The 121,896-nt window shown below is 36.9% G+C and overlaps 8 protein-coding genes and 2 long non-coding RNA genes across 16 annotated transcripts; 5 read left to right on the top strand and 5 right to left on the bottom strand.

Moving 5' to 3' along the window:
- The first annotated feature begins 11,786 nt into the window (after positions 1–11,786).
- On the top strand, positions 11,787–19,887 carry LOC147760751 (uncharacterized). 2 transcript variants are annotated; one of them, XR_015335617.1, is made up of 3 exons: positions 11,787–15,253; positions 15,975–17,755; positions 17,927–19,887. XR_015335617.1 is itself a non-coding variant. In XM_087018598.1 (2 exons), the coding sequence occupies exons 1-2, from the start codon at positions 14,601–14,603 to the stop codon at positions 16,915–16,917; spliced, it is 1,596 nt and encodes a 531-aa protein (XP_086874724.1). In that variant the 5' UTR covers positions 11,787–14,600; the 3' UTR covers positions 16,918–19,887. The 2 variants fall into 2 exon arrangements, 1 of the variants encoding a protein (XP_086874724.1); XM_087018598.1 differs by having other exon boundaries at positions 15,975–19,887.
- On the bottom strand, positions 19,615–27,262 carry LOC106165095 (KAT8 regulatory NSL complex subunit 2). Of its 4 annotated transcripts, none has more exons than XM_087018602.1 (11): positions 27,196–27,262; positions 26,057–26,197; positions 25,519–25,645; positions 24,962–25,152; positions 24,534–24,648; positions 23,972–24,135; positions 23,295–23,386; positions 22,749–22,905; positions 22,139–22,293; positions 21,137–21,415; positions 19,615–20,185 (listed from the first exon to the last, which is right to left on the bottom strand). In XM_087018602.1, the coding sequence occupies exons 2-11, from the start codon at positions 26,157–26,159 to the stop codon at positions 20,129–20,131; spliced, it is 1,440 nt and encodes a 479-aa protein (XP_086874728.1). In that variant the 5' UTR covers positions 26,160–26,197; positions 27,196–27,262; the 3' UTR covers positions 19,615–20,128. The 4 variants fall into 4 exon arrangements, with proteins under 4 accessions (XP_086874728.1, XP_086874727.1, XP_086874726.1 ...); XM_087018601.1 differs by lacking the exon at positions 27,196–27,262 and adding an exon at positions 26,580–26,747; XM_087018600.1 differs by lacking the exon at positions 27,196–27,262 and adding an exon at positions 26,508–26,618.
- Positions 26,783–36,705, top strand: LOC106165118 (uncharacterized). Of its 2 annotated transcripts, none has more exons than XM_087018596.1 (9): positions 26,783–26,974; positions 27,808–27,889; positions 28,413–28,596; positions 28,893–28,955; positions 30,735–30,780; positions 31,861–31,951; positions 32,385–32,457; positions 32,851–32,924; positions 33,411–36,705. In XM_087018596.1, the coding sequence occupies exons 1-9, from the start codon at positions 26,832–26,834 to the stop codon at positions 35,013–35,015; spliced, it is 2,361 nt and encodes a 786-aa protein (XP_086874722.1). In that variant the 5' UTR covers positions 26,783–26,831; the 3' UTR covers positions 35,016–36,705. The 2 variants fall into 2 exon arrangements, with proteins under 2 accessions (XP_086874722.1, XP_086874723.1); XM_087018597.1 differs by lacking the exon at positions 26,783–26,974 and adding an exon at positions 26,992–27,064 and having other exon boundaries at positions 27,778–27,889.
- LOC106165096 (glucose-6-phosphatase 2) lies at positions 35,985–41,224 on the bottom strand. 2 transcript variants are annotated; one of them, XM_013543189.2, is made up of 8 exons: positions 41,049–41,224; positions 40,586–40,705; positions 40,112–40,269; positions 39,623–39,729; positions 38,984–39,080; positions 38,684–38,799; positions 38,189–38,431; positions 35,985–37,915 (listed from the first exon to the last, which is right to left on the bottom strand). In XM_013543189.2, exons 2-8 carry the CDS (start codon positions 40,655–40,657, stop codon positions 37,653–37,655), a joined length of 1,056 nt encoding a protein of 351 aa, XP_013398643.2. In that variant the 5' UTR covers positions 40,658–40,705; positions 41,049–41,224; the 3' UTR covers positions 35,985–37,652. The 2 variants fall into 2 exon arrangements, with proteins under 2 accessions (XP_013398643.2, XP_086874729.1); XM_087018603.1 differs by lacking the exon at positions 40,586–40,705 and having other exon boundaries at positions 41,049–41,214.
- Positions 41,225–41,376: 152 nt separating this feature from the next.
- LOC106165133 (GTP-binding protein 4) lies at positions 41,377–54,482 on the top strand. Its single transcript, XM_013543233.3, has 16 exons — positions 41,377–41,515; positions 41,893–42,063; positions 42,478–42,581; positions 42,909–42,992; positions 43,368–43,614; positions 45,491–45,640; positions 45,870–45,977; positions 49,066–49,155; positions 49,403–49,513; positions 50,016–50,093; positions 50,501–50,552; positions 50,907–51,007; positions 51,540–51,652; positions 52,027–52,177; positions 52,615–52,746; positions 53,164–54,482. Exons 1-16 carry the CDS (start codon positions 41,468–41,470, stop codon positions 53,314–53,316), a joined length of 1,893 nt encoding a protein of 630 aa, XP_013398687.2. The 5' UTR covers positions 41,377–41,467; the 3' UTR covers positions 53,317–54,482.
- A 2,023-nt stretch (positions 54,483–56,505) lies between these two features.
- Positions 56,506–58,907, bottom strand: LOC147760752 (uncharacterized). The gene is made up of 2 exons (XR_015335618.1): positions 58,156–58,907; positions 56,506–57,825 (listed from the first exon to the last, which is right to left on the bottom strand). It is a non-coding gene; the product is annotated as an uncharacterized LOC147760752 (long non-coding RNA).
- An 879-nt stretch (positions 58,908–59,786) lies between these two features.
- LOC106165097 (leishmanolysin-like peptidase) lies at positions 59,787–72,524 on the bottom strand. The gene is made up of 18 exons (XM_087018218.1): positions 72,356–72,524; positions 71,834–71,965; positions 71,284–71,366; positions 70,445–70,562; positions 69,888–70,057; positions 69,274–69,379; positions 68,955–69,055; positions 68,601–68,718; positions 67,913–68,020; positions 67,318–67,394; positions 66,931–67,041; positions 63,688–63,820; positions 63,257–63,346; positions 62,470–62,542; positions 62,188–62,318; positions 61,619–61,774; positions 60,970–61,149; positions 59,787–60,452 (listed from the first exon to the last, which is right to left on the bottom strand). Exons 1-17 carry the CDS (start codon positions 72,452–72,454, stop codon positions 60,994–60,996), a joined length of 1,962 nt encoding a protein of 653 aa, XP_086874344.1. The 5' UTR covers positions 72,455–72,524; the 3' UTR covers positions 59,787–60,452; positions 60,970–60,993.
- Positions 72,525–74,815: 2,291 nt separating this feature from the next.
- On the bottom strand, positions 74,816–78,426 carry LOC147760753 (uncharacterized). The gene is made up of 3 exons (XR_015335550.1): positions 78,212–78,426; positions 75,853–75,931; positions 74,816–75,323 (listed from the first exon to the last, which is right to left on the bottom strand). It is a non-coding gene; the product is annotated as an uncharacterized LOC147760753 (long non-coding RNA).
- Positions 78,427–95,634: 17,208 nt separating this feature from the next.
- Positions 95,635–102,599, top strand: LOC106181001 (uncharacterized). The gene is made up of 6 exons (XM_013565236.2): positions 95,635–95,790; positions 98,809–98,853; positions 99,205–99,339; positions 99,741–99,842; positions 100,000–100,179; positions 100,323–102,599. The coding sequence occupies exons 2-6, from the start codon at positions 98,814–98,816 to the stop codon at positions 102,179–102,181; spliced, it is 2,316 nt and encodes a 771-aa protein (XP_013420690.2). The 5' UTR covers positions 95,635–95,790; positions 98,809–98,813; the 3' UTR covers positions 102,182–102,599.
- A 6,321-nt stretch (positions 102,600–108,920) lies between these two features.
- Positions 108,921–116,497, top strand: LOC106181002 (uncharacterized). The gene is made up of 6 exons (XM_013565237.2): positions 108,921–109,201; positions 112,577–112,630; positions 112,963–113,085; positions 113,427–113,528; positions 113,913–114,092; positions 114,312–116,497. The coding sequence occupies exons 2-6, from the start codon at positions 112,582–112,584 to the stop codon at positions 116,171–116,173; spliced, it is 2,316 nt and encodes a 771-aa protein (XP_013420691.2). The 5' UTR covers positions 108,921–109,201; positions 112,577–112,581; the 3' UTR covers positions 116,174–116,497.
- Positions 116,498–121,896: the final 5,399 nt, after the last annotated feature.

Raw genomic sequence — 121,896 nt, forward strand, 5'->3', positions numbered from 1 at the left:
ATGGTTTTAATATAATTTAATATCTATATCGTATCACATTATTTCAAGTAAAAATGTTATATGCTATTTCATTCTTTTACTCATCGAACACGTTTATATTAACGTCTATTCACTGTAATTTATTTTACATTAACCTGGGTTTATGTCACTTTTGACAGAGGCAAGATGCTGGTACCAGACGAGAAATATTAAGTACCAGTCTCTGTAAGAATCAGAAAAATAACATAGGGGCATTGGAACATGACCCTCCCAGATTTTGTTTTCTTTTAATTTATTGTGAAGAACTATGCTAAAAACTAATAAATTGAGCCCGAAAAGTTGCATATTTAAAATAATTTATTTTTTAGAGCGTTTTATATTTAAGCCTGAAATTTTTCTCCCATATGCTTTTCTATATAAAATGTTCAGGTAACCCCATATTCACTGACAAATAACTCGTATGGCCGACGTAGTTATGTAAGATGGCTATACAAGATGTTTACAGCATATATTCAGGTACCAAAAAATGAAATAAATTTTTTTTCAAAACACAAAATGGTTAAATTACGTTAAAAACAATCAACGCTAAAACTACGCGAAAAAGACCATCTGCGCATGCGCAGTAGCGGTGACTGCTAAACTACGAACTCATTCAGATGTAAATAAATTGAATTAAGGTTATATATCTCATGAAATGGATTTTTTTTGGATAAATGGCACTTGTTTTCTGGATCATTTATTGCTTGGATTGTTTTTATGCTGACTGGTGTGTAGTATTTGTTTCCGCACATCGTTTTTTTATATACAACATAACTAATTTTATCCAAGATGGCGGGAGCTCTGATTGCCGTCGGTTTCGTATGTGGAAGGAGAATGCACACAGTTATTTATTTACGGCATGATATGCAATTTTTCATAAATTACCCAAAAGAAAGGACTGGTAGAACTTTATGGTCGTAAATAATCGGCACGACTAACTACGGATATCAAGAAAACTACCAGGTACATGTACCACTGTGAAAACCTCGTCTTCTCCCTCACGTGCAGTTGCCGTTAATATCCGATATAATCGACAAATAAGTAAAGCACTGTCAGTTACTATACTCTAAATTACAGTCAGTGTTAACTTTGATACAGGTTTTCTAATAAAGTTTTGATGTTCAACGTGAGTTTGTGTTTTACGGCTATTTACTGCTTGAGTATGGTCTACCTCCAATTTAAAACAGCGCCCTGTAAGGCCCGTCGTGCCCTCTCAGGTACTTGAAGTCGATAACAAAACAGATTACTTGAATACTTAATATATACAGTAGAAATTGGTACTCATACAAGTGGAAGAAATTTCTAGTTCTTCACAACCAGGATTTTAAATAAAAAAACTTGTAAAATAAAATAGACATGTAAAAGATATCTGTCAATAATAATAATAATATTCTTATATGGTGCCTTACGTGCTACCTCAAGGCGCCTTACAATAATATAACTAAAATCATTAAAAATCACTACAATATTTAAATCTGAAACAATTGGAAACCATTTAAAATTAACACTACTAAAAACATTATATATATATATATATATATATATATATATATATATATATATATATATATATATATATATAAACCTAAGAGATATAGACAGATTTAAAAATGTGAGTTTTAAGAAGGGATTTAAAACTGTCAAAGTCGTCTGCTTTTCTAATAAAATTTGGTAAGGCGTTCCATAATTTGGAGGCATAGATTATAAAAGCCCGATCTCCATAACTTTTGAGGCACCCCTTCTCTAAAATAGACTGTTCTAAAATAAGGTCATTCTCAGTATTAAAATGTGTGGACCGCCATGGTCAGTTAAAACAGATAGGATCAGATAAATATAATGGTCCTTGTGTATGTATCGCCTTAAAAATAATACAAATACAAGCAGCCAATTTTATCCTTTCAGAATGGGAGTGATATGGTGTGTACTATTGCGCTTTATTTGACAAACCAGTCTTGCAGCTCAGTTTTTCTCGGAAAGATATAGCAGTACATTAGATTTTCAGTCACAAAAAATACTAAATGAGAAAACAAGTTAGCATTACTTTATAAGCCTTGATAATCATGCTATTTGTATTAAAGGCTCACCTAATCAAGTCCTGCTTAGTATAATGCTCCCACAGTTTTGATATCATAAAGTCTGTGTTATCCATAAATTTTTCTCATATTTCTTTACTGAAAACTAGCAGGTGACCTAACTTTACTCTTTACATTAAAAATTGTAAATAGTAACTTAAATAGGGGAAATTATCATAATGATACTTTCTACCTGATTGTAACATGCCAAATTAGTCCTCAGTGTTGAGGCAGATGTTGGACTCGTCAAAATGTATGATCATGCATGATTCTCGGGACAAAATGCATCAAATACTATCATGTTGAGGCACCCTTAACATTGATAACTGCTTTGCTTTGATATCACAACTTCTAACAGTGTAGCTGGTTACCAATGGACTTTACTTACAACAAATATTCTTACAAATAAGTTGTATACCAAAAGAAAATTCGCAAAATTAATAAATGATGAACATCTTAGGGCAAGGAGCATGAGGGAAAATATATATTGGTATTTTAAGTTTGTGACAAAAATGCTGAACACCATAATAAATATTCATATAATTTACTACTATGCAGAGAAGATGCCTCATTTTCTTTCAAATAAGAAAGACTAAATACATGTTTTATTTCACTGTAACTTGTTTAAAATATATTCATATACAATTAAAAGAATCAAATAAAAATGTTAACTAATCTGGGGTGGGCACTGCTAAATCCACGCACATTATAGATAGTAGTTTATGAATTAGGGAATTTTTTTCCTGGACAGTGGTAGAAAGTCCACAAGAGATTGAAACTGAAGCTGAGACTGGTAGGAGATATTTCTCAACTATTGGATGTCAACCAAAAGAATACCACCACATTGCTGTTATTGTATGACCTTGAAAGATTGTCCCATTGTGAAAATTCATCATTTTAAAGTTTTTTTTAAAGATCACAAAAATATTTACCTGTGTGCTTTTGACTAAATCAAATTATTTAGCAGGACACAAGTACAAAATTTGTATTTTGATCCATTTTTAAAGCAGAAATAGCGAAAAATGGAAAATTTGGTTGACGCCATCTTGAATTGTGAATTAAAAAATTTGCAATTTTTTTTAATGTTTGAAAAAAGATTTTTTTATAATATTAACTCGAAACATTTACTTATAATGTATGACAATATTAGGTGGCTTTGGCCAGTCTATGAAAAATGTATTTAAAAATGGCAAAATTTGGGCATTTTAGCTAAAATTTGAAATTTTGGAAATCTGCCATTTTTAGAGTTGTTTTTCTAAATTTTTAGGACTGTTTAAATATTAAGTAATATGCATTTGACTAAATCAAGATATAATATTTAGCAGGATACTAAAATGAAATGTGTGTTTTATCCATGCTTGTTTAGTTAAAAGCAGAAATAGGGACATTTTGCCATTTGATTGCCGCCATCTTGGATTAAGAATTTTAAATTTTGAATAATTTTTTGAAAAATGTGTTTGAAAAAAAATTTATTTTTGATTAAAACAGTTCAGTATATGTACTTCCTTATGTAATGTATGTCAATAATAGGTGGCTCTGGCCAGTCTATGAAAAGTGTATTTGAAAATGGCAAATTTGGGCATTTTAGCAAAATTTTGAATTTTTGAAAATTCCCCATTTTCAAAGTTATTTTTTTAATTTTTAAAGGCCAGCAAAAAATAATTTTTTTATGTTTTTCACTTAATCAAGATTTGGGATTTAGCAACATACAAATATAAAATATGTGTTTAACCATGTTTGTTATTTTTAATATACACAAATATGTAAAATGTGCAAATTGGTTGCCGCCATCTTGGATTAAGAATTTTAAAAATTGAATAATTTTTTGAAAAATGTGTTTGAAAAAAATTTTATTTTTGATTATAAAAGGACAGTACATGTACTTTCTTATGTAATGTATGGTGATAATAGATGGCTTTGGCCAGTCTATGAAAAATGTATTTGAAATTTGCAAATTTGGGCATTTTAGCAAAAATTGGAATTTTTGAAAATTCCCCATTTTCAAAGTTATTTTTCTAATTTTTAAAGGCCACCAAAAACAGTTCTTTATATGTTTTAAGTTCAAATAGGATATGATATTTAACAATGTCTGAAAATGAAAAATGTTTATTTATCCACATTTATGGTTTTTTAGCTCAAATATAGCTGAAATTGAAATTTTGCAATCTGGATTCCGCCATCTTGGGTGAAAATTTTTAAGTGCTGTTACCATGGCAACCGAGGGTGATTCAAACAAACCAATATCCATTATGTTGGTTTGGGGCTATAATGAACAAATACACCAATTTTCATCAAAATCTGAGAGGGTCATGTGCCACCCTATTCTGAACCTTACAGAGACTGGTACTTAAAGATTTATGTTAAACGAGAAGACAAGTAATTCGATTCCCAGGTAGTTTCAAATAGTATACAAATTTCGTATCATTGTTTCCTTTCAAGTTTCGTTTCAATGCGAACTGGAAGGAGGTGTGGTCAGAAATTACTATAAGGTGCAATTTTAACACCCTTAAAATTAATCGGTAATTAATATGGGATATTTCTGTGGCAATTAAATTTAATTTCAGTAGGTTATACTGCACTTCTACGCCAAAAATCACATAAGGTTATACAGAGAGGAGCATTAAGGCGGTAGCTTAGCAGCACGATTGAAATATGCTAAATAGCTTCCAAATCTACTCTAGAAGATAAGTTGGATTTACGGGCAGCATAAGAGCACCTTACGGACTTCTCATGGCAAATGTAATTTAGGCTTAAACAAGCGAAAATACAAATAATGTACACATCAGTCTTCTGAATATTATTTCATTTTGCCCATTACCTCAGACGGCACACTTCATGGTTTCAAATTAATGCTGACCGTTGCAATATGATGAAAATGTAGATCGTAGATTGGAGGACAAAAACTAACAAGTCAAATCAAAATTAAACATAAAAAAGGAATTTCGCTAAGTATAGAACAAACCACTAGCAAGGTAGGTGTTAAGACGGGTCTCAGCCTATAGAAAGGAACAGTGCCGGTGTAACGTGACAGAGAGTCCCCCATGATAGAGAGTCCGCTTCCCAATCATTTGTACAGGTGGCCTCGCCCTAGATTTCGACCCACTTACATTAGACTAACCCTAACCATTATAACTATATGGAGGGCGGGCTTTCTGTTACATGGACCCTCAGTTTCGTTACACCGGCAGATAAGTAACTGTGTAATTACGGTCGGCTAACAGTAAGCGCCAATAAAAGGAACAAGAGGAGACAGGATTGTGCTGGAAGTGAGTGGTCATTTTTATCTGGAGGTGAACGGGAGTGAAGACGTGGGCTCAGAGAAAAAAAAACGTTTTTTTTCCAACAACATGAAGGGATAACATTATTTACCCGTCTTACACCCCCAGATGTCACTTCCGGCAATCCTGTCTCCTCCGGTTCTCTTTATAAAATCCCCGCCTGCCTAAACAGGGTGAGAAACCTACTGCAATGAAGGGTACCGGAGGAGACTGATTGTGCCCGGAAGTGACGTGTAGTGTGTTAGAAGCGAAGCTGAGAGGTCATTTTAAGCTAGAGGGGAACGGGAGAGAAGAATAATAGGTGCATGATATGAAAACGTGACACGGTACTTGAAGGTGCAAAATTGTGCTTAATTTGCAGTCAATTTGTTTTGAAATACATGCTGCATCGACCGCCAGCGCGACAAAAAGCGTCAAGGGAAAAGAATTCCCGGGAGGCAATAAATCGTTGTCATGTGGAATTTTGGCATTTACAGACTTGATATTTAATATGGAATATTTTTTTCAAAATAATTTTTTATCAGTTTTTTTCCTATTTTGCTGACTGATAAATGAAAATAAGGATTAAAATCGTGTTTTAATAACTTTAAATTATCTCTTTGATGTCATTGTGACATCAGTTCATTAATGGAATTCGCCAGAGAAGCAAACAAAAACACGTTGCCTATTCCATGTCATACGACTCCCATTAAAAGAGATATTTTGGATCTCCATATTTTCCAAATTATCGTCTGCAAAAGGGTAATACGCTCCACAAAAGACCCTCATGTCAGTTGCTAGTCACAGTAATGGTCGTTGTTACGCCTGGCCTCTTCTGCCTGTTGCCAGCGCTCTCAAGCGGCAAGGCATTTCTTGGGGGTAGGTTTTAAGAGGTCAATCTGGAATAGCATTCCAGGCATCGGTCTAAAATTGTCCAATCTGGTCCAGTTTTGTTGTAGGACATGTAGGCAGTTGATTGGTGAGTAATGGTCTACCGAAATATTGTCTATGTGGTTCAAATGTGGCGATTTTGATGACTAGGGTAGCTGCTCATTCCCTTGGTTCTGTTAGTTATCTGTGTGAACCTGCAACCTCATCGTGCAACCTAGAATTGTTCCTAAGGTGCCCCCTATCAAATGATAGTCAAGTGGTTCCGAGATTATTCCTTTATTTGATCTGGTTCAGGTTTTCGTCGATGACTACCGTTGGTGTTTTGGCACCAATGTGGAATCTACTCCAAATACTGACGCTGTCAATCACCCTTGTCACTTTAGACCCGGCATATGCTTCGTCGTAGGCCTCTTCTGGATATCTGTAAACTCTGTTTTGACTAATTGGGCGGTACAGGTGAAATCTGACCTCAATAAATAAAGCCATGCAGTTTCAGTGTTCTACCCAGAATCGTTCATGGCCCCCAATTCATTAGAGAAACAGACGACGATGTTTTGCTGTATACAGTGGGTACCTCGGAGGTCATTTGGTGTTCTTACCTGCTAAAACCAGTTTAGTGTTCGCTAAGGGCTTTGAAAAATGCATTTTAGTGGCAATTTACCCCTCGTTCTGAACGGACTAAGTGTTTTTTGTTGAGTTGCAGCAGCGTATACCGAAAGACAGTGGGTCCTGTACCCTGTAGGTAAAATTTTGATACATTGGGGGTCACCTCTGTGCAGGTACATCAGTCTGGGCATTACTCTATAAAACTATGGGGACCGTTCCGTTTGGCGCTATGATCTGTCTGGTTATGTTTGTCTTTTTCGCGCCATTCTGCCTTAGACTAACATATTTGTAATGCACTACTTGGCTCATTTTACGCACTGCAAAACTGACCGCTTGCATGCAAAATTTCAAATTCTTCTATGCAGTAGTTGCCGAAATATGGATATTTTTTTGACAGAACCAAGCTTTGCCTAAGCCAAGCTTTGATCAGCCCAAAGGAACACTACCCAATTAAATCACTGCAAATTACATAATGTAGCAGCGCAACAGGCATGAAAGTCAGTTAATTGGTAGTGACACACCTGACTGCACACCTTTACATTCACAAATCTTATATGAGATCGGAGTTTTTTGAAAAAAGAACGTATTTTTACCTAGGTATACCTTCGAAACTGAAATATTCCATATTAAATGTCAAGTCTGTATATTATCTGATATGTCCATATCTAAGAATTATTGGGTGTTTTGTGGTATGTGCTGCAATTATAACGATGTTTTAGAGGTCTTGAAGGACCTTATGAAAACCAGGAAGTAGTTCGTAACTAACAACTGAATCGTACCGATCTACGACTGCTGTACAAAGATGTATTTTTTTAATACTGTGACCAATTTTTAGATCTTTATATGTCCATCTGACATGAAATTCCACACATATGATCACACTAATACATCGTTTACACCGAGGTAGTTTGGAAAACTTCTTTTTCCTCTGACTACACGTCTTCTCTCCCGTACACCTCCAGCTTAAAATGACCACTCAGCTTCGCGTCTTACACCACTTTACGTCACATGACATCACACTTCCGGCACAATTTTAACTAATTCTCGTCTCCTGCGGTACCCTTTATAGACCTTTTTCATCTTTTCCGGAAATGGAAATTGCAGTAGGGGAGTCCTGCTATGTCGAAACACTTACAGCGGTGCTAAAACCAATGTTTACGTGCTTTTTGTCCCGCTGCTACAATAACAGTAAGCGAGATCGACACATGAGGTTTAATAAGTTCCCAACAAACCCGTTAGAATGAAAAATATGGTAGAAAGAAAGGAAAATATAGCAGGTTTGAATCAAAAGCAGGGCACCGCGTTTGCGCTGAACATTTCCAAGGCGGGAAGAAAAACTGTAATATTTAAGAGATCAACGGTGCTTTAATAAAAAACAGAAATGCTTAGTTAATCAACGGATATAACGAACTATCGGCAAATAGAACTCGGGGGTAAACAATGCCAGAAAAAACATTATAAAGATCTGAAGAAAAAATTGAAGAATAGGGACCTAAAAAGATAGAAAAGACTTTATAAGCATGAGATTATGGAAAAAAAAAGTAAAAGCTGTGAAGTTTTACACGGGGATTCTACTTACAAAAAATTCAAGAACTTCCACGACTTTTCTTTTTGTGTAACAACGTTTGAAAGGTTTGAAAAGTTTTGTATGTAATAACATTTTTGTGTGTCTTTTATTGATAAATGATCATTTTAAATGTAGTAGGCCTATCGCAGGTTTTAGGGATCTATTTTTTTAACGTGAGAATTTTTTTATTATTATGTATCCAGTCCCGTATACGTATTACTGATTTGTACAAACGGGGCTCATACAGACTTCACATTTAATATGGAGTTTCGAAGGTATACCTAGGTAAAAATGCGTTCTTTTTTCAAAAAACTCCGATCTCATATAAGATTTGTGAATGGAGAACTGTGTAGTGAGGTGTGTCGCTACCAATTAACTGACTTTCAGGTCTGTTGCGTTGCTACATTATGTAATATGCAGTGATTTAATTGGGTAGTGTTCCTTTGGGCTGGTCAAAGCTTGGCTTAGGCAAAGCTTGGTTCTGTCAAAAAAGTTTCCATAAGTCGACAACTACTGCATAGAAGAATTTGAAATTTTGCAGGCAAGCGGTCAGTTTTGCAGTGCGGAAGGTAAGTCAAGTAGTGCATTACAAATTTTTTAATCTATGGCAGAATGGCGCAAAAAAGACATACATTACCAGACAGATCATAGCGCCAAACAGAACGGTCCCCACAGTTTTATAGAGTAATGCCCAGACTGATGTTCCTACACAGAGGTCACCCCCAGTGTATCAAAATCTTACCTACAGGGCACAGGACCCGCCGTCTTTCGGGATACGCTGCTGCAACTAAACAAAAAACACTCAGAACGAGGGGTAAATTGCCACCAAAATGCGTTTTTCAAAGCCCTTAGCGAACACCAAACTGGGTTTAGCGGGTAAAAACACTAAACGACCTCCGAGGCACCCACTGTAAACAGCAAAAAATCCTCGTCTGTTTCTCTAATGAATTGGGGGCCATGACCGTTTCTGGATAGAACACTGAAACTGCATGGCTTTATTTATTGAGGTCAGATTTCACCTGTTCCGCCCAATTAGTCAAAACAGAGTTTACAGATATCCAGAAGAGGCCTACGACGAAGCATATGCCGGATCTAAAGTGAAAAGGGTGATTGACAGCGTCCGTATTTGGAGTGGATACCACATTGGTGCCAAAACACCAATGGTAGTCATCGACGAAAACCTGAACCAGATCAAATTAAGGAATAATCTCGGAACCACTTGACTATCATTTGATAAGGGGCACCTTAGGAACAATTTTAGGTTGCACGGTGAGGTTGCAGGCTCACACAGAGCACATTTAATAGCAGATAACTTACAGAACCAAGGGAATGAGCAGCTACCCTAGTCAACAAAATCGCCACATTTGAACTACATAGACAATATTTCGGTAGGCCATTACTCGCCGAATCAACTGCCTACGTGTCCTACAACAAAACTGGACCAGATTGAATACTTTTAGACCGATGCCTGGAATATTATTCCAGATTGAGCTCTAAAAACCTACCCCAAGGAATGCCTTGCCGCTTGAGAGCGCTGGCAACAGGCAGAAGAGGCCAGGCGTAACAGCGACCATTACTGTGACGATAGCAACTGACATGAGGATCTTTTGTGGAGCGTATAACTCTTTTACAGACGATAATTTGGAAAATATGGAGATCCAAAATATCTCTTTTAATGGAAGTCGTATGACATAGAATAGGCAATGTGTTTTTGTTTGCTTCTCTGGCGAATTTCATTAATGAATTGATATCACAATGACATCAAAGAGATAATTTTAAGTTATTAAAACACGATTTTAATCCTTATTTTCATTTATCAGTCAGCAAAATAGGAAAAAACTGATAAAAAATTACTTGGAAAAAATACTCCATATTAAATGTCAAGTCTGTATTATCAAGATCAACAGAGACATACGAAGAAGAAAGTACATCGGCTCTTGTTGAACGCGTTTTCGGCAAAATAAAAAATTATTTATTTCTGAACTCAGTGACAAGAGAATTGGAAAATTTAATGGACATATATTGTTATTTGCCAAAAAAAAAAAAAATAATAATAATACAGAAAGGCCTTTCTGTAAGCTACACGTGCATAATACATGTATGGTAAAGACCAAATGGATAATAAAAATAATCTAACAACGTATTTGTAAAGTAATACAAATATGCTTAGTATTAAAGTAGGCCTACATATATTTAACTGTCTTAGATAGTTGAAAAGTTAGAAATGTGTGGAAAACACTTTATTTGAATGATTTTATTGTTTTTGATTGAAGACGATGAAAATACGCATGAAAACATTTAAAAATCAAATAATTTGGCCTCTTGCTATAATTTTTTTGCCTGACAGTTTTGATTCAGTTTGACAAAATTTTCATACTTGTCAGACCGAAATTTTGTACATATACCAGAGGGAAAGAGTCGAGAATTCCTGTCTCACCTATTTAACACTTAAAATTAGAAGGTTTTTAATTACAGAGGAAAGGTCGTAGTTGTGGCCGCCCCCCTTACCGAACAACTGAACAAGTAACACCTGATGCCTTATCAGGTACCAAACGATTTAATCAGTTCACCGACGAACGATCTGTGTGTCAGTTTTACCTGTATACACAGCTCATGTAGGTATGAGTCAAACAATGCAGGGAATCTTTTCATTTTATCATTTCAAAAAACAAGACATAAAAATCGTAATGAATTGATACTGCCGGTAAATGAGGTGATATCGCCACAGCTTGCATATATACATGTAATATTGTGAAAACGTAGGCTTACGCACCTGTCCACACTCTTGAAAGCTGTGTAGGAGTCTACTGGCTATTTTGATTTTATATATAAAAAATAACGAGTCTCTTTCGCATATCTTTATTATCGGAAGCATTTAAAAGAACTCTGAAGCTTTAGTTCGTCATCACTATTGAAAGTGCAGCCAAGGCTTGGCCGCTTAGGTGAAGTCTAGTTGTACAGCGCATCGTATTTAAACTGAGAAAGAAAACATTTAATTGCTTGATTCTCCGTCCAAAAAGCTGTTTTCTTGCCTACAGTTTACGCATTTCTGTGCTTCAGCCACCTTTTTAGTTTGACAAAAAGCAGTGCACGCTTCAAACGACCTTTTTATATGCGCACCTTGTACATCATCTACACCTAGCATTGCCATGCTGGAAACAGCAGAGGACTACCATGAGCCCTGTGGCGCGCGGTTCCTGCCATGCGCACTTCGTATATCCGCAAAAGATGAAAAAGGTCTATAGACAAGTGGAGATTTGTATATGCGCGCACATAGCATTGGCTTGACGTCAGCTCATTTGCATTGTAATGCTGTTTTGCCCTATAATTATCTCATCAGACTGTATGCATTATTACGCAAGAAAATGATCCATTAGTTGTTGTGTGACAAATAACACACAGGAGGCAGCAGGTACATTTATTACTGTTCTTTTGTAATATTAAAACCACACTGGCCAATGTCTTTACAAGGTAAGTCTCCGAAATCTTATGAGAATTTACCTTGAAAACTTTATACTGCAGTGTTGGCAAACAATCGCACCGCATGTTTTTCGTGTACGCTGAAGGCTGAAAAGAAAATTCCGGGGAAAAAGTTAGGCATGTGAAATCAGGTACACTTGCGAGAGTCATCCTTGCAAGAATAGATGTCGCATTCAAATAAGATACTAAAGATGTTTACGTTTTTGGTCTCATTGTGTGCACTTTCTCTTGTCTCTGCTTTGATGTGGTCTGCAATGCAGTCAAAACCAGGCGAGTTTAGATACGTGGCAGTCAGAGGAAAAACAGAATCAAACATGTATATAAGTTTTCATGAGCATGAAGGCAGTAAAAGAACAGTTCCTAGAGGAGATGGCAACACCACAGCAAATGGATCATATAAAAGTGAAGATATTTCGTTTTCAAAGTTTTCAACAATCAAATGCTCCAGTTTACCCGTGGTGTTTCCAGATGTACCGCTAACCCAGCAGTGGATGCTTGTCATTCTCCCTTCAATCGATTCGCTAGATTATGTTTTCTCAGAAAACTTCTACACCAATGATGGCAGACGACAGGTGGAAGTTACATCCATGACTTCCGAAAACCACGTTCCATTTGTTTGTCAGATTTGGGCCCGATCTAAAGGTTCGGAAGGCAAAGTAACTCACCGGATTACACCCTGCTCGGGAAGAGCAGTCATGACTCCTGGGTTGTGAGTACATCTTACAATGTAATAGCATCAAAGCGAGTAAATGTCTCTCATTGCTTTCAAAGACACATTACCGATGCCAAGATTACTGTTTGTAGCATAGTCATCAGTATCTTTCAATCTTCATGTCGACGAAGACCATTTTTTTCATTACGACAGAAATTAAACAATTAAGTAAAAAATTAAAAATGCATTTGAAAGAAGTTGACATGTCAAACCATTTCCACTAAACCCGACCAAGCGCCACAATACAGTTTCAATTAGCATAAGTCAATTAAAATTACAAAGCGTAGGCCTATCATTCCATATTATCCGGAAAAAAACATGACATTTTCAATTTTCTGTCTGAACTTTGTATTAAAACCTCGGACATTTTTGCTCATTTTAATAATTATGCTATTGCGCGTGCAGCATTAATGCGTCATTCATTTGGCGGACTTTCACAAACTGGAGAGACGGAGAACAAGGCCAAGTTTCCGACCAGAAATTTAAGAAGGTTCAGGTTTTCTTCTTTTGCTGAACATGTGATTTTTGTGGATTATCTTTTGGCACGCGAGCTTTGTAGTTATATGTGAGATACTGGTAGTAGTGATTTATATGCATAAGGACCTACAGAGAATCCACGCTCGCTGAATTTGAATTTTGAAAACATACTTTAAGTACAAAGAAAATCTCTATATACACTGATGCTCAAAGGTAAAGCAACATTCCTTTATTTTCAATTATCTCAATAACCAAGCATTGGATATCCAGCGAAAAATTCCCCGGTGGCGTCAAATGGCGAATAGGCCTAATAGTATGCCATCAAGCTGGATTATTAGATTGCCAGAAGGAACAAAATAGCGGCAGGTCCAGTGTATACCCTTGCAGCAACATGAGATCATGTCAGGCACAGACCTCGTTCTGGGTGAACCAGATTGACAAATACAAGGGGCAATTATACCTATAGTCTTATATTAGTCTTTGTCATCAGAATCGCTTCTTGTCGGCAAGACAGCTTGGAATTATTTATGCAAGAGAGATTCAAAATGGGGAGCGACAGAGCGACGAAACTGAGACTAGGAGCATAGTTAATGCAAATAATAGGTGAAATATCACCTTGGTGCGGTATAATGCGCCCGTCCGTAAAACACGCTCGTGCATTTGGACGCGCTGCATCATGGCGGCATCCACAGTTTTGTTTGGCATGCATATTCTGATCGGTTGGAATTGTGGGTAGAATGTCCGCTTCCGGAGCAGAGGACGTGGATTCAACCCTGACCGGGGACATACCAAATGGGAATTAGAATCTGTTTGTTTGGTACTAAGTTCTTAATCAGTATCTAGCAGTTAAAGGTATCGTTCGTAGGCTAGCTTTGAGCACCCCATACAGCAGCTGTGCTGTAGCCTCCCCAGGGAGGCAAAAACGTCTACACCCAGTCTGAATCAGGGCCCAAATATATGGCAGGCACATCGCCATCTAATCTAAACCGCGGTGAGACGCAGTGCACGATATAAGTAACAGACTCCATCTGATCATAACTTACAGGTGGCCATTTGGTGCTGAGAGACAAAGTCTGGGGAGACACACCAAGAACTGATCTGCTCGTTGCGGTGTATAGTTTACTGTTTATTTTTTGAGTCCATCTCCATTTGGAATCAATTCAGAGATGGTTGAATTCAGAGATGTTTTTAATTTTTGCTAAAAAGCTGCTTTGAACCAGGAGGTAATTTTTGCTTTTGGAGCCAGCTTTTCAGCCAATGTAACCATTTTATTCATATATATATATGTACAGCCACTTGCTCTATTAAAATGCCTTGAGTGGTGTATTGATGACGTGCTCAACTTCAACAAAATATTTATGAAATATGAAAGAAAATTGCGCAGGCAAATTTAAAAATTGACTTTGACACTACCTGTAGAAAATTTTGAGTCATTCAAGGTGTTCCTTATCTTTTGAGCACATGTATATGCATATCCTTATTGACAATTATAAAGAACATATAGTGTTGGTAGAAAATGTATGTATGTATGCATGTATGGATGCGCACGTATGTCGAATAACCTGAAGATTATAATACCGGTACGATATCACTTAGACATGGGCAAACCAAGTGTGCAAGAAAAGATGCTACATTCATGCAAGGCACAAGAATGTTTAAAGATTTTGATCTTATTCTGTGTGCTTGCTTTTGTCTTTGCTTTAAAATGGTCTTTGATGCAGTCAAAACCAAGTGAGTTTCGATACGTGGCAGTTAAAAAAACAGAGGCAAACATGAATATCAGTTCTCGTGAGCATGAATACAATGAAAGAAGAGGACACGGAAGAAAAAAGGTCATTACAGCAAATGGTTATTTCAGAAGGAAAACGATTATGTCTTCAAAGTGGGACAGAAATTTCTGCTCCAATTTACCCGCGGTTTCTCCAGATATACCGCTAACCCAACGATGGATGCCAGTCATTTCCCCTTCAAACGATTCACTGGATTATGTTTTCGCAGCATACCTCTACACCAAAGATGCCAGGCGACAGCTGGTTGTTACATCCATAACTTCTAACAACAGTCAAGCATTCGTTTGCCAGATATGGCACATGGGGAAAGGTAAAGGACAAGAGGGCAAAGTATATCATCGAATTACACCCTGCTCGTACAGAATGGTTTTGAGGACCGACCTGTGAGTACACATGTTGCAGTATGGTAGTAGTTTAATATGAATGTTCTTGTAGTAGCGTTATACAGTGACAATAACACCTTTTGATAGGCCTATGTATCTTACTTGTATCTCTGAAACATTTTATTTTTTATTTATACATAAAGTACAGAATAATACTTTGTTTACTAACATCCCCGGTAGCAGATACGCGATCAAGACGATTTTAATATAAATTCAGATAACAGACAAAGGTGTTAAAAAAATTAACAGGGTGGCAGTGTTGTTCGCTATGACGCCACCCAAAACCCATCAATCTCCCACACGCCAACATTTGACATACAATAGACTAAAACCAAGACAGTGGCGGATTTAGAGGGGATCAGGGGGTCCTGAAGCCCCCCCCCCCCCCTTCGGTTTCTCAAAAAAAAAAAAAAAAAAAAAAAAAAACCACTAATATTCCCCTATTGGAATTAGAACTTTAACTAGCTGATTTATAATACTAAACCGTACCAGATGGCACCGTTCACGTTCTAAAATACCTGAAATTTCCAGGGGCCCCCGGCGTGCCCCACGCCAACCGGGGGAGGAGCGGTCGGATTCGCATAAACGAATCCCCCCATTCAAATAATCCTTGATTCGCCCGTGCAAGTTGTTGATCCAGTTTGTTTCAGTGTGTGTTTGAGTGTTGAGATGGTATTATTGTTTTCACGCTTAGCGTTTTTTTCAACTATATCTTTTGCAGATACAAAGCCACTCTCCTTTATTGTCCCATCAAAACTGACGAAGAGCCGTTTGCAGTTTCAATTGTACAGGCCAAAGACCCGTGTTCAGCCCCTCACAATGTTTTAAGAATCCAGGATGCTAGTTTTCCAGACGACAAGAACGACACTGTTGCCGTATGCGTTAAGCCCTTTTACGGCAGTTATGGTGGTTTTAATAGGACCGCAAGATTGGTTGAATTCTTTGAGGTTTATAAAATGCTTGGTGCCAGCTATTTCACTTTGTATGATTTTGATCTAAATTGTAACATAACTTGCCCTATTTTAAAATATTACGAACAAGAAAAAAGACTATCCGTTATACCGTGGCACGCACCGCCAAACCTGAGAACGAAACTGAAACAATTTTTCGATTCTACAAAGAGATGGGTCAGAGATGCTGGGCAAGCCTTAGCCCAAACTGACTGTCTTTACAGAAGTATGGGGAAGTACACTCACATAGCCATGGTAGACATTGATGAATTTCTCATTCCTAGATCCAACATGACTTTCCAAAAACTATTCAGTGTGTTACCAAAACATCAAGGAGCGTATACATTTCGGAACAGATTTTTTCATATTGATAGTGACACAAGGGTTTCCAATCTCACCAGTTTTGGATTAAGGACTCGTAAATACCGACCAAGGACTATAATGGCTACCCGTGGAGAAAGTGCTCTAGTAAATAGACCAAAGTACGTTGCCTTGTCTGAAGGCACATGGGGTGCCGTAACACACCACGCAAGATTAATAGAAGGTTACAAGGACTATGTGGTACCAGTGGAACTGGGGGCCATGCACCACTATCGAGATAATACTAGAATACATGAGAATCAATATGATCCATACATGTTATCTTATAAAGAGGAAATATTACACAGGATGGAATATGTGTTCAATAAAACCAAAGCGCAGGTCTTCGACTGACTTTCACGGCTGGGATACATTTGTAACTCTTCGAATAGTACAGCGACGCAATTATTCTTTTTGTTTTTATTGGAGAAAATCCGTTTCGTACCCTAAAACACAGTAAGAAAACAATTTGAAGATACAAATTCTAAAAAATCTAAATTTATTATATCTCTAATTATCCTTAGACTTTAAGATAGTGGGATTTCAAAGCGTACCCCGACAACAAAATCAGATGCACAGGAGCACCGGATGACTATGTAGTGAAGAAAGAAATAAAATTCAAAATCATAAATGCCTATGAAAAACAGAGACAATGCTTTTACAGTGAAAGGTACAAAGTACATCGACGTGCTCATATAAAGATATCAATTTTCACTTATATTAAGTAACTTCGTCAACGAAGCAATTTATACGCACGATCACGTGAGACTAAAGGCGCCAAAGATGACAATCCTCGCGTGAACAAAGAGAGCAACACAGATGGCACTCAAAAACGAAGAGAGCATGTGATAGTGCGTTACACATTGATATGATAGAAAGTATGTGTTTTGTGTTGTGTGCTATGGGTTTCCCTCTTCCGTTGGCCCACTGGAATATAGTCCACTAACCCCCCGCGAAAATTTGTCTCATTTACGGTTCTCAATCTATTCTAGAATATTTAGTGTATTTTTTTTACAGTTCTAATGCTATAATTGTTCTGTAATGAATGTACCAGTTCGAGAACTGTTTTTGGGAATTCCTTCAGAATGTCTTAGAACAGATAAGGAATATTTTTCATTAAAATAACAATATGTTCTAGGACAGATTGAGAACCTAAGTGAGCGTTAAATGAGACGCATTTTCGCAGGGGAAGGTCAGGGGCGTAACCAGGCATACGCACGGATGCACTGTGCGTACAATTTTTTGAGCCAACCATGATATTATTCTCCATTAATTTAGTGTATTTTTCAAGGAATATAATCGTACCTGGGAATTTTCAAAATCTGTGCGTACAATTTTTAAAGGTCTGGTTACGCCTCTGAAGGTCAATAACTAATTTTGTTACCCATAGTGCAGAAGCAGACATTTGATTACAAATTAATAATTCAATGAGCAAAAACACTATTAAACTGCTTGTTTTTCTTGCAGGTGGCTTTTAATTTGCATATCACTATTTCTCTTTGCTTCATGTTTTGATTTATCACGAACTAGAGTGACACATTAAAAAGGTCAAGTTTAGGACGAAAAATTTGGATAAAGTGCAGTATTATACCTCGTTTACTGTCTGATTGGGTGAATGATGTGGGTTATATTTTGGAATATGGATTTTACTTGTGTATAAAACTGGTAGTAGGAATTTGTATGTCTTAAAGGGAATGTACACGGCTGTACTATCCATTTTTATATATTTTTAAGGGTAAGAATAAATTCACTAGCTTTTGGTTTCAGTTGATTAGATACTATTCATTTTGGTATATTTTGCCTCTGAAGCATGATGTATGTTATCTCTACATAAGAGAACGTGAAAATCTAGCTACATGTAATACTCCACTGTCATCACAGCTTTAAGTAATATATACCTACCCGGGTGAGGATGCAAATCCATACGAATACCAAACCCACCCGGGCTAGATGCCCAACTCCCGTGTTTATATAACTTAAGGTTAAACCATATAATCTAGAGGTACACGTAATCCATCATTTTATTCAGTGTTATTTCATTATTCCTCTCTCTTTGCCTGCTGTTGCAACAGCACGGTTGGCACTAAGAATTTATGGTCTTAAAACAGTTCAGTGTCACGATACCTTTAGTTTTCAAAGCTCTAGAATACTCAATATCACATACAGGTAGTTTATTCACAGAATTGGCACTATGAATTTACCGTATTAAAGCAGTTTAGTTTTCACAGCTCTAGAATATTCAATATCACATACAGGTAGTTTATTCACAAAACTTACAGCGTTTTATATTGATGACTCTTTGTTTTCCAATCCGAAATAAACAGAATTAAGACATTTAACATAATTAAACTGAGGCTGATTTAAACTTTAATTGGAGATGAGGCCGTATTTGATCCTTTTAAAACTGAAAACATCCTTTAAAACTTGGTTTTAAAAATTAATAAAATACATGGACAGATTCACTTAGTACCATCATAACTGGGACATCTGAATAATCTTTACTAAATATTGATGGGATTTGTCAGAGAAGAATTTCATCAGCTGTGTTTAGTTATAAGAATGATGTGAATTTTTCTTCAGTCAACAGCTAATATTGAGATAGGTTTTACCTCCAATATTTCGACGTCTATCAGGACATCTTCTTCAGGGAAGATGTGATTTGATTTGTATGTGGAAGTTTCTAAAATATTATTTGGTCACATGAAATCATCACCATGGCAGTTTAATAAAACCAAGGCACAGGTATAGTCAACTAACTTTTGCAAATGGTAAACATTAATATGATATAAAGTATTAGTATTAGTGCCTTGATAAATTCAAATTAGACTCGAGTTTTCTCTCTTTCTTCATGCAACGTTAAATGAAAATAAACCATGATATTGTGCTTTAGGGTTTCCATCACAATCCTCAGGCATCACATGCACTGGATTCAAGATATCTTCCATTTTGAAGGTGTCATCTGCGATGCAACAACCATGTTATAGTCACATTCATAGAGATTTAAAATTCTTAACTCTGACAAAAGTGGTAACATTATACTTAAATACGTAGTTCAAATACTGCTACAAGTTTTATTCCATACTGCCATTTAACACAATTTGTTCACATACTATTTTATTATTTGTTCTTCTCTATCCAAATCATTTTAATTTTTCTGTTATTTAACAGCAGTTGAACTTTGTTCTAAATCCATATCTAGGTAACCTTTCCCTCACTTCACAGCATTTACATTACTTTTTTTTTTGGTCCACATATCCTAAAAATGTTCATGACAGTCCACATCTGGGCAACCTATATATATATATATATATATATATATATATATATATATATAAAAAACTCCTTTTGTATACTTGCTCTTGAACATCTATCCATGCAATATAAACACTGTTCTGCTGCCACCCAATCAAATCATCATGCCTGTAACATGGTCTAGTCTGTTGAGGTAAAAAAAAAATCAAGTCTTTTGATCGGATTGATATATTCCTGGCATACCAAACCAGTCTCCATCAATCTGCATAAAAGGCACTATTCATTTCAAACCACACAATTGGTACGATTCCCCTCAATCCACATCCACAGCATCTTTTTCCAAAGCTTGCCTGTCTTTTGGTGGTGGGGTCTGAAAATAATTCGATTATAATGAGATTTACTCAAGTACATGATTTTGCAGCTCCACTTGCCATGCTACCCTTTAATTTTAAAGGGATAACAACTGTTCACTCTGGTCAAAAAATGGATTTTCCTGATGCTTACCAATGCTTAATGGATCCATTCTGACACTCAAAATTAGTCCATGTTTTTTTTTCAAAACTGTTTGGTTTTTTGTTATAATCTATAGAGAGATTATTATGGAGGAACAGTCGTCTGTGAAGGTCCACAAGGTGTGATGGCAAAGACAACTGCAATAACCACTGTTTTGGTGTTTAAATGGAATTTATATTTCTTAGAGTTGTTTACAATGTATTTATTGTGCAAAATGAATCTCATATGAACAGTTTTTATCCCTTTAATTAAGCCATAAAACTGGAGTACACAAAAATAAATAAATAAATAAACAGTAATAAAAACACATACCACACTGGGGTAGCTCTAGCAATTTTTTTTTGCTTGGCTAAATCTCCACTTTTTGTCAATTTGTTATCCAAATGGTTATAATTTGACGAAAACACGTCACACCAAGCTCTTATATTTAGCCAGTTTAAGTCACTTTTAGCATTTGGCTAAATTGGTGAGTGTTAGTGCTACCCCAGCCACACCAACCACATATGCACTTCATATACTCAATGTAGGCACATTACCAACATACACAGACCTTAATTTGAAGCAAATACTCCAAATGCTTTAAAATGATGGTATCATCAGTAAAACACTGATTGCACTACTCTACACATTAGTGATGCTAGAACTTATTTTAATAGTTTATAGTTCTGGCATTTAAAACTCACAATGCATCAAAAATAATACAAACACTTGCACTGCTTTATTTCTGTAAATGAAGAATTTGAGTTTTTACATAAAGGAGCCAAGATTTGAAAGAGGTAAAGAAAAATACTGTCAAAAATTTTTGTACCTTGGACTGGGAAGGTCTATCTTTGTCAACCAAGGGCTTCTCCTCTTCTGCAGTTTCTGTGTCATAACTCTCATCTTGTATGTTCTCTAAGATTTCCAGTTTAGGCACTTTTGCATCTGGTCCAACAAATTCTTCTGGCTCTTTTTTGATCATCTTGGTAGAAGTGCCATCCTCCTCTAAAGGCTGTTGCTTTGGTAACATGTTGGTTGTACTGCAATCCATTTCAGGTTTACTTTCACTTTCACTTTCAAAGTTTGCAGATTCTTTAAATTCTTCATCCTTGAATAAAAGTGAAGTAGTTAGAGTCCAGTAGTCACTTCTCTGACTACAAAACACAAATCTAGAAGTTGTGTTTTCTATGAAGTTTTGGTTTATTGATTCAGGTTTAAATACAAATTCACAATTGTTTTACTTTTCAGATACATGAACTGCACCTTACTGCAAATTTAAGATATTTTACTTCTTTAGACCTTAACAAAAAATACCTTGCAATATTTATATGGGCTGAAACAATGTCTTTCATATACCAGGGCATGTTTAAAAGGGTATTGGCAATGTCAAATTGCTTATAGTTGCCCAAGTAGAATCCAAGCTAATGATGTTATTTGTCTCGTTAAGACCCATAATCAAGAAAGAACTTCATATAGGAAACACAACATTAAAGTTAAAAAAAGTATTTCATTTGTGCCACAGCTGAAGTTCTTCAATTTCAATGTTAACACTGTGAAGACCAGACTCCCATGCTCCTCCCCATGCTATCAAACCTCTTCTTTTCATTTTTAACACAAACAAACAAACAAACAAAAACATCAATCATATGTAGTATATTTCTTGTAAGATTCTGAAAATGGAGGATTAAGACTATACCAAAACTGCTCTTATTTTGTATAAATATGCCAAATATTAAAAACTAAATAAAAATAAATTAAATTAAAACCATTGAAAATTTCCTCCTTTGAATGTGATAAATAAATATTTAAATAAACAATTAACTAATCTCACCTGGGTATCATCTTTTTCATTAAGTCTGTTCTGTGTCTCTTGTAGTTGTATATGGAGAGCACAGTATTCCTCCTCAGCTGCCACTGGCCTCACACAGGTACCATACCCCCAGCCACACGGCTTGAATAACACTTGATTGGGATCCTCCAGGATATCTACAGGGGCTAGGTCAAGGTCATGACATGATTTTATAGTGCGTGAAGTCTATTAGAAAGCAGATCACATTGAATGCACAGTGTGCTTATGCTCAGATATTGTTTGAAATGCTGGCAGCTGACCTCTGAAATCAATTTATCTCTTTCATTTTCCAAAACATAATGTTTACGTCTGAAAATGGTGATTTGGAAGGACTGCAGGATTTCATGAGTCCAGGTCAGAAAGTACATTTTCTAAGTTCAAAATGGCAATGGATATAAAATATGATGCTTACATACATACAGGGGTATGAAACTTTTAGTCATTAGTTTTAATATATCAAACAAGTCAGTGATTGCTTCAGAGAGTTTAACCTTGTACAATTTAAGCTCTAAAACCCAGGTACCAAGCATTATTTTACATATCAATTCTGTCTGACTACAGACTTTACTTCAGCAAGGTTTTAAAAGGATACGTTGAATGCAGAATTTGGCAAGTGGAACAGTTCTAGCAGCACACTTGATGTTCCCAGAAGAAATGTGTGTACATTTTGGGTGTGGAGGTGCCTTGTAATTGGCACCCTCTGACACTGCTATACGCCTCTCTTTTGACTGCCTATGCAACAGTGCCTCCTGGATAGGAAAACAACAAAAAGAGCAAATGTTATAGAATACTGTGCCCTTTCTGTCCTCAATTATGGAACACTTAGCAACAAATTCTCTGTGATTAAAAAAAAATTATCATCTATTGGTTTAAAAAAAATAAACATTTTAAGTGAAGTGGGATGCTTCTAACATGATAACAAAATGATGCTGGGCACTCCTCTTTGACATGTGGCATATGGGAAGGAAAATTACAATGTGGCAGCACCAGCATCTGAATACAATATTCATTGACAAGCATTACCTCAGCGTGCTGTCTACAAGGCAGAGCCAGAGCACAGATTGACCCTGAACTACTTCACTGCATGGTAACAGATGTCAGCCAATCTACGTCAGCAAGAAACGATAAATTGTCTCACCTTTCCATGCCTCTTGTGGTATCTTTTAAGCGCCATCAGCTTGTCGTATTTGTCTTTCTGGTGGGGATCACTCTTTGCTGCATGGATACTTCCTATAAATGAAAACAATATATAATGTATTCAACTTTTGTAAATGTGTATCATAATTTAACACCTTATGGAGAGAGAGAGAGAGAGAGAGAGAGAGAGATTCAGTTTTCAGAAAAGTAAAATTTTGTCAGTGCATTTACAACAGTGCACCTCAACCATCCCAAAACAAGATCTGTAAGCAAACATACCCAGACACATATCAAAATATTTTTGCACTTATCACAATGTGATAGTTTTGGGCTTCCCTTGTACAGATAGGAAAATAATCAATAGACTTGCAAATTAAATTGTAATGGAGTCACCTGCATATACATGCAACTCATCATAGTTTTTATTGTAATAACTTGTAATATCTTTTTCATTGCCTCTATCTCCCTTTAAAGTTTAATCTTCTATCTTTCTATATTTTGTCATACCATTTCAACTTTAAAATCAGACAAAGACCTGAGAATAAATGAGTTTTGAAATTTGGAAACTAAGCTGCTGTGTTGTGTTTTTTTTTCCTGGGGTCCTTACGAAAAAAAAAAAAATGTTTTTGGCAATACAGTTTCAAACATTGGTTTGCATTTACTGAGAGATGAGCTCACCTAAAGTTTCTGCTTCCATTCTCTTTGCCATGAGCAGCTTCCTCCTCTTCTCCTTCAGAACATGTTGCAGACGTTTAAACTGGTCTATGTACAGGGACTGGAGACGTATCAGCTTATCTCTGGTTACCAAGGCAACCTCCTCAGCAGTATAAACACCAGCATGTCTGGAAGAGGATAGGAGAGGGAAATGGAAATATGTTAAGATATTTCAGTCTGACATTAGCCTGCGGCCAGTAAAATTTTGTTTAGACCAGTAGTTATTTCAAATTGTGTGAATTTTAAGGTTCGACATGGCCACTAGCATTTTTTTGTGTAAGTTTTCATTTTTCTTTTACATAGAAATCCCCAATTAAACAAGAAATGTATCTATATTTGCAAAACGGGTCACCAGTATTTATATCACGGTAAAAAAGCATGCCAGATGTATACATGGAGCCAAAAGCCAACACATCTCACCATGGTTGACCTTAGCCTTTACTGCACAATAAAATGACCACAGCACCAATTAAAAAGTTAAGAAAAAAAAAAAAAAAAATCCCAAAGAGATGCCAACTGTTCTTACTTGAGTGGGTCTTCCTGCTCGCTGTCAATGCTCTCTGCGTCGCTGTCCATGTCTCCTCTCCAAGCCTGATCCACTACTGGCATCTCTCCGTCTGAATCACTGGAGCTGGCATAATCTGGATAAAATATAGAGAGATGTTATCATTTTGGGTCCATGTTCTTTTCCTCACCCCCAAGTCAGGCTCACAACTGTGGTCCTTCTATCTTTCGAATTCAAAATTTTTAGCAGTTTTTTTTTTAATGATCAAAGAAACAGTTTGTAGACAGAAAAACATGCACAGAATATCAATAAAAATTGAAAATATATATATATATATATATATATATATATATATATATATATATATAATCAGATCCTGAATTCAAAGAACCTGGCATTTAAGCCCTTAAAACATAATTCAGAGACTGAAAACAAACCCCCGAAATCACCTAGAATTCTATTGACCAAACTGTCAGCTGACGGTCTCTGTCTTTTGCTCTCTTTGTTATCCCCTCCTCCTCCCATCTCATTATAGTGCTCAATGTCTTCAAGTAATGTCTCAGGCGTCTCACGAGGACGTGCTTTACGACTTGTGCGCTGACGAATGTAGGCTGCCTTCCGGGCGTGGTCTGCACAATAACTGAAAATGGGATCAGAGCATCTTCAATGAAGTCCATTCTGACTGACTACCACAGATTTTCAAAATTGAGCTTTTGAGACAACAAACCATCACGATACTGTAACAGCTTAATTTCCATCAGGTTTTAATGGACGGAACTCTTAATATAATCAGTAATCTTATCCCTTACACAGATCAGGGCATATACGAGTCAGAAAAAAATGTTACCATACTTCACATTTTGGAACTGTACAGTAACAAAAAGCCATTTTACAATAGTGCTGTTTGAAATGATACAATTATCCATACTGGTTGTATCATTAATCATGTCTGAAATAATAAAACTGAAATATGTGAACTTGTAAAGTTTGCCAGAAATCACCATACCCGTCCTTCCTATCAGACTTGGGTGCAGCATTGGGACACCTCTTCCCACTTTTATTGGACATGTAGTTGCACTGTTTGTAGGGTGCATTTTTATCTTCCAGCAAGTGTTTGCTGCAGTACTCATATCCTAAAAATAATAATAATAAAAATAAGAAAATTACATCCACCCTGCTATTTGCTATTTTAACATCACAGTGACATTTATTTAAACAGAAAGGTCATTTAAGCAGTGTATGTTACATAAAGGTGAGAAGGGAGGGTGCTGCGTATGCCTCCACATCATTATTCCCCCTTTGTCATATTATGATATTACTCACAATTACATTCCTGCATCAATACTCCCTACAATGCTACTTCCCACATAAGAGAGTGAAACTGGGGAGTGGGGGTGTAACAATACAGGGAGGCCTTCCAAGCCAGAATGGGCTCTACTTCACCTTCACTTTATTTGGTCCATAACCTAGCATATCTGTAATAATAAAATATGTGAATGGGTGCCGGGCCAAGCATGATAATACAATTAGTCACTCTACTTTACCTTCTAACCTGTTCTGCATACAAATTCTGTGTGAATAGTTGCAAAACTGGCCTTCAGTTGGAAGTTTCACTCTCTTTAACATCTGTGCCCTTTGCTTATACATGGCTTTGTTGTATTTAACAGGAGATTGAGCTGATTTACCTGCAACCAAAGCATTTCAATACTTTTTGAGGTATATTTAAAGCATTTAAAACATACATTTAGTACTACACTGTTTAATCAGACTGTGCCAGTATTGAAGCCGGGTGCAAACGGCTGGAGAAATTCAGGAAGTAAAATTGAGAAAGTACAGCTTTCTTCAGTAGTCTTCACAAGGAAAATTCAAGACGAAGGTCAATAAGCCGAGTTAACATTATCAATCGTATTGATACTGTAGAATTGAAAAGCTGCAGAAAACGATTACAATCAAGCAGTGTTCAATACGTGCCAATGTTAAGCATTTATGACCTACATCTGACTGCGTTGCACAGGGAAGTTATCGCAATTTTCTAAGAAATACAGGTTGGCATAAATTTTGACGCACCTGCTGAACCCAGTTTCGAAGACGAGGTATTGACCCAGTTTTACGGAGAGTAAAGAAAATTCGATTTCAACACTATTTCACATAGCAATAAAGAAAATACAGATTGATTCTGTTATTAAAACATGTTATTTTCGTTGTCACAGTTCATTTTCTAAGGCTCACGATTAAGAAATATACATATTTTTCAAACTGTCAAACCAAGCGACACATGCGCAGTAGATAGTCTGTCTGTTCGTCTCGGTGCGGTAATCAATGGCGGGGGAACGATGGCTATTTTCTCAGTCACAACTTATCAACACCCCCAGCCGAGCATGTGGGATAGACTACGACAGAGAACTATCCTATAGACAACAGGCTGCCAACTTCATACAGGACATGGGACAACGTCTCCAAGTGTATCCTTTCTCTGAAAAAATTCAGTTCGAGTGGAGGCCCCCCCTACAACACGTGGAAGCGGATTTTCATTGTCTGGTTTGAATTTGCCGGTTTGTTAGACGCTATAATCGATCGTAAATATGCACTTAAATGCGTCCTCTAAGACCTAGAGATCCTTAAATTAACTTTAGTTGTAAAATTTTGGTAGAGCTTTCGCCCGTTTTCTTAAAAATTGACTTACTTTGAAGAGCCGGTTTGACGCGAACCCTCTCCACCGGAAGTGCAGTTATGACATGGAAATGCACACAACAGAGCGAATAGCTATTGTCATCTCCTCTTAGTTATAATGTTTTACTTTTATGTGTGAACAAACAAATAGCTTTTTATTCCTTAAATCTAGTAATATCATTCCACAACGTTACATATTTAGTTTTGATCGTTTAATCTGACATGAATAATAATAATAAAAATGAAATAAGTCATGTCAGGTCATTGGTGTTGAAATGTGCTTTGTTTTTTTTCTTGAATTGGTGGACACTAAAAGATTTATTCTAAAAAGTGATGGTGAAACTAATAGATGTGACTTGGTAAATGAAAGCAGATAATCACAATTATTGAAAGTATTCACACTAAAATCTGCTGTTACTTTCAACAAAGATGATGTAAGACATGTTTTGGTGACTGAGACTTCGTCATTTTAAGTTATGATTCATTGTCTCATTTTGTTACTGTCATATATAATTTTGATGCTATAAAAGGAGAATAGATTTTTAAAACATTCATTAACTGGATTGGATTTAAATGTTTTTATATATATTTTAAGTGGCTGATTTCCTTAACCAAAATTCCACAGAACTCAACTATGTATCAACACCGCCATTGTCTATATGCACCGTTTCTACATGTTCCAGTCCTTCTCAAAATTCCACCGCAATGTAAGTAATTTAGAAAAGTTATATTTAAGTCATTTACATTGGAGTCGCTCACAGCATAAGGTCTGTTTAAATTTGCAAACAAGTTGGGCTCAAAATTCATTAGATATATTAAAGCATATATATATATTTAAAGGGGTGCAATTTTAGTCTTTGTAGGCAGAATATTCCTCTCTTATAAAACTTCAAATGAGAGACTTCAGAGTGTTACATTTGTAAGCTTATTTTTGGAGGGATAAAAATGGCAAATTGTAATAATGGCAAAATGTAATAAAAATCAATTGGTGTAAATTACAACATGCAAGTTATTAATCATGAAACATGATTTTATTACTACACATAGATTTAATAAATAAAAAACTCCTACTTGAAAAGGACTCACCAGTGCAGTTATATAACCTAGACTAGATGGGTTATTAGTTTGTATTCACTGCAAGTATATGTCATGCAGGTTTAAGTTTCTGAAATAAATCCTGAAAATTTTCCCTTTCATTTTATCATTCTGTGTTTCTACTGGTACTTTCAGAGCATGTCAGCAGCCTGTATATTCCTGGCAGCCAAAGTAGAAGAACAGCCACGTAAACTGGAGCATGTTATTAAAGTGGCTCACATGTGCCTCCACAGAGAGCCTTTAGACGTGAAGAGTGAGGCATACCTAGAACAAGCACAAGAACTTGTGATAAATGAAAATATTCTGTTGCAAAGTTTAGGTAAGTGTTGTCTTGGGTTAGATTTCATTGGTTTTTTTTTAGATGTTTTTGAAAATAAGTAAAATATGCTAGTTTTATGTTGAGCATAAAGAATATTTTGAACAGTGAAGAGCTGATATTACTTTATTAACTCATGGGAAAACATTTATATTGTAGTTTACTAGTTAGTTTATTAGTAGGAAGCACCTGCAAGTTATAAGCAATATGTCCTTTCCTAACTCTTGAAAATATGATAATTCCTTATAACCATGGTTCTGGGATGTTCATATATTTGAGTCCGATTTTTTTAATTTCAGGTTTTGACGTGTCCATTGACCACCCTCACACTCATGTAGTTAAAACCTGTCAGTTGGTCAGAGGTAAGAGTTTGGTCTTTGGAGGTAAACTGCATGCTTTTTACCACATCTTACACAGCAGGCAGACTTCACTGTGTCTTTATTTGATAATGTGTACAAACGGGAACAATTTGTTATCACTTCCTTGTTTTGAGTTCCTAGAAAAAAAATCGCAGATGCCGAACGTCACGTTTGAAGGGTGTTTAAGAGGGGATCAGGGGGAGTGAAAACGTTTGAGCCTTGAAAGGAAAGCAATTGTAGCAGCAGTATTTGCTTGTGGTTATTATTGATATTGTATTTGATAAAGAGGGTTGGAACAGGTTTTGTCATGCTTTGGGGCGAAATATTCGTGAAGAGCAACAAGAGGTAAGAATTCAATATGCAGAAAAATTAAATAAATAAATAAGAGCACCCAAATCATTAGACAGACAGACATAGATAAAATTAAATGTTGAATTACATCAAGTGACCAAGCCATACATCTAGTCTGAGGTAAGTTGCTTTGTTAGGTGCATAACAAAATTTGAAGGAAATTTTGGAGAGTTCATGTGGAAAATTGTTCCTGGTGATACTGCAGGGAGTATTGAATTATAATTTAAGAAGGAAATGCTTAATTTTGTTTTATTATTACTGGAGTATACTTGGGTAGCACTAGCAATTTTTTTTTTATTTTGCTTTTAAACCAAGTCACTGTTTTTTTTTTTAAATCACTTTTTCCTCTATATGTTTAAAATCCGAATAAAACAAAATCAACTCTATTTTGTTTAGCCAATTTAATTCAGTTTTAGTATTTGGCTAAATTGGCGAGTGTTAGCGCTACCCTAGGTATAATAAATCAACTTGTGCTTAAAGGTAATGAAAGACCACTGACTGTGTAAGTCGGTTTCCTATCACAAATATGTTGTCTGTCCACAACAATGATAATAATCCAACTATCATTTGGTAAGATTATTTTTTGTGTTTGGCCAAAGTCGTGCAGAGGGCACGTTCAGAATTTCCCAACACTTGCTTGAATTTATGCAGTCTTCATGAACGTAGAACTAAAACTTTTTTAAAGTGTTCAGAAGGTAGAATTCATAATGCAATTATTATGATTATCATTGTTATTTTTTGTATTGTTTTCACTTGTGTTTCTTAGTTTTAAAACATACCGTGTACCAATATACTTCAACAAATTTGTAACTTTTTAGTAAAAACCAATGTTAATTTTAAAACCTGACCATTTCTAACCCCACATGTTTTATTTTTTAAAGGTTGCAAGTAGATTGTAAAAAGGAGTTCCTGCAAATGCTGTTGCATGAAAGCTCCATGATATGTAACATGTCAATAAAACGGCAGCAAAGATGCTATGTAAAACTAGCACACATTATTTAACAGTAAAATGCTGCAGCATTTCTTCAAGGGGAGCATGATGGAGTGCAATTTTTAAAAATATTTTGATGCTATTATTGTCTAGTTCAAAGGGTAGAATTTTTCAGCCAGTAATTTTAAAGTACCAGGTTGCAGCATTTGACAATCATGGAGCAATATTGTTACATGAGTTTGAACAACATAAATTTATAAATTTAAAAATTTGAAACACAAATTAACTAGTTTCTGTCCTGTTTTCCTATGTAGAAAATGCAGCAGCTTGTTTCACAAGAAACTTTACAGTTTGTTTTATGTAAAAAAAAAAAAAGCAAACCAATAATGCAATCAGCTTTTTTTCTTTCCCAACTGTGCTCGTGCCTGCCCATGTGCTGACTTCTGGGGTGCGTCCAATCACCTTCCGCCATGATTGATTGACGATGTCCACCATTACAGCCAGCAAGGATCTCGCCCAGACATCCTATTTCCTGGCAACCAACAGGTGTTTGTTGTCACTTAAAAAAACCAACCTTACACCCCTGTGCCTGGCAGTGGAATAGTCCAAGCTCCACTCATCACCAGAGAGGGCAAGTCTGTTCCATTGTTGAGGATGGGTGGTGCAAGTAGTTGTTTGCTGTCCTTGTGGCTATGAACAAGTGCCTTGTGTATAATTTCTACTTAAAGTTTTTTAAGTAAATGGTGCCACAGTGGTGCTCTACAAAGGCTGACATGGGCATCATTAAAGTGCAACAGTGGTGCTGAGAGTGTTCAGGCATAGAGATGTTTTATCAAAATTTAGACCAAAAAGCACATGGTCATTTGCTTTCTTAAAAGATCATTTTCTATTTGATATCTATGTGTATGTTGGGTGTATCGTAAGATCTCTACTGGATTAATATTTTGATTAAGTCTTGATAATAATTTAGGAAAATTACGGATCCAAATTGGGGCAAGAGAATTTAACAGTTGAAGCCTGAGTACTGTCAAATGAAATTCATATAGGTAAAAGTTATCTGAAACCAGAAAACTGCCCCAGTTTTGATTTGGTATTATTTTTTTAAAGAGTAAAATTCACATTTTCCCAAGATGCACCCAACCACTGCTCTGCAAAAATGGAAAGAATAGTTCAAGTTTTACTTTTAGTCAGAAAAGAAGAAAAACCGAGATCATTTCTTCTCGAAATATCTTGAGACTTAGGTGTATGAAGCTTTACCAATGTTTACTTGAATTATTCCGTCCTTAGCAAAGCAGTTATTAAAAGAAAATGCTCAGTGCTATGTGTCAAGGTCTAAAACTGAAAAGATGAAGCAAAAGTTTACAGAAGGGACAGCCTGATTCTGAAGAAAATTAAAAGAAAAATGCTTCAAAAGTACCATCTATAAAATCATTTTCACTTTTTCAGACTCCCCTTCTGTACACTTCTGTTTTCTCTGAACAGTGAAATCATGATCTTCAATTTCAGGAATTTATTTCAGGAAGGCAGGCACACACACACACACACACACACACCTTTGCAATTGACTCATGTTCATGGCAATTTATTGCATAAATTGAGTTTTTTTTCCTCTTTTTTTCTCTCCAGTCTCCACCTGACTGATATGTGCCTACGTCATAAGCCCACTGTGGTGGCTTGCGTTTGTATACATCTGGCTTGCAAGTGGTCCAGTTGGCAAGTATGTTTTTTTTTTTTTTTTTTTTTTTTTTTTTTTTTTTTTTTTCATCATTTAACCTGTCTGTACTTTATTGTCCCATCTCCTTTTCATTTCTAATGGAATGTTTCAGCTAGTAGCCAGTTTGTGTTTATTCTAGACTAGTTTGTTTCCACTTCTTTTTCTTTTGTCGATTGGTTGTTTTATTGACATATAGATAATTTTATGCTGTTTTATTGACATATAGATAATTTTATTTTGCTGGAAATTTTTCTTAACCCTAGCCAAGAAAAAATAAGAAAAAACCACAAACTGAATTATAAGTTAGTATTTTTGCAATAATTTAAATGTTAGCTTTAAATGCACATCTTAGAAATGGTGAGGATGTTATAAAATTGTGGTGATTAATGTGTAAACAAAAAAAAAGGATTAAGTGTATGTAAAAATATTTTTCTAGATTCCAAAGTCCAGTGAAGGCAGAGATTGGTTCTGGTATGTTGACAAATCTGTCACCATGAAACAACTGGACGGTAAGTTAATTGCACTTCACCCTCACATTGAAATCCTTGGGCATATCAATACATCTGTCAGGAATGTACTCTGTTATAGCCTTCCTCATTTCCTATATCAAAGGGGCCTATTTGAATTTTGGTGTGGGTATAATAGTATGGTTTTACATTTTTTTCTTAAATCTATATACATTTTTCTCTTCTCCCTTCCTAAAAAGCTCATTTCACTAAATTAATAGCAACTTGAAAAAGATAATAAAATGCCAGCAGTAAAGTTATTATATATTTTAAAAAGATTGCACAAGATTGTGCATATTTTAAGTAAAATGTTGTACAAACATCATTTTTGTCTTGATAATTGTTATTATTTTATTTATTTTTTTTATACTTTGATCATATTTTTACATATTCCAGAGTTGACCCACGACTTCCTTTCAATCCTAGATAAATGTCCTAGCAAGTTGAAGAAGAAGATATTAACATGGAAGGTGGGCTTTATTTACAACTCTAACAGTCCAGCTTGCTTTCATCTGTCACTTGTCTTCCATGTCACAAAAGAATTTCAGATTGCAAGTTGCACTCACTTTTAAGATTTAAGCCTTTTAAGATCAGCATAGGGATTTCCAACAATTGCCATAAAAGTTGATAGACATTAAGTTAATCCTGAAATTGTTAAAAATTTGGATATTGTTTGATTGTTGAGTGACTTAAAACTGTAAGATTTTCAAAAGGTTGCACAGATGACCATATTGTGTTTGTCTTTACAAACTCCCAGCTTTAAGGCAAACAGTATTTAAAATGAAGGTTCTAAATGTGGAAATCGGTCAAGAGCCAACAACTCTGACTCGGGTGCATATTATTTATTCCTTGAATTTTTCTTCTTTTTGTAGCCAGTAGAGTAAAAAAATATTCTTAGTAATTTTATTCTTTGAAATGGTATCATACTCTTCTTCATTGCTGTTTTTCTTTTTCAGACCTCATTACAAAGTGGAGGACTTTCAGAAGAGCAACGCAGGGACCAAGAGGGGCCAGACCCAAAGAAAGCAAAACTAGCGCCATCTACATCAAGTAGTAGTGCAGCCTCTAAAGGAGCACCCTCATCTTCAGGCTCATCAACTAAAGTGGTGCCATCTGCTACAGTGACTTCATCTTCTGCTGGCGCGGCTGGAAATGGTGCCCACCAGCCGCAGAAGAAAGCTGAGCATGGGAACATTTTTCAAAAGTTTGAACAAACAGAGACTAAGACACTGAAAACTGACAGTGCCGGAAGTGGTCATCCAGGTCAAGGGATTTCTGCCATGACCTCCAGCTCGACTCACAAGCCACCCGAAAAACACACCACGTCGCTCAAAGAGTACCGAGAAAGGAAGGAGAAAAGTGCCCAGGAACGCTTGGTGCAGAAAATGAGTAGCAGCGCTGATGTTAAAGTGGAGGAGGAATTAGAACCAGGTGAGATTCCCGAGGACTCTCCTCATCCCAAACAGCACTCGGGTGACCAGCGCCGATCTCATTCTCACTCAGAGATGAGGTCTGGTAAAGAGCCTTCCCACAGGACTGACCCTTCTCACAGGGAGAAATATTTGGCCGATTTACATCGCAGGAAACTTGGCGAGTCTCGGTCGGCCACTGATCAAAGAGCTGGTGATGACAGGACTCGTGTGGCATATGAACGTGAGAGGGGAGGAGCAGGCGACTCCACATTCACTAAGCACTCCACCCACTCTTCTAGACCTGAAAAGCATGGGTTTTCTGGAGGGCAAAGGTCAGATGGTCGTCGGGAGGGCTCGGGTCAAAGGTCACATGGGCAGTCGAGGCATGAACAGCAAAGACACGAATCAGTAACGAGGCCTTCTGCGAACAGTTATAGCTCAGAGCAGCAACGCAGCCTTGAACTAAGCGTACATAATCAACAGCACTTTAACGAAATTAAGAAAGCTGCTGCTAAAGATCGCCACAGTGTTGGCCACCCAGGTAGCAGTAGTATAGGTGGGTCAGGTAGCTCCTCTGCGCCACCTTCAGGAAAACATAGTGGTAGCACAAGATCTCACACTTCTGCAAAACATCCTGCTTCTGAGTCGCGCAAACGGGAACTAAGTCCTGCTGGTGGTCCGCTGAAATTAAAAATATCTACCTCATCTTTAAAGACAACATCCCCACACGCCCCACCACCACTGAAAGTACAGCGACGTGATCAGATGTCGTCTTCGTCATCTCAGATTACTGTTCCGCCTCCACCAGTACCTGCAGATTCACTACAGAGTGAGGTCCAAGCTGCTTTGTTTTCCGACAGTGAACACAATGGCAGTAACACGGGATCGCCTCAAGTCTCCCAACCTTCAACACCAACTCAAGATGCACTGACCAAGATTCAGATGAATCTGCAGCAAGTCATTGAGATGAAAAAAGCCACGTTACATCGCCAGTTGCAGCAACAGCAGCATCAACAGCAGTTTCCCCCCTCCTCAGGGACTTATAATGCTAGCCAGCAGCAGCAAAACTTTCCGTATGGACAGCAAAGTCACCAATTGCCACCAATGCCAGACCAGCCACCACCTCCGCCTCCACCACCTCCGCCCTGATCGCCCACCGGGGGAACACTCTCTACCTATTGTGGGAGATATCTGGAACGAGGTTGATGTATGGAATTTCTGCTTTATATTAACTGGAGAGTTTTCATATAGCCCACTCCAGTGAAAGGATGTTATCAATGCAATTACGGAGATGGGTCTGTAAATTTTGAAGCCTTATGTTGCTAGTTGGGGTTGGAAAAAAAAAGTGAGCATACAAAACATAAATCCAGATTTCTTGATAATAAGCAGTTACTCGTTATTTATACTAGTACAAGGCTAAAGTTCATTTAATGCTAGAGTCTTCATTAGATAATGGGTATGGACTCTTTGGATCCCTACAAAGATGGGGGGGAGGGGTGCATTTCTCAGGCACTGTTACATTATATAAGAGTATACAAATTGCCTTCTTCAGGTTCCTTTATTGGAAACCCAAAGTATATAGGAATGCCCTGTGTATGCAAACTGAATCTTTTAATGTTGCCCTGGAAATTCTACTAGTGGGATATGCATGCTTTCCACCTTAGACCAGGCACAAGGAAGCTAACAGAAAAAAAAAAAAAACCTAAAAAGTACTGGTCTCTCTGTGGTGCACGGAGTTCTGTGTTATTCTGATGTTGCAGATTGGGGTGCATTATTGTGCCATCTTAATCAGAAGGAAAAAGGGGGTGTTTGGTGCAGGGCACTTTGCATTTGTTTTGTGATTTATTTATTATCATTTATTTTAATGATTTTGAGAAAAGATCATTTGCGAGTAGCTTCTCCTGCAAGCTTTGACCACTGTCCTAAGTAGTGGGGAAGAAATTGTGCCAACAAAATGGGTAGCGAGGTTCATTTGATTTGATGCTCGTAGAAATACTTATTGTACAACTTACTTCACTGTTTGTATATGTAATCCCAATTAATCAAATGTTAAAGTGGTCAAAAATGGGGTCTACTTTTTTTTTTTTTTTTCTTTTTTTAAATAGGAAAATGCGTAAGTTGATGTCTGTTTGTAAATTTGTTTTGTCTGGCAACAATTAAGTGATGAATGTTGCACCAGATTTTGTATTGAATGTGATAGTAGGGTTTCTATTGGTAGAATACCAAGAAGGTACTCCTTAAATGTTCCAAAAAAGTTTCTATTCCTCTTTTGCGGTTGTAATGCTCTGCTAAATTGTCACTCATCAATTCTCTCAGTTAAAAGTAGTTTACATATTGATCGTTGTTTTATTTATGGAACCATTTGAAATTAATTCAGCACAAACATACTTATGTACTACAGAAAAAAAAATCAATTTGTTGAGTTTACCTTTTTGCAGGGAGCAACTTTAGCTTAGAGTGTTTCTTCATGTTAAATTTGGTAAATAGATATGTGTATGGTGTGAGGCAGCTTTGAGGGTATTTTTTGTATAATATCACTGTTATAAGTGGTACAGATTTTGTTGCTTGCTGACAGATTGCCCACTACAGGTATTGCAACTAGAAATGTTTTTGTCTGCTCAACAATGTGGTTATCATTGCAAAGTCTTGCTATTGAAAATTTGTCCACCGTTCCTCAGCGAAGTTTATGAAAGGAAAATGTTATCATGTAACCTTGGTGTATTGTGTGGATATGAAGTTGGTTATTTATATTCTGCTTAATACTATTCGGTAATTAAGATAAACCTAGATAATAAAGATACTTTTCTGAGCCTTGATAAATCTGGGAATTCAAATGTAATTCGCAAAGGTTTTAAATAGTCACTGAACCATACATTCTTATGTATATTTTCCTTTGCTTTTATCTATAAATTGGTCAGAAATTGGCACAAGAAGATGCAATATCAATATAATACTTAAATATTGTTTAATGTTAGATGTTTTAGTTTAAGTTAACTTTTATTGTTCACATGTGGTATGGCCACCAAACTTTCCTGAAATCTTTCCAACAAAATCCAAAATATTTATTTTCTAAGTTTTGGTTAGCTGATAAATAAAAATGTTTTTCAGCACTGACAGAGATGTCAGTTTGACAGTAATCAGTATAATATATCTACTAGTCTAGGATAGAGATAGGCATTATGGGCTATTTATCCACTCCCCAAAAATTGACTTATTGTACATGTTCAGGGTCCATTATTCCAGTAATATTATATTATCTGTAGAAGTCTGAGTAGATAGCTTTATTTGTGAATCTGGCCCTGTATTTGTATTATAAATTATGAGTGCAGTGTTGAGGGAATCCAGAACTTGAGACGGCTAAGAAAGTAAACAATTCAAAACGAGATATTAAAAACTGAACAAGCATAAAAAATTTATGGCATATGTAATGTGCGAAAAAAATATAAAAAATTTAATAAAAATTGTAAAAGTAAAACAAAAAATGTTGTTTACATGTATTATTTTTTCATTGAAATTTTGGTTACATGATGCTATGATACTTCAAAATTAAAAACAAAGTCAAAACTGATGTTCAGGATCCAGTCCCTTGCCGTGAATAGCTATCACAAAATGAGCACGGTATCATTCTTTGGCCTGAATTACCCAAGTGTTGCATGCAGGCAGCTAAATTGAAATTTATTTGGGTACCACCAGAAATTTGCAGCAAAAATCCACATGGTGTTTCAGACTGGAGTTATATTCTGCTTTGCAAAGAAGTCCATCCTCCAGACCACTTCTTCAACAATGTCAACCATTTTTTTTCTGACTTGAGCATCTTGCCATTTGTTTGGCCCAGAAATCTCCTATCTTTGGTATCACTGCTACAACAAGGAATGGCAAGAGTAGAAACTTGATAAAAGTGAAAGCATAAAATACTAATATGGAGCCCTGGGGACCTTTGACGTAGTCCGACCCCTGACACAGAGCAAGACTAAGTGGCAGGGAGATGGCAGTGCGTACTATATTGAACTCCTTGAATTCTTTCTCCATCTTGATGGCCATACCTAAACCTAAAAAGAAAAGAATTACAGACTGAAATAAAATACAGGATATACTAATGGCCAAATGGCAGATTGAAATCTTGTGGTAAAATTAATGGTAGTACAAGGTACAAAAATTTATACACATTTTAAAATATATATATAATGTAATACATAAAAGAAAGTGAAATGAAAAATTGTTCAAATCTGTTCTAAAGTGTGGGACACGCACACGTAAGAGATGATAATTACTCAGTCCAAAGATTCTTTTTTGAAACCTGACCCCAGATTTGTTTGACCTACCAAACAGAGCACCTACATCCCTGACCAAAGCGGCAAATGGCGTGGTGTCCAAATGAACCCAAGCTGACTGTGCACACCATTTCTGAGCCAGCGGTAAAGTCCAGGCGGGGTCAAGTCCCAGGAAGTTAAATATCCAGAACTGACCACTGGCGGAAACAAGCAGGAATACCCCAACCAGAACGTGGTGTACCAGGCTCATGTCGTGTGTTGAGATTCTGCTGAAGATGACTGCTACCATAATACCTAGAATAAATGCCCTCTCTTTTATAATTTTGTAATTAACCTGATACTCTATAAGGGAGAACTAACATGGTCTACATTGATCATTTTGAAATGTCAGTTTGTTACATCTGAACATCAGTGGTACCTGACTGAATTAGCTCTAAATCAGTCCACTACATACAAACTGAACACTGTTTAGCTGTAATAATATATAATTGTTTAAAATCTAAACAGCATGCAGTACATGAAATAGATATGAAAATATAATCTTACCTACAGCGGTTCCAAAAATTACTTGATGGGGGAAATGTGTGGCGATGAAACATCTAGACACATTCACAGTGAAAAGAAACGCAGCAAAAAAACTCCAACCTATCATCTTCCACAGTCTGAAGTAATATTGAAAAACATACGTCATCCTCTTTAACACTTCATTTTAAGATAACAATCTATTCTAATCAAATTTCTGAATATCTCACTGATTCAGTATGTCATGCAAAAAGAAAAAAAATCACATCAATAACACAATACCCATCTGCCATTCAAACCCATCCTCAAGGCTATTATACCTACCTTGAATGTGCTCCCTGTCCCAGTTTATAATGTATCAGTGAAGAGATGATAATATACCATACACTGGCAGTGACCATGGCATGGCCTGATGGACTGCCTGAAACACAAAATACAATCACATTATTATCTATCCTTTAAGTTGCTGACGATGTACTGCAAAATAATTTCTATAAAAATAACTAGTAATTGGTTTTGTAAAACAAATAAGCTGTTTAAATTCCTACGTTTTATATCCAAATATTTGCTAACAGTAGTTGTTCAAGGTTCTATGGATGTACATGGTTAGGGTGGGGGGGATGAATATCAACAATTTTGTACAACAAAATTAGACAAAGCCAATTACAAAATATGTTTGAAATTCAATTTAAGGCATTTGTCTTATTTAACCATAACAACTGATAGCAGAATTAGTTATTTTAAAGGGTTAACACAATAATCCAAAAGAGAAAAGAATAGTATCTCTAATAAAACTTTTTTGCTACATTAAAAGTAAAAGACACATTGACAAAAGTTTATTAATAAGAAACAACAATATAAAATGCTGGGGCAAAGCTTATGTTAAGTTTTCGCCCCAACAAAAAATAATTGCCTTTTTTTTTTACCAAATCCTGGTAAAATATTACATCATGTTAATATTACCTGGTCCTGTTTCACAGGTTAATCTGAACTGGTCTAGGTGTGGGGGTGATATACCATACAGGTCTGTTATCTTGACCCACCAGTAAGGCCTGTGTCCATATAAAATCCTGAGTAAATGAATAAATATATTTAAAATACATGTGTGCGCATGCATGTGTATGTGCACACATACAGTATGTACATATTGTGTATAAACTCAACGATTCATGAAGAGGGATAATGAGTTACAAAGAAGTGTTATTAAATGCATACATATCACAGCCCATTTTTTACCCTCTCATTCAGTTTAACAGTAATGGAGTAGTACACATGTAACAGTGATTTTGTGTAAAGAACATTGGAAGAATCAACCTGCATGATGCCATATTAAAACCTAAGATCCTTCCCCAACCCTTATGAATGTTTACAAAAGTAGGGCAACATTCTACATCTTCTATAAATAATAAATGGACAGTATGAAACAGAAAACTAGATATTTTTAAAACATACCATTTAAGCACAGCATTCAACCATTCTGATATTGCAGCAACCCAGATCACACGCTTTCCCACACTGTTGTGGAGACAGTAGAGCAGTGGAAAGTAAAACAAAAAAGCAGCCCTCGGGTCTCCAAGATGAGAGAGAAACAACATCAATTCACTCTGACCCTTAAAAATAGGAAGAAAATATGTCATATTAGAAATGAGTGAAGCCTATACTGATATATGATGTGGCAAAGGGTAAGCAATATTAACCACTGGATCAATTTTTTTTTTGTGTGTGTGTGTGTGTGTGTGTGTTGGGGGGGGCTCTAAGTATTGATCTGTAATATATCTCCAGTATGCTTCTACTTCCATCTGTATGGTTATGGCTTGGTACGGGTTGGTACGACAGAAAAATATTTCAGAGACCATTGATTAACACTCTGGAGATGGCTGTTGATATACATGTAGTTATCAAATGTGCTAAATGGTTTAACCCAACCTTGAACTGCCTCTGAATGGTTTCTATGAAAGCCACTCCTGATAGATGCAGGACGTCCATAAATGGCCCCATATCCTGGTTCTGTGAGCACACACAAACTGAGCAATTATGTTAATATTTCTGAAAATAAACATATATATATAGAGAGAGAGAGATAGATAGATAGATAGATATGTTGATGCACTGTATTACTATTAGCATATGTAATGTCATGTAGTTTCAAGTTACGTACTCAGTTTTCGGCTAAATTAATTACCTTAACGTACGAAGAAATCGATCACCTTTTCAAACTGATGGCAATCTATTTACTTTCATAAACAATGATTCTGAATAATACATTACTTAATCACTTTTCATGAGAATATACATATAATACTCGACTACATTCGATTTCGATTTTGCTTACTCGAAACTCGAAAATTCCAAATTGAGAGAGAGAGAGAGAGAGAGAGAGATGACTTACCGTGGTCAGTCTTCGCGACGAGTGTTTTTGATGTGTTTTACATTTGACCAATCCTAGAGCAGGATGAAAATACAGGACTTCCTCTTATTTTAAAGACATAGCAAGCGGTAATATATGTAGGTGCGACGTGGACGTCTGCTACCGCACCAGATGATAAACATTAGCTACGGGGTAAATCATGCGAACACATGTTGCACAAAATTGCATTTTGTAGCCAACAAAAAATAGTAGATGACCCTTTATGAATTAAATAATAAATGAAACTTATCTCTATTTTCTATACAAGTTGATATTTAATTAATTAATCAATTTTACCAATTTTACCTAACTTATTTACAACCAATCAGGTGCAGGTTAAGTTAAAGCCCTAAGCTGTGGCAGTGCAGACGGAAGCGAGAAAGTGTAGAAAACGTGTTACGATGTCTCACTACAATTTTAAGAAGATTACTGTCGTTCCGACGTCAAAGGTGGGTAAAAATAACAAAAAAAGCACTTAAAAAGGTTTCAGTTATCACAGTACTGGTGATTGTTATATAACGCTCAATCATCTTCAAACACTGAATTTGCGTGTGAAATAATTCCATACTGACAGCATGATATTTACAAACCACGTGGATTTAAATCACTCATTTATCTGTTTTGTATCAGATTAATCACGAAGTCTTGTTATCAAAACACAGAGTATTGTGTGATCATTTCCACTGTTATGTCGCGTAAATGTATACCCCAGTGTAAAAATGCTCAATCTGAAATGACTGCATTTCGTTTTATATAAATAAAATGTATTGAATGAGCATTTGATGGTCATAATAATAACCCAGCACTTTGTTTTTCTTTTCTTCAGGACTTTATAGACATAGTTTTGTCCAAGACCCAGAGGAAGACTCCGACAGTCATCCATAAACAGTATGCCATCTCCAGGATACGACATTTTTACATGCGTAAAGTGAAGTTTACACAGCAGAACTACCATGACAAGCTTACACAGATCATCACAGACTTCCCCAAATTGGAGGTGAGTGGGGTTATGTTTAAGTCAGGGATGAGATTTTCGTAACTGTCGGCAGAATTCTGACTTTTCTGGTGGTGTTGGTGCTTACAACTTGAATGAGATTGTTCCCATTATCAGCAGTTTTACGACTTTACTGCGAACCAAAAAGTCTCGTCCATGTTCGGTAGCATAAGTTCACAACTAAATAGTAAGAACCAGAAGGGAACCTATATTGTAAAATACCCTTTGAAGCAGTTAATTACCGCATAAACTGTTTAAGTGGGCAGTGAAAGATAGTACAATTAAAGATTCAGTCTGTGTTTTCTAAATTAGTATCATAAGATTTTTTTTATTAAGTGCTTAAGAATTGTAACAGTTGTTGCATTTCTGTTATCATGTATTAATACAAGTACGAAACATTCCACTTGCTTTTTTTAGGATATCCATCCTTTCTATGCAGACCTCCTAAATGTGCTGTATGATAAAGATCATTACAAGCTGGCACTGGGTCAGATCAACACTGCCAGGCATCTCATAGACAAGTATGGAATGATTTCACTGTTGTACAGCATTTAACCTAGCAAATCCTCTACGAGTTTATTTTCCTTGAATGTAAACCATGATCACACACTGCTACATGCACCAAGCATTTATCAGTCTTGTTTGTATACTGTATCGTCTTCTCATCTCAACCAAAACAAATTGCTCAGTATGCTGTCTTTTCTTGCTATTTAAAAGGAAAATTAATATTGTTCATAGTTTTAGGGACATGTTTTTAGTATTATATAATACCTCTAGAGTCAGCTGTAGAAGACTTGTTAGATTTTAAGTGAATGTTTCTAGACTATGCTTTTTAAATTTTTTTCCAGTGTGGCCAAGGATTACACCAGGCTTCTGAAATATGGTGATTCTTTGTACAGGTGTAAACAGCTGAAGAAGGCAGCACTGGGCAGGTAAGAGATAGAAACTCCACAGATTAATTTTTAAGTTAAATTTCAATTCTCTTTTTCAAAAATAAGTGTGCAGTCATGTGTAATTATGTTGTTATTATTGCACTGTTTTATTAACCAGACTGTTAGGCTGGAATATGCTGGAAAGATTGTATTAAATAACTGAGGAAATCTGAGAATATTGGGTGTTAATAGAAATAAACGTTTAGAACAAAAGTAAATATTTCCATGCAAAGTTGAAATGACACAGGCTTTAAAACTTCTGTGTGTTTGTTTCCTCTCACCAAGAAACTTTTGATACATTATAGAAGATAAGTATAGTTAAATGATTAATAAGAAATACTTATAGATGTAATAATATTTTTATTTTTATGTCAGGATGTGCACAGTGATGAAGAGGCAAGGCCAGAGTTTGGCTTATCTTGAGCAAGTCAGACAGCATCTGTCAAGGCTGCCATCTATAGACCCCAACACAAGAACTCTACTCATATGTGGCTTTCCAAATGTGGGGAAGTCCAGTTTTATAAACAAGATCACAAGAGCAGATGTAGAAGTCCAGCCCTATGCCTTTACAACCAAGTCCCTGTTTGTTGGCCACATGGATTACAAGTACCTGAGGTGGCAGGTAGGTATTTAACAATGATGAGACTTTTCTGCCTTCTGTCGTAATTCTGACTTTTTCAGGGTCTTTTGCACGCTCGGCTGTCACCTTGATTGGATAGTAAACGATTGTCGTAAAATCGCTAAAAGATATTAAAATCGGGTACATAAACTTAAAGGTATAATAACTCTTCGTTTTGGCCAAAAAATGAATTTTCCTGGAGTAAACAACAATTTTCCCATACTTACCAATGGTTAATGAATCCATTTTTACATTCAAAGTTAGTCCCTGGTTTTTTTCTAAAAAGTTTGTTTTTTTGTTAAAATCTCTTAAGAGATTATAACAGAGTACAGCCATCAATGGAGGTCACGTGATCTGAAGACAAGTTCAGATATCAGAATAATAGCTATAACTGCCGTTTTTGTGGTAAAACAGAATATATTATATTTCTATGAGTTGTTCACAATGTTTTTATTGTGAAATATAGATTTTGTACGAAGAGTTATTATCCCTTTAAAAACCACCTAGGACAACCTAAGACTGCCACATTAATCCAATACAATGCAAAAATTAACTATAACAAGTGGTTAAAGCCTTCAAAACGAATGTCGTAAAGTCCCCATATACCTCCATAGAGACAATAAAATAGAGTAAGCTTGTGAAACAAACCTGACCCAGTTCCAACAGAATAATCGAAATAAAATACTGCCGGGCATCGGAGCGGCCTAAAACTTGGCACGCTTACCGCTAATACTGCAGGCTACATCATCCCGTCGCTCGTTTGTAAATTCCGTGCATGGCATACGCTGTAAATCAAAATTCCACCTCTGATGTTTATCTCGGTCCTCTTAACAATCCAATTGAGGAAATGACGTAACCGCAGAGGTCGCATTGTCCAATGGCATGGCTTCTTTTTCTGCGGTTACGTCATTTCCTCAATTGGATTGTTAAGAGGACCGAGATAAACATCAGAGGTGGAATTTTGATTTACAGCTTATGCCATGCACGGAATTTACAAACGAGCGACGGGATGATGTAGCCTGCAGTATTAGCGGTAAGCGTGCCAAGTTTTAGGCCGCTCCGATGCCCGGCAGTATTTTATTTCGATTATTCTGTTGGAACTGGGTCAGGTTTGTTTCACAAGCTTACTCTATTTTATTGTCTCTATGGAGGTATATGGGGACTTTACGACATTCGTTTTGAAGGCTTTAACCACTTGTTATAGTTAATTTTTGCATTGTATTGGATTAATGTGGCAGTCTTAGGTTGTCCTAGGTGGTTTTTAAGTTTATGTACCCGATTTTAATATCATTTAGCGATTTTACGACAATCGTTTACTATCCAATCAAGGTGACAGCCGAGCGTGGTCTTTTGGGTCATTCTTGTGAATCATGTACCCTGGACCCCCCGACAATTTTCTAACTTTTTCAGTGAGGACAAGTCTCATCCCTGATTTAATTAAATTGCCAGTATACTTATATTTTAGACCAGGGGTAGGGTAAATTGAACTCTCCATATGACCATATTGCATTAAACAGTGGGGTCTCTGCTACTTGGTCATTTATGCCAAAGTTACTGTGCATATGTCGGAAGAAACTTGTAAAATGTTACGCTTAGCCATTAAATGCACTGATATTTGAATAGCATTTTCCACAAGTTATCGTGTTACTTGATTATTAATTTGTTTATCTCCTTTTATCGGTTTTCCCATGGCTAGAATAGTTCTCAGAATTTTTTTTTTAAGATTAATGATTATATTATTAAACCAAATAGAAGGGGCCTTGGTATATTTTCTGTCACACAAATTGTTTTTTCATATTATACATACCACCATCCAGATTAAGTGATTAAATCATTTAAATTGAGCATGTATTAACATTAAAAGGGGGTTGTGTTCCAGGTGGTAGATACCCCAGGGATTTTAGACCACCCCCTGGAGGAGAGGAACACTATTGAGATGCAGGCCATCACAGCCCTGGCTCACCTCAGGGCAGCCGTGCTCTACATCATGGATGTATCTGAACAGTGCGGACACACAGTAGAACAACAGGTTTGTAATGGGTTAATTTATTGATTGGCCAGTCTTCATTTTTGTCTTTCTGTCCAAATCACATTCCCTGTTTTGGTAGTTTTGAATTGAAATGAACTTCATTTAGTTTAGCAGTCTCAGCATATAGATAAATTGACATTTAGGGATATGTATTACACTAATCCAAAGCCCAAATTACAAAGTACCCTTTTCAATCCCTGCAACTTAGCATTATTTTCTCTTGTTTTAGATTGAACTGTTCAACACCATCAAGCCGCTCTTTGCCAATAAACCTCTGGTTGTCTGTGTCAACAAGATCGATGTGCTCAAATTATCCGAGCTGGATGAAGATAGAAAGGTAATTTCATGGGTGAAACCCAGGACCCTGCTGTGCAAAAACAGTCCTTAGTATCTTGTCTTAGTCAAGATTGCTAATCAGATAGCTGGTTATGTAAAACCAACTAGTATGCAGTACTGGTCTAAGAGCAGTTTACAAATTAAACATCTTAAAAGTTGAATGGACTTCTGTCTACTCTGGGAGTAACATTTATCCAGGGCTTGGTTCTTCATTAAGAAGTGATATTTTTGTGTTATTGTACCACCAGCGTTAGCGCTGGCGGTACACATGGTTTCGGTCCCGTCCGGATCGTTCCGCCGGCTCCGCCGGACGGCTACCGTTACCGCTTCTCCTCCTAGACGGTAAGGGCCCCCGTACCCATCTCATGGATTTAGGTCACCTATAATCTCAACTCGTTCCACGTAAAATTTGGGCTTTGTCGGTATTGGGGTCTGGGTGTGGCACTCATTGCAATGCACCCTTGTCTAAAAATGGCAAAATTAAATGCTAATTATCTACCCTACGGAAGGAGTTATGGGAAAAATTTCTATAGACGGCTTTCCAAAAGTCATATGTGTAGATTTCAAATATACCCTTGGATTTGACCTTTGACCTTTACTTCAAGGTCAAATGGGCCAAAATTTTCAAAAAAATTAAATTTTTTACGAAAAAAATTTTTTTTGCCCTGTTATTCAGACACCACACAGACTTAACCAATAATATTATTGGAAGGTGTTACCCTTCAGGTCATCTTTCATCTCCATGAATTTGGGGTCAATCGGTGCATTTTCACGGGAGTATCGGCCATAAGATACCGAAACTGAAAACTGTCTCTAATTCGGGAACCGTTAATGCTAGAGACCCATTCTTTTTTGCATTTTGTAGAGCATGTAAAGCCCAACACTGGAGGTGGTCTCGGTTTTTTTGTATTCCATACGGTTTTCGAGTTACGCTGTATCAAAAAGTACATATTGGTGGTAAAAGCAAAATGTGCAGTACGGTAATGGATAATAAATTTTGAACTCTGGAAAAATAAAACATAAGGCTTGGCAAAGCAGACAACTTGTGTTCAAAAATGACATTATTTCATCAAATTTGAACTTCTGAAACTTCAGAGCACCTCCTATTTCAAGAATTTTGACCAAAATGACATTTTCTTTATTTTAATTAATTTTTTCTGTACGAAATTTAAGGCACATTATGGTAACTCCAAAATTATAACATTTAGTCCCTTATATCTCCAAAACTGGCAGAGATAGGTCCATAGTTACTATTGAAGTTGAATAGGAAGTCAGATACTGGCAATCTTACTATGACCTTGAAAGTGACCTTTGACCTACTTTTCACCATGAACTGAACTTTGCAAATTTTTCTTCCCTTTTATCTCCAAAACTGGCAGAGATAGGTCCATAGTTACTATTGAAGTTGAATAGGAAGTCATATACTGGCAATCTTACTATGACCTTGAAAGTGACCTTTGACCTACTTTTCACCATGAACTGAACTTTGCAAATTTTTCTTCCCTTTTATCTCCAAAACTGGCAGAGATAGGTCCATAGTTACTATTGAACTTGAATAGGAAGTCATATACTGGCAATCTAAATGTGACCTTAAAATTGACCTTTGACCTACTTTTCACCATAAACTGAACTTCGCAAAATTTGCTTCCCTTTTATCTCCAAAACTGGCAGAGATAGGTCCATAGTTAATATTGAACTTGAATAGGAAGTCATATACTGGCAATCTAAATGTGACCTTAAAATTGACCTTTGACCTACTTTACACCATAAACTGAATTTTGCAAATTTTGCTTTCCTTTTATCTCCAAAACTGGCTGAGATAGGTCCGTAGTTACTATTGAACTTGAATAGGAAGTCATATACTGGCAATCTAAATGTGACCTCAAAATTGACCTTTGACCTACTTTTCACCATAAACTGAACTTTGCAAATTTTGCTTCCTTTTATCTCCAAAACTGGCAGAGATAGGTCCATAGTTACTATTGAACTTGAATAGGAAGTCATATACTGGCAATCTAAATGTGACCTTGAAATTGACCTTTGACCTACTTTTCACCATGAACTGAATTTTGCAAATTTTGCTTCCCTTTTATCTCCAAAACTGGCTGAGATAGGTCCATAGTTACTATTGAACTTGAAAAGGAAGTCATATACTGGCAATCTAAATGTGACCTTAAAATTGACCTTTGACCTACTTTACACCATAAACTGAATTTTGCAAATTTTGCTTTCCTTTTATCTCCAAAACTGGCTGAGATAGGTCCGTAGCTACTATTGAACTTGAATAGGAAGTCATATACTGGCATTATAAATGTGACATTAAAATTGACCTTTGTCCTACTTTTCACCATAAACTGAACTTTGCAAATTTTGCTTCCCTTTTATCTCCAAAACTGGCAGAGATAGGTTCATAGTTACTATTGAACTTGAATAGAAAGTCATATACTGGCAATCTAAATGTGACCTTGAAATTGACCTTTGACCTACTTTTTATCATGAACTGAACTCTGCTAATTTCTTTCTCTTTTAACTTCAAACTTGACAGAGATAGGTCCATAGTTACTCTTGAACTTGAATAGGAAGTCATATACTGGCAATTAACTGTGACCTTGAAATTGACCCTTGACCTACCTTACGAAGAACTTAAATTTGATTGTACCATATATATTTTTTGCAATAGTTTAAAAATTCTTGTTGATTGCATTTTTACAGCTTGTCAAGCACAAAACTGGTGGCTATGTCCCTTATTTTGTGTATGTGGGGGTCTATACGAATGCGCTTGCTCCAGCTGGTGGTACAATATTCGGAGGCGGTATCGCCTCTCTGATCCTCTAGTTTATGTTACTATAATTAGAAATACCAGAATGAGGCACTTATGATCTGGTTAAACGAGAACAAATGTACACAATCTAGAAACAAAAGTTTTATGTGTGATGGGCTCTTGGTCTTTTGTCAGTTCTTTCCTCAGATGAAGGAAGTTTTTAAACCCAACTTCCGGTCAAAACCAGGTATTGTCTTAACAGAGCAATGAAATGTGAACTATTTCTGCTGTATGTCAAATTCCATGCACATTCTTTGATATTTTCCAGAAATTATTTGAAGAGTTTGAGGCAGAAGACATCCCAGTGTATGAGATGAGCACAGTGACAGAGGAGGGGGTCATGAAGGTGAAAACTGAGGTCAGTTCGATATTTAAAAAAAAATTGTGCTTTTTTGGTGTGACTGCCTCACAGAATGAGAAAATTATTTAAAAGGACTCCTCCTAGATTCCTGCTAGTATGTATAACTTTGGGCCAAGTAAAATAATATTTTTTGTTGCATTTGAAAACTTATTTATTTTAAACTTATTTTTGTTTACAGTCTTGTCTGTCAGTTGATTCACATCATGTGTAAAAACTTCAGTAATGATCTTATTAACTTCTTCAGGCATGTGATCGTCTTCTAGCACAAAGGGTGGAGGTTAAAATGAAGGGGAGGAAGGTGAATGATGTGATTAATAGGTTACATGTGGCAACACCTGTGCAGAGAGACACCAAGGTGAGTATTGTACGCCATGGTTTCTTTGTGATGTCATCAGCAAATTCTGTGTCATGTCTTTAACAGATGGCGTGTTCTGTAATGTTGTCAATTTATGATAGTCCTATTCGTGTGGTCAGCTCACAAGTGTGGTGTTATGTCGTCACATTTCAATTACTTTGTGATGTTATCTACTGATGAATGCAGTGTGATGTCATGGACTGTTGAGCACAGGTACCTTCTACTTGACATTGCCACTAGGATGTATATTTCAAGGAAATACAAAGTGCAGTAGCACAAAAGATCATTCTATTATTACACCACAGAAGAATCATTATGGAAATCAGGAAAACATTTTATTTTTGATGCATGTTTTATTGATTTTATTATTATAGATAAAGTGAATGTGATTACAAATTTTCAATAAATACAAGTATGTACTTTTTTAAAATCGTAACTTGTGTGACGGCTATAAGAGACATTTATTATCCTTGGTAAGCAAGTATGTCCCTTTCCCTTGCAGGCCAGACCTCCTTGTATCCCTGAGAGTGTTCTTAAGAAGAGACAAGCTATGGAAGTAGAGCAAGAGAAGAAAAAACTGGTAAGACACAGGTTGAGTCAACTTTCTTATAAAATATAGTAGTCCAATTATTTAGTTGCATTATGTACAAGAGTTTTTTTAGTACTTTCAGTACTCTGCCACTTACACAAGCATCCCTGAATAAAAAATTACATACATCCAAAGTGTCATGTGTTCTATGCTTAAAATGAACAAATGGAATAATAGCATATCTATAATTAAGAAATTATTTGCCAAGATTGTTATTCTCCTAATTTTATGGTTAATGGAAGAAAGTTTAGGGCTAGATTGTGAATAAAAAGTATTTTGGTGTAACAAAATCTCAGTACGTGTCTTTCACAGTGAGCATTCTGAATTTTTCTGCTGAACATGACTGTCCAGAGTACTACAGCAGTGACTTTCCTAAGCTTGCTTCTTGTTGTTTCCAGGAAAGAGATATAGAACTAGAGATGGGAGATGACTATGTTCTGGACTTGCAAAGTAGGTAGCATATGTGCATAGGTGGGATATGATAATTTTAGGAAATTTGGGAAAAAATTTGATATGACTGTACTCAGATTAAAGGATTTATGAAAATGGAGTTTACATACAAGAAGAATATATTAATTAAGTGCAGGAACAGAAATTCAGATAGGAATTTATAAGACTTTAGATATATTCATCTTATTGGTTTTCTAAGGATTCATGTTGGACCTATCTCCGATCTTGAAAAATTCTCTTCTGCCTACATCAGAGACTTTCTCCAAACAGTCTATTACTATAGTGCTGAAAAAACTATTGTTACCATAAAAAATATGTTTTAGATAAACATTTTGGCTCATTTCTCCATTTCAGAGCATTGGGACCTTGACAAGCCAGAAGAAAAATACGATGTTATACCAGAGATTTGGGAAGGGAAAAACATAGCTGATTTTATTGATCCAGACATAATGAAGGTAGGAAGTAATGCTGGCTTCATTGGTTTGTGTTGTATGGAAGTGAATAGAGGGGCTGATGATGTAAAAGTTGAAAAAAAAAGCAAAAATATAGTGATGCTTTCATCACCTGGATTTAGTTGCTTTTGGGACTATCAAAATTTTTTCAGCTAAATACTGGAAGTTTATTGTTATAACCACCACAAAATGGCATAGAAAAAATTTAATAGAGAATAAGATTGAGCCAGAAAGTAAGCTTTTGTGAAGAAACTAAAATAACAAAAAGACGAGATAATGAAAAAATTAAAATTGGTTAGGCTGTTGTGGGAAAGGATGTTCATCAAGTAGAGATGATGGACTCTATTTAACTCTAAGTTTAGGGCTATTTAACCACAACAAGTTGAAAAATTGGTTTAAATTTACTATTGAACTCAGCAGTGGTACTTTGAGAATTACATCAGTTGTGCAATTTATAAGGATTTGACTGTCTTTTTTGTAGTTTTTATAGTTGGTCAGCAGTTAGATGTTAATTTTAAAATTTTATATTTTTTAGAAACTGGATGAATTGGAAAAGGAAGAAGAGTTGCGTGAGAAGGCGGGTGCCTATGACTCTGATGAGAGTTTGGAGGATGAAGAAATGAAGGACATTCGAGCCACAGCAAAGAAGTAAGTTGATGTCAATACCGCATTCAGTTTGGAAATTTTGTCAAGTGCTGAAAAACAGTTTGCAAAATTTTTGTTCATCTTCAAGTTGGTAAATAATTGGTAACATTGGAAATATTTCCCATAAAATTTTATGATGGTGATGATATTATCAGTAATTAGGGGTTGATCAGAAACTGATGAAAAATAAGAAGGACTCACCAGACTGCCTCAAAAAGGCAGTAGTTCCTTAGTTCCATTATTGAAATCTGAAGCATTGTATAAGACTTATTAGGCATTTGGGAAGATTTTAAAATTTGGCATATGACTTCTCAAATCATATCAAATCATATTGTCCTTTTATTGCTATAATATCATTACATATTTTCACTTTGCAGGATCAGAGAAACCAAGAAGATCATGATAATGGAGAAGAGGGAGAAGAAGACTATTCAGAAACCTCGTCTGCCGCGCACTGCCATCAGGCGACAGAAGAAAGACCTGGAAAGTCAGATGGCAGACATGGGAGTGGACATGGCTGATGATGAGGTAGTTGTTTTTTTTTTATGGGGAGAACATTACACTGGTGGAGTTAAGGCATGGTTTAAGGGATACATTTTGAAATTTCAACAGCATCTTAAAATATAGTGTTTGGAAAATAACTGGCTGTGAATGATGATAGGTGGTATATACTGTGTCTTGTTTCTTAATGGTGAAAGGAAATACATCATCTTTTTGGATCTCATAAAAATTGTAAAATTAATTTCTAAGTGTTATAGGCTGGTTGTTACTGAGTAGATAAATCAAAGGAAAATGTATATAATTTTAATTGTGTTAAGTTGTATCAGTGGGATTTGTTAGGAAAAACCAAAAGCCAGTAAAGGAAGTGTTGCCAAAATATAAGAGTCTAACAACCATGCTTCTAAACCTTGATTTAATTATATAACCATAATACAACAATATTTTCCTTCTTTCTTTCAAATCAGGGTCATTATGCCAATGTGAGGACTCGTAGTGTCAGCCGTAAACCGTTGAAGAGGAAGCATGAGGAGACGCTGAGTCACACTAGGAGTGCCTCCAGACCTCCTCGCGATCAGTCTGGAGTGAGAGACGGAGTGGTAAGTGATGGGAGAAAACATGAATTTCAGGCAGATGCATGTCTAATGAAGTAAAATTAGGCCATTTTACTAATTTTTATCTCAAAGTGTCTGTAGATGCAAATGAATAAACCCTGAAATGCACTAGACATTTTATGTTTAGATGATTTTCAAGAAAAAGTTTTTTTATCATTTTATGGTTTTACTTTGCTGTATGTCTGCCTTACATTTTAATGTGAATTTTTTTGCAGTGGTAGTTTTGAGAACTTTGTGTTGCATTGGATATTTGGCTACGTGTAATATTTATGAGACATTTTTTGACACTTCAGCTGATAATATGATAGTATACAAATATTTTGGTTCTGAATCTGATTCAGTGAAATTGGACAGTGTTTTAATGGAAAATTATCCCGAAATTATATTTGTTGTGTTTTCCAGATGATGAAGAAGGTCAAGGTTCTGGCAAAGAAATCCCAGAGGAAGATGAACAAGTTTGGCAAGGCAGGCGAGAGTGACAGACACATAGCTGTGGCAAAACCAAGGCATCTGTTTGCAGGAAAAAGAGGAACTGGCAAGACGGATAGGAGATAAAACGTTTTTGTGGAAGAGTAGACAATCCTGTTGAATAAGGATCATTGAAATAACAGAAGAGAGTGGGTGATAGAGGTGGTGGTGCTCTCTCACATCTTTTCTTCTCACTACATGTAGTGCCAATGTACAAGTTCCAGAGTGGAAAAGACCGTCACTTGTTTAAAAAAAGTCCACGCAGATCATTCTGTTCCCCTGGTCATCAAATGTTCATCCTGAAGACAACGTGGAATCTTCTAATGTTAGGTGGAAAGTCTGTAAAATATGGTCATAGCCACAAGTCAATTCATTAGCAGCAATACTCTGAACCTCCCTGGGAATGCAAGAGTTCAGAGAGAGGCGCTGTCGGACTCATCAGACTGTACTTTCAATGTGGTGCCCTCTTGTGGTGAACTGCAGATATTTCAATGTATGGGAGACATGGAAATTTTTTGTCTGGTCAGGAAATTTGAACAGGGATGAATTTAAACCGGTCACTGACTGGGGGAGGGGGGTCGGGAAGGGTCAGTCAATGACTTTCAAATTTATCAAATACAGAGATAGACATAGAACACATTTCTGACACAATCTAATGAAACAGTTGCTCTCAACAAAGAATTTGATAAATTTCCATATATTATCTGTCATAAGTTGGGAAGTTATAAGGCTCCTTTTTGTTTTGTAAATGCTGAAGGTCAGGTTGGTGATTAACTTATTTATAAATGTGTATTTGTACACTGAGCTCTGGTGGTGAGGTTGCAATTATAGATAATTACATGTAGATGTTAGTCTTATTAAAAATGTTACAGTAACCAACTTGTTGAAAAGAACACAAGATAAACATCGCAACAGGGAGATATATTTATTTATTTATTTTTCTTTTGGACTAAGAAATTCAATATAAAAAGTAAAATGGTGAGAAGAACTGTTGTGCAATGTCCAATGGTTATGTGTCTTTTTCTCGAGCATTATTTGGTGAACAAGTTGTACTCTTAATGTACAAAGATATGAAGTTAAACTCCTGAATAATCCAATACATTAATATTGATTTTGTTACCTATTTGCTGGCTATATCCGATTTATCACATCACTTTTTCTCCTTTATGTAAAACGACTTCCTAATATATTGACCTGTTTGACTAAATATCTAATATTGATGATGAAAACTGAATAAATCAAGTCAGATATTATTTGTCTTTCTTGGATATTTTGTGAACATTGAAATATTTAACATTTATTTTGTACAAATACTTCTCTTTTCCCTAGTTAACACAACATGTAATCAGTTTATATTAGCATTCTACAACCTTTTTGTTTGGAGCAAAAGTTGATTTCGATACTCTTCTATGCATTATGGTAATAGAACCCAATACAACCCATATATCTAGTATACTTTGTTATCATGTACTGATAACTACAGCACCTTTACCATTAATGCCTTAGATTTACATACCTGTCCTAATAAGTACAAAATTTAATACTTGACAATCTATTTAAATGGATCTGCTGAAATATGTACCTAAATACAACGACAATGCAGTGAGTTGAAATAAGTTAATATTTTACAAACAAGCACCTGAGCAGTGTCTTTTTTTCCTTAATTTCCTTCGTTGTGGAGAAGTGTCATTAAAAGACGCTGAATAAATTGTCACATATAACCGTGCTGTTGCCCTAGACAGAAGGCACTTAATACGATCAGAAGACATTTTCCTGTATAGTGTATACCTTTTAATATTCTGTACAGAATGAAAACTGAAGTCCTGAAAAAGATTTCATGCTGAAAATGCCATTCAAATTTTTAACTGCAAACTCACAGAAAATGTGCAGTAGTTAATCCTCATCTTACTCTATCATTTATGTTGCAGAAATCTTATAGGACAGTTGATTTCTTTGTTATTTATGGAAATATACTTAAGCATAGCCTAACTCAAATTTTCACTTAACTTGAAAAAAGTTGTACTCGATATGTAATCCACCATACATACTTTAACCACTTCTTATCAAAGCAACAAATTTTAAAAAACTCGACTTTCTCAGACAGAATATACAAAATGGTTATATAGGAAATTTTAAATGATAAACAATTCTTTAAACAAAAGAAATTTGTCAAAAACAATTTTTAAAAATATTCAAATCAAAAGTTACAAGTAAAAATGTCTTGAATACTAAATGATCTTTTCCTTAGATGATGTACTGCTGTCAAAGCAACAATTTAGAACACATTCCACATGTAAATCTGACTGATTTAAATTGAAGAAAAAAATGGATATTTAATTTACCAACTGAATTACAGCTTTGACCACTATAAAAATTCAAAACACCACACCTGTTCAAAAATTTCACTTTCGATTTTCTCTTTTTGTCACTGTCACACACTGCTCTTACACATTCCTAGGCACAGCTGCACAAAACAACTTAGCCCGATTTTTTTTCTCTTTTAGACCAAAAGCTTGGGTCTACTCCACTTCGAGGGAACACACATATAAAGTATTGGACAGGTGTGAAACATACGCAGTCTTTTCTAATGAGATTTTGGCTGTATACTGTTCAATGGGACTACTACTACTACAGGCTTATCTCCTGTCAAAGTAGTAGTCCCATTTTGGTCTAAAAGTTGAGAACAATTTCCAAACTAAAAGTCTATGTTTATCCATACTTTATCACTTAACTTTTTTTTGTTACAAAACTGGTACAAACAACAAGTGTACACACACACACACACACACACACAAAATACAATGTGAGCACCAAAAAGTTTAATTCAAGGCTGACACTGATTATATTAACGGATTTCATAAAACACATCATGACTAGAAAACAAGTTCATGAGAATTTATGTTTCTCGCATAAATATATCCAAAAGGTTAAAATCTAAAAGCCTAAGTATGTTTATGCTCTAAAATATACACAGTTTATATAAATCAGGCCCAGCAGGCACACAACGTTGATTCAACGTTGAATCAACGTTGATTCTCAACGTTGAATCAACGTTGAATTTATGTTTGAAAACGGAAGTTTGTGTCAACGTTGAAAAGTCAACGTTGAATCAACGTTGAAAAGTCAACGTTGAATCAACGTTGGCAATTCAACGTTGAATCAACGTTGGCAATTCAACGTTGTTTCAACATTAGAAATCTCAATTAACGTTGATTATATGTTGATTTAGCATTGATTATATCTTGATTTAACATTAAATAAAAGTTGAGACAAATAGCATTTTCAATGTCTTTATTTTGTCACTGCATAAAAGGAAAAATGCTGCTAATTTAAGTAGTTAAAATATACATAGTTTACAACATAGCAATAATAAATAAAAAACTAAGAACAACACTTTTTTTTTTACAAAACAAAGCTGCACATCGAATCTTAACTAACACAAAAATTGTAATTAATTATGCATGTACATAGTGGGGGGGGGGGGGGATTTTTGCACACCTTAACCTAAATTATACTATACATTGTGATTTTAAAAGTAAATTATAATTCAAACATATCATTAATAATCATAATCACTAGTTCTGTAATAAATAAATCTTGAATAATGAATGAAAAAACATTGTTTTTTAGATGACAGAGAGTTCATTATAACAAAATTATAAATAACCATGCAGTAACTGTTTCAATTAAACTTGCATGCTGTCTACATACATGCAAACTCTGAAAAAAGAATAATGTATACCCCATAGATATAGATGTACAATAAAAAGACAATTACATGTGCACAAACACAAACCCCAGTATATTGTTGATGCTTTTGAATGAAATTACATCATGAATAAAATCACTCAATGAGTTGAACCAGTTTGGAACACTTGTGCTTTTGTCATATCCATATCACTAAGAAATGATACATCAGACTCCTTGACAAGCTAATAATAATTAAAGGAATTAACAATGTAACAAGTACATCTACCAAATTAACAACAGCTCATTTAAATGTCAGGTAAAAACACAACATCCCTTCCTTTGTTAAAGAGAATTAAACTGTCCTTTCAAATATATGCTAATTGACAGTTCAGTCTTTAAATTGTCTTTTCAAACATTTGCAGAATAACATATGAACTCCAACTATAATTATTCTAACCACATTGAAAATTCTCAAATCTAATCAACTCATATCAAACCCTACCCTCTACCAGGGCGACTGATAGATTTTTACGGATATTCACAGATATGTCTCTAGCTAGATTAGTCACTTGGAGCTTAAAATGACAATCTATCTAGCTAGAGACATATCTGTGAATATCCGTAAAAATCTATCAGTCGCCCTGGTAGAGGGTAATCAAACCCCATGTCCCTTTCACTACAATACTACAAATTCCACATGGTCTCTTTCTTTGTCTGCCTTTAAGTCACATTCAAATGCTCCCTTCACTTTAAAGGTTTCTCAGACGTGTCTGAATAATACTGTTTATTTTGTGGTCCTCCACAAGAGCCTGAGACGCATTTTTTTTCTTGGATTGCAGCATTCCCCATGTATTTTCATCAATGATATTACAATATGCGCCTGAATCTGGTAATACAGCAAGTACACTGAGATTAATGCCGCCTATCTCTATTTCCACCAAGTCTCAGTGTATATTGCATTGGTTACCCCACACCAAATGTATATGCACTCCTGGATTATCATGTTCATAACTGTCATATACATGAATATTAGTTTCAGTAGTTAGTTGCAGACTTGTTGCACGTTCCATGTTTTCTCAGTCGGGGTGGTTTCTACTTCGTTTTTTCATGTCTGAACTCGTGGTGTTTAGACTGAGTTGGTTTGTCAAATGACTTCGGTTTTTAACATACTCACAGTTTCTGGAGTTGCACTTTCAGTTAAAGCGTTAACAGTCTATGTGTATCCATGTTTCACACCTGCAATATGTTTGGGAGAGTCATGAAAATATCTTGTACACGTCCCCCTGAATGCTACATCAGCGCGCGTCTCTTCTGACATGTATTTTTTTAATTTTCTGTCTTTGTTCATTATTTCTTTTCGTCCGTTGGTTCTGAAACGATCAAACCTTTTCCGTCAGCAAATGATTTATCTCTCTCTTTCTCATCCTGCAAACTGTATAGCCAGCGTGGCCCGTATTTCTCCGGACTTCTGTACGCTTCGAATTTCGTAATTTCACGTTTTTCCTCCATTTTCTCAAAGAAAGTTGGCTCGTAGTTTTGCACTAAAGTTAATCCTCGTCTCCAGTGTTGATACCTTCGAATTATATCGCATCACGAATCGAATCAATCAACGAATTGTATCAGTTTCATACGCCTGTGCTTCTTCGTATCCACAACTCTAAAAACGCTACATCCGGGTACTTGACCGGCTTGTCATAAAAAGCGGAATTTAAGAATAACGGAACGAGTACTTAGCTCTAAAAAGTTCACAGTTCATTCAAATGTCAAGTCCAATTTATATCAAATAGTGCAAATATGATGAGGGGACTTTGAAGAAAAGAGAGAAAGAGAGAGATAAATCAAAATTGATCAAATGACGTTAGTTCAATGCATTCAACTCACTTGTCAATAAAAAAAAATAGACAAAAATTAAATAATTAAAATAATAAAATAAATAAAAAATAAAATAAATGACATCACCAAATATTGGCTTGATGGCAATATATATATATATATATATATATATATATATATATATATATATATATATATATATATATATATTTTACAGACACAGATTTGTCTGTATAGGCTTCAAATAACTGTCACCTGCGGTCTGTCGTCGCGGTCGGCATGCATACTGTCTCAAGTTGAAATGCAAAAACTGAATCCATGTTGAATTAACATCTTTAACTAATTATAAGTTACCTCCTGAATAGTCATTATGTTAACTTGAAATGCTAAAGTTGAATCAATGTTAAAAATTTACTCAAACATCAACATTCAAAAATGCAAGTTGAATAAGGTTGAAATAATGTAGGTTTATCAACTCAATCTTACTTCAAACTTGAATCAATGTTGAAATGCCAACATTGAATTTGTTGTCGTTGAATCAAAGTTGAATCAATGTTGATATGCCAACGTTGAATTTGTAGTCGTTGAATCAACGTTGAATCAATGTTGAAATGTCAACGTTGAATTTGTTGTCGTTGAATCAAAGTTGAATCAACGTTGAAATGCCAACGTTGAATTTGTTGTCGTTGAATCAAAGTTGAATCAACGTTGAAATGCCAACGTTGAATTTGTTGTCATTGAATCAACGTTGAAACAACGTTGAAATGTCAACGTTGAATTTGTTGTCGTTGAATCAAAGTTGAATCAACGTTGAAATGCCAACGTTGAATTTGTTGTCGTTGAATCAACGTTGAATCAACGTTGAAATGCCAACGTTGAATTTGTTGTCGTTGAATCAACGTTGAATCAACGTTGAAATGCCAACGTTGAATTATGGTCGTTGAATCAACGTTGATTCAACGTTTATCAACGTCTCAACATAAATTCAACGTTGATTCAACGTTGAATCAACGTTGTGTGCCTGCTGGGGGGTAACTACTTATACTAAATTGTGTAATGAATCGTTCTGGTACATTTTGTCCAATGTACATTGCATCTATCTATCTATCTGTCTGTCTGTCTATCTATCTGTATGTGAGAAAACCAGAATGTGCAACAAACACAACCCGACTTACAGAAACTTACAGTAGCAATAATACAAATGCTGATACAAAAAAAAAAAAAAAAAAAGAAATAATAATGCATTCTCTTTATTCTTGTTTTAACTATTAAAATTGTGTTTACTTCTTGGTCTCCATGATTTTCTGGTCAGTGAAAATTCAAAACTCTGATTCAAAAGTAGCTTCTGTTTTTTTTTTTTTTTTCTTCATTGGGACCACAAGCCTCCAACGTGTTGGCCCCTCGACCGGTTGAATTGAGCCGAAATTTAATTACTGTGCCCCTGCAGGGACGACGCATGGTGAGGCATGTGAGAGGCGGAGAGACCACTACAGGATTAAGCAGTCTTCCTTTCATGTAGGTCTGCCATATTTAGGTCGTGGCCTAGCTAGCACTCGGCTCTTCTCATTCTGAATGGGGCCAATGTGATTGTCTTCATCCAGTATAACCTGCCAGTGGTTGATTGACCTCCCAGTACATTCCTGTCAGTGACTAAGAACCTCATCACCCGAGCCTGCACATTCATGGTAAATAATACCAACCTGAAAATGGTTGAGAAACCATTATTACACACAGTTTGATAAATCATATTCATTCCTATGAAATTGTAGCAATTTTAAGTGTGTGTGTGTGTGTGTGTGTGTGTGTGTGTGTGTGAGAGAGAGAGAGAGAGAGAGAGAGAGAGAGAGAGAGAGAGTTTGGTGAGCATTCTACAATTTCATAATCTTCCTAGAGAATTGATAAGCTAAATGACAGCAAGGCATTTTCAAAATCATTCAATCAAAAAATAAGCAAACTGATCAAATAAGCAATAATTAAAAAAAACTTTATAAACATTTATTTTATAATAACCTGTTTCTATGGCCATGACTGTAACAGTCAATGCCATAAAACTTTAAGCCTACTTGCCATGCAAGACACCAAGTACCTGCTGGCCAAAAACAAAACAAAAGTGGCCAACATCTGAACAAATATACACAACTGTACATCCCTGCTGCAACTAAACATGCATTAGGCATAATGTCAGTATTAACACTGAATGTCATGATTACTACTTACCAAACTAAGTGTATAACAGCACATCTAAATACATGATGATAATAATAATAATAACGATATCACAGCAGGAAGCACCTGCACATGTCTGGGGTGCAACAGGCTCCCTCTGCAGGGCATACGAAGATTCACTGGAGAACTATATGGTGGATTGTACTCAGGTGGACAAGTAACACCTTTGGCCTAAAATTGATTGGAGGGAGTTAATTGGAAATAATAAGTCACAATTATAATAATATCTTCCTGTATGGCATGAACAGTTATATGTGAGAATTGCAATAAAAATTGAGAAAACATAACAGAAAAGAGAATAAGTTGGTGATTAATTCCTTGTTCAATCACATATGTAGAAGGCTGTAGCCTTCGATTTAGACCCTCGGGTTGTCAAATTACCGTGCTTTGCATAAATTCATCAGTGGGTAAATAGGCGGCTAGTTTGTCATAATACCTACTTCATGAATGCATTGCATTTTTGCTTGAGGACATTTTGAGCACATCAGCAATTATCCAATTTTTTTATTCCATGCTCAGAAAATAAATTAAAAAAACCACAACTTTATTCTGAACTTACAACTTGAGTCAACAATTCTAAACAGCAGCAGAAAAAAAACTTAGCCATACATACTTAAATAATATTTCTTATTTTCATTACCTGACATATTTCTTGGCATGATGGACAGACTATGCTGCCCTCTGTCAGCCATCCATCAAAAATCACCCTAACAACCAGAATTTGGCCAGTTTTGTAGCACCTGTAGCTTTTCCCATGAACATCCAGGACTAACCCCACTGTGGAGTTACAAGAGTACTGGAACAAAACAAATAATTGAATGATGATATCATAGATGAACTGTGAGTGGCTTTTAAACCACCATAAAATATCAAGACAAAATTGCATTAAAGATAAAATAAAGTGGTAGATTAAGAAGAAGCCATCATAGATGTTTTTGTATGATTCTTTTCATTGTATACATGAATACATAAAAATAAATAATTGCATGAGAGCAAAGAAGACAGAGGTACACAATTTACACATGAAAGATATCAGAAAATAAATGAGACCCAGTCAACACCGCTGATGGAACTTCGTGACACAGAATGTGTCATTTTCCTGCAAAAAAAAAAAGTCAAGATCTGCATCTAAAAGACTTTGAAAAACATTAAAAATGTTATATTTACGTATATATACATATATATTTTAATAATTAGGAATCCACTGACCTTGTAGCATCCACTGCCAAAGTGCTTCAGTGGAGCAGGCATATTGCACCTTTTTAATGACCAGATCCCATGGTGTTCAAAACACTTGGAATTTGGACCATATGTCTCAAGGAAATGGTTGCCATGAACTTCTGAAAAAGTACAGAACAGAAATCTTTGATCAATCTATAAAGTATTATTATTATGAGCGTCATAACTGTTATCATTACCATGAATATTATCAACACTGTCATTATCATCACTGTTAATACAGAGTGTCAAGAGAAAGGACATAATGTATACCTGCAGTATTAGAAGACAGGGTGCATCTAGAACCTCTCTGAATTGTGTCGGTTCTGTCTCTCCACACAAACTCCTGAAAATATTAAACAAATATATGAAACTTAAACTAATGTTAAAGGAACACTGTAAAGTGAGGCAAAATCAATATACATATGAGAAAAAATCAAACCCTGAAGGCCAAGGCTTAGCCAAAGTAATCTCCTTATTCTGTCTCTCCATACACACACACATACACATATTCTGTAAAAAAAACTGATTTATAGTTTGCTTGTTATAATAAGCAAATACTTAAACCCCCGAGTTGTTGAATTAATTCATTGTGGTAGAAAATTTTGGGGCTTTGACCACTGAAAGCTTTTCAAACTGCCATACAACTCATGCCTGCTTATTGGCTAATAATATATGTAAGTTTTTATTGTACTAAAAAAATACCTGGCATCAGTGGTTCCATTCTAACAGATGACATAATCACTGCCCACAATACATTTACCAGCTGACCTAGCCACTAGTCACTCATGAGACCAACCAACTCCTGGTCAGCTTACACGCTCCAGGTGACCAGGTTGCTGGTCATAATAGGCCCCATTCAGAATAGGGGACAAACTAGTCCGAGGGCTAAAATATATAGCCGACCCACTTGAATACTTCCCCACGGGATATCTATTCAGTGTCTATTAGCAGTTTAGACAGCAAGCTTTGCAGTTTAGACAGCAAGCTTTGTAGTAGGCCACCATATTTGACCCTCAGACTAGTTAGTCCCCTATTCTGAATGGGGCCATACACCCACCTGTACATAGGGGCAATAATCGGCCAGACCCACTGACCCTCCATACTGGGCAGCTGTCCCTGGGAGATCCCCACTGGTTTCACTGAAGTACTGGCACGGAGAAAAAACCCATATTATTTCATGTTATGTAATCTCATGAAAATGGCAAATATTATGCAGAAAACAATGGACTGATAAATTATTTGAATCCATTGCATAAGTTTCACTGAAATACTGGCATTTCCAACCTGTTTGCAACCAGCTTTCTTCCTGCTCTACAGCTGGTTGTATATTTTAATATTAAAATATGTTACATAAATGTATACAGCAGTAGAGACACAATCATTATGATGGCAATAATTCAGTCAATTCAAACAAAACTGATTAATCCATATCATACTGCCAAAAACTAAAATTTTGTTAACTCACAAAGAAAAATTTCAATGGAATACCTGGTACATGAAGGGTATAGGTTTTGGATATTGCTTGAGATTACACAGGGCAACTGCATCTCGGTCCGTGGTACACAGGGTGCGAAGTGGCGTGCTCTTCACCTTGGTACAGAATGGCAAAATGGATTTCTTCCTGGAATTTTTTCAAAGAAAACATGCTGAAAACTTGGCACCCTCTGTGAAGAGTCATGTGAGCTGCTTACGCCAAGTAACTGGTTGATTGGATCCAGTAAAATATATTTTTTTTTAAGTATCAAATTTTTCTTATTATAATCATTATCATCTTAACAAGGCAGCAAAGCTGTCAAATGTACAGACAAAAAACAGAAAATAAAGATATAAATAAAAAAGGTCATTTTGTCAATTTTGATGCAATAATAAATAATGCTTATAATAGCACTGTCAGTCAACACTGAATTTTAATCATGCACAACAGGTAACATGGTCAATAACAGGAGCGGACCCTGAGATATTTTCTGACAGTATTCCAAAGTATCTATGTTGATCCATCCTCCATTTTGATGGTCTTCCAACAGAAAAAAATAGATACCAGTCAATATAAACTTAATAACCTGTCTTCCAGAAGACCCGGAAGATGGTCTCAATCCACCCCTTCAATAAGATTACAGTTTCAGGACCATGAGAGACCAAAGTCACATGATGAAAGTCTCAATATTTGAAAAATGATGACAGTGCATAAAATAATATTATATAATGTTTAAAGACATAAAAAACAATACAATTGCTTATGTGGAAATACAGAAAATGTGCAGAGCCTCGAGCGGATGAGAGTTAAAAGTCACAAATGCAAGTGTTTGAGAAAAAATTGTAAAGGAAAACATAACAAAACTAGAAAACCACCGAGAGTGCAGACCTCTGCCAAGGCAGCAATTGTTGATTATTATTGATTATTGATTGATTATTGAGCCAGAACACCACTAAAAACTAATCATTGTCCTCTTTGGCCCAATTCTGACAGTTCCTGATAATTTTAGCAAAATCGGTCCATAACTTTTTGAGTTATGTTGATGACAGACAAACAGGGGTGAAAATATAACCTCCTTGGCAGAGCCTGAGGTAAATATAATTTCAATGAAGCTGCTATTCAAATGTTTAATCTTTGATTATATATATATATATATATATATATATATATATATATATATATATATATATATATATATATTATAACCTGCATAATTATCACTGCTTCCTTATTATTAATCTAGCAGAGAGCTTAACTTTTGGGAGTTTACAAGGAAATATCAACAAGTGTGCTTTATGTAATCTCCTTTAATGGCCTATCAATTAGGCAAATGACTTTATAACTCAGAAATTAGCTACGTGATACCCAAGGGATATTAACAGACTGACCTTCTCAAAGGTCTTTCAGGCCCATAAGTCACATCTTAAGAAAAGCACAAAACAATAATGCACAAAATAGGAGACTACCAATTCTGATGGAATAATACATTATGTTTTACTGCACAGTCAACATCAAATTTTAATTATGCACAACAGGTAACAACGACGAAAGTAAAAGCATAAGGCTTCAGGCCCATCAGAGTTCAAGTTTATACTTAGAAAGTGCCAGAATGAGAAAAATGAAAATTTCACACAAAATTGCATAAATTCAATAATAAATGATAACCCAATTGACCTGGCTTTCTAATTTGAACTGCATGCCAATCCTAAAAATCATACTTGTAAGTTAAAAATAATAATAAGTAACACAGTTTTCTTTTCATAATGTTTGCAGTAGCAATGCAAAAATATTGTCAATTTTGATGTAACATTACATAATAAATTATAGAAATATACTGAAAAGTGAAAAAATACCATAACTTCTACAATAATGGCCCGATCATGCTGATTTTCGATCTTGACCTGCGTTTTATGAATATTCATCAGCTCTGTAAATATACAGCCAAAAAGTGAAACTGCCTTCCACTTATAGTGTTTACAATGAAAGTGCATGGCGACAGCGATGACGGCGACGACAGACGCAGGTGATGGCAATATGTACAGACACATCTATATATATATTTACTGTACTGTTTGAGAACAGTAAGTGACATGGTTTTTCTTAAATGGTCATCATGGGAGCAGTGCCCAAAATAGTTTTTTTTCAAATATTGATGCAATATTACATAATGTTTAACAGCATACTAACCATCAATTTTTAATAATAAAATATTAGTATCATGGATATTAAGAAAATGTGACTAGCAAAGGTCTTCAGGCCCATGGAACTTCGAAGTCACAACTTGAAAATGCCAAAATGTAAACAAGACAGCACTGTTCTGAAATGTTTTTTTTTCCATTTTTAACAATTTTTAACATAAAACAAAATTAACAGTTTACTGCCATTTTTATATGATCAACTAAGAAAATTGATGAGATGGGAAAAATATCAATAAAGCAGTGTTAAATGTCCAATTTCTTCCATTCTGAGATTCTGAACATAGTGAATGATTGAATCTGACAAACTGCAATGATATGAGTTTATTTCCATTTTTGAAACTTTATTACACAATACATGATAACAAGTTTACCATCATTTTTACAAAATCAACTAACAATGTTGTAAAGATGCAGGAAATGTCAAACAAATACTTGTACGTATCTTATTAGTTTAATAATGAGACTGTTAACATGCCTAAGAATTGAATCTGAGGAAATGTGAAAAATATGCTGAAAAGTGAAAAAACAGCATAACTTCTACAATAATGGCCCGATCATGCTGATTTTCGAACTTGACCTGTGTTTTATGAATATTCATCAGCTCTGTAAATATAAAGCCAAAAAGTAAAACTGCCCTCCACTTATCGTGTTTACAAGGAAAGTGCACGGCGCCGGCATCGGCATCGGCATCAGCATCGGCATCGGCATCGGCGACGGCATCGGCAACGGCATCGGCGACGACAGACGCAGGTGATGGCAATATGTACAGACACATCTGTGTCTGTACATAAAAACACAGTGACTGGATTCTTTTCCAACACAAATAATGACCCAAGGGTCTTCATACTATTCTATGGCCCCATTCAGAATAGGGGACTAACTAGTCCGAGGGTCCAATATGGCTGACCCACTTGAATACTTCCCCACGGTATATCTGTTCAGTGTCTATTAGTGAATTAGACAGCAAGCTTTGTAGTGGGTCGCCATATTTGACACTCGGCCTAGTTACTCCCGTATTCTGAATGGCTCCTATGACTTAGGCTCTAGATAATGACGTACTGTTCAGTTCTCATCTTAATCCACTCCATGCAACTTTTCTTCACAAAATCACAACCCAGATTTTTGCCCCACTGCAGTGGCTCTGCCATGGCATAGTTGACCCTGTACCAGCTAAAAATAACAACAGTATCAAACTTATAAAATATCATAGCTATCCTTGTGCCAGGTGAAAATAACAGAAATAACATGTTTATAGAATATCACTGTTGCATGGTCTTGTACCAGATAAAATAACACCAATAACAAACTATTAGAATATCACAGCTCACCAAACAATGACAAATTTAAAGAATTTATTTACATTAGAAATGCAGGCACTTGGGGAATTCAAAGTTTTTATGATGTATGATTTATATAATTGGTGAAACCTTTGCCTAGATTACCTACCCTGTGTCCTCCATAAGTGCCAGTGTTATCCTAGAGATCTTTGGGTTTTGTGTATAGGTACCTGTCATGGCTTCATGCTAAAACATATATATATATTGCTTCACTTGAGCTATAACAAGATGAGGAAATGTGGCATGGCAATCACTCAAAAAATTTAAACATTTCGCTTACTTCAATCTCTAACTTTTTCTCCTATATTTGCTGCTTTTTAGTTACTCACAAAAACTCCGCTGAAGAACTCTTAAGTCATCTTTTTCATGTAACAGTTTTGTTTTGGGAAATATCATTGATTATTTTTGTGCAAAAAAAGGCAGGAAACGCCATCAGTTAAATGTAGTTCAAAGAGACTGACAGAATATGATCTACTGTAACTTTAAATTTGATGAAGTTAAACATTCAATCTTAAAGATTTCATTAAACAAGCAGAAACATAGTTTTTCATAAAATGACAAACTTATAATCCAGACAGCACTTAAAAAATATGATTTGGACTGTAACTGTATTAAAATGCCAATTTATGCCACTGAACTGGAATAAACATCTTCACTGGGTTTTTTCTTTAATATTCTAAAATATGAATTATTTCCATGAATACCTCAAACACCCTTTTCTCCCAGTGTGTGAGTTTAGTGCCTATGCTGCCTTGGTTTTCTAACTCAGCGCCCTCTAGTGTCGAACAGTTGAAGTGTCGTCTGGCTTCTTCCTGTAAAAAACCAAGTTTGTACAGTCAATGTTCAAATATAGGCCTATTCACAGGCACACAATGCACATATCATCTTTATATAGCAAAAAAGTTTTCTTAGTCATAAAGAGACATCTTATCAAAAATTGTTGAAAAATTAAAATCTTCAAAAATAATTTTCAAATTATGATTTTTAACATTACAAGTGAAAATTTACCAGTCCCCATCTCAATGGCAACTAACGAAACAGTTGCACAAAAATTAATAAAACTGGCTATGACCACCTGTCAACTTAATGTAACTTTTGGCCATGAATACTGTCAACTTACAGTAACTTTTGGCTATAATTCCCATCCACTTACTGTAACTTTTGGCCATGACCATCTGTCAACTTATTGTAACTTTTGGCCATGATTTCTGTCAACTTACTGTAACTTTTGGCCATTACTACTGTCAAGTTACTGTAACTTTTGGCCAAGACTCTTGTCAACTTACTGTAACTTTTGGCCACAACTCCTGTCAACTTATTGTTTTTCCTGTCAACTTACTGTAACTTTTGGCCACAGCTCCTGTCAACTTACTGTTTTTCCTGTCAACTTACTGTAACTTTTGGTGTGACCATGAGATAAAAATGTCTCTGTATGACGGCTCCTCTAACTCTCCAGTCTCTTCTGGACACAGTTCTCACCACCTTGGAGCTCCACTGGTATACTCCCAATCTAAAGCACAGAATTTGTAGCAAAATAAAATAAAAAAAGATAAAACTTTAATTTTTTTTTAACAATTGAAAAAAGAAACAAAAACAAATTCTATTTTATTAGAATAAAAACAACAAATGCAGTTTTCAACAGTGCTAAAAGACATTTTTTCTTCTTATCTCAATTCTACACTGTATTTATTTTTTAAAGAAATTATATTCACATTAGATATCTAGTAATCCATAAGCACAACATACTCATTATTAAACATTTCTGGTCGTCCAGTGAATATGTCCCGCTCAGTCAAAGGATCTCCATTTTTGTCTCTGTACATAGCAAACAGACCTGCTGAAAAACCCTGAAATACCACAATCATAACACATATCATATTACATACTTTAGACAAATCATGACTTATTCTCTTCATTTTTTTTTTTTTTTTTTTTTTTTTTTTGTTGATTTCATTTATTAAGCTGTTGAAAGAAGAAAAATTACTTTATTTTTATAACATTTTCTCTTTAATTACAATTTTCTTCATTTTGACCCTTTTTTTCAATATGAAAACCAGGTACTTACTAAAGCATGCAGTATCTCATGTTTGATTGTGGACACCATCTCTGTCATGTCATGGAGTTTGGTGGAGATGGAATAGGGACAGAGATTGATAAATCCCGCTACTGGTCTGAAAAATAAACATTTACAACGGGTTAAGTTTATTACAATAATATAACTTACATTTGGCATATGGGCGGCTATAATTTATAAACCCTGCTATTGGCTAGGAAATAAATATCTACTGAATCAGATACAGGTCAATTTCACTTATTAAGACCATATGAATATGGACAAATATAGTTACACCTTGTACGTTTTCTGCACAGAAAATTTTGATACTGTGAATTTTCTATTTATGCGAAGCATGGACCTATAAATGATTGTAAAATAACTGAAACGTTGCCTCTTCATAATGTTGAAGATTCGTATCCATAAAATTGACCTTCCTTTTCTTACAGTTTAGAAAATTATCCATACAGCTGATCTATCTTTCCATGAAGTTGACCTACCAATTCATTAACTTCACCTACCCAGCCATCAAGTTGACCTACCTATCCATTACATTGACCTACCTGTCCATCAGGTTGACCTACCTATCCATCAAGTTGACCTACCCATCCATCAAGTTGACCTACCTATCCATACTCCCCTCCAGCTGGCAGTAGGCAGCATAGGCCACAGTGACCTCAGGGTCACACTTGGATGACGCCACTGCTGACACATAGAGGACAAAATCTGCGTTGAGGACACCTCTTCCTGCATAGCCTGTCTCATGATAATGACCATCTTGATATATGCGGCAGGCCTAGAATTCAGTACAAACACCAAATTATTAATATGCCTTATTCTAAATGATTGTGTATCTTATAAGAAATACAACAATTTATCATTTTTTTAATTTACAATCCTGACAGACTATGATTGAGATTACAGCTCAGCAAATAATTATGATCTTCTTTACATAAAAACCATTACAGAGATCATTTGGAGTAAAACAAAAAGTTTCAAATGGTGCAAATTCCGGAAAGACAACTAAAAGCTATCAGCTAGTTTTTCACGTGAGGTTCAACAACATGGTAGAAACCATAGGACACATGATTTCATTTCTTAATTTCAAATCCAATTTTTTTTTCAAACTGTTAGTCCTCCCCACCCTCTCCTTCCCCTCAATACTTTATGGTCAGCCACTGACCTCCAGATGGTCATAAGGCACAGGAACATGTCCACAGTATGTGGTCTGCTCACAGCCATGTACACAGTATGGAGGGTAATACCCTGCCCTATAAATTATGTCATTCTGAGAGCAGTTCCTACAATCAGAAATTGGCAATACAAACTTTACTGTTAGAATTTTACCAGTAATGCAGAGGCGGTGTAACATGAAAATCTGACTCCCCAGATGTATCATCCATTATGCATACTACGAAATCAAAGTCATTTACTCAAATAAAATGAGATTAATGAATGTTTTTTTTTTTTTGGGGGGGGAGTCAAAATTTCATAGGGGGAGTCACATTTTCATTATGAAAATCTGACTGGGGAGTCACATTTTAGGGGAGTCAGATTTTCATGGTACAGCGGCATGAGGTTCAACCAATGCAATATTACAATCAGTGATGGTTCTTTCAATCAACAGCTAATAAAAGGTTTTTAACTTTTAATCTCTTAGCTAGTAATTCACACAGATATTTGATGCTGACTAATGGAACTATCAAAGGAATGTAGTGATTTGCACAACTTATGAATTTTATTATCTTTTAAATTGAAAAAAAATTCACAAAAAAGAAAATCTGTGCATCAGCTTATCACATTTTACTTTAAAAATATTACAGCACATACAATATGCACATCTCAAAACTAATACATATTCATTCAAAGGTTCCCATAGAAACCTTATGTAACAGTGCTGACATTAAAAATCTAAATCATTTTTTTTTTTTACTCAAAGATGAAATCATGAAAAGAAAAAGGGTAAAATAATTTTTCAATTAGGTAAGATTTATCAGGCTTCAAGGCCTGGTGTTTCCTTACCTGTTCAGTCTAATTGGACCTGCAGTTTGCCTGACAACCAGTGTGTTTTCCCAGTAGGACAGGGCAGCAGGGAGCAACCTGTGCTGGAGACAGAAAACAAAAAGTGCCATTTTTTTTAAATTAAAATTATCACCGCTTTACAAAAACAAAATTAAAGACTAGAAAGGCACTCAAAGGGCAAAAACCTCTGTCAAGGCAAATAATTCTCATTATAATTATTTGATCAACTAATTAAATAGCTAAGTTCTCATTATCAATTAATTAAACATATTATTTGTGGAAATATAAATAAAATTGGCCTTACAACTATTGTCCAGGAGTGGTGTCTTTACAGATGTGCATGAGTTTATGTCTGTGGAATGATACCTTTACAAGTGTGAGTTAATGTCTAAACAGTTATGCCTTTGTAACTGTGAGTTTATGTCTATGTGGTGATACCTTTAAAACTATATATGATTTTATGTTTATTGAGTGATGCCTTCACAATTGTGAATTTACGTCTACACAGTGAAATTTCTACAAGTGTGAGTTTATGTCTGTGGAGTGATACCTTTACAAGTGTCAGTTTATCAGGTGGTAATCTGTTAACACTGCTGTGGAACACCTCTCGTATCCTCAGTCTTTGGTTAATGCTCCTCTTCTTCATCAAATGCAAGGGTTCCAGGGACACATCATGAAGAACCTGGGGACCGACCAAAAACTCATGTTACAGCTATTACTCGTATTATAATAACTGAAATACTGAAAATTGCATATATTTTTTTAATGTGTAATCATTTTTTCACTTTCTCCTGAAAAACAAAGACAAACCATATGACTACTGGCACATAAATCTTTACAAATGTATACATTTTAAAAACATTAACATTCTTATATGGTAAAATAGTACTGTAGGTGACCTACCGCACTCTCAATACGCAGTACTGCCACTGATGATTACAATGTGTGTGTGTGTGTGTGTGTGTGCGTGCGCGCGCGCGCGCGTGTGTCACAGAGAGAGAGAGAGAGAGTGAGAGAGAGAGATCAAGTCACGCGACATCTCACATACAAAAATTGCAAAATTATGACTTACTTCACGTTGCGCTGGAATATAATGGTTACATACACGCTCTGTGACCCCGCCATGTAATACTGAAGATAATGAAAATAGCAAAATCTTCAGAAAAATCATCCCCCCGGCGGTCGATAATCAGTCATCGTTCGGTGCTCTCTAATGTTTGGAGAGCAGAAATTTAATCATATTAAAAATTGCAGTCCATCAAATGCAGCAGTTGAGACAGCACCATTGTAGACGGTGTGTAGAGCTGTTTCATAAAGATTGTTTGATCCAGGTTAAAATAGCTGGTATTCCATTTAAAGGATAAAATAATTATCGGGCTAAAATAAACTATTTAAGTCTATTACCTCAGACGTTTGCGTGTCCCTTTCGGAAACTTCGGCCGGCGTGACGAAACTGAGGGTCCGTGAAACCAAGAAGTTGTAAAGAGAAGGCCTTCTCTTTACAACTTCTTGGCGAAACCGAACCCACCGTCCATTTAACGACACAGGTTAGGGTCAGCCTGACGAAAGTGGGTCAAAATCTTAGGTCAAAATCTTACCTGTGCAAAGTAATGGGAACCGGACTCTGTATTACGGGGGAGTCTCTGTCACGTCACACCGGTCTACTGCATGGGAACACAGGTCGATAAACTATTCCCAGTCCTGTTAAGTATATCTTCACGGTATACCTGAGTTTATGGTCTAAAGAGGATTTTGCCTCTGAAGAAATCTTTGTTAAGATGTTTAAAAGTTGTACAATATGTGGGAGGGCTAGCTTGACAAATACATGTATAATTTGTGTAAATAAAAAAATAAAATATAGTTTTACAGTAAATCATTTGCATCATTAAAATAATCCTTTACATTTTCCCCATAAAAATAAGAAAATTAATATTTTACGAGCTTATTCTAATAACATTTAATTTCTACCCTTTCTTCTTTATCTTCATCTTGCTCAAAGGTTGGAAACAGGAGTGAAAATATGCAGTAAGTGATTGTCATAAAAACAAAGTCCACCTTTCTTTTGTCTCTGTATAAAGATGTAATACAATAACTGCCATATATATTGGAATAAGGTTTCAATCAGCCTGCATTTTGCAAAGTTTTCCTTAAGAAGACTTGGTATAGCTAGACTGCGTTATCTTGTCAAAACAGTACGTGATAAGTTGAGCCGTCACAAGCTGACTAGAAATTCTACCTCAGGTCTCGACATCTATAATAGGCTTGCCATGCTGGCACCCATGCTATGGGGAAGGTAACAGCCTTTGACATCATTTTCCAGGTGCATTTCTGAGTGCAAATATTACTTATCCAAGCCTGCTAGACGATAACGACCAATGGGGGTCACGGAACACGTTGTGTAGTGCCACGAGAGTGTTACGTATGGCACCTGTTTAATTCGTGTTATTTTCTTCTCGTTAATTGATATTCAATGCTTAATTGCTTCTTCTCATTATATTTTCGTATTTCTGGTTTTTACCGACAAAAGTGAAATTTCAAGCCCACTCCTCCACAACGAGAAAAAAAAACAAAAACTGGAAACTTACGTCCCAAAAAAGGGTTTATAGAATGAAGATTTGCCAGTGAATTTTGGATTTACATGAATGTTTCTTTTTTATCGATGCTTTTACTGGAAATTCTTAAGTCCCCATCTACACTACGAAATAGAAACAAAATTTGGAAACTTACAACATCAGTACAGGTTTAAAAATCGTAATTTTACCAACAAATATTATTCATTACCTTGGTGATTAAGTGAAAAGTGTTTTTAAAAAATTTAAGTCGACTTTTGAATTTGTCATTTTCACCTGCACGAGTGAAATTAAGCAACCGACATCTCCGCCACGACAGTGACATACAAATTGGACAATTACGTCTCAAAACTACGTTAATTAAGCTTAGTTTTGCTAACAATTAAGGTTATCAAGGGGAAAGAGTTAATTTTTTCAGGAAAAGAACTATTTTGCTATATACTGGGTAAACGTCTGAGATTATAATAATAAAATAGACATATCTATTTATAGTCTAAAATCCAGGATAATGTGTTCTGCAAACTTTACAAATAAAATACAAAGCAAAAAGAATTATTTTAGATTCAGAAAAATTTAGTATTAGAGGTAACGAGAAAAGTGCCAAATTACAGATAATGTTCTGTAGAGTAAAAATGTTTTTGTAACTTGCATCGCTTAAATGTTAATGACATAGTAATAATGTAGAACTGAATCTGAAAAAAATGGCGAATTTGTTTTTGCTTTATTTTTCATTTTTTATCAAACGATCAGTTTTCTTTCAGTGGCATGGGTGTTGCATGAATGTGTCATTCGAACACAAAGGCCAATGAAGAAAAGCTAATGAGTCCTCATTTTTATGATTTTAAGTTAATTTGTTCCCATTTTTGACTAATGACGTATCTGAAATGCAAGATACCATTGCCGCGTAATTGTGAATTAGGTCCGGTTAAATTTGGTAATGATTCCACAAAAAATAAGCCAAATTGTAATCATATCTTCCATTTATTCCCATTTACGAACGGATGTCTAATCAATGCGCCTTTCAAATAACACCTGCAGGCTGCAAACCTCTTGTGTAAGTTAACTAGTTAACGCCACCATTATAAGACCAAATAAATTATATGTTACTAGTCAAGGACGCACAGCAAAACTGTTCTAAGCATTAAGGCAATTGCAAGTTCACACATACTTGTTTTCGATTAAGATTGTTTTCGATCGTGTTCTGATTTTGCTTTTTTCACATTATTGTTTTACTTAAGTTGCGGTGAATGTGATTTACGTTGCGATTCCCGGTTAAAAAACACTTATACAAATTTCCTTTTGCACTGAAATATGTCTGCATCAAAATTAGAGGAGGTGGTAGGTCGAAAATAAGGTAGACAATCCATTAAGTGCAGTGTCATAGTTGTTATGCCCATGGACGTTCATTAGGGTTGGTAACAGCGCCCATTGGCCGAGTTGTAGCAATAAGGAGTGCAACCGCAACCATCCCTGGAAAGATATCAAGTCTTTTGGTAAGAATATTTCACTTCTGTTGTGTTATACACGGAATATTAATTTATTCTGCTGACGTTTGAGTTGTTTGAAAAATAAGAATTTAACAATGTCCGTAACAAGCATTATAGTGGTTAAATGCTGGATTGTGTTTTATGAGTTAAGAAAACTTATGAAATTAACTGACGAGGAATGAAGAAATCCACTTCTTTGCAACAGTTGTTTCGATCAGCTGAACTGCTGATCAGCTATCACACAGAATGTCATTTATCTTGTAAAAAATAAAACCAATCGAAAACCGACTTTAATCATGATTAATCGATACTGTGTGCAAAAAAGTTATATCTAGAATAAGGTAATTACCTCGCTCTCATAGCACTGACAAAAACACAGACAAGCATTGGAGAATGAAGTAAATACAAAATGACACACGGGCTCAAATTGCCCAACTTCCATAGTTGTCTACTTATTTGTTTTCAGTTTATGGACACGAAAAGAGTAACTGCAAACAGATGGGCTTACTCACGTGCAACTGTATTCAGATTTACACTTCACGCCTTGGCAGACAGGTAATATGCTATAGCAAGGTGGTCCCACTGATAGTCCTGGAAAAGAAATAATAGAAAGCATGCAAAAGACTTCCTTGCAATACTGTCAACGCTCAGTTGTTGTGTTTATAGTGTCATACAAGAACGTATTCACAGAGAATATCACCCCAGGGCGTTATTAGACGAAAAGTTCCCAGAAAGAATGTACAGACTTGACATTTAATATGGAATATTTCAGTTTCGAAGGTATGCCTAGGTAAAAATGCGTTCTTTTATCAAAAAACACCGATCTCATATAAGATATGTGCATGGAGAAGTGTGTAGTCAGGTGTGTCGCTACCAATTAACTGAATAACAGGTTTGTTGGGCTGCTGCATTATGTAATATGCAGTAATTTCATTGGGTAGTGCTCCTTTCGGCAGGTCAAAGCTTGGCTTTGGCAAAGCATGGTTCTGTCAAAAAAGTATCCATATGTCGGCAACTACTGCATAGAAGAATTTGAAATTTTGCATGCAAGTGGTCAGTTTTGCATTGTGTTAAATGAGCTATGCATTGCTTTACAAATTTGTTAATCTTTGGCAGAATGTCGGGAAAAAAACACAGACATTGCCAGACAGATAATTGCGCCAAAGGAAACGGTCCGCACAGTTTTATAGAGAAATGCCCAGATTGATGTACCTACAAAGAGGCCACGCCCAATGTATTGAAATCTTACCACCAGGGTACAGGGATCAGTTTCTTTCGGGATATGCTGTTACAACTAAACAAAATCCACCAAGTCCGTTCAGAATGAGGGGTAAATTGCCACCAAAACGCAATTTTAAAGTACCTTAGCGAATACCGAACTGGTTTAAGCAGGTTAGAATACCAGACGACTTCCGAGGAACCCACTGTAAACAGCAAAACATTGTTGAATGTTTCTCTAACATTGACCGTTTCTGGGTTGAACACTGAAACCTCGTGGCTTTATTTATTGAGGTCAGATTTCACCTGTACCGCTCAACTAGTCAAAGCAGAGTTTACAGACATCCAGAAGAGGCCAACGATGAAGCGTGTGCCGCGTCTAAAGTGACTAAGGTCATTAACAGCGTCAGTATTTCGGGTGGATACCACATTGGTGCCAAAACACCAATAGTAGTCATCGACGAAATCTGAACCAGATCAAATAAAGTAATAATCTGGGAACCACTTGACTATCATTTGATAGGTGGCAACTTAGGAACAATTTTAGGTTGCACGGTGAGATTGCCGGTTCACACAGAGCACTTTTAATAGCAGATTACTTACAGAACCAAGGGAATGAGCAGGTACCTTGGTCATCAAAATCGCCATATTTTAACCCCATAGACAATATGTGGGTAGGTCATTACTCGCCGAATCAATGGCCTACGTGTCCTACAACAAAACCGTACCAAATTGAACAGATTTTGACCGATACCGGGAATGTTATTCCAGATTGAACTCTAAAAACCTATCCCAAGGAATGCCTTGCCACTTGAGAGCGCTGGTAGCAGCCAGCAGAGGTCAGGCGTAACAGCTACCGTTACTGTGACTAGACACTGACATGAGGGTCCTTGGTGGAACGTGTAACTCTTTTACGGACAATAATTTGGAAAATATGGAGATCCAAAATATCCCTTTTAATGGTTGTCGTATGACATAGAATAGGCCATGTGTTTTTATTTGCTTCTCTGGCGAATTCCATTAATGATCTGATGTCACAATGATATCAAAGAGATAATTAAAAGTTATTAAAACACTATTTTAATCCTTATTTTCATTTATCAGTCAACAAAATATGAAAAACTGATGAAAATTGATTTGGAAAAAAATATTCCATATTAAATGTCAAGTCTGTAGTTCGTTAAAGTTACCACTGCTTTTACAAAAGCTAAATAAATAAAATAATAATGATGCAACTGAATTTTAAAAATCAATGGCCGTCTAAAGGCACGTTTTAGGTCGAATTCTGGCTTCAGTGAATGCTTGTTAAAAATGATTTTCACAATTTTTTGCAATTATCAAAAGCTCTAAACAGCACACAAGGGATATTGGTTTAATATATCATTGTGTATTACCATTCCTGTTGAGCCCTTGCAATTAAAAACACTTATTATTAAAATAACTTTGTTGATATTTTTCTCCGTCCTTCTGCACACGAAATTTATTTGGGAGTTTTTCCAGAATTTTCTCTTCACCTTTTAAAGCCACACACCGAGCATTAACCCTTCTGTTAAATACGTCAATAAGACTATCTGCACCTTCAACTAACTACGCATGTACTTTGTTAACACATGCACAGTATTTGTAGTCAAAAAATAACAAAATTCCTCTCACCAAATATGCCTCCACTGGTACAGACCTGGCAGTCCACTGCTCGACTCATTGGTTTTGGCTTAGTGGCCACAGGATTAATGGACAAAATGACCACCAACAAAACGAACACAGATAAACGTGAACAGAACATTGTATTTCCTAACAGCTGTTATCTGTTATTGGTGTCAAAATAAAATTACTTCTGAGGTGTCTATGCGACGAATCTTTCCTTATTCATGTTCGCCTTCCTTTATAAACGCCGTTCCTTTAGAGGTGCCGTAAACCAATGTGACCAATTATTGCAGAAATCAATAAATGCATACGGGCATATGGGTGGTAATATGGTCATAATTTCTCCACTAGTTGTGATTAGCCACCTGTGCGTTATGAAATCATAAGATTACCGCTAGCTTCCAATTTACAAATAATACCAGCGAAGTTTAGGTACACACATGTATAAATTGAATGGCTCATTACACATGATGATATACTAGAGGATCAGTGATTATAGTCTCTTCCTACGTACATACCACGGCCTGGGATGGGTATATACATGTAATTGGGTTAATACAATACAAATACATTTAAGAGCAAAATTAATGACTTGACCCAATTTCTGTCGAATATCATGAAATCATCTCAGCCACAAAAGAACGGCTTGGTGATATTCCTGCAAACATTAGTACAATGGCCGCGTCCTTGATTCCTGATCACATATGGATACTATTGGGATGTCCAAAAGGTACAAACATTCTTATAAAATTTTAAGTAAAGTAGATGTTTTTGCCTCTCTCGAATCATTAATCTGATTTTATTGCAAATTAAATTTTATATTTACTTAGGAGGGTGTTCACAGGGTAAATCAGCTTTTAGAGGTTTGATATCATTGATTAGATATTTGGTAAAAACATATAAATCACTCTGACAGTTCACTTCAAACGTTATTTATTTTCAACCTGAATAATTACCGCACGAATAAATAATTAATTAAAAGTGTCATAGAATAACATATTTTCTCTTAAGTGTGAGGGAGAGTGAGTGAGTGTTGTTTTCTTTTTTTTTTTCGTATTGTCATGCTGTTGAACAACTCAGGATTCATATCTCAGTTTCAATAGCCTTTATTTTTCACATCGTAAGTAAGACAAGTAACAGCATTGCTCGGGTATGGTGAAATTAAAAAAAGATAATAATAATAATAATAATAATAATAATAAATATAACGAAATAAGAATGATAATACTAAAAATGACGTACAATTTAATGGCGAGCATAAGCAAAGTAAAGGCACAATTAAATTCTATAACGAACAAATAAATATTAAGCAGACAAAACAAAACAAAAAATATAACTTACTCGATTGCAGGAATGTAAAATATGAGATAATCCATGTGCTCACAAAAAGAAAAAAATTAAACGATGGGCTTGCCCACATGCGTATCTGCTGACGAAATCACGAGTGGTCTCGTTACTCCCTAAATCATTGACCCGTTACAAGAGGTCATTGATAGTATACTCTCAAAACCTTATACAATACAAAATAATATTCCCTAAACAAAACAAACAATGACAAATGATAATAATAATATCATAATTACAACAATAAAAAATAATAACAATAACTATTTAAATGCAGTTGTATTACTTATTTGCCGCATGGATCGGCAACACATGTATTTCTGATGTATTTTGTCAATAAAATTATATATAGTTGAAAAAACGTGTTCACCATATATGTAAATTTACCACTGAAGCAAGATGTGATGCTTCAGATTTATTAGAGTGATATATTAGTTAATAACAAGTTTTCGATTACTTGAAATAAAGAGAAAAGTTAAGCAAAGCCAAACGTTTGTGGATCTAGACTGATGAAAAAATGGCATACAAACGTGCGAAATATTTTAAGTATCGCCTTTATTTAAAATACTCCAATAGCTGTCATAAGAGTGGCGTTAACGTTGCCCATTAACACGTTTTGTCCTTTCAAAATTTTTTCAGTTGAGACACTGGTCACTTCGGCTACTCAGGTAAATAATCCTGTTCTGTGGTGGTTTTTACTAATGTGTAAATTCATTTCTGTGGATACAGAGGATATGACCGTGATCAACACTGCAGTGGCAGCTGAAAGATTAGTCCTTCAAATGTATATAATGTACCATAGCTCTTTCTTTTATATCCTTTTACGTTTATATATGTATATATTTACAGGAGTGCTTAAATGGCCCAGCTCTAACACTAATTAAACAAATTCTTATATAGCATGGTTTGTTATGAAAATCGAACTAGACTATGTCTTACATTTTACATTCACGTTTACCAAAAACGTGCAGCACATTGATACAATATCGATACAGAAGAAACGCTTTGCGAAATACTTCCAGAAAATTACTTGGACAGCAATATCGGTCAGGGTCAATCAAATGAACTAATACATTCGTTTCATAGCACTTTTGTAGCACTGGTAAAAAGAATTTATAAACAAAGCTCGAAGCCGGTAAAAGCGACGGAAAAGTTTTTAACGTAAATCTTTTTCGAACATAGAAAGATACGAAAATTCGCGCATGTATTCCAACTTTAACACCTCTTCAACTGTACACATATATATAGGCCTATATTGGTCGCGTTTTTCGTTTAAATATTGTTCTTCGTTGACAGACTAAACGGTCGCAGTCGCATAGCAAATATTCCCCTGCCTTTATACGGTTTGGCTCTTTTCAAGGGTACTTTTGGGGCCTGGGTCACGTGATGTTCGATCAAGTCCGAAGCTGGGCCTTCCTGGTCCAAGTACAGAGTGACCTCCAAAAACAGCTCCTTCAAAACGGCCTGTTGCTCTTCTGCCAGAGATAGTTCTGATGTACAAATTTTTTCACCTGCAGATAAAACGATTATTTTATTGAAGTCCGCGCATAAATTACCAGCGTGCAAAGACCAAAGGCCGCTGGGTTGACGCCCATTTTCACAAGAGAGTGATGTTTGTGATTTTTGTGGTAACCCCGCCGATGAAACTGTAATATTGTTAGAGAACTCGAGCACGGGGAAAGCGGAGAACGCCAGGTTCTTCAGTGGTTCGATCAGAACAGCCGGGACATCTTTCCAATGGTCTACACTGTCGGAGACGCCGGGAGCTAATTTCGGTTCTTTCATCGCTGCTTTCAGAGGATCGGCAGTCTTGGAAACACGGGCTGTCCATATTTCAGAGTCACCCTCGTCTTCGCCGCCGCCAATCGAGAAGAACAAATTAGTGAGAATTTGATGAAGACGCTGATACAAAGCCCGACAGTGAGCTTTTATCATGTGTTTTTCGGCAATGTGGCAAACTGCCAACGCGTCTTCTTCGTGGTTTTGACCCAGTTCGCAAAGGATGCTTAGGACATACTGGGCCTGGTCAATAAAACAACTAGCGTTGTTGAAAAGTTCCGTCTTTGAACAGAGCTTCAAACCGGCCATAGCTGTTTTTGACTTACCGCAAGACCATGCCGTTCTGGCCAGCTTCTCAAGCGTATGTGTCCCTGCCCATACCCGAGATATCTTCTGTAGAAGGTCATTCATTCGGCACGATTTTTGATACTTCTCTTTCTGAACAGAACGGTGAAAACGGGAAGGCCCAATTGGCACTGTGTCTTCCTCCATCAGCCTTACCAGGTCTGCCATGCGGTTTTTTGCCATCTTGAAGAGCTGGATGTGTTCAGCAACTGGTTTGATTTTTAACTAAATTTTCATTTTATGCACAGAAAATTTGTTTGAATGACAGAAATCTAGGCAAGCAGTGCTTTAAATTAAGTAGCCAGCTGATAATTAAAGACGCCGGTGCTAGCAAGTGTCCCTTTTTAACGGCCATGTTAAGGTGTAACACACTGTAATTAGTATTGAGGTCTAAAACATTCACACCTCTCCCACGAGGTAAGAATAGTCAAGGGAAGAGAGTAAGCAAACTTCGACGTCATGCACCCCACTTTGACGGTCATTAGTCTGACGATCATTAATCTACTTTCGTGCATCTTTCAGTGCGCGACAGTTTTTTAAGCACTTGTACGTAAGGAACATGCTTTTTGTAATTTTGACAGAAAACAATTTTTGACAATAATTTCAAAATTATTCTATAACTTCGCTTTTATTTTTATTTATTTATTTATTTACTTATTGCACTGACGGCGTTTTTTGAAAGCGTTTCGTGTAGGGAATTGAGCCAACTTGTTGAATATTTGTCTTTTCATGAAACAACAAGATTTGTAACTCTTAACTTTTAAATTCAGCACACAGTAGACAGATATGATTCATTTAAATTATCACCTCTTTAATGAAATCATATTCATGAACATCATCGGGGTAATTTTTTAATTACGTGAAAATTTACAAAATTAAAAAAATCACACATTAGTTTAGTTTTAGACAAACGTCTGTACGACCGAACAAATATTGCTGGAAACATCCCACCATGTCGCTAAGTTAAAGGTTGGATTTGTTTTAAGACTGACGTTTGCACAATCTCAAAACAAGAAAAAAATTACTCTAATGTCATTTTCAAAGAATTGTTACATGTATCTGTTTTGGCGACCATTTCCGTGCATATACTTGGGTCAAGAGGGGAAAATTTACTCACTTTTCTGGACACTCTTCATAAATATACTTTCTTTTATGGATTCTCTTAAAAAGGAAAACATCAATGATTATTGTGTATTTATTAAAATGTCTGAAAGTCATAGTTTCTTAGTGTATACATATACCGCACATTCATTTATTTGTCTGTCCTCGATCCAGACCTCAAAAAACCGCAAAGCACATCAAATATATGTATAAGCACCTGGAATCGGGAATAGTATGCCTATCTCAATAAATAATGATGCGAAGAGAACCAAGTCACACGATTAGAAATGATACTTCACATCAACTTCAAGTACAGAGACTGGTCAAGGAATCATTGGTGAGCAGGAGAAATTGCTTTTTCTCGAGGAAGACCAGATTTGGCATGAAAACCCTTCACAGGATACTTCTAATGGCGTTAAACCAATGAAGTCACAATATCAAATAGAAGGTTCCCATACAAAGTTGTTAGTCATTTTCTTATCCCAACAAAAAATTAGGAGTATGAAAAGTGGGACTCGGGGTCTCAGAGTTTGTCTTTGCCCCTTATTTTTTTTTTTTTTGGGGGGGGGGGGGAAGATTGCAGTGGATTGAGGGATGGTCAAACAACAGCTCTAAGTTTTGTAAAAAGGGGCCCAACCGAATCCACGCCTGTATAGTACGTATTATCGATCCACACGTAGATAATAATTAACAAATGTGCAATTTATCCTTTTGCAATTGGTGGTGTTGAGAGATCAGTTCCAGCTAATGATCTCGTATTCAATATCTATTACCAAGTGATATAACTACAACGCTTTTAAACATTTAACCAATACTGTATGAAGGTCTCGTTCAGTTACTCGAAAAATAATTTTTTAAGCTGAGTTATGCACTAAGAATAAAATAGTGATTTTTCTTCCATCTGCAGTCAGAATTAAATGTTGTTGTTTACGTCCTATATTTTAAATATTTATAGCATATTCTGTGGAATAAGGCTCTCCATTCATTGCTGATTCATAATCTTTTTGCCTATGGATTTCATGCCAAGTGCAACATACGCTCTTTTTTTTTTTTTTTTTTTTTTTTTTTTTGGCAACATATTACTTATTTTATTATTTACACAAGAATTAAAAGAATAACTATGAAATGAAGTATGTAAATAAAATTCATGAAATAAGTATGACTCCCGATAGTCGCATTCACAGCAAAAGCTGATGCGCCGACTAACAGGAAAAAACCTATTTGGTAAAAAGAATTTATAAACATACAGAAAATATTGGATTAAGTTAAAAAGCCAGTTAAAACGTACCCATTGCATTAAGTCTTTTTCAGACATAGAAAGATACCAAAATTGTTGGACGGCATTTAAACTTTAACGCTTGTTCGACTGTCCACATATACAAATTGTACGCGTTTTACGTTTAAATATCGTTTTTTTTTTGTCCGACAGACTAAACGGTCGCAGTCACATAGTAACTATTCCCTGCCTTAATAAAGTTTGGCTCTTTTCAACTTGTATCTAATAAAATTTTTCGAAGGCATGATATAAAATGTAAAAAGTAAAACAATAAAAAATAATAATAAAATATTTTGCATATCAAGCTAGATTAAAAGTAGCAAACAAACGTATGAAAAAGATTTAATATTGCTCTTACTTAAAATACTTAAATAGCTGTCGTAACAGTGATGTTAACGTTGCCCATTGACACGTTTTGTCCTTTCAAAATTGACTCAGTTATAGGCACTGGTACTCACCCGAGATCTTTCTTTTATATCACATTATGTTAATATATTTTGTATTTACAGGAGTGCTTATTTGGCCGAGCTCCGTTTACAATACAATTGACTCTCAACAGATATTAAACAGATTGTTATTTAGCACGGATTGTTATGAAAATCGAACTAGCCTACAAATAGTATAAACGATGTCTTATATTTAACATTTTGTCACGTTTACACATGCGGCACATTTATATAATATTGATACAAAAGAAACACTGTGAAATATTTACCAAAAGATTCCCCGGACAGCAACATCGACCAGGGTCTACAAATGGACCAATGCACGCGTTTCATAACATAATCCATGCGCTAGATAGTGAAATAGTCCACAGAGTACATTGTAGCATCGGTTAAAAGAATTTATAAACATGCAGAAATATTGGAAAAAGCTCAAAGCAAGAAAAAGCGATGGAAATGTTTTTTACGTAAGTCTTTTAGGACATAAAGGGATACGAAAATTGGCGCATGGCATTGCAACTTTAACATTTGTTCAACTGTCCACATATATAAATTGTACGCGTTTTTCGTTTAAATATTGTTCTTCGTTGACAGACAAAACGGTCGCAGTCGCATAGCAAATATCCCCCTGCCTTTATACGGTTTGGCTCTTTTCAAGGGTACTTTGGGCGCCTGGGCCACGTGATGTTCGACTACGTCCGAAGCGGGGCCTTCCTGCTCCAAGTACAGAGTGACCTCCAAAAACAGCTCCTTCAAAACGGCCTGTTGCTCTGCCGCCAGATATAGTTCTGATGTACAAACTTTCTCACCAGCAGATAAAACGATTATTTTATCGAAGTCCTCGCATAAATTACTAGCGTGCAAAGACCAAGGGCCGCTGGGTTGACGCCCATTTTCACAAGAGAGTGATGTTTGTGATTTTTGTGGTGACTCCGTCGATGAAACTGTAATATTGTTAGAGAACTCGAGCACGGGGAAAGCGGAGAACGCCAAGTTCTTCAGCGGTTCGATCAGAACAGCCGGGGCGTCTTTCCAATGGTCCTCACTGCCGGAGACGCCAGGAGCTAATTTCGGTTCCTGCAATGCTGCTTTCGGAGGATCGGCAGTCTCGAAATTACGGGCTGTCCATATTTCAAAGCCACCCTCGTCTTCGCCGCCGCCAATCGAGGAAAACAGATTAGTGAGAATTTGATGAAGACGTTGATACAAAGCCCGACAGTGAGCTTTAACCATTTGTTTTTCGGCAATGTGGCAAACTGCCAACTCGTCTTCTTCGTGGTTTTGACCCAGTTCGCAAAGGATGCTTAGGACATACTGGGCCTGGTCAATAAAACAACTAGCGTTGTTGAAAAGTTCCGTCTTTGAACAGAGCTTCAAACCGGCCATAGCTGTTTTTGACTTACCGCAAGACCATGCCGTTCTGGCCAGCTTCTCAAGCGTATGTGTCCCTGCCCATACCCGAGATATCTTCTGTAGAAGGTCATTCATTCGGCACGATTTTTGATACTTCTCTTTCTGAACAGAACGGTGAAAACGGGAAGGCCCAATTGGCACTGTGTCTTCCTCCATCAGCCTTACCAAGTCTGCCATGCGGTCTTTTGCCATCTTGAAGAGCTGGATGTGTTCGGCAACTGGTTTGATTTTTGACTTAATTTTCATTTTTATGCAGAGAAGGTGCTAAATGTTTGTTTGGATGACAGAAATCTAGACAAACAGTGCTTTAATTTAAACAGCCAGCTGGTGATTAATGACACCAAAATTGTCGTTCTTTAGCGGTCGTGGTAAGGTCTAACACAATGTAATTAGTATTCAGATCTAAAACTTTTATACCCCTCCCACGAGGTAAGGATATGCAAGGGAAGAGAGTAAGGATTGTAAAACCTTCATCTCTTAACTTTGACGTCATGCACACCCACTGTATCCTTAAAAAATCTGACGGTCATTGAACTTCTTTTTGTACGTAAGGAACATGTTTTTTTCTCTTTTTTTAAAATTTTGACAGAAAATAATTTTTGACAATAATTTCAAAATTATTCTTTTACTTTGCTTTTATTTTTGTTTATTTATTTATTTATTTATTTCACTGACCGTGTTCTTTGAAAGCGTTTCGTGTAGGGAATTGAGCCAACTTGTTGAATATTTGTCTTTTCATGAAACAACAGTGGTGAACCCAAAATTTATAACTCTCAACTTTTAAATTCAGCACAAAGTCGACAGATTTGATTCATTTAAATTATTTCCTCTTTAATGACATCCTATTCATGAACATCATCGGGGTAATTTTTCAATTACATGAAAATTTACAAAATTACAAAAATCACACATTATTAGTTTATTTTAGACAAACGTCTGCACGACCCTACAAATGTTGCTGGAAACATCTCACCATGTCGCTAAGTTAAAGGTAGAATTTTTTTTAAGACTGACGTTTGCACAATCTCAAAACAAGAAAAAAAATTACTCTAATGTCATTTTCAAAGAATTGTGACATGTGTCTGTTTTGACGACCATTTCTGTTTACATACTTGGGCCAAGCGGGGCTAATTTACTCACTGTTTTGGACACTCTTCATAAGTATACTTTTTTCTGGAAACTCTAAAAAAGGAAAAAAAACATTAGTAATTATTGCGTATTTATTACAATGTCCAAAAGTCACAGTTTTCTTAGTGTATACATATCCCGCACATTTAATCATTTATCTTCAATCCAGACCTCCAAAAACTGCAAAACACATCAAATATATGTATAAGCACCTGAAGTCAGGAATAGTATGCCTATCTCAATAAATAATGATGCGATAAGAACTAAGTCACATGATTAGATATGATACTACACATTGAATTTAAGCAATCATTTGTGAGCAGGAGAATTTTTTTTTTCTCGAGAAAGACCAGATTTGGCGTGAAAACCCTTCACAGGATACTTCTAATGGCGTTAAACCAATGAAGGCACAATATCAAATAGAAGGGTCCCATACAAAGTGGCCAGGTATTTTCTCATCACAACAAAAAATTAGGAGTATGAAAAGTGGGACTGAGGGCTCAGAGTTTGTCTTTGCCCCTTATTTCTTTTTTTTTTTTTTTTTTTTTTTTTTTTTTTTTTTTTTTTTTTTTTTTGGAAGATTGCAGTGGATTAAGGGCAAACCACCGTTGAGTCCGCACGTGATAAACAACTGTGCAATTTATCATTTTGTGAGTAGAGGTGTTGTTCCAGCTAATGATCTCGTATTCAATATCTATTACCAAGTGATATATCTTCAACGCTTTTAAACATTTAATCAATACTGTATGAAGGTCTCGTTCTGTTACTCGAAACGTAATTTCATCAGCTGAGTTATGCACTAGGCATGAAATAGTGATTTTTCTTCCATCTCAAGTCAGAATTTAATGTTGTTGTTTACCTCCAACATTTCGAATATTTAAAGCATTTTCTGTTTAATAAGGCTCTCCATTCATCGCTGATTCAGAATCCTTTTGCCTATGGTTTTAATGCCAAGTGCAACATACGCTCAATTGTTATTGTCAAAAAGATATGTTGCTTTTTTTTTTTTGCAACAAATCACTTATATTATTTACACAAGAGTTTAAAGTATAACTATGAAATAAAGCATGTGAACTTATATTATTTACAAAAGAATTTATACTCTAACTATAAAATGAAGTATGTAAATAAAGTTTATGAAATAATTGAATTCTGAAGTTAATTTTTCTTTTTGCTTCTATGTCAAAGTGTCGGTGCTATGTCAAAGTGTCGCAAAACACGTCAAGTTTACGTAAATATTAAAAAAATAAACAGTGTACAAATTTTGTCATTACTTTTACTACGCCTTTCACGCGACAAACGAAGCTACTCGAGCTACAGTCCTGCATATACGGTATATTCTAACTGCAGTCTTGGACCCTTTTATACCTCATTGCATTTCGTGATCCAAATAATGATTTTCAGAGAGCTATAAGAAGATATGCGTTAAGCACCTCTTGATATTTCATTTGTGTTTTAAGTGTCTCTGTGCATGCACTTGAGCTAGGCATAATACTTCGAAACAATGTGATTAAAAAATGTATGTATCATACATGCACAATAAAAAAAAACAAGACCGTCTTTAATTTCAGTTCGATACTGTAAGCAATCAACGGTTGATTTAGAATATATGGTTCTTTTAGTTATTTTGATATTATCTAATGTTTACTGAATAAGCAAGTTTTTATGAAAATGTACATTTGAATTGCAAGCGAATGGCAAATGAAAAGTTTTAAATATACCACAACTGACTCGTGCATTATGAATGTTGCATTGTTTGTTACTACTTGTCTTCCTCAACAAGGGTCCACTGTTGCTCATCACACTGGCTTACACAGTAGAATGATTAATGCTATATGAAAAGTGGTTAATGGATTTTATTTTCACAAAATTGTCTACATACGGCAGTTAACGAGAGGGCAAGCAGTGGGATCGACAGACATTGTAGTAGGTCCATAAAAATAGGATCATGGATCTAGCTAGAAACACCTAATTCCAGTTTTGACAAAAACAGGATATTACACGGACTGTCGGTATAATTAACCCAATCCGGCCAATTTTCGCTACACGTATAACTATAACGCGATCGTGTTACATGTATGTGACGTTTTAGCATATTAACAACTGTGTGTTTTGAAGGAAAATTGCATTGCGTTATTTTGATGCTATACAGTAGATGCCCATTCTTAAAGCATGATTTAATGGTTTTAAAAAAGAAATGCTATAGCGTTTTACTCAAACCGCACATGACTAGTATCGATGGAGATTGGTTTTCTCTTGAGGAAGTACTACATGACTCCCCCTTCTACTCCCACACGTTTCTACCAAAAATCATAATGGCTTCTTGTACTTTAAATCACCATTTCTCCCCATCTCAGCAACAGGTGTGGGGAATGTGAGATTGCAAGCACAGCATAACTAAGAAGCTTTGTAGAACGTTTGACGACCACTTAAAGATGCAAATTTTGCCACATTAGAAAAATATTAAGTCAAAAGTGCACTTGCAGATTGGGGAAGATCATGCAAAGGGTCTGTTTTAGTTCAAGATACACCATAAAACCATATTGCTACATCTGCATGTACGTCAATTGGCAAGATACTTGTGCTCGTTTTTTCGTTTTCTCATGTTTTATATACCTAAGGCTGTACCAATGAAATTTTACGGAACAGAAACTTAATAGATGAGTATTAAATAACAAAGAGACAGTTAACATGCTTCTCTCTTAATGTATTTTATATTATGTTGACTACTTAATAAGTCACACTAAATAAACCGTCGCTTTTTGAAGCACGCTTAGCACAATTCGAAATCCTTACTAAATGAAGAAATGTGAACTCAATTAAATTCATTCATTCTTATTTGACAGAGAGAGAGAGAGAGAGAGAGAGAAAGAGAGAGAGGAGATGGATGCAGTATGTCATTTATCTACCCAGAGAGAGTCAGCTGTTATATATATATATATATGCATGTAACTTGGTAGACTTTTTAAAACACGTTGTTATATACCAGGTGATTGAATGTACGCTGACTTCGTGCGACACTGGTAAATTGTTACAATGTAGAGATTATGTCAGTGATTATTTATGTAGTTTCACAAGTAGGCCATATAGTCTTAAAAAAAAAAGCTTGAACATATAATAAACACATAAATAGGTAGGTAAAAAGACAAACTATTTAATAAATTTCTTAAATCGTTTTTCTGTCACACATTGTGTTACCATAAATATAAATGACTTCAATCTGTATTAGATAAGAAAAGAATGTTACTCTTGGTAGCGGGAGCGCGACAAGTAATGCCAAATGTGCCTGATAAAATTTGAATGTTTTCTCTGTTTGTGAGTTTCTGTGTTACCAACATTTTGATGTGCCACGGATAAGGATCACTGGCTGATTAACCCCTCGGTTTAGACAGTTGGGGAATGGTTGCGTAAACCCTTCTGCCTCTCTCTCCCTCTTTCTCTCTCTGCCTCTTTCTCTCTCTCTGTCTCTCTCTTCCTCCTTCTCTCTCTCTCTCTCTCTCTCAGTCTGACCTTACTGATACAGCTTGGTGCTTCAATCTTACTTCTCTATGTGTTATTGCTACCACGTAAATTGCTATAGAACGCTTAGATATCTTTAAACATCGATTTAGAACAAAGAATGGCACATTTTCAAAAGTATTTACTATCGCACAGGTCAAATGAACACATTATTTGCCTCATGATTGTAACATACAGACCTAACCTTTTGCAGCACGTTAACGCCCATGTTTTATGTAAGGAAAAAAATAAGGCAATGAGACAAGGAAATGAGTTAACATTGCGGGCGTGTTTCTAACAATGACCCGCTAAGGTTATGACGCAAATTTACATTTTAAAGCAAATGATGCTCTATTTAAGTTGAAGTTTATCTCGATGTATACTATGGCAGTTTTTACACAGAGTGGTTTTCCTTGGCAACAAAATTGTACTGGTTGAGAGACGGATTTCATACACAGTAGAAAAAAGTCAACTTATAGAAAAAAATGACTTCTCTCAACAGCGGAATGCGACCTTGCGTAGTGCTTTTTAAAGAGAGTAAAGTGCCTGTCCAGTGATTACATGTAAGGACCGCTCAAAGTGTACCGGTACATCCACTAAAAATGCCTGTGTAATACCTATATAATACCCATATAATATCGATATGCCAGCACTGCAACTTGTGTTCAATTAATTTGTCCAAACCAAGGCCCCCTTTTTTAACATCGAGCGTTACAGTTACCTGTACTGCACCAGTTTGACTGGTCCAGGGGGGGGGGGGGGGGGGGGGGGGGGCATGGAGTACTCTCTTTCACGAGCAGCATGTACCAATCAAAATTTATCAGATCAGGTCGTGTCGAGCGCCGGGGCTCCGTTAAAGGGATAACAACTCTACGTATGAGATTCAAAATTCGACAATAAGTACATTGTAAGCTACACCTAAAATGTAATAAAATTGCATTTTACCGCCAAAACTGTAATTGTAATATCCAGATATTGCGAGGTAGTGGACCGTCACTGATTGCTATATTTTGTAATAATCTCTGAATAGATTATTATTAAAAATATCCTCTTAAAAAATCGATTAATCTTGAATTTCAGAACGGATTCATTAACCATTGGCAAGTATGGGAAAGTTGTCATTTACTCCAGGAAAATTCATTTTACGGCACTTTTCCTGTCAAAGTAGAGTTGTTATCCCGTTAACTGACTACATAACACAATAGTCAGGCTACTAAGCTGCCAATCTTTTGAACTGGAGAGGTGCAGAAAACTGTGTCGCTCGATCTGAAAAAGGGCTCAAAAATAAAAAATGGGGATTTTCAAAGCCTAAGTACCCTGAGTGTCCGACTTCAACTGCACTGAGCAAACCTCCTGGTTCTGAATCCTTCACTGCATGATAAACAGGGTGTTTTAAGAATACTTGTGCTTCTTTTCTCCTTCATATAAATTCTCTGCGCAACGGTACCCAACAACCTTATGTCAGCCTGACTGGTGACTTATACAAAGGAAAGACGTGTACGCGCACGCCGTTTTCTATATTTCTCTTTACCTACATTTGGATTATAATTAGCTTTGGACACGATGGGATGAAAATAGGAATATAGTAGATACGAAACATTGTGCTTATGGAGTTCTTCGATAATGAGTTTGAAAAGAAAAAAACTTGACACGGGTATACTTACTGACAGTACACTTTTATGAACATATGGGTTGGTTGCTTTTAAATAAATTCACCCATTGGTATGATATACATGTATACTTTGTACTTAGAGCAATCAAAAAGCTGCAAAACAAAAGCAAACTTGAAAGCACTTCAAAATGCGCCCCCCCCCCCCCCCCACCGCACCTTTGTTAATAACCCGCCATTATGTAAAAGTCCAATAAATGAAATCAAGAAAAAAATGTGTGTCAAAAATATATTGCCCTCTTTAATTTTAATGTCCCGTCAAATGTATTGAGGTCGCCAACAAGGAAAGGCTTGTTCCTTTAAGGCAACCCCCCTGCTCGAACAAAGACACCTCTATCTAATGAATAACGGCAAGGTTAAAACCAGCGCATATACAATAAACCTATTTTAATAGGTAAGCATGCAATGCGAGAGAGAAATTAGGTTCAAAGTTTAAGCAAATCCTTGCCCCCCCCCCTTATATTAGTACAGGGATACAGCAGTATACAAAAGCACCATGCGTATGTTTATTTCTTTATCAATCTGTCCCTCTTGTCGTATAGCCACCTTGCCCTTGTCCCTCATACACCCATTGTTTAATATAATTATGATATGGCTGCATATACGTTTTATCACAGTATAGGATACTCTTTTTTTGCATCCACGGGTATTTGTAAATGTGTCACGTGTTGCACAAACCCACCTGTTTGCATATCTAAAACACTTGGCATATTCAAGTGCTGTAATATTGTTGGATGCGTAGTGAATTGTTTGTCAGGTACTTCGGGTATGTGACAGAGCACAATATAGTCACCACGTGAATCTACCAAGGGAATCGCAGTCTCGTACCTGGGGAATAGGGATATTTAGGCATCTAGTGATGTTTTAATAAGAAGCATTAATGAAAGACAGCAATCAATCAAAATATTTACAGTGAGATTATTGTAATTATGAACGTTTTGCGTTGGAAGGGTTAGAATAAATTGATAGCCATCTACATCAGTAAGAAAAAAAACTATTTAAGTAAATGTTGTCGCTCGAAATATAACATACTGTATATTAAACTCAAAGGATATTTAAAGCATTGACTTGAGAAAGAATTTTTGTCAAGCTAAAATCTCGCTTGTGTTTTTTTTTCCAAAAATGTGACAAGTGTCATAAGTGGACGGTGGCGGTATGGAAACTATTTTTATTTACGGACTACTCATATTCTCATATACTCATATACTTATACTCGTTGTCATAATCCATTGTCAAATTTGAGTGTCCAAATCCAAAACGGATGAATACCTGCATCAAGGGCAAGGGAAAGCATGCTTATACGCATGCGCACACATTCGCACACATTGTTGGTGGTATCCGAGAAAACCACTCTGACGTGGTTTGCATTTTTAAAATAAAAAGCATCTTTGCTCTGCTTGCAACCGTGTTCGCACGCACGTACAGACATACTTTACAAAAGCTTGGGTCGAAGGTCGGTTGGAGTTTCTGCCACAGAAGTCTTCCAAAAATACTGGGTGTGTTCAACCATTGCGTATTGGTAATTTGGCTTATAGTTTCCATGACTGGTTGATTTTAACCCCTGGATGGAACCGTGTTACGCAATAGGGCATGCGTATTCAGTCTAAGATGAAAGGTAATGAAGATTCTTCGTTTCCAAATGAGGAACAATAACGAATGGGGCACGAGGTCGCCGAATAATAATCCCATTCACAAACCACCGGTGGGCAAATTAGATCAGTGCACGACAGCAAGCCAAGCGTTAGGCCAAGGGACCATTGTTCTGAACCGTGAAAAGAATTCGGTAAACAGTGTGTCTGCATGCGAATGAAGGATTTAAATGAATTATAAACCTGTTTGCGTTAGATGTGCACGTACATTGTATACTTAAAAGAATCAATATTTTTTGGGTGGCATTTTGGTATCGCTTGGTAGTACTATGGTGTCTTTACGTATGCGGCCTCACACCATAAATGCGTGAACGTGTGCAATTACACCATTTGTCAGTAATCCGTCCAATATGTCGTCAAATGTGCCCTAAGCTTACTAATTGTTTGAATCAATTCCATTTTTGATGCCGCGCTTCCTGTACGCCTGCTTTTACGTATGTATGTTAATAAGAAGCAACGAATGTGATGGCAAAGTTTGTTATGAATAGACTTTTTGATAATAATAATAATAATAATAATAATAATAATAATTATTATTATAATTTTATTTACGACGCACAAATTTATAATAAAACCCACCCTACCAAGGGTTGTGAGAGGCTAAAACCTGTGAAAGTACATTCATAAAAGTTCTTTAAGATTAATTACCTATCAATTAAATACGTAAAAAGGATATTCTGTATAAAACTTTCGTCTGTACTAGATTTACTTCTCCTCCACATCGCTGTGTGTACTATTCTTGCTGTCTTAAATTGCATCTGGTCATTTTGCATAAGAAATTTAAACATTTTGTTATAAAGTGTCATAACAATGGCACGTCTATATCGCCTTCCTCTCAACTATCATATTATGTGATATCTTCTACTAATTTTTCACTGTCAGCACTACCCATGCAAGTGTTTCAACTATTTCAACTTGCTAACGCAATTTAGTTATTAGAAAAACAAATCACTGATTACAACTGTTTTACCTACCATTAGATTTACTTGTTTAGACGTGGTTTAGATCAAATACCTTTAGATTTCCAGTTACAATGGAACCTAATGTTTCTGTAGCATTTTACAGACACAATCAAGGAAAAGGCATTCTATATAATGAAATAACGACACAAACGCTTTATGCTTTGGTTAAAACGTTTCAATATTAAAAGCTGAGTATATTCATGGAATATATTAATACTCATGAAACTCTTTTAGAACAGTACTTTGTTATATAAAAAAAGAGTTTTTCGAGTATAATGCACTTACACATGTAAGGATGTGGTAAAATGCAAAGTTGTTAATTTGTTTGCAAGGCATTTTTGTCGTTTTGCACAGACAACGCGTGTGTTCCTCGGCACTAGGGGCAAATTAAGTCGATTTGTGCCAATTTGAGGGAGATATAAGTTATGTCTAACCACTGCGAAATAGGTTTATGCCATTTTTAAAGATAGGGGCTTCAAGCAACTCCTGACGATAAAAATTCCACAATATTTGCAACAACAGCAGTCTGATAAATATAACGCCAGCAATATTCAACTATTTTCAATTAAGAAACATACATCAATAAAGGCATTCAGAGGAAACGATTCATTAACGCGACTGTTTCTATGTTTAATCAGGAGACCGCATGTTAAATGCACTTAAAGATGGCCTTTGCTTTTGCCAAACACAAAAGACTGTTCAAAGATTGACCCCGGCACGTTATAAGCTGTTCTACGGTTGCCGTTATGCAACCGGCACGATGACCCCCAGATAAACCCTCACTTGCAAACAAAACGTGAAAAAAGGACAGTATGAGGGGGTTTAGGTAAGAAAATTCGGGTCTCTGGGAGCTCGAGTATCGAAAGACCCCAAGTGTAACCTCGCAAAGGCCTCGTGGTATAAATAGGCAGCTGGGATGGGAAGCTGAGACAGACTCCTGGACCTTCCTTGACATTGGAGCCGTAAGGAAGATCTCTTAAGGTACGTGCCTGCTTGACCAGTATTGGGGACGCACGCTTGCTGATACCGACTGAGAGAAGGGTGCTTATTTAATGAATGGCATGGTTTATTGGTGGTGTATCACAGGCTGCGCTTCATTTAAAATTTCTGCTGGTGTATATATGTATTCAAAGGTACCTGGCGTCTGTTTTTAAATATCCAACGGTGGGCCAACTGGGATTTAATGCCCTAAGATGGAAGGACAAAAGCACTTTGTAGATTATCCAATCACTTTTCTGCAAATGGTACTCATCGCTGGCACTCTGAAAGTGAAATTGGTAAATGACAAATCTAAGTAAAAAAGTAAACATTTTTATCTCAAAAATACAATTTTTACCTTTGAAATAGTTCGTTCTTCTTTCACAGACTGGAATATAAAGCTTTTCTTACTGATCGAACCTGGCTTTTAAAATGCCTAATAAGCAGCTTTAACACGTGCTTATTAGATGTTACCAAGAGAGCGTCATTGCATCCAAAATAACAACCTAGCAATATTGCACTTAACTTGCTGAAAATGTACGAATATTTTCTGAACTTTTGAGGAAAGTTTTTCATTATCACGATGAGTATCAGCTTTTCAGCTTCGGGAAATTACTAATCAGTTGTTGGTTAAGGGTTACGGGCTCATTCTTCTTCCACGTAACAGTAAGTATCATACATCGGATACCCATTTTGGCTCTAAACTAGGAACCCCAATCTTAGGACTATTTAATGTCTCCTGCGATTTTTTTACATAACGTAATCTGGGAAAGACCATAAAACAAATTTAATCATGTCTAAACTATGACTATTTTAAGTTTGTAAACTAAAACTAGTTAGATATCTCCTTACAGGGAGCAGTAGCTTATCGTAAAATCCCCTAACGGCCTCATGTAATTGACAAGTTGGTAAAGAGTCATTATTTTCCAATTGAAGGGAAACTTCTTATCCACACGCGATGAACGCTAGACATGCATTTTTAAAATTAGAGTTGCTTGGCATTGGTGCGTTTATCGTCTGTTTATCACTGATGGTCACAGACGCCTTTTGTCTTATTTAGTAAACGGAGTTAATCATTCAGATCACGCGTGCCACAATCCCTTAGACAAGTTATGTCATTTTAATGTGCGGTTTACTTCCAAATTGCCTCCTTTAATCAAACGTGACCGACATTGATTAAAAAACTAATGATAAATACATACAGATAATCAATTTGAATCGAGCGGAAAAATCATCTGCGATAAACGGTTTATCATATAAACATGCAATAAAATTACCACTGAAAATAAGAATCAAATGCCAGTAAATTATTACAACCTAATCTCGCATTTTTCTTTCTAAAGCAATTAAGGTCTGTATCCGTATATTTCTCATTTCCAGGATATGTCAGAGATCTTTTAAAATGTTTAGCTTTCTCTTTTGCTGTCAGTTTGAGAGCACGCAAAATTACAGCTAGTCAGAATCATACAATTCTTTTATTTAAACAAAGGTCTATCCCCCCCCCCTCCTCTTTTTCGTCATGGGTTGTTTATTGACTTGAGACGGTAATAGACAGGTCAAGTACATAGATTGCAAACAAGCAACTAGTGTCCGCGAGATTTGGTTATGGTACCCTCACGTGACAGAAAACCATTAGCGTTCATATAAGGGAGGCTCTGATTGGACACGCCGTTTTTCGTCCCATCAACGCATAATGGAAGCTATTGTTTCACTACCGCAATAGGCGCGCCGATGACAAATTACATCGACATACCTCCTAAACTGAGCAGACGACAATGGTCTTGTTTTCGAGAAAATAGTTTAACAACAGAATTGAAGCGTATTTCCGCCTTAGGTCTCCCTGAAAAGACAAAATAACGTACACTTGTTATTTCGACTTAAAACACATAATTTGGAATCTTTACTACTACTACTATAGCCTTGATGGTGATCTTATTCGAAATTATGATTACTTTAGGATATCTATTCACTTTAGATGTTTTTAGGTGCCATAATTATCGTAGTGACCGTTTTCAGATGCTCGATTTAATGTCTTGATAGTCAGTATCAAAACAAGCGGACTTTAAAACTTCACTTTAACTGAAATGAAGTAGAGAACGCCTCTTACAAGTTTTTTACTTCCTAGTTTGGAGAAAGGAATAAATTATTCATTAGCAGTTCAGAAATGTCGGTTGCATCTTTGACACAAATCGTCTAGTAAAAAAAAACGATATACATGTACTTTTCCATCGATGTGAAGTTGATTTAATAAACCATAATTTGATTTAATCATTTGCCCCAATCAATCAAACTTGAAATCTGTAAGCAGAAATTATAGCACCGTCAGGATTTACTTTACAGCATTCTGTCCGATTTTCAGCATGACGTAATAGGGTTCGCAATGTCGTTCCGGCGGCATGATTTGAAGGTCACATTTGCTAACCTTTCATCTCTGAGCACTCCAGCCACGACACAGTGCATGGTGCTATCAATTAAGGCACAATAGCTATTTGTTCGTGAGCTTTGACATCGCCTTCTGATCAATGACATGTGTTTATTGTACTTACACTTTATTCTATCTGGTTAAACAATATTCCTTTTATTCTTACTTGCTGATTCAAACCTATCAATCATTTTGATTGAAATGCCTTGCATTTTAAAAAGCCATTAGACTTGAAATCGTGCAGTGGAAATATATTTCAAATGAATGGCACAATTTCACCTTTATTCTTTTTTAACCGGGTAATTGAATTCTTGTAAAACGATGACATGTTTTATATATCATTTACATGAATATATTTAACTTTTCTCTCTTATATAGTTAATACTATGGAGATTTTACCATTCAAGAGTTTCCGCTTTTTTCGACACAGACTGCCAAGAATTCCCCTCAAATGAATATGAATATGAATATGATACCTTGGCTTTAATAAATGCGTAGTACAAATGTATCAATGAAAATACAATTTCTTAATGTCACCACTTAGTGCAATAGTTTTAATCTCATAATACCCTATTATTTTTAAGTTTTTGCTCTTTCAGACAAGATGCATTCGTGGCTAATTTTTGCCACTCTTGTGGCTGGCAGTAAGTGTCTTTTTTCTTTTACCGTAATTTACGATTCAAACAAAAAGAGTGGCGAGGGTTTTGGAAATGTGGAATGACACTGATGGAGGAAAAAGACGACTTAGAAAGAATGCCATGTCAAGTCATGCAACGCTTTTTAAAGCTTAAATAAAATATATTTATATCATAAAATCTAAAGGCACCAGGTCTATCTTATGAACAAAACATGTTCTTATTGTAAAAAAAGAAAAAAAAAAACACGGCTAGTACCAAGTATACATAGCATTATGCAAAACGATCTCTGTACAAGTACATTGTTATTGTTATCATTGAGAATAGTGACCTGTATTGCATATACTTACTTTCTTTCAGGCTATGCCTTAAACCTCGCTTTTTACTCTTGCTCACCCAACCCATGTTTGAACGGTGGTGCTTGTATTAACAGCGGAATTTATGGCTTCACATGTAGATGCGCTCCAGGATTCAGCGGCATTGTCTGTCAATTTGGTAAGTACAGGCGGGTCCAGTTGTAGCGGCCATGGAAATGTCCCGGTCAACTCCATACATAATGTAATGAACTTACAATTAACGATACTAAGTATACAAGATATTCCATGTTTTTTCACCCACGTCTAAGAATTTGATTCAGTGTATTATATTTGTGCTAATCAAACTTTAATGATTTACTGAAAATTGATCCGAACGATATTTTGATCAACTAAAATATTGGACAATATTCCTTTTTTATCTCTGCAATTTGAGTAGGTCGCAGCTGTTTTGAACAAAACAGCTTTATTAATCAAACAGCCTCAGTTTTTTTCGACAAGAACTTAATAAACTGACGAAACATGAGTATGGTAATTCGGATGCACTTACTCTTTCTTATACGTAATCTGTTTTCATTTTAGATGCTTCTGGTGATCTTGCTTGCTTCACCAGAGCCTGCGCTGGTCCAGCTGGTGCCCCAGGCGCCCAAGGTCCAGCTGGTGCCCCAGGTGCCAGTTTTGCAGGTATGTTGACAATCTGTAAAAAGGAATCTCAAAATAATTTTATTATTTTTTGTTGACAAGTTGGTTATCTATCGGAACCAAATTGGGTATTGTTTTACATTCAACGTATATGACCAGCTGGCGATATATGGTTACACATTGCATTTGTGTTCAATAGGAAGACCAGGCAAGGATGGTTTACCAGGTGCCCCAGGTAGGGATGGTGCCGCAGGTGCTCCAGGCAAGGATGGCTTCCCTGGCCGCCCAGGCAAGGACGGTTTTGCCGGTGCCCCAGGCAAGAATGGTAAACCAGGTTTCGACGGTCTTCCAGGAGCCCCAGGCGCCAAGGGAGATACTGGTAAATATATTTTTCATACAGCTTTATTTGCGCGATAATTTCGGTAGACGTCAATCGAAATCATAGTTCATTTTCTTTCTACTCATTTTAAGGTTTTTATTAATATGTACGAATTGAAAAATGTTTGTCTTGCTTTTTTACAGGTTTCACCGGTGCTCCAGGCAAAGACGGAAAAGCAGGTTTCAATGGTGCCCCAGGAAAGACCGGTGCCGCTGGTCCAGCTGGTGCTCCAGGCAAAGATGGCTTCCCAGGTGCCCCAGGCAAGCCAGGCAAAGATGGCTTCCCAGGCTTCCCAGGCAAAGACGGCAAGCCAGGTTTCACCGGACGCACAGGCGCTAAAGGCAGCGCTGGCTTCCCAGGTCTTCCAGGCAAGAATGGCGCTGCTGGTGCCGTTGGCGCTGTCGGTCCAGTTGGTGCCCCAGGAAAGGATGGCAAGAATGGTTTCAATGGTGCTCCAGGCAAAGATGGCCTCTCAGGATTCCAAGGACCAAAAGGTGATACTGGCTTCACAGGTGCTCCAGGTGCTAATGGCAAGGATGGTCTCAATGGCGCCCCAGGTGCTGATGGTAAACCAGGATTTGCTGGACGCCCAGGCAAAGATGGCAAGCCAGGTGCTGCTGGACGCCCAGGCAAGGATGGCTTCCCAGGTGCCCCAGGTGCTAAGGGTGACACTGGTTTCACCGGTGCTCCAGGCAGAAACGGTGCCCCAGGTGCCGATGGCAAGAAGGGTCTTAATGGCGCTCCAGGCAAACCAGGTTTCGCTGGTGCTCCAGGCAAAGATGGAGCTGCTGGCCCAGCTGGCAAGCCAGGTAAGGATGGCCTTAACGGCCTTCCAGGCGCTGATGGCAAGCCAGGTTTCAATGGTGCTCCAGGTGCTAAGGGTCCAGCTGGTCCAGCTGGTGCCCCAGGCAAGGATGGTTTCTCAGGTCGCCCAGGCAAGGATGGCAAGCCAGGTTTCCCAGGCCCAGTAGGTCCAGTTGGCCCAGTTGGCAGAACCGGTGCCACCGGCTTCACCGGTGCTCCAGGCAAAGACGGCAAGCCAGGCTTCAATGGTGCCCCAGGAGCTCCAGGTGCCAAGGGTAAGGATGGATTCCCAGGTGCCCCAGGCAAAGACGGAAAACCAGGTTTCAACGGCCTTCCAGGCAAAACCGGCCCAGTTGGCCCAGTCGGTTTCCCAGGAGCTAAAGGAGCTGCTGGTGCCGCAGGCAAGGATGGTTTCCCAGGTCGCCCAGGCAAGGACGGCAAGCCAGGTTTTGATGGTGCCCCAGGTGCTCCAGGTAAAGATGGTGCTGTTGGTCCAGTCGGTCCAGTCGGCCCAGTTGGTTTCACAGGCAGAAGCGGAAAGAACGGTCTCGACGGTGCCGCAGGTAAGGCTGGTTTCCCAGGTGCCCCAGGAAGAAAGGGAGCTACTGGTGCCCCAGGCAGAGATGGTTTCGCAGGTGCCCCAGGCGCCAAGGGTGATAAAGGATTCGACGGCCTTGATGGCCTTAATGGTAAGGATGGTGCCACAGGAAAAGCTGGTCCAGCCGGCCCAGCCGGTGCCACTGGCAGACACGGCGCCACTGGCGCTACTGGTGCCAGAGGTAAGACCGGTGCCGTCGGTCTCCAAGGTGCTCCAGGTGCCCCAGGTGCCAGAGGCAAGGACGGAAAGGCTGGTCGTCCAGGTGCTACAGGTGCCCCAGGTGCCCCAGGTCCAAAGGGTGACGCCGGCTTCCCAGGTTTCCCAGGCAAGGACGGTCTCCCAGGTGCCCCAGGTAAGGATGGTCCAGCCGGACCAGCCGGTTTCCGCGGCCCAGCTGGTGCCCCAGGTAAAGATGGCTTCCCAGGTGCCCCAGGACCAAAGGGTAAGACCGGTCTCACCGGTGCCCCAGGTGCTCCAGGCAACGATGGTGCCCCAGGTGCCTCTGGCTCTGTTGGCGCTCCAGGTGCTCCAGGTGCTCCAGGTGCCCCAGGCGCTCCAGGCGCTTCTATCCCAGTCTTCTCTAGGAAGGGTTACTATTAAACTCTGAGGAATAGGACTGCTGTGTAGTATTATTTGTTTACATCATGACAACATTTTGTTAATATATGAAGATCATATTAAATACATGAAGATATAAGCAGTTTTTTTATTCATTTCGTATCCACCCTCTACGTCAGCAGCTCTTATTCAGTAGAACTTTTAAATATCTAACTGTTTTTATTAGCTAGAGATAAAAGAAACAGGGATACGGGAAAATCACCATAATTAATTTTTGGGACAAAACTATATCATTTCAAATATACGATTCGAGTTAAGGGAACCTTTTCTTTATCACACTGAAATCACCCCTAGCCAGAATTATATCTTCAATGAAGAAACCTTCTCATCAAGTAAAATGGACAAGGGCATGAAATATGAACAAACTATACGTAATAATAAATTATCTTTATAAAATGAATGCATTGTAATTGTTTATATGTTTTTTCAACACCAAAGTCAATGAGGAATGAATTAACATGTACATTTCACCGGCTGTGGAAACATTTATTGTGTTGTTATGAAAGGGGGCTACTACCAAAATAAATAAAAATCAAATCACGTACATGCAAGGGGGGGGTAATCTATGGTTTATTTTGGCTAAATTTGAATCTTTTGGAAATGTTTCTCACCTAAAGATACGAGAACGAATCGTGGGCTTATTTGAATAATGGAGCGCATGTTTGAAACCTTAGTCCTCTTGGCAGCCATATCTCGTACGACAACTCGCCTTCAACGCACAAGTAAAACAAAGGACATCTTCTAAGATTTTCCCGTCCCACTACTCATGTCAATCATGGCCGTTCACTGTAACCAAGCCTTTCATACAGGGACACAATATGATAAAAATCAGAAAAACGCTAAAAAATAACAACACAATAAGTTATAAACATATAGTAAAAATGTAGATAAAATATATATAACCAATAAAATAGATAATTAATTTGAGAGACAGTGAATGGGATTTTGAGAAGCAAATACAATGAACAAATGCCCTTCGGGTCCACTTGTCCTCTAATACTTAACGACTATTACTCCATAGATTAAACTCAAAATTAACATATATTTTAAACATATCTATTTCTATGTCTTCGACAGCATCAGGATGAGTGCACGGAAATAGACTCACTGTATTTCCAAGCAGCATATCATCGCATATTATGAATAGGGGGAGTATATTCTTGTCGGAGTATATTCTTGTCGTAGAAAGATAAGATAAACCAATAACAAATACGAGAAATAAAATAAGTTCTAGTTCAACAATTCACGGGGGAGAAATTGAGATTATAAACTCTAAGCACTGCCATGCCCTCGACTTGAAACAGATGACATATTGATAGCATTGTTAGTGACATGTGATCCCAAGCGATAGTTTGACACATACATTCATTTATTGTCATCCCGATAGGTCAAATTTCCTGTCAACATAGGCCGGTGCATCCATCCCCACGGCTCATCCAATTGCCCTCAACTCAACAAGGTCAAGGAATCTTTTAGTCGTGATCATTGCCATGGCAGTTGGGGAAAAGACGCTTATTTCAACTGCTTCCTAAAACGCGTATAAGAAGGTATGCAGGGATGGGTAAGATTGGGTCAGATATGTCCCACTTTGTTGGAATCACGACCTATTGCATGCCTCAAAAATCACCCCACAGCGCGTGACGACTTCCATTAAAGTACACTCAACTCGGAACTGACTACAACTCAATACAAATAGTCTATATTTTACTTCACTTGAACATATAAAGATACCCAAACACTTTGAAATTCTGACTGTCATCGTCAACAAACGATAATTCATTGCAAGGGGTAGGCCACATGATGCTATTTATGCATACCGATTCCGCAAAACACCTTCGTCTAATCTATAGAAAGCGTGCTGGCGATCAGTTGATTTTGACACAAACTTCGAAGTCATCGTCAAAAGAAACGCAAAAACAAAGTAAAAGTGACACTTCATTCCTGACATCTTTCATTTTTACCATTTTGTCAGAAGTGGGTTTTAGATCACCTATTCTAAAACACAAATCAAATGTTGGAAGCAGCTTTCCCAGATGCAACAGAAAATCTCCCACACAGTTCCTTCGAGTTTTCTCAAGGTGTTCGGGGGAGGGGGGGGGGGAGGCTGCTCACTTGTGGACAAGGGCTTTCCTAAAGAAAGGAGGGGGGGGGGGTAGAAGTAGAAGACAATTTACTTTTTTCTTTTTTTCTCAGCATCGACGCGCGTGCATTTATAAATCAAATTCGGGAGCAAAGGGAATGGCGACAAGCTACATGGGGCTATCTTGCTATCTGCAAGACCCACTCCATGATTTTAAATTTCGATTGTGTCATGAATAGAGTCAATATATTCAGGACAACGTTTCCTCTTATGACTTTCTATGTGTCTGAATAGCACTTCTCAGTATATAAATTTAATCTAGTCTTAAAAACCATTACTTAGGTTAGGTGCAACCACAAGCAAAAATTACAAAATTGAATTACTAAGGAAATAAGTATGATGGAATTGACAATGTGCATGGTGCTGTAACCCAAACGCCGCACAGGCCAAGAGAAGAGAGCTGTAAGAGTACACGTTCCGTGACGAAATTACATTTCTTTTAAAGTGTGAACAGGAATTAAATGGGAACTTGAACGCGGTAGTCTGCGTTGTTATTCCATCCTGAGATGAATCCAAGATCCAGCGACAACAGGCCTCTATTGAAGAAAAGTGAGAGGGGACATTTAGAACTGGCCATTTCAGGATTTCAAGGAATTAATAAATAAATAAATAAATAAATAAATAAATAAATATTATCATATAATCGAAAAAGAGAGAAAGAGGAAACAAATTTTCAAAAGAAACACTCCATATGCTAAAATGTTTCTGACAAAACAATCCAGTTTTAAGCAACGTGAAACACTCCTGATAGCTGTGGATCTTACAGCGATTTTTCCACTCTGTTGAAGAGGGGGACGGACTTAATCCACAATTTGTTTTGGTGCATGTAAGAGGGGTGGGGGTAGGTGGAAAAGTAGGAGGTCCTTTGAATAAGACAAATTTTTTTCTGATTGTAGTGATACATGAACAGTGCTGTGTTTTCTCTGTAAGTGAATCAATCCTGATGTACAATCAGTTCAGGAGTACGAACTCTGGGATCGGGAAGACCGGGGCTAGTTGGACCCCGAGGTAAGTTGCCCCCACCCATCAAGTTTCTTTAATAAATTTACTTTAAAATGCTAAATTATTTTATTTGAACTCACTGCCGACGGTTTCTCAGCACTATTGGATACGGTCACTTTACGAAATGATGTGATTAATTCTTTTACCCCATAGTTACTTTGTCATAAATTGATGGGGGGCCAACTTACCCCGGGGTCCAACTAGCCCCGGTCTCCCCTAATGACCCACACTAATGTGTACGGGATAGGCTCTGGGATAATAAGCCGCACAGAATAGTGAATAGCTACAAACGCGGGGCACGTACTACACTTGTATGGGAAATCCACCCACACAAATGTTCAAGAGGAAAACTCTAAGATAATGACCCACACAGAAGAGCATAGAGACTAGGGTAATATGACCGAAACTGTAAAGCACGCGATACAGACCATCGGGAATTAGCGGCATAGATTTTAAAGTGGGGTCGGCCATATTTAGTCGGCGGATCAGTTAGTCCGCAGATCATCTGTTCTGAATGTGCTCTAGGATGATGGCCTACATTCAGTCTAGAGCACGGGGCGCAGATTCTGGTATTAATGGCCTACAATCTCGAGCATGGGGCAGAGCCTGGCATAACGGGTCACACAGGGGTACACGGGGTATAGACGCTTGAATAATGACTCTACGTAGAAATGCGTTGAACCCATTTTTCATTCAAGAATTCCATCGCTTCAGAAAAAAGGGACCTGAGAGTTCCAGGGTCTGCCCATGGACTTAATAGAGGCAGTGAAAGTATGGCTGACATGGGTGGGGTGAAAACACACATCTTAGATAAAAACTGAACGATAGAGCTTCGTTTTCTCTGCATGAGTAGTATAATATACGCGTAGAGTATTATAAGTGCGTTTTTATATTGTATTGTATTCAACCACACTCTATGATCAGCTTAACGTTTCTGCAATACATTCTGTACATACTGTAAGAAGAACAATGAAATCGTTATCTTTTATCTAAATGCATAAAGCGTCCTAAACTTGCGCTTGCCCCTGCAAAAACTGACTTCCATGTTGCCGAGCATTATGCATTCTATGATAAATTAGCATAGCGCAATGAGATGGGCGCGTGTCTTCACGGGCGACATATCGAGTCTGTCTTAGACTTGTCTGAAGCACGGTTGACACTTCTCTTTGCAAGCCTGTGTTTGAAGAAGTAACGGTTTCTTAATTGAATGAATAAAGAACGGCGTATTTCCAATAGCTTCAACAGCACGATGGTGAACACGTTTGATCTTACCATTATGCAATAAAGTTAATCCCCCCCCCAAAAAAAAAAAAAGATAAATAAAGAAAAGAAAAAGAAAATAAGATAGCGAGATAAAACCGGGATTTTTTTTTGTCCTATGCCCTACGTATCATACTAAAAATTGTAGTTTTTTTTTGTCACCTCATAGTAACATTCCGAAACAGCCCGATTGTAAAAGTTCCCATATATGTGATAGCGTAACTATCTCGGAACGTTGAACACACAGCGTCGAAACTTAATGGCGCTGGCTACGTTCATTCTGTTTAGAACAGATAAATGTTCTGTGTCTAATTATGACCACTAGACATACGTTAATTAAACAGGGAGTGTGTCATTTTACGGCGGCTGCCAGCCTTCAATACAACGGCACCGACACTACCGGGGGATTAACGTGCAGCATGCAACAGTGCGTGGTGAGCTGAGTGGGTCCGCTGTTCACACTGGCTGAGGTTTAGACTACCTGCCCTTATTATTAACTGAGCAGGTGTGCCTCAGACCTGACGTGAATATTCCCTTTGGTCTGGAGTTAGTAAAAGCAACCTTTTTCTCCAGTGGAATTCGATTAACACTAGAACTCATGTAAAGGAAAGGGTAACTCACCGGGAGAACGGGTTTTAGCCGTTTGTACGCGTCTCCTGTGCGTCTGCATGCTACGCAAGTCGTCCTTATTGGCCCCAGTCGTCTTGCAACATGCAACTGAAAAAGAAAAAAAAAACATATATAAACGAAATAAAATATCAAAAATATCAAACGTGAATTCTGGAACTTAGATTTTACCAAACTAATAAAACTATCAAATATAGCCCCTGGACGGATTTCTTCAAATCTATCTCTTCTTTACTGCTGAGGTAGATGAATACTTACATCTCACTGTCTCTCAGATTTTGATGAGATGCGGTCTGCGATGAGCAAGAAAAGTGGAACTGTACCTGGCATGAGATATATCGTCTTAAACTAGTTTTTTGCCCTCTGCGCCTATATATCGTCTTCTTACATGTGTTTATCACATCTGAGGAGAAACAATCAAACATGGGTGCAAAGTCATACCAATAAACGGGTTTGATGTTTGTCTTACTGTCGGGTAAACGATCGCACGGGTGTACAAAAAGTTTGTCATTATGAGTCGGCACACATTGGAAACAAAAATGATTTGCTACATGTACAAACGTGGAAATCCTCTCAGCGCTGTGCCACTCATTCTGTGATAAGAGTAAAGAATGTTTGAAAACTAGTTGGCAAAACTAGTTGGCAAATTGTACATGTCCGCATATATGAATACGGGTATTGTTTTTCGGCAGCGTACTGATTGCTATTCTAAGTAGCACATTTTCAAAAAACATGGGGATCTTCATATGAATAGTCGCCTGCTGATGATGGGGTATGAATAACAATGAAGTATATTTAAACTGGACTCTAGATTGACGTTGGGATCCAGGGGGTTTTCATGGTGTTTCAACCTGTGCACGTCCAGCTTTATTCTCTGGAATATCACTGTAAAGTGAGTTGGAAACATCAAAGAGTGCCGTTTTACGTATTCCTCTCCCCCAAAATGTTTGCAAATTGAAACACCAATAAAAGAGTGGAAAAGACAGTCTGTGACCCCCCCCCCCCCCCCCACACACACACACACACACACTTTCTTACAATTTTGGCGCGCATTCACTGTGAAACCCCTTAAGCCAATGATAACAAATCCATCACATGGTGATGAGTAGGAGCCTATTAACGTGTCATCAGTGCAATAAAATTTGATTATCAGTGTCATTTTATGGTGAAAAAAAAGATCACTCGAAGAAACTTTATTTGTTTTACCAATGAAATATGACGTTTCAATCATTCATCAAATTTGTTACAAAAGGAAAAACAAGTTTAGTCTTTTTACAAACGGTTTACACAAAAGACAATGAAAAACCTGTTTCACCCAGAAACTTTTAAAGAAGTTATTTGGCCGCTAATAGTAATGATCAGACCATCCTTTAAAGAATGACGTTTTAATATTAATCTAATGGATATGTATTTTAATATTGAAATAATAATTTTGTCTAAAGATAGTTACTGCTACGGTCAGGTAACCATTAGGCCTAAAACTGTGAAATGCCATTACTAAGAAAGATGGCTTGACCACTGCGATTACTGTCTGATTTTTAAATTGAGAGATCTTATTTATAATTCATTAACATATTCATTTAATTAAAATAATGAAAACCACACCTGGGCGAATTGACCCTGTTCGCCACAGCACTTATCATAGGGTACAGTGAATCTCTGTTGGGAGCACGCAAAACGACAATCCAACTTCGGGGAATGACATCTTTAACTCTCTTTACTTTCTTTACGTATGAGGGGCTCTAAAAACCTAAAATGAATACGTGCACGGGAGGTGTCACTTATTTGCCATTATTGAGTACCGCCGTCAAATGTGACTCGTCAAAATTGACCGACTCAAGCACCTCGGAACAGTGGGACTAATAGTAACACGAAGCACCGCCCACTTCGGGTCTCATGGTATAAAAGAGCTGGTTTTTCTAGGACAAGACAGACACCGTACCACTTTGCTTGGATTGGACGTTCTCAAAAAGGTATGTACAGACCTAACTGTGGAGCTAGAGTAGTATTATTAGTGGTAGCTAATAGTGGTACTTGTCATTTGAGGAGGAAGACTTAATGCCATTTGTCTGCTGAAACAATTGAAGCGCCCCCGTTACTTTCTTTGAGTGGTCAAGTCCGTTTCGTTTGCGCTTGATTAATAGCCCAGCACTTTCTCCTAAAATTTTTCTTCTTTGTTCTGCACTAAGTGTTCTGGGCTATCTGCTAATACAGTAGATAATCTGAAATTTGAATCAGGTACTTTCCTTTTTTTGTCATTTCTATAAACACCCGGTGATGGGTAACTGTTTTCGGAGTAGGAGAATAGATGTTATTGGAATCACAGCACTGCATTCTGAAACTCAGGCTTGTATTCAACTAGGTTTGTAACACACATTATATTTATATCGCATTGAACACACTGCCCTCAGAGCATTTTACAGTCGTTAAACAACTGGTTTCGTATTGTTTGAATTTGATAAATTTCCGCGGTTTGAACCATTTACAGAATACTGTGTCATTTTCTGTAGCCTCTTTTCAAATCATCAAAACATCAAACGCTAGAGGAATTTGATAATTCATCTTTGTATAATCCTGCGACGATATTGAAGTAAAGTTTGAACTTACTTGTTTTATATACAATGAAAACAAGCTACAGTACAAATCCGCCGGGACTTTTGAAAAAAAGTACAAAAACACATTTTTGCGAAAATAAGAGCTAAAAGTAATGAAAATAAAAAGGGCAAAATGTTGCCGTGCTGCAAGTAGTATTTTATTGCAAATAGCTTTTTGTATTACCCTAAAATTGCTTTCGGCCTGACATCATATTTTTAATGTTTTACCTTTATTACCATATATTTGACTTTTTTATTGAAATGCGTGCTTCTTTTATAAATTACATTACAGTGACTGTTGGCAGAGATAAAGCTGTATTCACTCCTTTCACTTCTGACTAAAGAGCAAAAGAATAGCGCTATTTTGTAGTGGCCGAGTAGTTTTCGTGTCTAACGTTCTGTTCTTACTGTTTATTGTAAATCTTGGCGCCGACGTCGCGGTGGGCATGCACATTAAGCATTGAAAAGGTGTGTGTGTATTCAATGCACTTTAGATGAGATTCAACATTAGATTTTTTTGCAACATTTATATAAAGATTATCGGCCTTCATTTTTTTTCTTTCAAAGTGACATCGAACAGAACACTTCTCATTGATTAACTGTCGATGAAATTTGACGTGCATGAAAATAACCCGTACCACACAGGGCTTTTAAAAACGTTCTCTAAATTTCATACTGTTCATATGTAAAGTTTTAAATTGCAAATTAGTACGCGCGTACCCTATAAAACGTGAATCACGCTTCAGAAACACGTTTGAAAAACATTTGATGATCAACAACATTTACAAAAGATTGGTGTTTGTTAGAGCATTTTAAAACATGAATTTACGTGAGGCAAATTACTCAAAATTCTCAGCATTCGTTTTGTCTAAAATATCGAGATCAGTTCAAAGGCGCGCACAGTACGACCCAGCCGAAAGATAAAATCGGGCGTATTTCTGGATTTTCGAGTAAATGATGATGTATTGCATTTCATTAGCGAGCGTTAACACGCAAGGGAGATGTAGCACCAGCCAGAGCGATCAAAGGTCTACCTGTTATCATTTTCGCGTGTTTTCATAGACGGTGTCTACGCATAAAAAATATAACGTGATGAAGTTAATAATTTGGTGCATGACATCCTCACTAATCCGCTGATTTGTCTTTCCACTTGAAGCGATTAAAATGTCGAATGCTTTGTCTTCGTTATCTCTGCTATCTTAAGTAGACCTTTGAAGGACTGATAGACTTGTTAATGTTTTTTATTGCTGTGTGATATCATAATGAGTGATCGTAAAGAGCAAACGAGACAAAGCTCGATCTGAAATATATTTTTTAACAATAGAGATGTCACTTGTGTACTTAGAAGATAATTGGCATCATACCACACTGAAAGGTCATGACCCTCCTTCAAGCGACAGGCTCGTTATGGCAGTTTAATAGAATCGTAGCATTTTGTTTAAATTATATGTTTACAAATCATTAGCTAAGATAAACCAGACTAGACAACGGCAGTGATAACCATTATCATTTCAAATTCCATTAAGATGCATAAGATGACCATGATCGGACTTCGTCTTATAGTGTTTTTTATCAAATTATGTGCAGATTTTTTTTAGAGTTAAAGGGATAATAACTCTTCGTATGATATCTATATTTCACAATAAAAACATTGTGAACAACTCATAGAAATATAATATATATTGTGTTTTACCACAGAAACGGCAGTTATAGCTATTATTCTGATATCTGAGCTCGTCTTCAGATCACGTGACCTCCGTTGATGGTTGTACTCTGTTATAATCTCTTAAGAGATTTTAACAAAAAACCAAACTTTTTAGAAAAAAACCAGGGACCAACTTTGAATGTAAAAATGGATTCATTAACCATTGGTAAGTATGGGAAAATAGTTGTTTACTCCAGAAAAATTCATTTTTTGACCAAAACGAAGAGATATTATCCCTTTAAGTCGTAGTGAGCTTATAATCACAAGCATTTGCCACAAACATTCTTAGAAGGTGCTTTAAAACGCGTTTACCTATAAAAAAGCTTAATTTTTGCAGGTAATATGCCTTTTACAAACGAACGTATTAAGGCATAGTGACCTGTTATACATACAGAGAGAAAAACGCTAATAGTCATCAGCCTGATCTCGAAGAAAATCTCACGCATTTTTCGCATTACCGACATTTTTTGTTTCTTTTTTTCTTGAATTGTTTATAGTTAAATATGTTTTTGACATTCGATTATGACTTTTTGTTCAAGTCTCGAAACTGCTTGTCATTTAGAGGCATTTAAGCAGATTTGACCTGAAAATAATTTGGAAAACAGTCACAAATATTGTGCTTTTTCGTGTCGACAGAAATCCATTTAGTCAATATAGAGATAAATTGATGCATTTCTAATGACAAATTTAAGTTTTTATTCGCATTTAAGAACGCACCGTATGGGGGAACGCTGATTCACTTCACAGAAGACAAAAACGCAATTTACATGTCAATCAAGAGGCGCAGGTGTCATTTAAAACACTTTTAATTACTTTTCGGCACGTTAAGGCGCACAAAGACATAATATTTGACTGCCAAAGGTTGAAAGAAATCATTGTACATTGAATAATCACCCAACGCTACAGTAGGCACAGTGTAGTTGGATCTATTTGACACCGCCCGAGCAGCTTCACACCGCTCCTGACAATATATACCCTGTGACTTAGAATAATGATTTTTCACGTTTGTTTACTATACTCTCAAATTTCATATCTCTTTTCTTTTGCAGGGAAAATGCACGCGTGGCTAGTTTTCGCCACTCTTGTTGCTGCTGCATCTGCAGGTTAGTCCTATTCAGAAATTGAATTGTATTAGGTTATTAGATACATGTGTCTTTCTAAATGGGCTGTTTACCCTCTTATTTCACACATTGTTATGGTGTACTAGCAATGTCAATATATGTCCCTGGTAAGTTGTTATCTTTGAAATCCCTTCATCTACGAGTACGAAGAGAGAGCTCCACGTTATTTCGTGACAATATTTACTTTTTATATCACTAAATAAATAACCACCAACACTATATTTTGATTAGCTTTTATCTGGACATAAGAAATGTAATGCAGATGAGAATTCGTTATCTCAAATCTAAAATCAATTATTTATGTTTTCTTTAAGCTTATTACTCCGATGTATGCAACCCAAACCCATGTCTTAACGGAGGCAAGTGCATCGTTAACGGCCCAGACTCTTTCTCCTGCCGCTGCGCCTATGGATTTAAAGGAATCGTGTGTCAATTTGGTATGTCCAAGTCCATACATCTTTTGGTAGACACGTGACTCCATATAGATAATGAAACCGTGAACTTAAGTAGACACAAGTCCAGATATGCCGCAGGACAAAAACTATATATTGTACTGAATAACAACTGCAATGTGATAGAATCGCAGACAGAACGGAAAGTTGTAATTAAAAACTTCCAAATAATCTTCAAGATTTAAATATGTGTTCAGTATCTTAATACCTTTTATCTGTGTTTCATTCTATTCATCGATTTGATTAAGTTTAGCGACATGCTGCAAATATATCGTGCTGCAAAAAGACGCTATGAAATAAATCACCAACGTGTTCTTATACTTCAGATCAGAGCGGCGAGCTTGCTTGTTACAGCAGGAAATGTGTAGGTCCACCAGGTCCACCAGGCCCTCCAGGTCCACCCGGAGGGAAAGGAATTGGCATTGCTGGTACGTGCAAGAATCTCTGCCGCGAAATTCTTTTCCTTGTGCCCCACTCCCGTAGCAAAATACTGTGTCCCTCATTGTTTTAATTATTTTTGTGTTGAGTGCCTTTTATCATTTACTCCTCCTTAACTTGCTTACGTATTTTATCGAGTTTATTGTGCGACAGTTGATCTCAAATCTGTTTATCTTACTCATTTTTTGATCATTAAATCATTTATATGCATTGACTTATAATGTTATTCTTCCTTTAAAAGTGCCAATGATTTAATTACTTGAGACTCGATACCTTACAAACAACAAGGTATTCAAGGTAGCGGTCACCGGTGTTGTGGCGTATTACATACTCTTTGAAAACATTATCATTATGTGTATGCTTTCTTTTAAAAGGACGTCCAGGTAAGGACGGCTATCCAGGCGCTCCAGGCAAAGACGGTCTTCCAGGTGCCCCAGGCAAGGATGGTTATCCAGGTGCCCCAGGCAAAGCTGGCTATCCAGGTCCCCAGGGCAAGGACGGTAAACCCGGCTATGACGGTCTTCCAGGTGCCCCTGGCAAAAAGGGAGATACTGGTAAGAATGCACTTCAGCTGTAACTCCGTAAAATTGATGCAGTTGTGAAAAATATTATATTAAAATTTAAATAGAAAGTTTCTTATTAGTCCTATAAACTTAATGAATAGAAGTTATGTTAAGCTCATTATATTAAAAGGATACTATTTGCCTGAAACTAACCAACACGCGCCTCAAAACTGGTCCAAGTAGTTCAACTATATCCATCACTTATTATAGGCTTCCCAGGAGCTCCAGGCAAAGCAGGCAAACCAGGCTACGATGGTCTTCCAGGCAAACCAGGCCCTGCCGGTAAAATCGGTGCCCCAGGCAAGGATGGTTACCCAGGTGCTCCAGGTAAGCCAGGCAAAGACGGCTACCCAGGTCTCCCAGGTAAAGACGGTTTACCTGGACTCCCAGGCAAACCAGGTCCCAAGGGTCCAGCTGGTTTCCCAGGTAAACCAGGTAAGGACGGCTTCCCAGGTCCAGTGGGCAAAGTTGGTCCAGTCGGATTCCCCGGCAAGGATGGCAAACCAGGCTATGATGGTCTTCCAGGCAAAGACGGCAAACCAGGCTATCCTGGACCAAAGGGCGACAAAGGATTCCCAGGTGCTCCAGGCAAACCAGGCAAGGATGGTTACCCTGGTCTTCCAGGCAAAGACGGCAAACCAGGCTATGACGGTCTCCCAGGCAAAGATGGTAAACCAGGTTATGACGGTCTCCCAGGCAAGGACGGCAAGCCAGGATACCCAGGACCTAAAGGTGAGCCTGGTCTCCCAGGTGCCCCAGGCAAGGACGGCTACCCAGGTGCCCCAGGCAAGAAAGGTCTTAACGGACTTCCAGGCAAACCAGGCTACGACGGTCTCCCAGGTAAAGTTGGTCCCGTTGGACCTATTGGTCCAGCTGGCAAACCAGGTCTCAATGGTCTCCCAGGCAAAGATGGTAAACCAGGTTATGATGGTCTCCCAGGTAAGGTCGGTCCAGTTGGACCAGTTGGCAAACCAGGCAAGCCAGGATATGATGGCCTTCCAGGCAAGAATGGTAAAGATGGTTATCCAGGACCAGTTGGCCCAGTCGGCCCTGTTGGACCAAAAGGCAAGGATGGCTACCCAGGCCTTCCAGGCAAAGATGGAAAGCCAGGCTATGATGGCCTTCCAGGAAAACCAGGTCTTAAGGGTAAGGATGGCTACCCAGGCCTTCCAGGCAAAGATGGCAAACCAGGATACGATGGTCTTCCAGGAAAACCAGGTAAAATCGGTCCAGTTGGCGCCCCAGGCCTCCCAGGCAAAGATGGCAAACCAGGATACGATGGTCTTCCAGGAAAACCAGGCAAAGACGGCAAACCAGGTTATGATGGTCTGCCAGGCAAGCCAGGAAAGGTTGGTCCCGTCGGTCCAGTTGGTCCAGTTGGTCCAGTTGGTTATCCAGGAAAACCAGGCAAAGATGGTCTGCCAGGCCTCCCAGGTAAGGATGGCTACCCAGGCGCTCCAGGCAAGAAGGGTGCTCCAGGCCTCCCAGGCAAGGATGGCTACCCAGGCGCTCCAGGCAAAAAGGGCGACAGAGGTTTCGATGGTCTCCCAGGCAAGCCAGGACTTAACGGTGCCCCAGGTGCTAAAGGTCCAATTGGTCCAGTCGGTCTCCCTGGCAAACCTGGTCCAGTCGGTCCAGTCGGATACCCAGGTAAGGTTGGTGCCCCAGGCCCAAAAGGACCAGTTGGTGCCCCTGGCTACCCAGGCAAGCCGGGTAAGGATGGTCTCCCAGGCCTCCCAGGCAAAGCAGGCTACCCAGGACCAAAGGGCGAACCAGGCCTCCCAGGTCTTAACGGCAAGGATGGCTACCCAGGCAAGCCAGGCAAACAAGGCCCAGTTGGTCCAGTCGGTTACCCAGGCAAAGTCGGTGCCCCAGGCAAGGACGGCAAACCAGGTTACCCAGGACCAAAGGGTGAGACAGGCTACCCAGGCGCCCCAGGCAAACCAGGTAAAGATGGCTACCCAGGTGCCCCAGGCAAACCAGGTGCTCCAGGCATCGTTGGTGTTCCAGGCAAGGCTGGTGTTCCAGGTGCTTCTCTTCCAGTTAAATCCTCTAGGAAGTACTATTATTAAATATCATATCTATTGGTATGGGAAAAGAGACTTAAGCTAAGTTGAATTAAATATCACACAACTGAACACCGGACTGAAAGTTTTATAACTCGAACTATTTAAACGATGCCACAATGACGGACAGTTGTGTCAGTAATAAGATTATTGCACGCTGTTTTCACCAAGCATTTGAATCTGTGGGAAATACCATTGCACAATAAGTTTTAATGAAAGGTATAATTCGGATTGGAATTGTACTTATAATTTATTAAGGTCATTGGTATTTTTGAGATAAATAATGTAAAGGTGTTCAAAAAATAAAGTAAAATTATGTTTTAAAATATACTACTGTTGTACGTCTCCTTTGAAAAAATTCTGTTACATATACTAGTAACTAGTTGATTTAAAGTTTTATTATATACAGAAAATAACTAAAAAACAGACAAATACATTAGTGTGGCATTCCTCTTTATGAATTTCGAACTCTATCACATTCAAACACCTTGCATTAAAATATGAGCACACTTTCCCTGAATAATGAACACTGCCATTTTGTTTTATTTTTAACATGTGAATTAATTCTCAGCTTGTGAGTTTCTTGTGCTAACATAACTTTTGTCTCAATAATTAAGTATATTTAACAAACAACAACAAGGGCACATAAAGTCTCAAACGTCAGTGCTGTGCTAGTATTTCCTTATAATGAGAATTGCATCTTGATCCCAATAAAGTGATAACCAGGCCTACCCAACTACCAGACTAGGCACCTACGGATCCAGAATAAACCGGTATATCAGACCACACTACCCGTTTTCAAGGTTTGTGTCAGATCGCATTACGGAGTATCATACCCCATCACAAATTTTGTAGGCCTACCTGTCATCCGGGTATCGCTTAGGATCATCGCTATCACATCGCGCGCCAGGCAAAATGGGTGAAGTGGCTGATACTCCGTAATGCGATCTGACACACACCTTGAAAACGGGTAGTGTGGTCTGATATACCGGTTTATTCTGGATCCGTAGGTGCCGCGTCTGGTAGTTGGGTAGGCCTGATAACGCGAAAAGGGAAGACAGGCGGTGAAATGATCAAATCATCCACTAGGCAAATGGGGTAGATGTTTATTTTTTTTGTGTCGTGTCGCACGGAGATTCCTTGTAAACAAACAAAGCTAAGTTGGGAGAGGGGCAGACTTCTGTTTGGAGTGAAATATTTCTAAAATCAAATTCTATCTACGCGTTAAGTCTAGCAATTGAACGGTTGTATTGGGAACAGTTGTATTGGTGTAGAGCATAACTGGGAAATTTTTACAGGGGAAATGTGGTAGTTGTTCCCTATATTCCACATAGACAACACTAATATCATTTATCATTTGCATTTTTTTTATTTTAAATAAATAGTTTTACTATAGGCAAAAGTTCTCACGAAATCAGAGTACATATACTTACGTGGACTGCCAGCGATCTACTACTTTACTATCTTAAAAGATTTTATAAGTCATGCAATCCAACGCGTTGGTATGCTTGTGCTTGGATGTTTTTGAGACACAGTCGTTACGGTTCCATTAAGTTGTCGCCGTCGAAAATGTACGACAATGAAAAATATGTCCAGGCTAATCAAGCAAAGTTGGTATTGGGTTGTATACTATTCTAAAAATGGAAGCAAATTTTTTAAATAGATAATTTGAAATAATATTAACCGTTCCGTGAATTAACTAGTTACAGTTGATACTGTTTAAACGAATACCGATGCAATTAGGAGGTCCATAGCCAGAAATTCATTTGGTTAAGGGGGAGGGTGCAACTAGAAATAGAACAGGCTTTTCCATAATATATTATTAACTGCTGGGGTTAGGACACTGTTTTCTCTGCCTTACAAGGAAAATGAAAAGAGATTAAAATTAACCAGTTTTCAGTTGACAGTTAAGGCCAAATGCGTTTTTTTATGACATTAACCCTAAGCTTGGTCTTTGATACCCAAAACCATGTATATAAACAGACTGTCCGGGGCGTATTTACCTGGTTCCAAGCTAAGGTAAAACGCCTTCTAACTATGCACTTTCCTTGGTCACTTGTAAACACTCGTTTGAACCATGTGAAAGGATACGTGAATTTCTAAAAAAAAAAAAAAAAAAAGGCACTTATTTAAATCAGCGACAGGACATCGGATCCCATTTCTTGAGAGCAAAATAACATGCAACTAATACAAACAAACGGGCTATTCGAAACAAATATAGGGAATGTTCTAGACAGCAGTGGCTGCGCACGAAACGACAAGCACAAATTTAAACACATAACCATACAAATGTAGCGATAATATGCCAGATATACATGCTACTGCAAACAATACTGTTATCTACAAACAGTCAGCTTCTAGGAAATGTTACAACTTCCAGGAAATTCTTCAAGATCCGCTTTTTATTAACATGGACAGGTAACTGTAAATCACACTCTAACGGACGATCGTGCAGCTTCTAAAAAAAAAAAAAAACAGACACAACATCCGTGATATGTTTAATTAACACAGACACAGAAATGTAAATTCTACTCTTATCGACGAACGTACGCAACTTCTGAGAAACAGACAGAACTTCCATGCTATATCTATTAAGACGGACACGCTATACTCATTGTAAATCTTAACAGATGCTCTACGGTTTTTATTTTCCCCTGGATATTACCTCGTGGAAATTCTGAAGTCAATTAGCGGATATAATTTTCTAAAAGACACAGATAAGAAATGACTCGCACTCTTATTCGATATCTGTGTAAATGACATACCAACTATGGGGTCGGAACCAGGATAAATGTTGCGGGGCATGAAAAATGTGAAGAGATATACGTGAGAAACTACATTAAACCTTTATGATGACGAAAAAGATAAAATACCCTGTATGTTTAATCATTCCAAGCTAGGCACCCTTTGTGTTATATGCATATAATAAAAACAATGTACAACCATGAATATATAAAATCTCAAGGCATCAGGGTTATTTTGGTATCATATTTTAATTGATAAGAATAATCTGTACAAATAATTGTCCTGTTAACATTGATATTTCTGTTCAAAAGCAAAAATACAATTTGTATAAAACATTGATATTTGACACACAATTTAGCCAAAACAGAGAGCGTATAATAATGATTTGTTACCCAATATAGAAATTACCATTCTTGTCGGTAGACAAATTAGAGCGAAAAGGGGGTGGGGGGTGGAGATCGTTACGAACTGCACATGGTCTTCACACTGTAAGCTATTCTCATAGGTCGTTAGGGCCACTTAACTGGTCACTCCGCCAATCTCTAGACATTCGATGTCTTTATTTACGATACATAATCAGTTAATCAATTTAACGGTATGATTTTAAGGGGGTGGGGACACTCTTTGCACTTCGAATTGATGAATCAGTTAGAGTTCTGTCAGAACAGCTGAAATGGCCTCTGATAGAGGAACCCTGACAAATGTTTTCAAATTTTCAAAGTGTTTTATAAAATGCAGATAGTCTGCCCGTTCACCATTTAACAATAATTGGCTCTTCTGCATACAGGAGAATCGAATACAAATTTTCAACACCTAACCGAATGTCAAGAAGAAACAACGAACACAAAACTCACTTCCATCACAAATGTGTATGCCGCGTCATCTACGTCACCAAACAATCAGTAAATTTCGGGACTTAAGTTTTTCAATCGTGTTTTTATCATTTGGGTTTTATCAAACTGCCTATTGATAGCGACTGCCACGGTGTACGCGAGGACACGGTGCAGTGACGCAAACATTTCATATTTGCGATAATATTTGCGTTACCGATTCATGTCAGTTAATTTTCAAGTACTGTTAATCTATTTCCATGATAACAAGATAATAAGTTATAAAACTTATTACTAAGTTGGGGCTGCCATTCCCGTTTCTCCCACGCAAACTTAACACGTGTCTGGCCCATGTGTTATTTATGCCCTGACAAAACAAATAGAAAAAGAAAGAAAAAAGGCTGGAATTACTTGTAATGAGAGACGGAAACGATTCAGAGGTAGCTTCACCCCCCTATCACGAGCATCACGGTACGAAACAAGTATTCTTAATCCGTGTGCAATACATATTATAGTAAAACTGCCCCGTTTTTTCTTCCGTCTCCCTCTTCTCCTACCATGGACAATTCTTTCATGCCCTACCAAGAAGACTTGGATCCATCAGCGACTGTAAATGATGGATAGAAAGGCAGTTTGAAAAATAAGGATAACTACCCGGTATATCATTTTTCTTGCGGCAGATATCTATTAAAACGACGACAGCATCGTCCTTGTCAATACTACTACAAATCTCTTAGTAAGCCGTGCTACCCAGATAACATGTCATTGGCATTATTAGACGTGCTCAGTCTTCGCCTCATCTTCCAGTCCAATTATTCCATTTACCAAAATACTTGGTTAGCCGCATTATTGAATAGAAGTTGTTCTTTCAAAGCCTGGTTAAAGATGAAATCTTCGAGACGTCTTTTTTTCCGAGAAAGAAACAATTCTCTCGTGTGTTAATGGTAAATAGTGCTTTACTCGTGTGGCACTGTGGTTTTCGTCTTGTTTCAAGCGCATTTTCGTGAAGCTGGTTTTAGCAGTTTTGGTATATAGATTCAGTCCCCGCAAGCTTAAAATTGTATGGTATGACCGTGCACCTGAGCACTTAAGTTCGGTGTGTCTTTTTTTATTCCCAATTTTTGCTATCAATTCTCTTTGTATCTTTCTTTCTTTCTCTATGCTATGTCATCTTTTTACTTTGAATTAAGTAAATTTCCCTTCGATTTTTGATTCATAGCATTACTTTTGTGTTTTAGAGTGTGCTTAATTATGGGTGACCTTCCAAGGGATAATAACAAAAGATGTTTGCGCCCATCAAAAGTGCGTTCAGACAGTACTAAAAATGGAACGGAAAACGTTCTGCCATCTGCATCCTAGCGGTAAAAATTTGGACCCAGCAGAAAGAGTATGATGGGTACAAGGTAAAACTATATTGTTTTTATTTGTCCTGTATATGCTTTGAACAGTTGTCCAACCTACAATATCTTCAAAACTTTACATACAACTATATCTTATAATGACATTTAATTTTATTGGATCATTGTTTTACAATGGCTACAGCCCAACAATTATTTATGACAAAAATAACATATGCCAATGTATAAAATTGAAAAGGACCTTTACATTTATCTAACTAGTACAGTAGTACTTAGTAGTAATACTAAAAGCGAGAAAGCTTAGATTGTGATAAGTTGGTGCTGGGGGAAAGGGAAGGGCGAATGTACCTATTGATGAATTGCCGTCTGTTTTAGTAACTTAATCGCCTGAGGACGCAAGTCTGACATTTTCTCGGTCCAAAATAATCTTGTCTGAACCACCATCCAAGGAATAAGAAAGTCGTGGCGGTGTGTACGACCCTCTGGCTGCGCCAGTGTAATTTGAACTGATGGTGGACTGGTTAATGAGATCGATATCAAGAGTAGTAGTCTTTTTCTGCCTAATTTAATTTCACATCGTGTCTCGTTTTGCCGCGAATCAAGTCAGATCGCTCTGCATTGCTACAGGAATATGCATGGTACCCGTGCCGACTGCAATTAAACCGTTGCAAAGTTTCGTTCAATCATAAATCACGTCAATTATCGCCGTGATCAGATATCACCGATGTGGGTAATTAACACGTCTCCCGTCTTTCCTCGTTAGTACCGACTTTGTAGAAACAGAATATTCATAACG

Source organism: Lingula anatina, chromosome 7 (assembly GCF_051362555.1).
Source record: "Lingula anatina isolate TDL-2025a chromosome 7, LinAna3.0, whole genome shotgun sequence".
Taxonomy (NCBI): domain Eukaryota; kingdom Metazoa; phylum Brachiopoda; class Lingulata; order Lingulida; family Lingulidae; genus Lingula; species Lingula anatina.

Bases quoted from the DNA above. Each gene is read 5' to 3' on its own strand.
- LOC106165096 (XM_013543189.2), bottom strand. From the start codon at position 40,657: ATGGGGCCATTTATGGACGTCCTGCATCTATCAGGAGTGGCTTTCATA. The intron at 39,730-40,111 runs GTATGTTTTAAA...TCATTTACTCAG, and splicing joins TTGAATGCTGTGCTTAAATG to GATTTTATATGGACACAGGC. The intron at 39,081-39,622 runs GTAATATTAACA...TTTGTGTTTCAG, and splicing joins AACCTGTGAAACAGGACCAG to GCAGTCCATCAGGCCATGCC.
- LOC106181002 (XM_013565237.2), top strand. From the start codon at position 112,582: ATGCACGCGTGGCTAGTTTTCGCCACTCTTGTTGCTGCTGCATCTGCA. The intron at 112,631-112,962 runs GTTAGTCCTATT...GTTTTCTTTAAG, and splicing joins TGTTGCTGCTGCATCTGCAG to CTTATTACTCCGATGTATGC. The intron at 114,093-114,311 runs GTAAGAATGCAC...CACTTATTATAG, and splicing joins TGGCAAAAAGGGAGATACTG to GCTTCCCAGGAGCTCCAGGC.
- LOC106165118 (XM_087018596.1), top strand. From the start codon at position 26,832: ATGGCGGGGGAACGATGGCTATTTTCTCAGTCACAACTTATCAACACC. The intron at 27,890-28,412 runs GTAAGTAATTTA...TGGTACTTTCAG, and splicing joins TCTCAAAATTCCACCGCAAT to AGCATGTCAGCAGCCTGTAT. The intron at 32,458-32,850 runs GTAAGTTAATTG...TACATATTCCAG, and splicing joins CACCATGAAACAACTGGACG to AGTTGACCCACGACTTCCTT.
- LOC106165133 (XM_013543233.3), top strand. From the start codon at position 41,468: ATGTCTCACTACAATTTTAAGAAGATTACTGTCGTTCCGACGTCAAAG. The intron at 42,993-43,367 runs GTAAGAGATAGA...TTTTTATGTCAG, and splicing joins AAGAAGGCAGCACTGGGCAG to GATGTGCACAGTGATGAAGA. The intron at 52,178-52,614 runs GTAGTTGTTTTT...CTTTCAAATCAG, and splicing joins TGGACATGGCTGATGATGAG to GGTCATTATGCCAATGTGAG.
- LOC106165095 (XM_087018602.1), bottom strand. From the start codon at position 26,159: ATGTATAAGCAAAGGGCACAGATGTTAAAGAGAGTGAAACTTCCAACT. The intron at 25,646-26,056 runs GTAAAGTAGAGT...TATTATTTTTAG, and splicing joins TATGCAGAACAGGTTAGAAG to GATATGAGTACTGCAGCAAA. The intron at 23,387-23,971 runs GTGAGCTCATCT...TTTCATTTATAG, and splicing joins AATGGAAGCAGAAACTTTAG to GAAGTATCCATGCAGCAAAG.
- LOC147760751 (XM_087018598.1), top strand. From the start codon at position 14,601: ATGTATGTATGCATGTATGGATGCGCACGTATGTCGAATAACCTGAAG. The intron at 15,254-15,974 runs GTGAGTACACAT...TATCTTTTGCAG, and splicing joins ATGGTTTTGAGGACCGACCT to ATACAAAGCCACTCTCCTTT.
- LOC106181001 (XM_013565236.2), top strand. From the start codon at position 98,814: ATGCATTCGTGGCTAATTTTTGCCACTCTTGTGGCTGGCA. The intron at 99,843-99,999 runs GTATGTTGACAA...TGTGTTCAATAG, and splicing joins CCCAGGTGCCAGTTTTGCAG to GAAGACCAGGCAAGGATGGT. The intron at 100,180-100,322 runs GTAAATATATTT...GCTTTTTTACAG, and splicing joins AGGCGCCAAGGGAGATACTG to GTTTCACCGGTGCTCCAGGC.
- LOC106165097 (XM_087018218.1), bottom strand. From the start codon at position 72,454: ATGATTTTTCTGAAGATTTTGCTATTTTCATTATCTTCAGTATTACAT. The intron at 71,966-72,355 runs GTAAGTCATAAT...GTCGGTCCCCAG, and splicing joins ATATTCCAGCGCAACGTGAA to GTTCTTCATGATGTGTCCCT. The intron at 63,347-63,687 runs GTATTCCATTGA...TCTCCGTGCCAG, and splicing joins CTATACCCTTCATGTACCAG to TACTTCAGTGAAACCAGTGG.